General features: G+C 38.7%; 2 long non-coding RNA genes across 2 annotated transcripts in view; one reads left to right on the top strand and one right to left on the bottom strand.

Annotated features, from left to right (window-relative positions):
• Nucleotides 1-5,262, bottom strand: part of LOC121065699 — an 8,621-nt gene extending 3,359 nt beyond the window's left edge. The window contains exon 1 of the long non-coding RNA XR_005817264.1: nt 4,960-5,262. This is a non-coding gene — a long non-coding RNA (uncharacterized LOC121065699). The remainder of the gene's footprint in view (nt 1-4,959) is intronic.
• A 62,837-nt stretch (nt 5,263-68,099) lies between these two features.
• Nucleotides 68,100-112,482, top strand: LOC121065780. The gene is made up of 4 exons (XR_005817308.1): nt 68,100-68,241; nt 74,066-74,147; nt 112,032-112,102; nt 112,336-112,482. It is a non-coding gene; the product is annotated as an uncharacterized LOC121065780 (long non-coding RNA).
• Nucleotides 112,483-117,022: the final 4,540 nt, after the last annotated feature.

Below are 117,022 nucleotides of genomic sequence, written 5' to 3'. Positions count from 1 at the left end.
GTAAGTTTTAGCTTGGAGTGAGTAGGCATACAAAATGTTGGAGCTGAATCCATTTTTTTTTCAAGCAAAGGGAAAGATTCTCATTGTCTTCACTGGACTGTGGTCAGTGGATTTGGATTTTAGTAGACTGTAAGAATTGGAAGAATGATAAGCTTTACAATATATTCATTAGATTTCCATTTTCAGTTACTGAGATCACTTAAATCTCTTTGCATCAGCCATACCTTTTTTAAATGGCTATTAAATCTAAGATTTCTCTTTTTCTTCTCTGTGCCTACCTGTTTGATCTATTAACATTTCAAGGAAATTTATTAATTTATGTAGGTCCAATATAAAGCTCAGCAGGACTCTGATGCTCTCTGTGGCATTACGACATAGATCACATACTGCCATTCTACTCTGTACAGGGATATAATGCTCAACAATAAAGAAGGGAAACAATGTCTAAGGGATCCCAGGCAAGGGAGTGAGAAGCAGGTAAATGCTATATTCCTCACATTAGAAGTGGTTAACTTTTAATTTTAATGTTGGAGTGGACCATTAATTTCACTGAAACAGCCTGTGTGTTGAAATAAGATCCTTCATAAATGTTTGAAGGATAAAAATTCCTCTTCTCTCTGAATATGTGTTTACACATTTTAATAGCAAGGTTTACAATTACTTATTTATATAATTCTGCCAGGAGTCCAGTGTTGTGCAGAAATGAAAGAAATCCCAAATCTCCATGTTGAATCATTATTTTAAGTATTTTAAGAACGTTGTTTATCCACTTTTAACACTTGCAAAGTAATTTCATTTGATAAATACAAAATTCCACATTTTATTTCAAATGTTAAGGCAACAAATTTCTGAAACAGCAAGACAGAATGATCGTTGTGGTGTCTAGGCTTGTTAGGAATAAAAATGGATGATTGTCAAACATTCATCAGTGTTCACTGGTTTCCATGGAATCTTTTTCTGTAAGAAGCAAGATTTTTGGTGTCCTGAACATAGTGGCACCATTTAACTTCTCAACAAAAGATGTTGCATTTCTGCTTTGCAGTGCAATTGGACAAAGCACAGTATGTTGCATGAAGAATGTTTTATTTTAAATTGTTGTTAAATCTGCCTCTGATACTCAGAACCAAATAAATTTTGTTTTCTTCTAAATCTAATCACCTGTTAGGTGGAATTTTCCTGATGGTATTCTTTTTAATAGGGGTTAAAATTTCTTGTTTCCTGTATGAACCTCTTGGTAATAACATGAAAAAATTCAGTGCCTGTAAAACCAAGTTGGCCCCTTTATTATGAAAATTATTTATACAGATGTAGCAGCAGAAGCTCCACAATTCTCATTGCAGATGAAGCCTTCCCTGATGCAATCTCTTCTTTTCTTTTTGAGTTTCAGAAAAGTAGCAACAATCCTGTTCCTCAAACTGCTTATTTACATTTGAATCGAAAATTAAATAACATTTGAGGAATTTTTTTTTCTGCAAAAATGAGGAAGTCATTCCTTTAACTTCAGCAAAGGCACTCTGCTTTGTATCAATGTACAAAAGGGTACAGTTCAGCTCAGGTTAGAAATGCCCTGTGCATGCTGGCTGGATTTGTTCTGCTGAAGAAGGGGTTTTTGTTGTTGTTTGTTTTTGTCCTAAATAAAACCTTAAAAGATTGCAATTATAAAGGAAAAGATCAATATTTTATAACAACAAGGCCTATTTTACAGAGCTGGTAACTATGTTTATTTCTAATTGAGACCATTTAGCTGTTCTGAAAATTGGTCATTATCTTTAGCCATCTAAGCACACGGGACTGATTTACAGACCTCTTATATTAAGTATCTGGAGTTTCTATTGATTTCATGTCTGAAAATCAGGCATTTTTTATTTAGCTGCTAATTGAAGCTGAGCCACTAACTTAAAGATCTCCAGTTTGAAAATTTGGCTTTGACTTTTAAATGCAAATGCTTTATGTAAAGCTGTAGTAAAAATGGAGAAACTGGGGTATCCTGGGGTATTTCACTGTTTGTCTCAAATATTTCTTTTTGAACAGTTTCAGTCACCTTCCTGCAGTGTTTTTAAAAGGTACATGTGTTGTGTTACACAAAATACAACAAAAAATATCAGGAATAATTTCCAAGACACAAAACATTTTGTGAAAGTTTGAAAGCATCAACGTATTTGAAAATATGTTGAAAGAGAATGGATTTATATGACACAGACACTGGTCTGGAGGCTTGTTAATACGGCATTAATGTCCCAAGATGTTTTTCTTCACTGTAATTGCAAACATTCCAAAATATCTCTACCTGAATCTATCCTAAAAATTGAAGAGTCAAGGCAAACACTCTCAGGAATACAAATGCTGAGCAAAGTATGTTGTCTTGAATATTTGCTTCTGAAAACAATCAAATGATTTACATTAAAAGGCTGGTCTCTATGTTTTTCAGATGGTGTATTTGCCAAGTAGTGAATATGTCCTAAGGCATCTTTAATTTGAACTGTGTGGTTTAGATACATAATGGTATTAAATGGAAAGACCTATGCTAACACAACATTCAGGCTGAAATCATTCAATTGGTACATGCAAAAATTAGGGTTTCCCATAATGTCAGCATATAAGGTGTTCATGTTACAGTAGCTGTATGTCTTGTGGAACAGATTTAGTGACAGTAGTGAGTAAGACATTAAACCAAAAGAGAGAGAGGGTAACCAAAAAGAGAGAGAGAATAGCTGGTGACATGTCCTAATCCTGCAGTCAGATATTTATGCTTGACTGCATAAGCAGCTGTTCCTGCTCATGTCAGTGGAGCTATACAATGACATATGGAGAGGCCTTTATCACGATACAGCACTGGAGTTTGTCTCTCTTCTCTAGATAGTTACCTATTTCCTATTTCCATCTTTACAAGTGTTAATCTTTAAATTAATCCTATATAGTAGAGAGATGCTATTATCCTTGTAGTCTTACATTTAAAATCTTACAGTTGAGAAACAGGAAGATTTTAGGAGGGGAAGAAGGAGAATTCATCCCTCATCTGAAAATTGCCCATCTCTTTAGGTTGGTCACCTAGGCTTGCACCATGCTTGAAATAGCGTGGGTACTTATTGCATCCTGTGGCAGGCAGGATGAACTTTGTGTAGAGGCTGGTCTCTCTTATTCTACTTTAAAGAAGAACCTAGATGACTTTTGTAGACTAGATATTGAAAATTTCAAAGGGTTTAAAATAATTGAGAAGAATCCTGAAATGACCGATCTAAGGTTGCAGAGAAAATTCTGCGGCTCAGTCTCATCTACTAGAAGCTTACATTCTCCCCTTTGGATGCCATGATCTGTCTTAAGGATGGCCACCTTAAGTGATGTTTCCATCACTGACATCTAGCATTTCCTGAGACTGTCAGTGCTTGTAACTATGCAAATTTAATTGAGGATTTAATAATAGACTAACCACATGTGTGTGTGTTGGGTGGGGGGGGAACATGACATATGTAGATTTTGTTTTTCTCCTTAAAGCTAGATATTCTTAAAAAGAAAATGATATTTCCAAAAGTTCTTCAGCCTGAAGAACTAGCTGGTCTGGTACTTTTACTTTTCCAGAAAATTTGAAAGCTGAATGACTATTCAGCTATAAGTGTTATATTTCTGGTTCACATATGGGCTAAAGGAAAAAAAAATGTTCAGAAGTGCCAGGTATTAGTCTTGCCCTTCTCATAGTGAGAAAGAGTGCCGAGTAACTTCAATGAGAGAAACATCAATTCATTGTCAGTAAGGACTTTCAGATGTTCCCTGCTTCTGATTTGTGCATGTAGGTTTTGTACCAATGTGACTATTAGTTTAGAATGGTGTAGGGTTTGGGAAAGACATTTTTGTGTTTTTGCTTTTTCAATCTAGGTAGACCTAATTGGACCTAATATAAAGAAATTTATCCCACTGTAGTGTATTCTCTTCCTTTGTAGGGATCATCTATACTGATGTAAATAACAGTATTTTGTGTTAATTAACTTTAACAAACGGTAATACAGCTTCTGTGTCTAGACAAGACTTTTGCAAACCACATATGCAGGTTTAGCAAACAATAAGTCCACTGTAGCTTTCTGTGCTACCTTTGCAACAGTAGATTTTTAGGCTATCATGTCTCTGGTTCAAACCCAAATGTTATTTTTTAAACAAATAAGGATAACTGTATTTGTTAAACATGGTGCATCTGATCTAACACCTACTGCAGTTGTTGTGGGTATTTCCCTTAAGGCCCCTGGGCTTTGGATTGGGTTGTAGGTTTTGTAAGTTTCATAAAACACTCTTTTAGAAATGGTTGAGTAAAATGACTCACAAATACAAATATGTTTTACTGTAGCTTCCTTTTTCAACACATTTGAACACTCTCTCATAGCTAATCTCTACAAAAATAGACCACCATCAGGCAGAAATTAAGAATAAGAAGTTTCACTTCAAGAAGTGAGTGTTTTTAGAAAGTTGTGAGCACATTAAGGTAGTGTTATAACATGGAAACTATCTTGCAATCTGAACCACTGTGGTCACTGATGTTACCTGCTATAATTAACTTAGCAAAGTGAGTTGAAATGCTTATACATCTGGGCACTTAACAAAAACAGATTTAAGCATCAATTTAAATAGGCAAAATAACTTTGCGCTCTCTTTTTGTGATGATCTCAATATTACAAAACCAATGCATTGCAGCATATTTTAAATTCCATTTTGCATCTGTGAAGTCATACCCTTTATTAAAGACTAATCACTTGCCAATTTGATTTGAAGAACAAAAAAGAACAAGTGAGCATCTGGGAAGAAAATATATAAATGTTGACTTAGATTAACCAAATAAATCCCTGAAATGATAGAGGAATCATTTGGCTATGAAAAGTATTCACAGCCTGAGATCATGCATGTCATAATTGATTGTGGAAAAAAATGTATCCTAAAAAACCATCAAGAGCATTCATAGTTATAATATGCTCTTACCTCTTAACTCCAGAGTCTGTCCATGTGTGTCTGTCAATGTGTAGGTATGACTCCTGTAACAACGATCATGAAACATCCATCCCCAACTGGAACATTTTGGGACCATATACCATCATTCAGATTTACTGAAAATTCGTAACACTGTAATGTGGTCATTGCTAGCTTAAGCAGATTCCTTTTGGATACATTCCAAAAGGGGTTAGCTGAAACGCTAGGGTTTTTCCGTAAGGTGAAGAAAAGATTACTTAAGGTTGTATGAACCAAAACCAAAAAATATTGTGTTGGCAAAGCAAAAAGTGTCAGCACAGGCAGCAGCAGTTACCATTTGGCTAACCAAGTTGCTCAGTCTAGCGAAGTCTGAATGGCAGAGTTCCCCTGTAATAGCACCCATGTGTGATGTACATTAGTATTGTTGAGTAGTTTAACCAGTGTGCTATTTCAGAAAAAGCTAGCAAGGATCTCTCTTAGCAACCGAGGGTGCAGTTTCACATTACACCTAATACAGTGTGACTGCAGGCTGCTAAGAATATGAGCAATCCCCATCCATTACCCACAGCTGTAACTTCCCACACTCTTCCTTCCTCTGAGTCTAGCAATTGTGTGGCCATAGGGCAAAATGGTTCAGCTTTCTCATCTGATGGAAAACAAATCTTTATCTTTCTCTCTCTTTTTTTCTCTCTTTGTGTCTCCCCCACCTCTACCTCCTCCAGTGGCGGATGGATATTTGTCAGATCAGCAAACTGAGCCAACCCCACTCGCAGCTGTGTGTCTACAGGATCCAGTGTAAATGCAAGGCAAGGGGTGGGAACCCACAGCTGGGCCAGGAGGATTGTTTGAAGTGGTCCCAGGTAACATACCAGATCTGCCAGTTTGGGGAGGAATCAAGTTCAAACCTAGCCTGCAGCTATACCGCAATCAGTAGCTATCATTAGATGACATCAGATAAAGCTGTATTATACTCAAGTTTAAGGTCAATATTATACTCTTTTCAGCACATTTCCACATCAGGCTACTACATGCTGCTTTGATTCCACACGAGAGGGCTTGTTATCATATTTTTCATCCCCAAAAGGGGACTGAAACACAGGCTTAATGCTTTCTTCAGTCAGGGTTCCAGAAATATGGTTTGCCTGGTTTCTCTGATTCATCTGTGATCAGTGAGTCAGAGTGGCTTTGGGAAGTGGATATTTTTTAAATGATCCAAGTTTCCTGTTTTTTAAAATGCAAAATAATTGAGATCATTGAAAAAGATCTTGATACTTCCAAACATGGCTAGCTCAATAGATCTGCTGGATTTAAGATTTCATGCAATGCTTCTGTTCACATATGAAGTTATAGTTCACATAGAAATATGGGCTGAGCATGACAGATTTCTTCTTAACACTATCTAAAAGTCCTGAGTGTGACAGCATACTTCTAAGAAAGGACAAAAGGTTTGTCCAAATTCAGAATCCTTTAAGGAAGACAACACAGAAACTCAGAATTCCACAGGCAAAAAGGCAAATTGGATGTCTGGTAGGATAAAGGAAATATTCCCATTTTTTACAGCTGGAAGAATGCAGGAGAATAAGAATTTACAGAGGAAGCCTGTAGGAGAAGCAGGAATTGAATAGAGGTGTTCTAAATGCCAGTCCAGAGGTTAATCTTCCCTTCTTTTTTGAGAAAAAAAAAAAAAAAAAAAAAAAAGGAACAGGAAAAAATCTTCAGTTTTATTTAAGTTTCTGAGATTTCAAAATGTTTTCTATTCCATATGAGCCAAAAGCTTTAGATTTTTTTTAATTTTCATTATTTATTTATTTATTTATTTATTTATTGAAAAAGTCAGTAAAATCCTGACATCTCTCTTCTGGCCTACTGGATGCTGAGTTACTTGTAGGAATTGAAAGAGTTTCACCACGAAAACCTGACCTCTGATTTCCTCTCTCTGCTGCTTTGCATGTAAATGTCTTGGTGTGACTTCCAGGGCCTTTTATGTTCTATCCCTACTCTACTTACCATCTCTCAGGCTGTATTTAGAAGCGTGACTGAGGTGCCATGATCATATGGCACAGATCATTAAGCAATATACTCTTGACAGGTATTGTCCTGATGTAAATCAGCTGTAGCAGAGACTTGGAACTTTTATAGCTCATATCCCACACCAGCAGTCCCATCACTAGACCATATGCGACCCTAAGGTAAATGAATCTGGGCCTCCCCTTTCAATCGGAGATGTCATTCTTGTCAAAACTAAGAGCAGTCTCAGTTGCTACAGTGGGGACTGTGAGTGAGGGGTTTCAGAGGAAATTTTCAGATATGCTATTCTAAAATGAAAAGTTTGAGTCAGAAAATGCCCAACAAGAGATGATAATAAGCATTTCTTCACTTTTAATAAAAAAGACACTGATTTGATACTGCATGTAGGGCATGGGGAGACAGTCAGAGAGCTGCCTAATTCGTCAGAATAGGCTAGAGCCGTGCAGAGTCCACATCCAGCCTGGGATATGCAGAGAACAAAAGATTACACGCTGTCCCTGATTGGTGTCCTTTACACAGGGAGCTGCCACTAAAGTGCTCCTTCATTTCAGAGGAATTATAGCTGTTTAAGGGTGTGATATAGCTGTGAACAAGAAAGGAATGTGATACAAATTGTTCTATGCAGAATTCAAACTTAGCTTGTCACTGCCTCTGCATGTGCTTCAGCAGTAGCCGTTTGCGTAGTCCCACAACAAAACATCTAAATTATGCATTTTTACATTCCCTGGATAGCTAAACCCTGCCACTGACTTCAGCTGAAGTAATTTTGACCTCACGAATGCATTACAAATGCTTTGTTAGGTGACCACCAGAGGTTGTGGAAGCAGACGGCTGCTCAATCTGCAGCTTTAAGGAGCAGACGGTCTGATTTGCAAATATCATTGCTCCCTGTCTTCTTCTGTTTAGGGGACCAGCCTGAAGAAAACTATCCTCTCTCCTCCTACCCTCTCACCCCCTGACCAAAAAAAATACTGAGATCTTTACCCAGCACTGCACACAGTGCCTGTGCTATCAGAGCTGGCTGTTGCACAGGGAAAGAAAACATAGAAAAGGAAAATAACAAAAACGAGCTCAGTTACCAGAAGGGACTTTAAGGAGTTAACACCAGCCACATATCAAAAAAAGCAGATCTCTAAAATCCTCCACAAGGGTGAGGATTTGTATGGTTATATCTGATGGAAGGATTTAATGGGCAGGGTCACTGGCCTAAAACAATAAGAAGGGTGGAAAATCTTGCAGCAAGGAACAAAGCTGCAAAATAAATCAAGATTTGATGAAGAATAAAACCAGGAGGAGATTATGGAGAAAAATAATGAAAGAAAAAATAATATAAGAGCGAGGAGAGAAAGTTCACAAGAGGTGTAAAGAATGGAGTTTCTTTTAAATACTGCAGGCAAGATCTTCACTTCTTTGTGCAACTGGAAACAAATCCAGCAATCGCTGGAGACTGAGCCCAGAAAGCTCTTTGTACCCCTGCCAACAAATTCATAATGTGAAGATGGTGCTCTTCTAAACAGAAGGATAAGATTCTGAAGAAGGCTGTAAAATTTTGGGGGCAGGACATGAAACAGAAATGTTTCAGGATCCATCACTGGCTACTTTAAGGGAGAAGGAAGAAGTGAGCAGCATTAAAACCTGCTTTAGAACAGCAAATATAAAGTACAGAGTTTTCCTTTCAAATACAGTTTTAAATATCAAGGGCACATCATAAAAGAGAAAAAGGAAGAGATTAAATCCCTGAAGAACTGATTGTGGTTGGAAAGCTGTCTAGAAATACAACCTGAGTCCAATGTAGAAAAGAGACAGCACCATGACATTGCATAGCAAATTCTTATTGCCAACAGAAAGGTGAGATTAAAAGACAGGGATAAGAAGACAACAAACAAAAAATCACAAGCATCTGAGTATTCAAGAAGATTTGATTAAGTGTTAAAAATAATATGAAGGAGAGAATAAGATGTAGAAGGCAGAACATCACAGCAAATAATAGAAGTGGAGTTGAACTCCTGGAAATGGAAGTGGGAAAAGGGGAATTCTGAGGCAGAAAGGAAAACACTGGGCAAGAGAAGGTGCAATTGTAGCAGAGGAGAAGTGAGCCAGGATACCAGCCTTTGACAAATATGTCACAGGGTCACAGATTCACCCATGTTTGCAGTCAAGAATTTTCCACTGCTCCCCTGAGGAGGGGCTAACCACCCCTCTCCAGAAGAGGACCAGGGGAATTGAATTTTCATACTTTTTCTGCAGTAAGGAATATTTGGATTTCTAGAGGGATGACAAGGGAAAGTGATTAGGCAGTCAGGGAATGCTGAAGGGGAAATGCTTTGGAACCAAAAAAAAAGAAAAAGAAATGGTACATTGAGAAGACCTAGAAGAAAGGTAGATTTTCAGTGTCTCTTATAAGGAGGTAATTATTTTTAAAATAAGATCCTATTACTGCATATTCAACCATTTGTAATGCTTAAACTGAGAGAATACTTTGAAAATGAGGAAGAATAAAATAATATTTGTAGAATAGGAGAACCAATGACAATTACTCTCATAAATTTTTAAAGACCTTGTTGAGAGGGGACTTTACAAACAATAGAGTGCTACACCTGCCATTGTTCCATTACAAGAAAAATGCATGTGAAAACCATGGGAACTGAGCCATTCCTGTTTGTTGAGTGGGAGAGAGGTGGGGCAATTTTATTGGCTTAGTATATTGTGTTTGTCTTTGAAATCAAGTTGCTAGATGAAGAAGGCAGATGTGTCTGATCAAAAGTTACCTATAGGTAACAAAAGGTAACAAAAGGTAATGAAGGTAACAAAAATTGCTATCATAAATGTTTCCTCTTTCCTTTTTCAACTTCCTTGTATAGCTTTTTAGATTTCTGGTAGCATTCAAGGAAGTAGAAGTTACCTTCCTGGGGGAATTTGTAATGAAGTCCTAGATCCAGCTGATGAGAGATCAGAATGGTTGAGAACTGTCTGGAGCAGGATATTTAGAAAGGTTACAAATATGTTAAAAGAACTGGATCTGAGTAATATTTGGAGGGTGATGAATCATGATTTTAGAAACTCCACTTACTATTTCATACCAGAAGATACACATTCTATAATGGGTATGCTATACGAGTTGTGTCTGTCTATATCAACTTACCTCTACATCTATAGCAGTGATCAGATGGTCTGAACACTCCTTTGATAGATCTGACCTGTGGAGCAATTTGGGTTCAGCCAGCTGCTATTCATAGAGACTAGAGGCAGTTCCTTTATATGACCAGTTAAAAGTACAAGAACTAGGGAGCAATTTTCAGAAATATTTAGGAGACAATGGTAAAAGCCATGAAAAAAAAAATATACAAAAAAAAAAAAAAAGGAAAGGTGTGCTGGCAAGACCAAAAGAAGAGGTAAGAGGCATCCTTGTCAGTAAAGCTTCCTCCCTTTAGAAGTCCAGAATACAAGATGAACAGTATTTAACAAAGGCTTGTTTTGGAGAGTGTAGTTTTAAAGCAAGGAGTGGATATGCCTTTAAAAATCCAAGATGCTTAAGGTTTCAGTCCCTGGTGATTTAAAGTCTGAGTTTTACAAAGGCTTTAGTGAGTTTTCACTCCTGTATTAGTAGGCATTTAATGTGATCAAGCCAGGAGGACACGATGCTTCCCCTAGGAGAGAAATAGGGAGAATTGTAGCATGTAAAGGGAAGAGAGAGTACAGCAACTACTTGTTGTATAGATCTGTATCATTAATAAATAGTAAAATGAAGTGGAAAGACATTGGCAGATTGAGAAATAAGTATAATACAAGTGACTATACAGTACCAAGTATTTCTCATCTTATTTGTTAAGATTGCTATAGGTAGATGGACTGCGTACAGACGAATGTCCAAACAGGCTATAGCACTGCATAAAAACAACATCTCTCTGCACCCCCCAAAAATTGTTTGATCAAATAGAAGGGAATATATGGAAGACATGGCTTGAGAAATACCTTACAGTTTTCTGTTTTGTGCAAGAACTCCTTAACTTTGGAAGAGTCAATGGAACTTACCACAGATTGATTTAGTTTTATAAGAAGAGTTATGTAAAACAACCTGTACCAAAGTATGCATTTTTGCTATTGTACTTTCTGTGTTAGAACAGGATTTCCCTCAAGGCAAAAGGCAGTAAATATAAATGTGGTAAGGCAAAAATGCAGGCTATATACATCCAAGGAGCTGAACCTGGAGCGTTAACTTTCAAGTTGGAGGTATTCAAACTGATGACAATAATAATCAATCAATAAATATATCCTACTACTTCGGTACGACAGTATCTGTGATACTAATCTTGTGCCCTGCTGTGCACAGCTGGGCACAGCTCTGGCTTTGCTGTGCCTCTGGCCATCCATCCGTTGTCCTGAGGAGGGCTTTGCTGGGACATCACCGCCTGCTAGGCAAGGCTGAGCTTCCCCTCCCCTCTTCTGTCTTGTGGCTCTCCTGGTTCTCCTGGAAAAGCGTCATAACAGAGCAGAGGTTTTGTGTTTGTGGCCACTGGATACCTGAAGAAAATGGTAGAGGGAAGAGCCTGTTCCAGGGATTGGATTGTTTTGTGCCCTGAGTGAAGGAAAGGAGAGGAGGAAGTCACTGCACACTTCTGTAGCTTGAGGGGAACCTTAGCCAGCCCCTGCTGAGCTCACACTCCTTGGGTGTGAGGGCTCCTGAGAGAAGAGGAGAAGACCCCTTTCTACCACCTTTGGAGCATCACTGACCTCTTATCCAGAAAGTTTGAAAATACTGTGATATTGTTTGGAGGGAAAAGTATTACAAAGGACTCAAATAACCTTTTAGCACTTAACTGAGCATTGCTCTGAGGAAAGTCTACTACTGGATGGGAGAAAAGATGTCAGGTCAAATCGCTAGAGAAGAAGCAAAGAAGAGGAACAGATACTGAGAAATAACAGATCACATTCCCAACCACTGAGGTAAGCAAAAGTTCACTGTGCGGCTTGCCTATGCTCCTAACCATTTTCTTTGACTTTTTTTTCTTTTTTTTTTTGAAAACTTTTGATGAAGATGCTTATATCTTAAGGACTGCTGCTTACTGAAGGTATGACCTGTCATACCTTCAACTCCATGTAATTCCTGTGCAATTACTTCTCTTTGGCCACCATTGTGGTTTGTTTGCATTTTAGTCTCCTAACACTTATTTAAAATGTCAATTCACATTTCTTCTTTGCACTCTAAAGACTTTCCTCTTGCAGTCTACCAGACCCTGCTTAGGAGGGTGTAAATAGCTAGCAGTGGCAAGTGATAGCAAAATGCAGTTTACAGCAACTATTCTGGAGCATGGTAAAACCTTGGGCCTGTTCCAAACTTGCAGACAGGCAGCTGAAGTACCAGCTAGTCATACCCTTTAGAAAAAGATTGTGCACTGTTGAGCAAAAACTATATATGAACACTGCAGTGTGGGACAGGTTCTTGGAATAGTTTCCTGTGGAAAAATTGATTGCTAGTGCACACTGTCTTCCATCCAAAGTATCCATGGCAATATAAAATATGTTGTAGGTTTAGTATGGAGAGAGAAGTTGAGGCTGGAGTGAAGACAGTTTAAACAGGAAACCCACATTTCAAAATGCTGTATATGTAAAGCAACTCCTTTTCCACTGGTTTCTTTTGCAGAGGCTGCTGTTGTTTAGTTTGACTTATTATTTGCTTTTATAATAACCTATATATTTACGAGGGATCAGTCCACATACAAGCCTCATTTTATGCCCATTTGCTACCATTTACACCACATTACAAACTCATTTACAAAGGGAATGTGAAAACAAATGTGAGCCCTATGGAAAGCCTCACTGAGCCCCTGTGTGATTGCAGCCGTATGTAACAGCTCATAAATGGTGTCGGCTAGAGACTAGGCTTAAGTACTACAGCACAGGAGCTTGTCATTTCCTTAACCAGATTGCAGCATCTGTATTTCCCTTGCCCTTTTCCTGGTGCTGTTAAGCCAGAAAATTCTTTCTAGAGCAGTCATCTTAAAAGCCAAATAGCTCCTTTGGAACAGTTCATAATGCTGTCATCTTTAAAATATGCCATTGTGCTATAAAGCGCTCTTAAGAGCTGCAGTGTTGCTGGCTTGCATACTACACCGAGATACAGAGGAAAATCAAAACTAGAGCCTCCAAAACAGTCACTCCACCAGGTGAACTGTCATAGATGCACAAGTTCGGCATGTAAGAAATTTTTATGTTCTCACTCAGCATGCTGAAATCTGCCACATCCCAGTCTGTCCACATCTCCAGATATATCTGTTAGCTGAGTCAGTCCCTGGAGCTCCATTTCACCACAGTCAGATATGCCCTGCTGAAGATAATACTATAATTTTCACACGTATGAAGGAATACAAAATGGGGGAAGGTGCCTGTGTTCATAGAGATCCAGCCACGCTTGTCAAGACTGAAGCCCTTTCTTCCAGGTTATTCACTTAGACACAGGAGTATTGCATCTGAGGCATCAATCAGCTTGCAAACCAGAGCTGCAGAATACTAATGTCAGAAACAGCCTTCCATGTAAACAGCGTTGATCTGTTTTGGGGGTAAACCATTCCTTTTTTTATTGTTGTTGTTTAAATCTAAACATAGTTCAGGAAGTGTTAGTTCTAGAAGGCACCCATGTGGCTGAGCAACATATACCAGTTGCAGCCTCAAAAATAGCTGAGAAAGCAAAGGAAAAACTGATCTAGCTGTTAAGAGTAGGAAACTTACTGTTACGTGTCTTGCTCACTAGACACAATCTGTAAGAGAAAAAAACAAGGCCAAGAGAAAAAAAGAAAAAAAACACCACAGAACCAAAGCCAAGAGAACAACTAGAGCAATTAAATGAAACACTCGTTCTCTGGTACGCTGTTTAACTACCTTGTTTGGTTGAATCTCCATGCACATTTTCTCTGCTGCTTATAGAACACATAGGAAACATCTCCAAAGCACTTAGAGTGTACAAAAGAGCTTCTATTAACTCCATTAGATTGATACTTGAGGCCTTGAGTGAAAAATAGATTTACACAGTCAAATTAGGGATAATAAGCATAACACTGGATTTACTCTTAACAAATGCCCTGTAAGCATCAGTAACCATCGTGCCTGAGACATCACACGGGACTTGACCCCCAGTTTAATGACAGATTCTTGCAACTATCAACAGTCCTCCCATCGAGCAACCTGCTAAGCTTTCATCTGATGCTTTTCTTGTATTCATGGACAAAATGCAAAGTCAGTTTTGTGGTTTTATGGCTGAATATAAGTTCTTTCTTTTGCAGCCTTTTGTGTTGGGCTTTTTATTTTCCAGTCAGAAATTTCAATAGGCCCAGTCATGACAAAGGATGCAGGCAAAACTCCCACTGTCTTCAATGCTGAAATATTATTTAGTGCTTATAAAAACTTGAGAAAAGAAAATGTATTTCCAGTTATAAAAAGAATAAAGCAGGGAAACTCCCTTTATTTTCCATTTCTTTTCATAGATGAGCATGTAGAGTAATCTCTAATTGATGGACTGCTACACACTGAAAGGCAAAAAAAGAACTCTGCCAGAGGATAATATTATACATAAATTTCCACTAAGTATTTGCACAAGGTCTTTCACATAATAGTCTCTAATATGGCTAGGAAAAGTTATAAATCTTTCATTTCATTCTGCTGGCTGAATTGTTTTCTCTTTTGTTCTTACTGCTCTGATTTTTTATTTTTTAAGATAGTCTTCTCATCTATCACACAGTGATGGTGGACTTAGTAAAGTTTGAATTTTGCTTTTAGGTTTTTGAAATTTATCTACAATTTTTGACATTTCATGCAAGTAGTATCTTCACCTTTTTCAGTGATTGGGATGAAAAATATGGTAACTGGTCTGTCTTGTAGGAATTATTGTGTCTGTTGAATTCAATTTAAACAAAATTAAAAGTTTCTTATATTGCTTCTCAGTTCTTGCTAAATCAAGATGTACTGAGGTATGTGAAAATATTCGTGGTGAGGGGAACATGTAAGGGCTGGCTGAACTTCTTTGAACTTCAGTCTGATGGTGTTTTGAGGTTAATGTTAAAGGTCAGGCCAGTTCTTGTATTATTCAAATAAGTTTCCCTGTCTTTAATACAGTTCTTGAAGCAGATGATTTAGCATGCTATGATGACTGTCTAAATTATTTCAGGATATCAGAGATTTAATTCTCTGTGAAAGCAGACAAAAGTATACGTGCCTGATGTTTGGAAGTGTGTTTTTTTAAAACAAATTCATTTGAAAGTAGGACGCTACTTTTTCGGAAGATGAATTAATTTATAATGGGAAAGATAATATCCCATGAGCCAAACTGATGTCAAGAATTGCATTATAGATCCAAGTGTCACAACTCTGAGACACAACAGGTAATCCTGGGATATGAGAAAATAGAGTTGGAACAGATGCATGGCACCCTATGGGAGAAAGACAGCCATTTGTGAGCCAAAGACGTACATACATTTAAACCCTTTCTTGCCTTTTTTTTTTTCCCTGCATTTTGATTGCTACTCTTGCTAAATCAAGTCAGTTTCAAACCAGCCCTTACCTCCTGCTTGATTATACAAAGACAGAAGGTATGATAACAGTTTATCAAAGACTGAGTTGTAACCACAGTGAACAGATGTGGGAGATTGGTTTTAGAAATTGTAGTTTTGAAGATGCAAACATCTCCAAAGTTGAAAGGCAAGGAGGAAGAGAGTAGTCACTGAAGGGAAATTATAACAGTGGTAGTATTTTCATGTTTTATCACTGTGGGACCTTTTAACAGTCTTCTTTTAGACCATAGACAATGTGCTGAATTTTAAAAGACACCTGCTTTGCATGGTATGGTTGCAGGTTAAATGTTATCCGGTAAAAAGGGTTTACAGCTTTTATAATAAATTCCAATGTTCTTTCTTCATATTATCATATTAAACTTAGCAAATGCAAGACCTGCTTCAGCAAATATTTACTCCTACAAGCAGCTTGACATATGTAACTGTGTCCAACTCTCCCATACATTTAGAGCTGCTGGTACTAACTCTACTCTGAATAAATTATTTTAAACCCTGAGACTGGAAAATTTCTTAAAACTAAATACATTTTGGGTGGGAAAATGCAAAAGGGGGAAGTTGTGCTTTCAGCTCACAAAAAAAAAAAAAAAAAAAAAAAAGAAAGATCGTCACTCCTCAGAAGACATATCCATAGCCGTATTAACAAGCTTTGAGACAACTACCACATGTTTAATATCTTGAGAAATCTAAGCAGTCTTCCTGCTTTTTCTGCCAGAGGGAGTGACATAACAGGAACCATGTACATAGCTTTCCATTTTAAACCTAATTTCCATTCTCTGTTTGTGGTTAAGGTCATACACTCTGGTAGTCACAAAAATAGTAAAATTACATTAATCTGTATATCAAAATACTGCAGGCTCAAGATGAACTGTTTGTAGTTCTCTTTACCATTGTCAGCCTCCCTAATATTTGCAGGGGATTATTTCCTCTTCCAAGTCCCCTCAACCTCTCTTCCAAATCACTTAATTAAACTTTGAACACTAGCAAGCAAGGACAAGGAGGAAGCACCATCCAAATGTCTCCTCATGGGTAGCAGTCATCTTAATGAAATAACATACTTTTAGACTGAATACATACAGCTTCCCTAAGAATAGCTGGTTTTGCTCTCCAGAACACTGGTGTTGGGGGAAAAAAAAAAAAAAGGAAAAGCCTTTAGCCAGCTTTAGGAGTAAAAAGAGAGAAGAAAGGACAGAATAGTAGGAAAGAGCTAGAAAATGAAAGAAGTTGCTTGCAGAGCTGAATAGATACAGAGACAAACAAACCACCAAATGTGGATTAAAGGGACTTTAGTGTATGTGAGAGAAAGAAAAAGGGGGGGGGGGGGGGGGAAGCACTGGCACCAACGGAAAGATAATGATAACACACAAAGAACTATCTATGAATTTTAAGTAAAATACACCAGGAATGAACATCAAAGCTATAACGTCTGTGTATAAACTTCTCAAAGCCTTGGTAAAGAAATATTAAAGTCTTGCTTTACGTAGTGATAAGGGAAATGCCCTAGAGTTTTTGTATTCACATTTTCACACCTCAGTGAATCAAGCTAGTAAATTTTATAATATGAACAACATTATAGCACACTATTGAAAAGCAGGAAGAAAGTTTGAAGGAAACTATTAGCATGGAGGATTAAGAAAGATTTTTTTACAAAGTCAGAACTGTGTGCACTTGTACCTAGGTATGCACCTGCAGACCTGTTCAAAAACACCCACCCAAACTTCTGAACTGAGATAAAATGACTGAGGTGCATACTTGTCACTGCTGTCACAGTGACTATTAGATTAAGCAATCACTTTTGGTCAGACTTTGCCCTCTCATGGCATTGTTTATGTACTCATGTAGGTAATGTTGTCTAAATCCTTGACTGAGCTCCTCAGAGAAAGACTACCTCTGTAAGCATTGTGCTGAGCCTCATACAGTGGATTCCCAGGCCCTTAGGCATCTGTGTGCTATCAGAAAGATAAAAATAATAATATGAAAGGAACCCTGCACTGATATCTAAAGGCCCCCAAACTCCACCTGAAACTTATCAATACAAAGACCTATCATCTGCCTTTACCTCTGACTTCCTAGTCCGTTATAGTGCTTGCAGAACAAAACCAAACCATAGCATGACTTGAAGTGTCACCTCTGTGTAGATAATCATACATTTTCTAATATATCATAAAAAGAATTAAAAGAAGAGCATTAATATCTACATGTATTTGGGGGATACAAAAGGAAAGAAAATCCACAGGGTTGGAGAGCAGATGATTGTATAACCAGGAGCAACTGACTCATGCTAAAAAAGGAAAATTTAGGCTGCATGTTAGGAAAGCTTTTTGTCAGTGGTGATTTTGGAGCTTTAAAATAGTCCCTGGTGAGAATGAATGCTGACCTTGGATGTCCAATTTCCTGAAACAAGGAAAGGGGGAGCTCGTCACTCCTCCTCTGTCCTCTTTGCTATTTGAAAAGTCTCTTCCCTCCAGCTGAGGAAGAAAGCCTGGAAAGGCCAGAGAGGAGCAATGGCCAGGTAGGGATGGGTTGGGCAAGAAACCACAGGGGTTCCTGGCAGGGCTGTAATTTGTGTTGTTGAAAAGCTTTCTGCTGAGAAAATGTCTTCATCAAACTCAAAATAATTTCTGATATGACACACTCTCAATTTGCCTGCCTATGCCAAAATGTTCTCATTGTTGATGCTATTGCCCAACTCATCTCAAAGTGCTTAACATTATTTGAAAGAATTTAGACATTACGGTCCCTGGCTTCTCTATAGTTCTTTTGCTTAAACTTCACCGAGAGGGAAGGACTCTCATTGTGTTTCAAGGCCTTCTGCGTGTGGCCTCCATACCATGCAGACTGGTAGAATTTGTGCTAGAGGATACATAAATAAATACTAGAGGGGTGTCATTTCTCATAAATCTGATAAAACACCCCAAAGAAGTCAGTAAATTCACATTTTTAAGATTCTCTGGTTATCAGTGAAGTGTATTGCATTTTCAAGAGTCATTCAGCAGTGACTCTCACAAAAGACTCCTGTGGAAACTAAGCTCCCATTGCATGGAAGGGAAGGCCTTTTTCTGTATTAGTAGCTGACTAATAGGAAATAAAAGCAGATGTTTGACATGGTCTGACATTTCCAAGGGAGTTTCTCAGGCACCTGTGTTGGGACCACTCAGGTTCCAGGAAGACCTGGGAAAAGAGTCAAATAGCGAGCAAAGATGCTGAGAGAAGAACCTGCAATATCACCTTACTAGTTTGAGGCACCTGAGGGGAAACATCAGCACAAATATCTTTCTTTCTTTGCTCTGTTTCTTTTAATATTTCTGAAATATCTGCTACTGGCTGCTGTAACAACTGTTGAATTAAGTGGCCTTTGACACACCAGTCATGTTTGTCTGAGTCAATTTGGAAACATATGGTCTTTTTTCTTTGTAGTGTATGATCAGTGTTTTTGATTCACTGTGATCTTGAGGTACAAGCCCTGTCACATCAGGGCTCTTCACGGAGATTTCCTTGCTCTGCCTTACTGTCCTTAACCTTGTTCCCATTACCAGATTCTTATACTCTTCATTTCTGGGGCAGTATTTTCCTTCCTTCAGCAGGTTTTATCCATTCCAAAATGCAGAATAAATATTTAAATGGAAAAGGGAAAAAAAAAAAAAAAGCAATCTTCTATGACAGGGGAAAGGAAATTTTTACTTGCTGAGAGTTGAATAGATCCTTTCAAACACATTTAACAAGCCTCCCACTAACACAGATCTTAGTGTTACCCAGGAATAATGCCAAGTGTGTGTGTACAGATAGATGTATAAAACGGTGGTGGGTCATGTAAAATGAAATCGTAGTTCATATCTGCTGTACTGGTGGCATGTGAGTCACCTTTACTCCAGGACATTAGCGAGTGTCAGACAGGAGCTCCTTCAGCGTCTCAGGGATGTCTTTTTATTCTGTTTCCTTGGGACTTGCACATTTCACCAGCCTCCTGGGTCACTCAGGAGTTAGCCAAATCTAGGCTCTGAGCAGGGCTGTTCACTAATGCTAGCAGTGGCAAATTGCTGATAGGGATGTTTATCCACTAATAATGTTGAGTCACCAGTGGCGACAAACCAAGTTAGAAAGAGCAGAAGCTGTTGTCACCTCCCTGTGTAGCAGGGACTCCTGTTAAGGAAGATACGGCAGAAATACTTATCTTCTGATGGTAATAGTCTTGTCCGTTGCAGCAAAGCAGCTCTGATTTTAATTTAACCTAAGTGTCCCCTATAAGCCATTATGAATATGAGGGTGCAGGAGATGTTACACAGCCTTTGAAGCTCTCCTTGCATTTGGAGCAACAACCTCCAGCAAAGAGTGGACAGCTTGGAGCAGTAACTACTTCAGCCATCCTCATTTAATCTGCTATTGCACGTGAGCTGACATCCCGAGCTCACTGCAATCACTCCACATAAAATGTGTTCCTAAGCTTTCCAAAGAGCTGCAGTCTCCTCACTGTTAGCACATTTTCTGTTTCTTGCTCTCTTAAGGAAAGTGAAAGAATGAAATAAAACTATCCCTGCCTACAGGCTAGAATCCCACTGACTTTCAATCTTTTTAATAATCAATTACAGTCAAGAATATTTGTTTTGCTCCTCCTCCATGTCCTCACACATAGATCTGACCTGCTACAAATCATGCACTGTGGACTTAAAGAAACTGCACACACAACTCCCAACTTAGCCATTAGTGTCACCTAATAAGTCATTTATAGCCTTTTATTAATTGAATATTCAGATAATGGAGAAAAAGTGAGCACTGTTAGTATGTCTTCAGGTCTGTTTCAGGGATTGTGTGATAGATTACATGTAGAAAGGCTTGTGACTTGAATATGAGCCAGTTGTCACATGAATAACGATATCAGACTTCAGCCTTTGTAAACAACACCATATCAATGAATTCTGCTTTGATTTTCTCGTAATCAGTTTTAAACAAACCTTCTGCAGCAGTTAAGCATCTGGTGGTAGAACTGAAAGATATTGATGTTAATAATGAAGCAAACCACTCGCTGCCAGATTCTGATAAACTATACTGTATCTCACTCTAGCGGAGTCATTTAAGGAATAAGATGCTATTTAAACAGAATAAGAGTTTAAGCATCTGGACCAAAGTATTTAAAATGTATACTTACAGTTACCAGTCCCTAGAAATCTCAGGTATGAAAGATGTGCTTAGTAAAAGCCAAGTTTATGCACAAATAAATTATATTCTGGCAGATATGAACAGGAAAAGTCCCTCTGAAACTGTGTTTTTTTTGTTTGTTTGTTTGTTTTGTTGTTTTTTCCATTCAAAATTACACGTGCTACATTAAAGCTTCACTGGAAACTCCTCTCTGAAGTAAACTAGTTAATAAAGTTGATAAGCATCTACTGACTGTTACTTTGATACATGGTGCTGGTATTTTTTTATACTTTATTTTGGATAATTTAGTGTCTTTTTTAAATAAAGCGAAGAACTGATCAAACACCCCTCCTTCAAGAAATACCTCTGTTGCTCAGGGTTATGCTTCCTTTGGAACAGTTATCTGCTTCAACTGTTACAAGTGACTACCAATTACCAGCAGAAAAAATAACAAACCGACTACATTCTGATGAGTAAAAATGGTCATTCCAATTCTGTATTCATTCTGATAATTTTCATTGCTGTGTAAATAGCAACAGACATTATCGTGATTCATGTGGAAAAAGTTGTAAACTGAACACAGACTCCAGAGAAATTCTTCCTAAATGTAAGTGACATAATTGGAGGCAATGAACAACAGAAATATGAAGACATTTAGTTTCTGCTTCTATAGAGAACACTCCCTCTACAATATTGCAAATGCATGTGTGCTTCAATATGAATACCTGATGTGATCAGACAAGTCTAGCAATGTAAATATAAGCCTTTATTCATTATCTTATTTCCTCATGGCACTACTGGCCTCAGACCAGCTAAGGTTAAAGATGTGTGTAATTTTCAGCACATCTGTAGCTTTATTGTAGTCCTCTGAGGGTAAAATACAACTTGTAGTTATTTTTTCACATGTACTGTAAATAGTATTGCAGTAACGTGAAAACTAAATGATACATACAAGAAAGTTGTGTGTTGCTTGTTTTAGCTCACCATACTATTAAATATCAGTTACAGAGGCCTCTTTCTCCCACCTTCCGCCTCTGCAATTGATGCCTGGGTGATTTTAAACTAGCATTGATGGGCGAGGCAGTACAAAGTCGTTAGCACCCTGTAAATTGAAAAGCCTGCTTTATTTCACAGCAACATCCCTGTACAGATAGAACTCCTGTGGCTCCTCGAGGAGCCAGATACACTCACTACCCACGGACCTGCTAACCTACTAAAAATGTGGCCTAAGATAATGTGACCACCCAACAGAGTAGCCTGCATCTTGGTCAAGAGGGCAGGATGCTTGATCTGAATGCTACTGGCAAATGAAGCTGAGATATTGACCAACTGGACAGTAACTTTCATCTTTAAGCCATAATGGTTTCTAAATTCTGATGCATATGCATTCTCTTTGAAAACACCTGTTTGCCTTAGCTTCTTCTGGTTGTTTAACATGCTCAGTGATGGTCATGTAAATAATATTACTAGCGATACTAGTGTGTGCAGATCTGGCCATATCAGCATTTTCAGAAACAGAAACTGGTGCACTTAGACCTCATCTGGTTAGAAAATTTATGTTGCATGTTGTGAATCATAGCCTGCACCTGCAGCTCAGATTCTCCTTATGCCATAATAGAGTCTGGTTGCAGCATTCTAGCTTCAAGCAATCTGGAAGTATTTTAGGAAGATTACAGCATAAAACATAGCTGTCAAATGGAAGAATTTTCAACAGTTTGCTGCCAACAGGGTCTATATTTCCTACTATCAAAATGCCACCATATAAGAGGGCTGACCATACAAGTTGTCAGAATATTAGGCAAGTTTGACAAGGGCTAAATAGATGTTTCAACTCTAGAAGAAGGTTAGGCAAAGTTTTGATGTTCATGATCCTTTTGGCTCGACTGCTTTCAGAGTAGAAGTGTGGGAGGACATTGTAATTCAGCATGGATAACCCAAAGTAATGGATGTAACTGCATACAGCTTCATGTTGGCCAACGTAGCATGAGACTGGGAGGCCAAAACTGGAAGACCACAGTCTCAAGTAACAAAGTGCTAGCAAATGTTTGAAGATTCTCTGTAGTAGGTCCAACAATGTTGGCAGTAGGTTGTTGCAGGTCTTGACACTGACAACCAGTTTTATCAGATGGGCAGGGTAAATCAGAGATCTATTAAGAGAAACTATGATATGGACCAGATATAGACAGTATTTCAAGAATTGAGAAACTAAACTTAATTACAGAAGAAATTACGATAGTGGAGCATTCAGCTGTAAATGCCAGTTATGACCATATTACTGCTGAATCAGATTTCAAGTTATTTTCAAGGTCAGAAAAGTCCTAAGACCGAATGCCCAAACAGTTGTCATCAAGTTAGATTATTTACGAGCTCAAGTTTCAGGCAGATCATTGACGTACATGTTTAAACGGGTTGGCACTATTTCAGAGCTTAGAGGTAGTCCTTTGAATTAAGGTTTGCTGAGTGCCATTCATGAAGACTTCTGAGCAGTAGTCGAAAAAATATAAGCCCCAAATTTAAGTGAACTAACTTGGGACTATTTGAAACAGTTTCACTAGAGACTCGGTGAGCCGTGCCATGTTTGTAGGTGGAAATCAGATGCAGGAGCATAGTTTTGCATTTCACCTTTTTCATTAGTTTTCAGTGTGGGTTGTCAGTGGAAGAACTTGATCATGCATTCTGCAATCATGGTGAAAAACAGCTAGTTCTGCAATGAGAAAGATGCATATTGTTAATAAGATCCATTGAAGGATGAGATATTCTCATGCTTTGTAGCAAACAACAACCAGTGCTGCAGTATGGTAATTACCTGTGTGGGATAGATGCTACCTGTTATTTACAGGCTGGTCATTCTGTATTTAGCAATCTGGATCGGAGTGCAAGGACCAAGATATTTCATGAATTGCCTTGCAGTGGTAGCAGTTTTTAAGTCCTTGCATGCTTTCTCTAATCTGCTTACCAAAATACGTTCTTGAGTATTAGTGTGCACAATATTAATGCACGGATTAATAGGTGGGATCTTGGGCTGTGACTTAGAGGATGCACAAGTTATCTCAGCTTTATCTGTGGTCTCTTGGTGACCACCCATTCAGAGGTTAATGCTCTGTATAAGGCTTGTAGAGCTCAGAGGTTAATGCCCTGCATAGGATTTGTGGAGCATTTCTTGTCTGGTTACCAGTGCCTCACAAGGACAATCTTAACATGCTAGTTTCGTTAAAATATATGTCAGGAAGAGAGTTGAAAATGAACAAGATACCATGGTCTGCATTCATTTTAATTATGTTTACTTTTCCTCATGCAGAAAGAGGTAGTGCTTACCATCTATTTTAGTCACTTACTAACTGCATAATTAATAGGGCTAGGTTAACCTTGACTGTGGATTTCCTTTGGAAACTGGATGCCAATGTGTTTGAAGTTTCTTGTTCCCATCTGAACAGCCTTGTAGAGGGAGTTCCAACCCGTTTAATGAGGTGGTCAGTCGTGTCAATTTATTCTAATTTATTTTATAAACAGAGAAAATAGTACAGACTAGATTGATCTGGGATTGTACCAAGTTAAGAGGATTTAATTTGCATGTAAATGGATTTTTATCTTCTAAACTCTTGTCTTTAGCCCACGTACTCCTTATGAATACAGTCCCATCAGAGCGAGGTGGAATGAGACACCCCCAGATATCTACTGTGGTTTGGCACAACTTTGTCCACTTTAAGGATAGATTTAAAGAATTTGCTTCCTGTAGGTTATAATCTTTCCGCATGTTGTCTAAAGAGCAACTTACAGCTCGAAGCTGGGAGCTTTCTTGAGGATTTGGTGGATTTCTCCAGGTACAGCAACAGATCTAAGAGCTTTGGATCTGCTCTTTTCCTTCAAAGCCTTGTTTATCTCTTTTGGTTGAGGAGAAGAGATAAGCCACACCTATAGTTCCACTGTGGGAGCTTGCAGTTCTTACAAAGCCACCGATTTCCTCTGTGTTAGGTGGTGATTCATTTTTGTAAAGTGCTAGTTAGAATTTCAGAAACTGGTCGGTGATTGCTTTTTGATTAGTAATTACTCACCTTTGATCTAATTCAGACAACTGGTTTCAGATCTGGTGGGTTCTCACATTTACTCTGTATGGAATAAGCTTTTCTTGCTCAAAACCCCACATGACAGAGTTTAGGAAAAAAAAAAAAGAAAAAAAAGGCAACTTCAGCTTGAACTGAGAGAAACCTTTTTAATTCATGTTAGTGATACTTTTTTACAATTGTACTGGGAATACCTGCCAGAGAAGTCTGGTATCGAGCATTTTCCTAAATCTGACATGATCCTAATGGGCCTCCTCCTCCTCATCAGGGACAGAACAGTGCCCGATCCTTGTAAACCATTTTTGCAAGTCCTACACACTGACATTTCTTTTAAGGAAAATAACCCCAAATGCCTAGAGTGCTTATCTTCAAAAAAAAAGAAAGGGTGCTGGTCTCTATCTTTCTATGTGTGGAGTATTTCTGAAAAAGAAAAACAAACAAAAAACAAAACAAAACAAAACAAAACAAAACAAAAAAATACACACACAAAATATCTTTGATGCAAATAAGACATTATAACTGGCTTAATTTCATTATTAGATGTTGAGTCCCTTTCATTTTCAGGAGTGGTGCAGAGGAAGATATGTGTAGAAATGAGAGAGGGAGAGAAAAACAGATTTTTTAAGAGAGGACTAACAACCTCAGATAAAAGCTTTAGTGGCTTATAAATATTGTCATGAACGAGACTTTGGCATTCTCCTCACAAAAAGCAGATGAACTGAAAAGCTTCTCCAGTAGATTAAAACTAACACTGTATTACTCAGGCATGGATTCCCTTCTGTGCTTTCGTTTTACACAAATAAACTGGATGTTTCCAGATTTATAGCAAAGCCCGGTGCTAGGAAAACAGTTCAGACACGAGGAAATGACATAAGGAAGGCTGAAGGAAGGGTTGGAAGTAGTGTGCAGCTGAATTTAACATGTCATTGGCTAGAGATTTATGCCACGATTTTCTGCTGAATATTGCCAATCCAGAGGGATGAGAGGAGAGCAGGACCAGTGGAACAGCCAGGCTTGCTGCCAGGAACTGTAAGACAGAGAAGGGAGAAGTCAGGCGAAGCAAGTGTATCCATGTTGTGGATACTCTGACCCACTAACAGGAGCTGCTGAAACTGGTCCTTGTTCTTGCTTTCTGGAGGAAGAGCAAAGATCAAAGTTTAATTGAAATCAGTTCCTTTTCCGTACACATTTGCTCTTCCACCTGCTCCCTCTGCTGGCAAAGTCAAGGAGACCTAAAACGAGGGAAAATGGAAGTGAAAAAGGAAGACAAAATGGTGGGCTGACCCTTTAAAGTTTGACAATTTACCAACAACTGAATTTTAGTACAATAGTAACCGACTATTTAAAACAATTCATGTCATCTTGTCTTCATTATCTCCAGGGGGAGGGATCCTGCTGTGGGAATACTGAATCTCCTTCAAACCTTCTTTTCATAAAACAAAGCATCTTGTTCTCCTTCTCAAGTTTAAAGTTGCAGGAAAGAAAGTACTATAAGCCAATTCCCGACTTCAGTGACGACTTTTTCACACGTTGAATTCTATCCTGTTTTCCATCATGTTTGTAAAGCACATTGTAAAAAATCACCACCACTTGTCTTTTCTATGTCATAACTGAATTTATTTATTTTTAATTAAAAGAAAAAAAAAGATGGAATTCTCTTATTTCTTTTTAAAATCTTAAAACCTGAACCAGAGAATTAGTTTAGAGGCACAGTGACTCTCCTCTTTTCTAAAGGTGAATTTTCACAGTAGAGCTGTCATGAAACAAATCAGTCCCTTCTGCACCTTTCTCTCCAGCCCCCTCTTCAGTTGCATGTCCTATTCCTTCCTTCCTTTGTGCTGGCTCTCCAGTTCTCTGCAATTCCTCCAGCTGCAGAGCAAGCCAATTTCAGCTTTTCTGTTTTGTTTTTGCTAGCTTCATTTTATCCCATTTTAATGAGATGGATCAGCTGAGCACAAGGTCAGAAGACAGCCGGAGACAACTCCAGAGATGGGGCAGTAGCATGCAATGAGCTGTTAGATCTGCTCAAGCAGTGTGGTGCAACTTTCTTGCCAAGTTCTGGTTGAAAGAAACAGCAAACATTGCTGGTAGGTAAAACTCTCTCAAGTTTCTCTCCATGTAAGCAATTGGTTCTTTAATAGGTTTGGGATTAAACGTAAGATTCTTGGAACATTTTCATTGAAGCTAGTTGCCGGTAGCATTAGCTTAGGAGCAGCATGACTGAAAAAGGCATAAAAATTTCTTGCCCTCCTCACTCGCTCCTTCTAGTAGGGTTTGACAGATTACATTACTAAAGATGACTCGTTGTTCTTACTGAACTCTCCCTAATTACTGGCTAACAACACAGTGCTCCTTTCTTTACACCCCCTCTGAAAGATCACAGTTCTCAAGCTGTTTCTTCCTGATCTTCCCTCATTCTCGTTTTGTCTCAATAGTACTCTTTCTGGTGCTGTATTTGAATTCTGTGATGCTTCTTTTCACAAGGGGGTTCTATTTTCAGCTTCCCTTGTTCTCAATGACCAACCATGCATACTCACTTGATGAGGTAACACTTGTTACCTCAGCAACATGCTCAGATATTTTCTCAAAGTAATTTTTGTCATGAAGTAACATGAGAGGGTCAGGTGCTCCTTGTTCAGTTATCTCAAGTACAGGGGGGGCGAATGGCAGCCTTATTTTTTGTAGTGAATCTGGCAAGGAAGGAGCTCCCTTATTCCTCTTAACAAAAAAGGAAAGGCTGCAGAGAAGTATTTGGTGAAAGCCGAAGAACATATAATGCAACTGTTCATGTGTATGGATTTTAGGAGGCAGAGAAGGGAGCCCTGGAGCTCTACAATTACTGTTTGTTTCCTATCAAATTGCTGTGTGATTCCTGAGCATCATATTAATCTTTCACACAATAACTAGGTGAGCATGCAGAATACCAGGGAGTTTAACGTACAACAAGCAGTGTGAGACAAGTGCTTCTAAAATTCACTTTCTGCAGACATTTTATAACCTAAATGTTCTTAGACAGCAAACACAAAAGGACATGAGAACAATCAAAGTTAGTTCTCTTTTACATTTTAAAAAAAATGACTCATGGAAAATATTTTCTATGTCGAATAGAAAGCTGTCTGGAAAAATGATTTTGTGCTGTGAGGAACCCTGTACAGGATGTGCCTTATTATGGATAAAACTGTCATCCTACATGTTGCCACCTGTGTTAGACATATCCGTGATTTAGTGATAATTTATATCAATCATTTTAAACAAGCCTATAAATTTACATTTCCTTTCTATCTCTTTTATTTATAAGTAAATGCCTATATCCTTATATGGAACCAGAAATGCTACTGCTACACTGGGGCAAGTTACTCTATTGCCTAATTTTGGATATTTTCAACACTTTTTTTTTTTTTAAAGTTTTCCCAATTGGCTATGTATCAACTGTGGATGATGACTGTATTGAGTTTCTTTACCCTAAATCTTCTCCTGCTTTTAGATTTCCTGTGTAAACTTTTTATAGTGTGTATGCCATCTCTGTCCCTATGAATTCAATAAAGGTGGGATTTTTTAATTTGTTTTTAGCTGAGCTGTTTCCCCACCTTCTCTCAGTATGCATTTATAATTTCCGCCTTCTTGTTGATCCAGTTAAGCTATTTACTGTATACACCATGCAGCAACTCCTAATTACCATATAATATGTTTTCTAATGTTGAATTCATGGCGATCATGAAGATGAAAGGATGAACCTAACAAAATTATGACCATCTGAGAAGTGATTAAACAGGAAACTCCCCTGCATTGTGATAGAAAGGAAATGAGTGGGTGTCAGCCTAGTGAGTTGTTCCATATGAATCAAGCTATAATGGGTCTGTTTTTCATGTGTCTTAAAGGAGGGGTCAGAATCATCCCTTAAATCTTGTTTGTTGACAATTTAGGGAAAAAAAAAAAAGTAAGCTCACAGTCTTGCACTCCCAGCCATCAAGTAAAAGTTGACGTAAGTATGGAGCAAACATGAAAAAAGAGATTTCTTATGGTTCTTAATTCTTCTGCTGAGAAATTACAGTCTTTTCTTATCAACTGCTCTTTCCTTCCTCTAATTGTGTGATGTAATAGTCTCTTGTCTTAATTTTTTTTTGTAGCTCATCTGTTTCAAACATACATTCTATAGCTGACCTATTTCTCCCTTTTTAATCTCAGGTGAAGAATATTTTCCTTCAGTAATATTATATATATATATATATATATATAATATATATATATATATATAATATATATATATAATATATATATTATATATATATATAATATATATTTTTTGTTGTTGTTGTTGCTGTTCCCATACAATATAGCCAAATTTTACCACAAACTGTGCTTTAACCTTTCAGTAAATTGCCCCTTCTTATAATACACGTTCAAATTATTTAATTTGATCATTTTATGAATTACCTTTCCATCCAGTATTTAAGGATTCCCCTGACAAACAGCCTCCATCTTTTAAAACAAGAAGTCCGTTTTTAAAGATCATAGTGACCTAAAGAGGCCCCTGGAGGACATTTGTGTACGATAGATTCACTCCCTTGGAAACCTGTACACTTTCAACTTAATGTGATTCTTGAATGAATGTCATCCTGGTGGACAAATACAATACGTAAACATAAAAACTTCTGTGTGAAGAGAGAATCCATGAAGAATCCACGGACTGATGGAAATGCATACATTATTAATGAGTGGTTAGCTGTTCAGGTCAATCTGTCCTGGTCTGTGTGTCATATGTAGTGACTTACTGACTCTTCTCTTCCTTTTATACACTGTCATTGGAGTCAGTTTCAGTGCTCTGTTTCTTCACATTTTAACCTTCTTTAGCCGTAGAAATTGTGTGTTACTCAAAGAAAAGATAGTCATCCCAATGAAACACGAATTAAGTTGTGCCATAACTACAACATTCTCACTATCAAGCTGATCTATGTGTGTAGATTTACACAAAGGAAAGACTCATCACTCTAAATTCAAAATCCATGGATGGAGACAATTTCTCTTCATATTTCCATCATCAACAATGAATAAAGGTACATAACTGTGGCTTGTGTTGTCTGGTCAAATGAGATGATTTAGATGAATTTAGCATCCTACATGTTTATACTACAGATTTAAAAGGAGGTGCTGCATGCTGTTGTGTTTAAGCATCATTTAACTAGATGTGATTTTTGAAAAAGGACACGTCTTCTATTGTCTGTAAAAAGCATGCACATTGTGAAACCACTCTCCTTCTGATGGACAGATGGAGAGAACCTAAATAGCAAATAAATGCCAGAGGTCCCAACATCTGCAGTTAGCAGAAGACCTGGAGAGTGCATTTTAAGCAATGAATTTTAAGTAGGATTGTGACTGGGATGAGGTTCATGTCGGCAGGAGTGGATTCCCAAGAAAGAAGGATCCTACAGTGTCAAGAAAAAAAGTTTGCCATGGCTTTCTTTGGCTTCACACTTGGAGAAGTATACAAAACATGCCGGACAAATTCTGTCATCGTGTAGCAAGAAAATGTGTGCTCATACGAAAATGGCCTACATCCAGGTAGGCACCAGTAGACAGTGATTTATAGTCTGAATTTTACCGGGATGTGAGCTGGATATTTTAGCAAAAGCAGTCGAGTCATGTCTTTGAAGGCTGGATTTCCCAGGCTATGCAGAGAACAGGTTCAGCCGGTTGCTGGGTGCTCTCAGCTCCTACCTCCACCACACCCATCCTGGGCTCCCTGCACCTCTGAAACACAAACACAGTGGGTGAGATTTTATCTGCTGAAATATTTTCAAAAACACTGGATTTTTGTCTTTCAAGTCACTGTTCTCTACCTTACTGGGAGAGTAAAGATTATTTGGATAACTATTGCCATGTGCGAAAAACGTTCACACCCCCAAAAAGACCTCATCATTTTTACCTCATTGACTGTTTCCTCTGAAAATATGGATACATTTTTAAAACATAATATTCATCTCCAATTTAAAAACTCAGCCTTGAATCACAGAGCAGAAGCAGTGCATTGCTGAAGGATTTGGTCACAGCCTGCCAAATTTTGTTACACAAAATACAAGTTCACTCAAAACACATTTTCATACAGGCTGCTCTCCTGATCAGTCTTGTTGATTCATTGTATGGACTGTCATTGCTCATCAACTGCAAAAGCATCCCAAGTAAAATTCGGTATGATAGGTTATAAACTGATTTAAAACTATTTACTATAAAAGGCAAATCATCATCAAGCAGTTCCTGATAAAATCTGCACATTTCACAAACTGTGGGGGAGTGCTGAATTATAATAAAGACAGAACATCAAGACAGTGACATGAATTATTTGGTATGCCAGCTGCAAGCACGAAAGCCAGACATCTTAAAGGATACAGATCATCTTTACAGAAGGTAGAACGATACTATGGAAAGTAATGAGTCTGAAAAAATTAAGTGTTGTGAGGAAAAATAAACTCAACAAATCTCCACAGTATGATGCATTGGTTAAAGTGATCCTTGGGAAACATCAGGTAATATAAGAAGGCTGTGTTACCATTGGAGCTAGCACTGACGTAACTATTGGTATACTGTTGTCTACCCAAATGTTGTCCATCGAAAATATGCTCTTGAGAAAGTTATCAAACAGTTGCTTTGGAAGAGACACAGGATGGTTAAAGAAAGAGAAGCATGACTTAACAGTGAAAGACGCAAAGAGCCCACTGATGCAGAGATACAGGGGTGATTTGATTGCTATCTGTGAAGGACATAGAGTAGAAGGCTGCTCTTATGCCTAATAAGCAAAATATAAGATGATGTGATGCTGGAAGTCACAGCTAGGAATAAAATGAAAATGTCTTGGGATAAGAAAAATCAGCATTGGAACGGCTAAGCAAGAATTGTAAGAGATGTATCACTGGAAATTTTCAATGCAAGATTGCTCTTGGATTTGAAGTAGGAACTAATTATAAAGACTTGCAGCCTTTTGTGGTACAGGGAATCATTAGTGCAATATTGTGTGTTACAGTATTCACTTCTGTGCTTAAAATCTATGAAGCCATCTTGTTTGTAGATGGATCTACTCACAATATGATAGACATTTTGAATAGCCTGATAAATACAACACCAAATATTCATTGAAATAAGAAGGTAACAGGTCTCTGTTTTTCAGCATTTACCATTAATTCTCTCTGAGCTTAAGTATATTGGAAAATGGTTTGAAAAAGTGTTAAAAAATGATGACAATACATCTTAAATTACTCATCAATCTTGGTGAATGTTATTGAAATTAAAATAATTTATACAAGGAAAGAGTCTTAAATACACATGTTCTGGTGAAATACCTCCCCATAAATGCACTTATATAATACAACAGTGACATTAACCCATGTTGACCCAAAACTTTAAATGACTAATCAACAGCTCAGACTGCAAGGTTATGGTCACAATACAAGAATCCAAACAGAATAAAAATTCAGCCACTTAAGCTTGTCTAAGATAAACTTAAAGATTACAGATGATGGAAAAGAATTCTATGTAAAAGAAATCTATGGCAAGGTCTGATTAATATTTTTGATGACATGTTGAAAAATGAGGCTCTACTGAAATAAGGTTCTTTGTAAAATCTTTTATATTTGTTATGAACCAGGCACGTAGGCAGGCAGCTCTTGCAAAGCTGAAGATTTGGCAACCTTGGAAACCTTGATCACAGTATATCATACCTATGAAAGAAGCCAGAAATTTGATAAAAGATGGCTCTTTTCAACTGAATACAAATTCAGACCTTATCAACAGAATAAATGTACTCATGCCAATATACTCTCTATCTCCCTTTATTTTTACACTAAAAAAAAAAAAAAAAAGGAAAAGAGAAATCACCCAGTTAATTCTGAGACATCTTTTAGTTTGAATGCAACACTGTATAAAGTCTTGGAAAATATTAGAAGGAAAGAATAATTAAAGCCCTGAAGGCAAATGCAAAATGGGATAATCCTGGTTTTATCAAACATAGATAGTGTCAGACTAAAATCTTTTTGGATAAGATAATTGACCTTTTAGACAGGGACAATGCAATAGACTGAATTTTCACACATGTGGGAGCATCACTTGTTGTAGTGTGAAGGCAAATTATTACTGAAGTGGAAATGATGAGGATTACCACAAGAACTGATTAGGTCGATAAGGCGCTGACTAGCGTGAGACTACAACGTATTAAAAGAGAAGTTCTCAAGATGGAGAAGGCGTTTTGTTGGCACTTCCTCACAGAACAGGCTTGAGGCTTATCCTACCCTGTTTAATCCTTTTCAGCTTAAGGACTAATGAAAGAAATGGTACAGGGTCCAGTAGCACGAAGTCATGCACTTATGGGATATTAAATCAGTCAGAACATTGCAGTGGGTCTGCCTAGGCATCATTCTTGTAGTGATCTCTCCAGAGTAGATAAAAAAGGCTTTTAATCTCAAAAGGCTAGATTTTACTTGTATGTAAACTAAAACAGTTTGTTTTAAAGAAAGACTGCTCAGCAGCTGGGTGAGATGCAAGAGAAATAAAAATGAATTTATGACAACTTTCCTCCTGCCCACAGTCTCTTTGTTGACTGGATCCTTCCTTCTAGTCATGATTTCAATCCACTAAGTGGCTTTCTGAAAACTCTGTCTGGTCCTCTCTTGGACCACAGTGAGCTTCTTTTTCACTCATTGTAGAGGTCTTGTCTTGGCTCTGCTTCCTGCTTCTTGTAGAGCAGTCTCTCAGTCCCTCTGCTGCTTTGCAGTTGTTTGTTTTTTTTTGCCTCTTCCTCATTTGGCCTCGCCCTGCTGTCAGGGAAGTTTCTCTCCTCCAGGCAGTTGCTCCAGGGGAAGAGCATTCTCCTCTTCTCCACAAGGTGAGCATGAATCAGTCCCTTCTTTCTTAAAGGAATATGACATTCCAGCACAAACTGCTAAAATCCACCACCTATCATGGAGCTGAGCAGAAGAGAAAGATCTCAGTGTATTGTTGTTAGAGGATGATTGTTCCTGGCCATTCTGAAGCAGCTGTGAAATGCATGTGAAGCTGTGAATAACCAAAAGAGAATTAAAAGAGATTTAAGTAGATCCTAAAAAGGGAGAAACAAAAATGAATAACAAAATCAAAGGGTTATAAGGCAATTGTGAAGCATGTTGGATGAAAAATGAGAAAAAAAAAAACTCTAATGAATTTCTAGGGCTTGGAGTAGAATGATATTCTAAACAAGAGCAGTGAGGGCAAGAAGCCAAAGATGTCTTAAAATTTGAACTTTATAGATATAGATATGGGACTGTATGAGAGAATGAGAGAATTTCTGGGGGTAGGAAATTAAGCTCTATTGCATATTCAAGGTATTGGTATCTCCAAAAGGTTTGAGAGAGGCTGAATCATTATTTGTCTGCACTGTTCATAGACAGTGAAAATCCCATATTTTGTGACTTCCACTGGTTGCCTGTAGAGGTCAGAAATTTGTGTGTTCTCCTCATGTGGTCAAAGATAAACCAGTGGTCAGATTTAGGGTGAAAGAAAAACCTTTCACTTGGGACATACTGGCAATGACCATTTGCTTTAGGTCTCTTGCCACCCTCTTCTGTGTGGGCCATTCTCTGTCTCCTAAGATATTTCAGGAGTTTCATTTAAGAACTACTTTGCTATTGCAGGGTCGTAGTGCAGTGATGGTAGCATTGATTTTTTTCCTGCTGTACTTTGTAGCTATGGATTACCCCAAGTTCTACATTTGTCATAAGGTGTTGGGAATTATTTGTCATGTATTGTAGTTAACTTTGTGATTGGCATTGGAACTTTAGAAGTAGATGTGTACTGAAAGGTTACCAACAATTGTATGTGGCTGTAACTGATGACCCTTAAATTCTTGTTCCTGGGTGGTACTTTGATTTCAGGACAAGAATGTTTACATAGACATTAAAACTAGAGGAACTGGTATACTGACAAGAAGTGATATACTGGTAGGTCTTCCTTTTAGGAAGATTTCCCTCAGTGAAATTTGAATCAGCGCAACTTCCGAACTGGGGGATATATATGGATTCAAAATTAACTCATTAGTCCTTTGTCTGCATGCTTAAAACTGAAACAGAAATTACGTATCTGCACTTCTGTCTGGAGTGACAATTACTTTCAACTTGTCTCTCAGCTGAAACAGAGGAATAGAAATAAATCAGAGAGTGTAAGTCAGAAAGAAGGAAGCACTGGAGCCAGAAGCAGTAACATTTGGTGCCATATTGGGGGACTAAAAAAATACATATTTTTAACTACAATAATTTAAAAAGAATTGGGGCCATCTGCTATTCACAGGACATTAATTATTAAAACTTACGAGAAACTGAAAGCATAATGGCTGATGTATTCTAAATTGTTATAAATCTTAGTCGTGCTCCTTCCTATTCTGTCTGATGTGAACAGCTGATCAGCATGCAGTAAAAAGGATTTCATCAGAATTACGGTGAATTTAAAGACAAAAGCAGCTCTTGAAATTAGGCTCAAAGACCTAAAGAATGACTTCAGTATAATTTTGTAATGCTTGCCCCACATGCACACAAAGTTGCATCTGTTTATCCAAACATATGTTTTAAAATTTAGTTAAATTCTTGCGAATCCCGTGTGTACATTCTTGATTAGATTTTAATCTGTCTTAAATTCATTAAAATTAAGTCAGTTCCTTGCAGGGTTTGAGGTTTTCAGGCATGTGCACAAAGGAATTTGCACCACTGTCACTAAATTAAACCATTGATTGTGGTTCAGTAAGTGCAACATTTATGTAGGGAAAAGTTCTCCTTTATCGATCAGCCTGAGCTACCAATTGTAGATCCAGGTCCAAGTTTCAGTAAAATACTGGCATATTGAAATACTGGTCCAGGCCTACATCTGTTGGAAGGCATGAAGTCATTCACTCTGCTAAACTCTCCTGTGTATTTTTGCATACTCCTATAGTGAAAAAATATGATTCAGTTGACATCAAATCTATGGGCAAGAGTAGTTTTAAACAAATACAAAATTGTGCAATGCATCTGAAGTGCAAGTGTAGCCGTGCCATTGAATTTAATGGAATTGCATAGAAACCTAGCTAATAAATCTGTCTGTAGGATTTTCACAGATTATAGTGCTAGTAAGTATGTATTAACTGGGGTTCACTGAGACAAAAAGCAATATACAGGTAAAACCACACAGTCTTCATAAATTTGTTATCTTTGTGTTATGATACACATTTGGTCTCTAAGGAGAAAGAACTGCTCAGAATTTATGAACAACTGATGTTCATCCATGGGTAATGCTAGAAACAGACTGTTGGCATATTAAGGCGATTTATGTATTCTATTACTCAGTACATTTTGAGACTGTACCATTCATAAGATCTAAAACAAAACATAGTCAGTAACATAAAATGTATCACACTGTTTGTAGTAGGTGATGGGATAAGAAATGGGCAAAAGGACAAAATTTACAGGTAAAGAATTACAAGCACTGTTTGTTTGTTTAAATTGAACACTTCTCCAAAATGACTGTTAAACTACCATAGAAAGCAGGAGGAGATTATCAGATATTATGTTATTTTGGAGCAAGAGCTTAGAGACTAAAGGGAATAGAATATTCTGCTATTCCAGGATATATTCTCACAACTGCATATGACTGAGCAGTAACTGGTGACAGACAGATGGTACCATCCAGAAAGCCCTTCTCAAAGCAATAGCTAAGGGGACTGCTGTAGAAGCCAAAAGTAAAATAAAATCTGGTTAAGAACAGCCATAATTTCAAAGTTAGACATCCAGTATATACTGCAGTTGTGAGCATGTATAAAGGAGTAAGACTTCTTCCTGGGTTAACTGTGGTCACCCAAAGTTTTACTTCCTCTTGGTGACACATTTAGTATTGTGGTGAGGTGTTTTTTATGCCCGAGCAGTTAACCTATAGATATTTGCTATAGAAGGTTTTTGTTTGCTGGCTGAGTGATGTAAACAATCCTTCTGGACCAGACTTACAGAGATATTTGTCCTCCTGGGTATCTAAAACCCTTTAGGCACCTAAGCTTTTCTGCAGAATATGCTAGATGCCTATTTGCAGTATTAAACATCTAAATACCCTTCTAAATCTGTCCTTGAGAGTAGTCTTGTCTGTAGGTATACTCCTTTGATTAACTATCATTAGAGTTTGGTTTCCTTTAAACAAGATCTCAACTTACAAATACATTGCAGTCTTTGTTAGCAGGAGGCAATCTTCCCTATCAGTTGTTCCCTGAAAAAGATTCTAAAGTAATTTTCTGCTTTATGGCATCTCATCTTTATCAGTAGTTCATTGAATTGAAAGGAGCTTTCCATTACAAATAAGAATATATTGCGATACATGGATGGAGTCTGTCATTGGTTATGCAGAACCATGTATCATACATGTGATATTCTGAAAAGTATGTCTTAGGTAAACCATCCAATACATGTAATGATTTTCCTAGACAGGGGTTTAATTTCATTTGTTGTGTGTGGAAAAAAGACTTCTTGAGAAAAAAAGAAATTTAATTTTGATTATGAATTTTTATGCAGCTGTAATGAGAAGATTGAATTGCTGGCTGTCATCATCACTAACCAAAGACAAATGCTATGACAGCCTCACATCATTGTCCAGTAGTTTCAGTATATTGAGCTATCACTGAAGCCAGCTTCTGATGCTTTCTAATTGCTTGTGATTACATTGCACATCAGCCTCATATGCAAAGGTAAACTGACGAAATCATCTCAGTCCAAAGAGCACAGCCAGTGTAAATGTGGCACTGGATTCAAAAAGGATCAAACTCACGGGGCAGCAAACGTGTTTCACACAGTGCTCTGAATGCAGCCTTTGTCGCAGAAAGCTCCTAAATGGCTGACAGTCAGAAGGCAGGGGACTGTCATAAGGGAAAGATCTCTCTATACATGCTTTTCTTCTTCTTTTTGAATCTTCCATAAGTAGCTGATAGTGGCTGCTGTCAGGCACTCCTTTCCGTGGCAGAGCCCTATTAAACTAGCAATTGATTTGGGCATTATCTTTGCATAATGTGACCCTAGGTCTCCTTGGAGACCTGAGAGCTTTGCAGGGCTATCAGTCTTCAGAAGCAGTGTCGCTCTTGTATTTCTTTTTACTTTCAATAGCTCGATTTTGCTACGTTTTGCTATTCTACAGTATTTTATGATAAATCTTATGAACTTTTAATGCCTTCTGGTAGGTTATTGTTTCCTTTTGGGAACACAGTAGGTTGGCTGGGTTAGGTCATTTCGTATCTTTTGTTTTAGGTTTTTCTGTAAAGTCTCTCTTTTCTGTGTCGATATCCCCTCACCCACAACTGGTCACATTCCTACAGGTTGAAGGCACAGCTTATCCATGTTACCACAGCCACAGCTGCCTCCGTGATTCTGCTACAGTCAAGCAGGTCACTAATCTCACCACATAGCTGCAAACAAAACCGCTGAGTGTGTGCAGTTTGCAGTAGAAAATGTTGATGCCTTAAGCTTGTGCTACAGATAGTCTCTTTTTCATAGTAAGTCTGTACATTTCTAGTTGGTGCGTGAACTGCTTCTTTTATTTATTTGTCAGCTACAGCACTGTAATATGAAATTAAACCCCTTTTCAACACCCATAAAATCCTTGCCCCCAGGCACCTTTCAGTCTTCTTTCTCTACTGCTTTCCGTAAGTCTACTGGATTGTTGTCTCCCTTCCTGGTCAGTTTGTTTCTGCTACCTCTGTTCCTTTGGCTTTAGTATTTGTTCTGGGCTGTGGCTGATGTTGATTTGTCACCTGCAGCAATTTTTTTGGATGAACTGGACTTACATCTCATATTATTTTCCTTTAATAAGGAAATCTTTTAACGCATTAGAAGTAAAATGTGAGTAAGGTCTCTTACCACTGAAATGTAATGCTTTTTGGGATAAGAAGTTTTTATCTTTCCACAGCATTCAGCAAACACATTTTTCTAGCACCTCCACCATACTGGTCAGCTGGCTAACCAGCCAGGCTTCATATTCTTCCCATTAGTTTTTCTCAGGGAAAGAGAAGAAATACATGCATTGCTTTTCCCTTTTGCCATGCCTGTGGCCTCAGTATTTGTACCTGCTGGAAACCCTTCTCTCCTGCAGCCTGTGCATTTCTCTCCCAAGTGCTAGGCAAGTAGCTACTTGGTGAACATGAGAAAGAACAGTGAAATACACAAGTTAGGCAATTGCCCACTGCTTTGCTGCATGACCTCAACCAACAGCATTGCACAAGAGGGAGGATGTGTTTCACATGCTGTGGACCAGAAGGGTGGAAAACCAAGGAAACCAAATACTCTCTCAGCCCTGCTGCAGGGCCAGACACAGGGCTGAGACCTGTGGTAGGAGGAGCACATCCCCACAGGGAGGAAGGATATTTGTCTTCTGCTTGTTGTCAGGCATGGCCCAGCTGGTCCACAAGCCAGGTCTCCAGAGCCTTGAGGAGCTAGGCCGCAGGCACTAGTGGCGCCCCTTTCCTCAGGCCTCCTGGGCACCCTCCCCACCATGGCCAAAACGATGGGCTGTAGCCATGTACGCCATCTCCCCCCTCCTGGCTTTGATGCACAAGTCTGTCTACCAAGTTTCCTTCCCTTCCTGGCTTTGTGATGGATTACTCCAATGTGTAGGCCTGTCACTGCCAGGGTGCCTCTGCAGATGCAATGAGGAAGTGGCTTAGTTGAATAAAACTGCTTTTCTTACTGGGATTTTTAAAAAGTATTGGGTAGAATTTAAGCACAACATTAGTAGTAATGCAGTGTAAATGCTATAACAAAAACTGTAATTGGTCCTTAAGCCGTACAAATATCCCTGTAAATTCTTACTTAAGGGCTTTGGAATCCACCTCTAGTGTCTCTTAACTACTGCTCCAAACAGACAGATTAAAGATAATTAGGATAAGGTGGGACAATTAGATATAATACACTCACAGACAAAAAAATCTGTAAGAATTTACAGCTGTGTAATTCCAATTAATTTCAGTAAGGTGGAATGGGACTTTATATCAGTGTAGAATTAATGTATACAGCAAGGTCCTAATGCTCCACACACCAGAAATATGCTTAAAAATTCCAACTCTTTGCCAGTGCTTTATATAAATTTTAATAGATTATGTGCATAACCCTAATTCAAGAGCCTAGCAGAGCAGATGAAATGTCAAAATAGCTGTTTTAACCAAGCATCAAGTCCAAGTTTCCAACTTCCAAGTGAGTATTTTCTGCTTAGCCGTCTTCTCCCACAAAACTAGTAACAAAATTTCCCTAAGAATATATGTCATAGTGTTGTTAAAGATTAACTTTGCAAATACCTGGGAAGTAAAGATAGGCTTTGATACTAAATAATAAGGCACTTGTTGCTAAAATGTCCTGTTACTTGATTTTTAGAAGTTGGAAATATAAATGAAAGGTAAAGTCAATTGCTCATACTGATACATTAAGAAGAATGATGTATCTTTTCTGAATTTATTCATTTCATGTCATATCCCAGTAGGAATATTAGTTTTTCCTGCTATAGAAACTAGATCTGTGAGGTAGACCAGTCAAAATTAGAATTAGCTTTTGGTTAATAATTACTTCATAAACTGTTATTGTAAGCTAAACATATTAATACTTGAAAAGAAGTGAATGCTTGAATCTAGATCCAGCTGAGTCCTCTCACAGATGTCAAGAGTACTGCCTTGCCTTGAAGCAGCAGTTACCCTTAGGTGCAAGGGTCACAGATTTTGTTGTGAGAATAGCAGAAGTATTGACTAATTTAGAGGAAAAAAAATACAACAATTAGGGGAAAAAAAAATCTACCTTTCGGCTCACCCTTTCCTGCCACAAGTTAAGTTGTTTAAATTGTTGGCCAATACAGAAATAAACTATATCCCTTGTTCTGACTTTTCCCAAATAGTTTAGATTTACAGCTTGTGTGATCCATTGCTTCTCACGTGATTAACTACAACAATCTGCCTTATGGATGCTAAAACATAAAACTGTCATGGAAGAATTCTCACTGTCATTGTATTCATTGCCAAGGTCATGGAAGGCAGGGAAAGTTCAGGATGATTATTTATAGTGTAACATAATCTCAGAGGATCAGTCTTTCAAAATTTTACATACTTGTGAGATTAGATTAAGTTGATTTTGTGAAAACTATGAGGCTTTTTTTTTTTTTCCAGAATTCACTTTGCTTGCGCAAATGTATCATTTTAATAATGGGAGTCTCCATTCTGAGTATATTAGCTGAGACTACACTGGGCAATGCTTCTGAATAAATCAAAACATCCCCCAGTGCTCTCTGATTCACTTGTTATATATATTTTCAGACAGCAAGGCAAGAGAAAAATAGTATTTTTTTCCAGTCCCTTAGCTGTCATGATAAATTGATTAAGTTGTAATAATTTCACCTACATGTGGTACTTAGAACAGCCTGAATTCAGAGCCTGCTTTCAATCTGTGGTTTGTACAGACATCACAAGAGGGATGCCTGAAAAAAGGATGGAAGCTATTTTTTCCTTTGTGTAGCTATATTATATAACACCTCTACCCTGAATCTGAAGACAAATTGATGATCACTGGAGAAAAGTGCACTGAGGGATACTTCAAGTGGCAGTTGTAAAATATTTTATGGAAGATCCTTTCCCAACATGTACTGAAACAGAAGTGCAGGTGGTACAATAAAATTAATAAATAATGAGAACTGTCTTGCTTCAAATCACAGATACAGTTGAAAAGAATAATAAACAAATAAATAAATAAAAAAGAACAACCCAAGACTTTCTCTTCAGAAATGCCAGTTACAGGAATTCCTCTTTAAGGACAGTGCCAACAAAGCCCTGTGTTTCCTCTCCCAGCACTGCTTCTTGCTTTCCATCCTATTCTCAGTAAGCAAGTATCTCTGATACCTGGGTGTGCTGGTCTTGCACCATTCTTAGTTCGCTTACCGCTGTGGTCATCCCAAGCATGACACTATGCATGATATTATTTCATCGGGCAAGCTCTGCTGTGAAGGTGCCCTTTGTATGCTTGTTTCTCCTGCATGTGACGAGTAGACCAAGCCTGTGTTTTGGAATGTTGGTTGCTACATCTCTCTGTTGGTGTGTCTTCTAGTTTCAGTACACACTTACAGGAACAGGCAATACAGAGGCATCAGAAACCATGAATAAGTTCCTAAATGGTATTATTTTCCAATCTAAGTAAATAATACTGAATGGTTTGGATTGCCAGGCCCATCCTTTTCCAAAGAAATTCTTTCAGGCCTGTCTTGAAGATAAGATGTGCATAGCAGTGACCTGTTATTACTGACCTGAAAAATAGAGCATTCTTTAGGGCAAAACTACTTGTTCAGAAACTCTCCAGGAGCAATAGCATTTTGGGGACAGGCTGGTTTACTCCTTGAACTTCCTTTCAGTCACAGTGGGAGCATTTTTTTAGGCAGTATTTCTGCCCACCAATTGTCTAGCAGCAAAACCAGCAGCAGTAGAGTCCTCATAGCTCTGGCTCAAGCACTTTGTCTTTGATTCTGTGGCAAGTTTATTTAAAGTGATTTTCCTCTAGCATCTTTGGCCCTGCATATAAAAACTGTAGCATGTAAATGTGTGATGGAAATGACATGAAATAGGTTCATTCTTGAAAAGTTTCAGTGATTTTTGAAAAAAAAAAATAGACTTTTCATCTGTTTTGTCTGGATTTAAATTAAAACATTTTGACCATTTCTGGAAGAAAGCAACTTCATTTCCTCTTCATATTCATAAAGCAGCAAGGCTTTTGATACTGTCTCCCCTGACATCCTGCTAGCAAAGCTGAGAAAGTGTGGGATAGACGAGTGGACAGTAAGGTAGGTTGAGAACTGGCTGACTGGCTGAGCTCAGAAGGTGGTGATCAGTGGCACAGAGTCCGGCTGGAGACCTGTGACTAGTGGTGACCCCCAGGGGTCGGTGCTGGGTCTTGTTCAACATCTTCATCAACGACCTTGATGAGGGAATAGTGTCCACCCTCAGCAAGTACGCCGATGACACAAAGCTGGGAGGAGTGGCCGACACGCCAGAAGGCTGCGCTGCCATTCAGCAAGACCTGGACAGGCTGGAGAGATGGGCAGGAAGAAACCAAATGAGGTTTAATAAGATCAAGTGTAGAGTCCTGCACATGGGAAGGAACAACCGGACGTATCAGTACAGGCTGGGGGATGACCTGCTGGAGAGAAGCTCTGAAGAGAAGGACCTGGGAGTCCTGGTGGATGACAGGTTGGCAATCAGCCAGCAGGGTGCCCTGGTGGCCAAGAAGGCCAACAGGATCCTGATGTGCATTAAAAAGAGTGTAGCCAGCAGGTCAAGGGAGGTGATCCTCCCCCTCTACTCTGCCCTGGTCAGGCCTCACCTGGAGTACTGTGTCCAGTTCTGGGCTCCTGGGTACAAAAAAGACAGGGATCTCCTGGAAAGAGTCCAGCAAAGGGCCACAAAGACGATACGGGGCCTGGAGCATCTCCCCCATGAGGAAAGGCTGAGAGACCTGGATCTGTTCAGCCTGGAGATAAGAAGACTGAGAGGGGATCTCATCAATGTTTATAAATACCTTAAGTGCGGGATACAGAGAGATATGGCCAACCTCTTTTCAGTGGTTTGTGGGGACAGGACAAGGGATAATGGCCACAAAATGGGTCACAGGAAGTTCCGCACCAACATGCGAAAGAACTTCTTCACGGTGAGGGTGACGGAGCACTGGAACAGGCTGCCCAGGGAGGTTGTGGAGTCTCCTTCTCTGGAGATATTCTAGACCCGTCTGGATGCCTGCCTGGGCAACCTGCTCTAGGGAACCTGCTTTGGCAGGGAGGTTGGACCCGATGATCTCTGGAGGTCCCTTCCAACCCCTTCAATTCTGTGATTCTGTGATATTAATACTGTTGAACGTGTGAGATCAAGAGAAACTGTTGCTATATCTCAGCACCTAGAGCTACTTTGTCCTTTTTCAGCAAGAACAGCTCCAGCACGTGCTGTTTCTTCACATGGGGAATGGCATCTGGCATGCAAGAATGACTCACTATTTTTTGGTTCTTGTGTCTGTGACTTATGGCCAAGTTCTGCTCTGAAATCCATGCAATTCTGCTTGATTTTCACTGTTGTCAGTGAGAACACGTTTTGGTCCTGAAGGTTTTTAGTGTCACTGCTTACTAGGTCTGGTTCTCTGCTGTTTCATTTATGCTGATCTACTGAATTGAATGGAGTTGCCATGCTGTAATACTGTGGATTTGATTATCAGGACCCATGAACTAGAGAATACCTCCTGCTCTGTTTTTCATCTTACTCTGTTTATACACTGTTGGCTTCTTAGGGGTTTCTTTACAGTTTCACAGAGGTGATAGGAGAATCAAATCCTTAGACTGAATACAAACTTCTGCAGGTTCACATATAACTCCTTTCTCTCTGCTGTTTAAGTAAGTGAAAACTCTTCAAATATTCCTTGCTGTCTCTCATTCTTCCTCCAGACTGCTCAATATCATATTTTCCAAAGAGCCCCACTTCGTTGATGGTACCTTGCACAAACAGCTCAGAGTTGCCACTGCCCTCAAGGGACTGCTGAGAGACACATATGGAACCAATGTAGGAGTCTTTCCACATTTTCAGGATGACAAAAATACTCTAGTCATTTCCCTTTTTCAGAAAAGTCTGAGCTGGAGCACATCATAAATCTCAAACCCATGTACGTACACTAGCTGCACCCCAGCCTCACTCTAGAGTATTACATGTCTATTCAGACACCAGACCTTCCAGCCATTGATTTCCCAATGGCAATGGGAAGGGAATGTGACTGTAACAGACCAGAATGGAGCCGTACTATACTCCAGCCAAGTCTCCACTGTGGAAAACGAGGAGATCAGGGCTACAACACATGCTCTGACACACTTCTACTGCTTAGTCTAGACACAGGCAAATATCTCTCAACACAGTAAAGCAGTGCTTCTGCTGCAAACCTCATTTGTGAGGTTCAGTTGGCACTTCATTGGATGTAGCAATATATCCTCCTTGTCTCTTCTAAAAAAAGAAGGGAAAATTATAATAAGTAGTAGAATTATCTTCTTAGAGAGATCTCATGGTTGCTCCTGTAAAGGTGAAGATTCTTTATGTCTTCATTCTCCCTCACGTGCTCACTTGAGTGTATGCCCTTGCGAATCTGTGGGACTTTTTCTGTAGTAAATCTGGCAGTACTTGGCCTGCTGTGACCAGACTGGAACTGCAGAAAGTTGCATCAACAGTTTCAACAGTTTTCAACTGCATCAACAGTTTCTTGACCATAGACCTTAGAATCACAGTGAGTTAGCACCACTATCCCAGCTTCACTATCTCAGCAAAGTATATCTTGCGTATAAATTTTTGAAATGTGAGGACATACTTTGGTCTGTGTCAATGATTTACTGACCATAGACCTTAGAATCACAGTGAGTTAGCACCACTATCCCAGCTTCACTATCTCATTAAGGTATATCTTGCATATACATTTTTGAAATGTGAGGACATACTTTGGTCTATGTCAATGATTTACTAGACCTGGTCAAAGCTCTGTGTTTCTTTTCTCTTGGGAGATTTTAACATTTCCTGATTTGGTCTGGTGTGAATCAGAGTGGAAACAGAACAGTGTTTGCAAAATGAAATTTAGAACAAAAAGTCATTCAAGAGGGTCAAAATGTTTGGCTTAAAATAGTTGTAAATGTTTGCATCCAGTTGTTTCACATTACTTTATATTATAATATCATATCAATATGTAAAGGAATTTAGAGAATTCAGGAGTTCTCAGAACAGCACATAGAAGAGGTGATAGTAAGAAATTACATTTCCCAATTCAGATGTACAAGTGGGAAAGCAAAGCATGTCAATAGCTTTGCTATAGCAATAGACAACACTGACAACACAGAAGAATCCATGAAACCACACTCTAGACAAGATTCCAGAATCTGATGATTAGTGGTATGAATATGAAAGTAGAAGTCAAAAATAAAAAGTTGATGAAGAGCTAAGTCATGAAAATCATTCGTAATGTCTATTTGGCTCCCTCACATACATATAGATGTATGAAGTCATATGATGTACACTAAATGGCCAGACCAAAACCCACATTAAACACAGTCTTTTTAGTCAAAAATACAGACAGTCATGGCAGGATGCTATTGTCTATAGAAGTACAGAGTGTGGTTGTGAGCACAAACTGTTATATTTGTTATGTTATGTTATGTATGTTATATGTTATGTTTTATGTTATGTTTTGTTATATGTTATGGTTTATGCTATGTGTTATGTTCTGTGTTATGTTATGTTATGTTATGTTATATGTTATGTTATGGGAAAGAGTAAGATATAGCCCAGGAAGATGATTGGGTGTTGCTGTCTCTCTAATCCTTTGTAATTGCAAAGATAGCTTGGCAAAAGAGACAGGCAAGGTAAAGCTGAGAGTGCATTTCAGGCCATTACTTTGGGATGATGAAGAAATCTCACTACAGCTTGTATGGGAAGAAAATGGAATACATAGATTGTATGTATTTGAGAAAGTGATACCAAATACTTAAGAGGAAGTTATTGGAAATCATAAACAAACAAAGACAAGCTGGACAAGCAACAAAATAGGATGTTACAAGAAAAGCATAACAGGCCAAGTCTGCTGTCAAAGCAAGAGCATGATCAAAGCAGTGAAGACATCACAAAGACAGTACAAGCAAAGATTTGTGGAGAAGGAAGTTCAGTAACTAAAGAACACCTCAAATAAGCTAGAAAACATTACATGGCTGTTAAATAGTAAGGGAAAAGAAACTATGCCAATACTACTGGTGCTAGAATGACAGTAACCTAATGAATCTTGTAAGAAGTGCTGCACGTAGAGAGGATGTTTGAAAACATTTATTCCCTGTAGCAGATGATGAATTCATTCTGGGTGTGTTGTGGGATGGGACAGCTTGGTTTGGCTCTCAGGACAGTGGATCCCAGAACGAATCTTCATCAACAGAAGAAGCAGAAAAAATACTGAGGCGAATAAAAATGCAAAAGGTAGAGGAATGCATAACATAAGGTGGTAGAAGGAAGTGGAACATGCATCTGGAATGCATTGCAATTTAAAGTATCATGAGGAAAGAATGTCTTGCCAATACAAATAATTATGTAGATAAAATTTATTGTCACTACTAGGAAAATTCATTTTAATAGTACTTGTGAACAGATAGATCATTTTTAAAAGAAAGAAGAGGTGAAAAACCAGTGCAGATGGTCTGGCCAAAAATGTATTGATTGAATATTCATCTTCTAACAGGAAACTAGAAAAAAAATGCAAGAATAGGGTTTAAGGTTTTAAAAAGGAAAAACAAGCAACAATTCTTTTATAATTTTATAATGACATTAATGATTTTATATGACATTAAATTCATCTCAAACGGGACCATTATGAAAAAAATGGCTAAATCAGACGATCATGATTGTAGATAAGGATAAAATGATTCTAAAAGCTGTATGTAAAGCATCTTGCAGTCTCATAAGAACTGATAAACAACTGAGCAATTGATTCATTCCAAAGGCTTGTAGAACAGAAAATGCGTAGAGCTGCTATTCTCCTTCATCGCTGTCTTTAACTAGCCATGATGAAGCCCAGTGTGTAACATTGGATGAGTAATGTTGTTCAGCCATGCTGCTGGAAAACACTTTATTCCATCTTATGAGGATTGCATCCTCAAAGCCTGCTCTGTCATGCATCTGCAAGTGTGTCTGTGATGTTCCCAAAATGGAGATGTCCCTGTGGGTCTGATCCTTAACCGTTCCTTGACTGGTCATACAAGTAGTCCCTAATCATTTTCCCAACATTCATTTGTGCTTTTCTCACTGGTCATGCAAATCATGTGACATGAAAAAGTTTCGTGGCAAGTATGCTCTAGTCACTTCAGTCTCAGAAGAACTGTCACCATTTGAAAGAAGAGGTTAGCAACTGACACACCCATAACATCTAACCTTTATCTCACTCCCAATCTGTGTCTGAAGGGCCAAAGATAATAGAAAGCAGGCAGCAAACTGCTAGATTAGAATTATTCTTACAAACTGGATCTAGCTCACAAAACTTTGTTCTTGGTGATGGCAGTGGTGTGGGGTTTTTTTTGTTTGTTTTGTTTTAGGCTCTTTGATGGAGAGTTAAGCTTTCTAGTTTGTGTGAATAACGTCATATAATTGGCAGACACTTAAATCGATGAGAGGTTCTTGGCTATCTTAGAAAATTGGTGTAGTTGCCTTGGATTCACAATAAATACCTAGAAGACAAGATGATTTTGTATCTGCAAAAAAGGAAAACACACTAAGTGTTGCAGGGGTAATCTTATAAAACAGAATCCGATATACACGCCTAGAAACCTTGACCGGTGCTGATTATCAAGGATGAGTTTACAAGAGCATATGCTTTAGCCACAGGAGATGCACAGAGATTGACATAATTCCACATGAGATAAAAACAGGATGTTTAGAGAGAGATGCGCTACCTAAGTGAAGGTCAGAATTCAGGAGACAGTGGAAGTCTGTTATCTTGCAAACCAGACATTTGGCAGCTGATCATGAAAACCTTCCCTGAAGACCCTTTCTCCTGGGACCCCCAAACTGTTGTTCTTTTAGAATAAGGCTGCTCAGTTCCATGTCCCCACACAGGATCCACTGCATGCTTTTGTAAAGCCCAGGGAGCTAGTGCCAGCACTGTGTAGTTGGGAATTTAGAGGAAGTACTGTGCACTTGCTTCACAAGTAATCAGAGGAATACTTAAAATACTGGAGATATCAAGTCCCCTGGGACCTTGCTAAGATTTAAGCAAAATTTACTGAATCTGTGCTTTTTCCAGTTAGTGGCAATAAGTTTTATCTGTATTACTGTTGGATTGTAGAGACATTTTTTCCTCATGAATATTTTTTAAACAGAATGTATTTCAGGTACTTGCTCACTGTGTCTCTGTCATTTGGATAGTCCTGTTGCAGAGTCATTTAACAGGTTGTTTGATAAAACTTTAGTATACCAGCTGGTTCCATTACTCTTCCATGCAGTTGCCTGGGTGATCTGGAAAGGGAGGTAGTTTGTAATCTGAGGATAGTTAGAGGGAGGCCTTTGCTTCTTTGAAGGACTGTATTTCCACTGACTGGGGACTAATATCAAATCTTGAAGTCATGACAGCTCTGTTGCCTGCTGAAGTGAAAAGTCCAATAGGAGTTCGATACCACAGACCTCATTTGCTGGAGGTTCAAAGGAAAACACTGCAATTCATTGCACTAAAAGCAAGTGGCTCCTCTGTAGGTGATCCAGTACTTTGCTTTGAAATGACATGTAGTTCACTTGAAAAATTACTTGGCAAATGTGGAAGCTTTACCATCTTTCCATGATGTAAAGAACCATTAAAATAAGAAGCCTGTGAAGACAACTATTAAGCTGCATTGATGGTCTGGCACTTCAAATGCTAAATATTACACCAATGATACTGGTAAGAACTTTCAAAATTGTCCCTTTTGCACTAATGAAGATTAATTATTATTAGAACAACAGAATCATGATTAAAATCAACCGTTTGTGGAAATTGTATATACAAAGATCTTCAAAACACCAGCAGCTCTTCCAGAGTACTGATGCAGAAGAAAATACTCCAGAAGAAGGCAAAAGTAAAAGGTTACATCATACAGTCTTGTGCCATATATAGATCTGATGCAAAAATTAAAGGTAGGACTAGTTTTAGAACAGTGAGTTGTCAAGGTGAACATAGCTATGTAAGAACACTTAGCTTGATTTGGGCTGTTGTATATCCATGCTCAAATGTTAGGAACACTAGTTTGGTTAAAAATATATTAATGAGGACGGAAAAGACCTAAAAGACTATGATCATTCCTGCATCGCATCTTTAAATTGCCTTTAACAGATCATCAGAACTACATTACTCTTCTCTTTTAAGCACAAGAATTATCTCTAGCACTGAAAACATTCTCTGATGGCTGAATGGGAGATAATTTTCACTAACAGAACAGCTAAAACATTCTTAATGTGAATTGTATTTTCTCCACTTTTAGTAGTTGAAAAGCTAGGCATCTAGTCTGACCCTACTCATTTAAGCTCCCTCCATAATAGGTATCTCAAATATCAACCTCACCTTGTCCTAAGGGATGGGATTGAGATAAATTGGTACGTATCATGTGTTTAGTGACCAGATGTGAAGCATTAAAAAATGAGCTTTGACTGACTGTAGAGTGTCATCTCTGGTTATTCAGAACTGGTCTAGTATTCCTTTTTACCTTTTCTGATAAATCTGTTCTAGTCATAAATGAAAATTAAAAATCAGAAATTTTGAAGGTCTGATTTTTTCCTTTTTTGAAATCAGTTCTCCCCACAAATATTTACTTCTTCGGTAGCAATTTCCAAAGGTGATGAAGTCAATTTCCACTACGAACACTACAAATACTTTTAAGAGAGAGCTCTTTCTGTTCCCTTATTCTGAGATATGCTCCTCTCTCCATTTTTCTAGTTACTTCACCATGTTAACATATAAAAGCCCTCGCTTTTCCCTAACTAATTATAAAGTCTGTGCTTGTTTATCAAACCACATGAAAAAGTCATGTGAGAAGTCACAGAGCAAAATCAGTTCCAAGAATCAGATACCAGAATGCTCTCAGTTCATGAATTCATAGAGTAAAAAAAAAAACACGGGATCATGGAAACTTGCAGTCCATCTACAGCTGATCTGTACGTTCTGCAAGACTGAATATGCTGAATAGATAATATTACAGAATTATCCACTTCTTCTATTGTTGTATTTTTTCCACTTTATTTAAGGACCTGATGCGGCAGGAGTCCCTACCTTACTGTCTATACAGGATTTCTGCCTGACATACCACAGTAATATGCAACACCAGTAAAAACAAAATAAATACTTTCATATTCATATACTTTTATATTCACTTCTCTCATATAGGATGATATTCTCTATAGGCCTAAAGACAGAAAAATTGGAGTGTATGAATCTAAATGCACTTTCAAGCTTTAAATGTCTTACAACTAGGGAATCTTTACTGTAAGAGGCTTGCTTTAGTAGTATCTGTTAATAAAAAATGCAATACTGGATTTATCCCTCACAGTTTTGGTATTTCTTCTGAGAAAGTTATCAAGTGTTCCACATTAGGCTAAGTGTTCAGAGCCCTTTGTTCAACAAGAGATTGAAGGTAGGACTTAGACTACCTGACCAAATGAGTATCCTCCTTAAAAGCAAAGTATAACCTTTTTATGGCTAACACACAGCAGGATAAACTCATTTAAGGTCCCAAAAGAAAGCCTGGAAACTGAGGACAGGTGAAATATATGACTGCACAAATCAAGCTCCTTACTTTTTACTGCAGGTCACAGCTGAATAGCTTATACTAACTGTTCAATTGTTTTCTTTCAGTAGATGTGTTTAAGATACTGTGGACAAAATGTGAATGCAAGTGGAAATAGGCTTTTAGAAGTTTCTTTAAGTTTTGAGTTCTCAAAAAAAATTTCCTTCATTTCAGTTCAAGGTGTTAGGGCATGCATTTTTACTGTTGGAAACTCTACCCCTCCCACCTCTTCTGTATAATCTTATTAATGCTTCTTTTCAAGAAAAAGAAGGTACACTTTGATACCATGGTGACGGTTGTCTCCTGCTATTTCTTTTAGAAACCTTTAGTATAGTTACATGGTTCGCTTATTAACCTAAGGCATCCTTTGGAGGTAATGCTGGGGGTGAAAGAATAAATCATAAACCATGAGCAGTGAAAAAGTTGTGTTTGGCACTCCAGTCATGCTGTTGAGGGAAACTGCAGACATTTCTGGAGAAATGTAATGAAGATTCAGGCCTGTACACTGCATATGTATGGGAGTTTGGAAGGAATGTATCCATAATTACAAGAATATTAATGCAACACCAGAGGGCCTTTAGCATAATTTGACTGTCTGCTTGTCTCACACACTCCTCTGAACTCTACTTAGAGTTACCAGCAGGAATTAGAGTAGCTATTTAAAATTCTCCTAAGTAAAATGCAGAAGCTCATTCACCATTTTTCCTTCCAGTTTTACACTGTTGCAACTCTAATGAAATCATAGGACTGTAAAGTGTTTGATTTTTTCAGTGATACAAATTTCCAGTGGTTGCAGAGCCATTGGAATACGTAGGCTCTTAAGGTACCCTCAGAAGAAAGTCATAGAGAAGGAGGTTGTAAAAATAAGACAACACATGCCTTAAGACTGGATGAGGATTAATAATACACCTTTGCAGTTACACAGTGTTTTATAATTCCTGCATTGATAATACAATCAACCATAGACAAATAATATAAAGGCCTGCTGCATAAAATAAAATTATTTCTAGCTGAATTGCCTTCCTGCTTTATCCAATAGAAATGTCACACTTTTACATTAAATGGCAATGTTTCATTTTCAAAATATTTGTTAAGTATGGAAAACAATAGAAATAAAGATATTCAGACCTCTTCCTTTGAAATAAATGACCTTTCATATTATGAGTATCTTACTTTTGATCTGGACATAATTGAGTTATAACTCTGCTGTCCTTAACAGTATTTATTATTCTACTCTTGGCTGATGAGTAAAGATCATGTTATACTTACTTTTGGTCATTACTATAAATGTCATACCACATGATGCAAGCAGTGGTGCTGAAGTTGGGGCTCTGACAGCTTCTTTTTCTTCTCTAATCCTTAACTATGTCTTTTTGCCTTGAATGTTCATGATCAATTGCATCATGGGACACTTTTTCCTGCTATCCAAGTGTGTTTTCTTGTCACTCACCAACAACGACAAGAAATTTAGCCTTTCTTTCTGCTTGATAGCTGTCAGTGAATAGACTGTGATTTCACTGCTTGTTCCCATTATTCCAGAGTATTTAATGAATATTAGTGTCGATCTCTTTGTGTGGCTGGAGTGCAAACAGTCCTCCAGGGAATTTTTTCATATCTGAGTACAGATTGATTAAATCCACACCATTGTTTCCATTCTCCAATTTCCTAAGCATGGAAGTATTTCAGTATAATTCCTGTGTGTGAGTTTAAGATTCAACTCCTGAGGTTACACTGGGCTCAACACTTTGAAACTCAAGAACTTTGTTCTTGTGAACATTTATACCAGTAAAAGATCATGAGACTAGCTTAAGTACCTCAAGTTTAAAAATGGATGAGTGTTTACTCTGCTTCTTGTAGCAGCAATCTGCCATTTTTGGATAGTCCTTGAAGTGCTACAAGTAAGAACAGATATTTATCTTAAGTCTTTGACTATACCTAATCAAAATGTAGGCTGTGACAACTGCACTGTTGATGTTTCACGAGTTATATATGCCATCTTCTATTGTAATAACTGCATTTATTTCTACCATGCATCTTAACTTTCCCTGTATTCTCTTTCCATAAATTCATTCTGCATGTTCTGTACAGATTATGGGAATTCTGCATGTCAGCTTCTCACCAAGATCAAATCACCTGATACTAAGAAGTCCAGTGCTGCATGTGCTTTTTGCAATTGCAAATGTTCTTTTGCCATGACTTTTTACTTTTAACATGAGAAGCTTTGCTGGAAAACTTTCAGTTAGTACTAATCTCAGTGGCCATCCCTGGAAGTAGTGTTTTTTTAGAACAAGTCCAGTATTTTTTCAGCTTCATGAACAGTACTCAGTGGGAATACTCAACATGGGTAAAATTGGAAGAGATTAACTCTTGGAAATGCTCAATGGATGCTCAAATCATGAAATTCTACTGTGCAGGATAATTACAAGACTGGCATGAAAAGGAAAGCTCCTTGTGTGACATGGGCAGAAAGAAGGGCATATTTCCATTGTTCAACACTGAGTTAACATACTGGCACAGTATTTTCCTTCCTTCCTTCTTTCTTTCTTTTTTACTTGTTCTTTTTTACTTATTCTTTTCTACTTATTCTTTTTACTTATTCTTTCTTTCTTATTCTCTTTCTTTCTTATTCTCTTTCTTTCTTATTCTCCTTCTTTTTCTTTCTCTTTCTTTCTTTCTTTCTTTCTTTCTTCTTTTTCTTTCTTTCTCCTTCTTCCTTCCCTCCCTCCCTCCCTCCTTCCTTCCTTCCTTCCTTCCTTCCTTCTCTCTTAGGCAAGTTAACACCCCGTTGAGATGTAGAAGGCAATTCCCTTTGGTATCATGTGTCTCTTTTGTGAACCAGGTGGGACATCAGAACCCTTATTTACACAACTTGCTGTAGTAGGAGAATTGTATAAGAGAAGACTATCTTAAGAGAAAAAATGTGAACGTATAAAATGGTAGAGGGTAGCACAGTTTATTCTACAGTATAGAAATGCCATAAATTTGTAGACTTAGAACATTTTTCACAGTTGCAAATTTCTGTTGCCAGTGCTAATATGCATTAGGCTGTATTTATTGTATGATATTACTCTCTAAATGCAGTGCCTGTAAGTTATAGTTTATCTACAATATCTCCCTATCTCAGTGTTTATGCATGCAACTCTTGCCTACATATAGCACAAAAGGATGGGAGAATGCTTTAGCGGATAACTAAATTGGTGGATCTAATGCACCCACTAATATGCTGCTTACTTTGCTCTTCTGTTGTTAGACATCTCTCACTAAAATGGCACTTTAAAATGCAGGTGACCTCTAATTCTACTGTGAAGAATTAATGATCCACTTGATTTCTGTACTCGGTGGACTTGACTGATCAGGAAAATGTGTGTGTGAGTGCTAATGATGCAGTACGTCCACACTGTTTCACTTCAGTGCTGTTCTAAGCCTGTCCTTCTGCTACGCAGAACTGCAGCATTTTGCTCCTTGGCACTTATCTCTGAAACTGTAGCAAATTTTGAAGGGCTCTTCAGAGCCTTGTGGAATTGTGAAAGGAAAGATTAGATCCTGCTGAGTTGCTAGGAAATTTTCATCAACCATTGCCAACTTCTTTTCTTATACCAGAGGCCAGGAAGAATGCTCTGTTTATACTCTCTGCTTGGTGAGGAGCAAAAAGTGTCTGCTGGAGTTTCTGTACCGTCAGCTGGAACATCAAACTGATGTAGGGCATTCTGGAAGCATACACTTAGACCCATGTGAGCTCAGCTGGAAATAACCTGCTCTGTACGGTTCTGTAGGGTGGTGACATCTGTGACTTTCTGGCCTGGTTCAAAGAACTGACTGGTCAGAGAGGCTTGTTTTCAAGTTGTGAGTTACACAGGGAATGTTTTCCCTGGAAAGAGGAAGGAGACATTTTTGTTATTAGACCAGACTTCCAAGGTGAGAGCACTAATCCTGATTCCTGAAAGCAGATTCCTGAAAGATTTTGGCTAGCCTCACCAGTGGTGCTCAGCTGGGCACTACTTCAGCATTAGGCAGTTCCTGGCCTGTTGATATGCAATTGTGCATGGAAATTATAGAGTGCTGAAGAAGTATTTGAAGTATTTTCATAGGTTTCTCAGAGCTGTAGATCGAATTCATGTGCCTGTTATCTTAGCCTTTGTTTTTTGTTTGTTTGTTTTTTCCATTTAAGAACAGGAACACTCTATAGGAAAGGTATATTGACTACCAATTAATGCAATTTCATGTTCTGAGGCAGTAGCCAGAGCAGATGTTGCGCACATATACAGTGAGAGATAATTCTTTCTCTGAAGAGCACTCAGTATAAATAACAAGTGATGATGATGTAAGTCTTAGTGAATCATCGTAGGAAATTGTTGACTTATACATGGGGAGGCCAGGCAAAGTGCATGCTTTCAATGTTCGCTTCCGTTGGGAAAAGTAGTCTTGGATTCATGTCTGCCAAAACACTGTCATTCATAATGTCTTCACGGTGCTTCAGTTCCAAGTGGCCCGGCATACTTTCCATTTTTTTCTGAAAGCATTCATTGATGACAGTGAAAGACAGATTCAACCAGTAAGGAATTAAATACCTGGTTGAATGAACTTTTGGGTCACTGTAAACTTGGAAGGGTTGTCGGACTGCAATTCAAATGTAATGATTAATTTCATCCCCAAAATAACGCATTTTTAATCATACACATGAAAGCGATGATGAAATCTGCAGTAGCAGCAATAAGGAAGCAGCAACAGTCTGCTGCACAGCCATACAGACAACATATTGATAACACAGCATGGAGGCAGTTTCTCCTTGGTTGGTAGCTACAACACATATCAGTGAGAATATTGTACATGTTTGCAGAGTGTTTCTTTCTCAGGGAGACAGGAAATGTTCAGTCTACATGTTGCATTATTATTACCTTTCTCATGCAAGAATCAGTGTAGAAGGAAGTGTAGGACGTTTCGTGTCACCTTGCTTTCTCCTTCAGATTGTGCGCACTGCCCAAGGTGTTGTCTGCCTAAGCTGGGGCTGTTGTCTGTGAAATAAATACTGGTGTGATACTCATGTTAACACAAGATGAGAGGTGGCCAATGTGTGGTTTGTAGCCACTTCAGTTCCAGAACTCAAATTCATATACAAATAAAACAAACTGACTTTGTCTGTAGTTGCACATACGTTTCCCAGCAGCAGTGCTAGTGTAAACAGCTCCCATATCTCTATCACTGGCTTCTTTTCCATCTCCTTGCTAATCCCTCATTTATGTTGGACCAACTGCATGTGAATCTGTGCTATGAGCCAGATGAGGGAACTCATGCAGCTGAAAAAACCCTTTACACTTTTTCTAAATTATTATTTTATTTTTAGCCAGGATTTTTGTCAAATGTGAGACTTTTCTATTAGTTGCATGGAGTCAGAGAATTCTGAGTTTCTCCTGAAGGGGAACATAGGTCTGTAATGTCTTCCATGTTACTACCGTGCAGATAGTGTGAGTGTCACAATGTGAAGTGGCAATATAAAAATGCTGTGCTCATGCACCCTCAAAATTATGATAGAGAATTACAATGGGTTTGTAGACATCACTTAACAGTCCTTTTTATTTAAAGTTTTTTGTTTTTTTTTTTTCCTATATTAGAGGCAGGTTATTATCTATCAATCTTTACATATTCATAAGACAAGTGGCTTTACTGAACATAGGATTGTGGATTATCATGAGTTAGTAATTATTATCTGTGCTATGGTGGTACAAAATGTTCTCATGCACTTTCTTTTCCTGTGATTCACATTTTGTGGTATGTTATATTTACATTATTTTTTTATACCTTAAAACTGCTGGAACTGGAAAAACTCGTAGTTCTTGGAATATTTGTCCCCCTTTCAATAGGAAATATTAGGATACTCACCCAAACTTCTTTGAATCACAGTGCAGTTTAGGGAATCAATTGTTACACTTGCAGAATGTGGCTTCTCTTTAGACCTTCCTCCATGAACCTGCTATATTGTGCAACTGCAGTCAGCTACCATTTCTGATGATTCTTCAAGCCCTTAGTCACAACCCAAAATGTTTTGATTTGACTGTGCTCAGATGAATCTGGCTTTATTTGTCTTCCCAGTGGATCACCACTTTTCATGTTCCAGACAGTGAAGGAAAAGGAAATAAATTAATGCTCCTGCAATTGACTGCTGTGAAAATAGTGTGTGCCATACCATTTGTGTAGGCTGCTGAATAATATTTTCCTTGATGGTCAATGGGGTGAGGGATGTTGTCTGTTCATAATGAGCTGGCAGCGCTGCCTCTGCTACTGCATTTGCAGTTGTAGTTGTGACTGAGAATGCAACATGGTTCACCCAGAGATGAACAGAGATGACAACTTTATATAGTTAGGAGTGTTTGTGCACATTATTGTATGAGATATTCCACTGATGGGCAGGATATCAACGAAGCTTCATATGAAATATTCTTCTACAAGTAGATAAAGCCAATGAGTTGTGAAGACATGTAACCTTTCAGTAGCTGTGTCAATGAATAGCTAACGCTGGTACTTCCTGAGCTGATATTCTGACCTGTTTGCAGAGATGATTTGTGAGTATGTTTTGAAAGCAGAGTAACAAACCTTGCAGCCTAAGGCATGCTCTCATTCTGTGATGAATATAAGTTATACAGAGTTCTTGTCAGCTATATATTGGGTTCAGACTGTTGTGGGAAGAAGACCCAGCATGCCTCTGTAGGGAACAGAGGTCAGGCAGGTGGGAAGTGAATGCTGCAGAATCCTGATGAGTCATTTTAAGTCCAATATCTAATTGATTCATGTAAGAATATAATAAATGCTCCTATAACTTCCATCACAATGATTACACATACTGCAAGAGTTGCTTAATGAGGCTTACCTAAGTCTCTGCCAACCCTACCATTCTGCAACAAAAGAAATAATGGAGTGTTGTAATAACTGAGCCTAAAGATTCCTGTTCTGTAAACACAGGAAACTTCTATGAACAGAGATTATTTCTTTCCACTGGAAAGGGCAGTATAGGCCTCCATGTGTGCCTGCTTACATATATGTGTGCAAGGCTGTAAGGGAGGTGCATGTGTTCACCAGCAAACAACAAGTGCTTGTACTTGCAATGTGCAAGTAATTAAAGCTGCTGACGCTATCTTGGTGTAATACACTGAAGAGTCTTTTATTTGGCAAAAGAGAAAATGTGAAGATTCTGGTGGAAACAAGGGTACTTTGATACATATGTCACATCTCACAACAACAATGAAAATAGGACCAGAAGAAGATATTTGGGTCAGGAAGCTGCACAAGCCTGTCTCTTAATGGATGCATATCAGAACCAAATAGCGAGAACAGAGGCCAGTTATGCCTACACTTATCCCTTAATAACTCCATCATACCTAAGAGGATATCACAGGTGTGACCAAATAAAAGATTTGGACATAATGGAAGGAAAAAAGAAAGTCAGCTCAGGAGTAATGAAACTGATGGTGATAAAGAGACGGAAAAAAAAAAAAAAGGCTTAGAAGAACTGTGTGTTAACTGTGTGTTAACTGTGTGTTGTCTTCCTTGCTGCAGGCTTATCAGAGAGGGCACTGCCTGTTTTAAAGGAGTTCATTGTGATTGTAGCTGATGCCACTGTTTTTAGTTGGCAGAACATCAGGCGCACTTGGTAGTCCCAGAGACCTGTCCTGATTCCGCGCGGAAGACCTGAGAAAATGGTGGCATTTGGTAAGGGGGCAGCAACAAGCAGCTGTGGGAAATATCCCCTCCAGCTCCCACAGCCGGTCCAGGAAGAGGATATTCAGCCACAGCCCAGCCAGCTGACCAACTGTTCTTTTAGTGAGTGTCACGCAAAACTATCTCAGGCTGCTGGCTTTGTTGAGCCAAGGCTGTAGCAGCAGAAAGCAGTGGCAAGCTGAGGAAGGATGCCCACAACCACAGCAATAATCAGCTTTCATCAAGAAGAGGTGGTCAGAGTGCCTCCAGGGAGCCCTGCTGGGGCCTGTGTGAACAAGGCAACAGCTACATAACTGTAGAGAAGTGCAGAGTATATCCTGCCTGGAGCCAGTCCCAGAATCTGTAATTCCAGCCCCATTTTTATTCTCAGAGGACAACAAATAAGATTAATCAGTACTTATGAGCATAAGAGGGAAAGACTCCTGGGCCCCCTCCTCATTTACACAGCAGTCCAACAGAAGACATTGCTTGTTGACTTTAGGGAGTTAACCATGCTAATTTCCAGCCTGTTTCTGCTGCAATCAGATAACCCAATGCCTCAGCTAATTTAAAGCCTCCCGTGTTCCCGTAGGTTCCCCTTTCAGGATCCACACAGGCAAATGGAAGAGGGAGGAGTGGCCAACTTACCATTAGAGACATTGTCGGCTGCCAATTGGCAGAGCCAGAAAGTGATCCATTTTTGCTGATTATTCAGAAAGACCTGATGGTCTCCATGAATCTGGCTCTGTCATGGATGGCAGGAGTCACTGTACACAAAGCAGCGACCAGACTGCTCCCTAGGGATTTACAGTGTGAGTAATAGTGGGTTAATTTCTCTGGAAATTTCTGAAAGGGATGACTGTGTATCAATAAGTTGTTCCAGATGACTAAAATGAAGTGTTAGAAAAGCCTCGAGGGACTCATACAGTATTGTCAAGGAGACTCTTTCCCTCTGTTCATAAAGGTGACTTGCAATATATAAAAAAAAAATGCTTTTGGCCTTTACTGCCAGTTTTATGAAGGAGAAAGAAGACCTGAAAGTGATTTGGTTTGGTTTAGCCTATCCCTACCAGGCACGAGTTTCTTTAATTTAGGAATATCTGCTACTTTTTTGTTGTTGTTGTTTTTTCTCCCTGATTTACAGTGAAGTACAGGGACATGAGGTGTATTCTTTCTCAGCCTTTAATTGAAACTGAGAGTGGTGGGCTGGAGCTTGAGTAGTTTTTATGCCTTTGAGCTCTTTATGTAGCTATTGCTCAGATGTTTCAGTTGCATAGGTGTTAACCAAAATAAAGGATTAGATTACACAGCTTTCACAGTGATTTAATTAAATTGATGCAACCCCAATTTGGTTTTGTTAGATCAGCACAAAACCCCATGCATAGACAAGCCCAAAGCATTTTAGAGAACTCAAAGAAAACTTTCTTGCTTTCACTTTTTACTCCTGTTTTATTTCTTCGGTTCTTCTGGGACAGGACAAGGTTAATGGTTCACAAGTGGTCACAGAGGCTTCTAGAAACTAGACTGTAAACAAAAACCGAGTAAAAAAAAAAAACAAAAAACAAAAAGCTAGAAAACACTTATCGTCTTAATTACTGCCTTCTTTGCCTTTCGGACAGAGTACTGACCCTATGGGGGAGAAAGCTGTGACAAAAGTCCCAGAGGGGTCGGGATGTACTGTACACTAAGACATTGTGTCTGCTTAGGGACCTGGAAATCACTCTGCTCTGCAGTGGTCATTCCTACCAGCCCTGAGGAACAGCTACCATCAGAAGATGCCTGGCAACAAAGCCAATGCAGGGACTAGTACTAAAACTGCGTTTTAAATTGGTGCATCCTGCCAACGTGGCCTTTATTTCTCCACACCATCACAGAGACCCAGAAGTAAAGAGGACAGAAAATGAAAGCTGTAGTTCTGTGACTTAGTTCTATCCTTTACCAGAAAGGGGTGACACTGCTTCAGAGTGGGAAGCAAAAGTGTTAAAATTTTAAGGCCTATCAGGGAAAGAAATGACCACACACATTTGTTATAGGGCTACCCTGCATCTGCATTGTCCTGTCCTCTTTTTGTGTCAATTATCCTGTTTTATTTTCCAGGTGGAAAAAGAGAAATATGGCCATTTGGCCAAGATTTCCAGGCCTCTGGCCTGGGTAGTAGAGAATGGATAAATACCTATACTCAGGCCATCCCTTTTATTGCCCAGATGGTATGTGCTTGCACAATAACTCAGCTGCAGCTCAGATACTCCTCCAGTGTGTCAGACTCACTACTGTATGTCACACAGTGCACACTCACACACTTCGTACTGTGAAATATTACATAGAAATACAACATCTTAATTAGTTTAGACTTGTGAGGATTTCTCATAAGTAAAGCACTCGTTTTTGTAGTGAGGCAAAGGCCAGAATGTCTCTCCATAAACATGCAATTTTGTGTGCACTCTGCAGTGCATCCAAATGCCATCATAAGCAGTATGGCAGTCTACACTCCTTCTGTCTCATTCCTTGCATTAGTGGTGATTGGTGATAATAAAGGGATTAAAAATAGGAACAATGCAAAGGCTGTTATATAAGGGAAGTGTCTGCTCTGTGCTGAATGTATAATGTGTCTGCTGTAGGATTTTAGTATGCATTTACACTCTTTCCTGAAGTTTGTGGCTTGAAAATATTATTTGCTGTTTCCCAGACACAATCACTCAGTAAGAACTCTCTTTCATAGCATCATAGGGTAATTCAGGTTGGAAGGAACCTCAGGAGGCTGCTAGTCTTGCCTCCTGCTCAAGGCAGGTTCCTCAAGAATTTTTCAGTCAGGTCTTGAAAAGTTTAAAGGACAGAGACTGCACAACCTCTCTTACAACCTGTTTTTCTGCTTGACACAGGGAAAAGTTTTTCTTTATATCTGCCCTGAAGCACTCTTGTTTCAGTTTATGTCTATTGTCTCCATCCATGTACTGCCATGACGAGTCTGTTGTCATCTCCTCATAGATACTGGCAGGCTGCTATTTAGGTCCTTTGAAAGACGTGTGTTCTCCAGGCCGAACAAATTTCCTCAGCCTGTCCCTCCAGGTAAAGTGCTCCAGCCTTTTGACCCTCTTGGTAGCCCCCTGCTGAATTTGCTCCAATATATCAGTGGCTTTCTTGTACTTAGGAGTCCAAAACTGTATACAGTATTTTATATGTGGTCTAACGAGCACCAAGTAAAGGGGGATTATTACATCCCTGGCTCTGCTTCTGCTGAAACAACCCAAGATGCTGTTGGCCTTCCTTGCTGCCAAGCAGGTTGCTGACTCACGCCCAGCTGGCTGCCCACCATGACTCCCAAATCCTCCTCAACAGAAGTGCCCCTCAGCTAGTCTGTCCCCAGCGTGTATTGTTGCCAGGGTTATTCCTTCTCAGGTGTAGGACTTCCCATTTGTCCTTGATGTATTTCGTAAGGTTGTGGTTGACCTGTTCCTCCAGCCTGTCTAGGTCACTAGTTCCTCCAGCCTGCCCTGAAGTGCATCAACTCGTTCTCCTTGTTTGCTGTCACCTGCAAATTAGATGAGAGTATACTCCATCATCCCTCAAGGTCATGAAAAATGTGTTAAAAGTTACTAAAATAAATTTGATGATAAAGATGTTGTAAATGTTCCCATAAGCAAGAAAGCCACTTGAAGGAGAACTTACTGCCAGTTATACCCATCCACTTGCCCATAACCTACAGAGAAGATGTTTGGTGACATGTGTGAGTTGTGTGGCAGGCACAGTCAAAGTCCTAGTAGACAGTAGTGCCATTTGCACTAAAATGGCACACTTGTGACTTTGTGCTCAACCTCAATAGTGTGATGAGCATCTAAACTGCCGAAGAGGTTCTAAACCATGTGGTTTAGAGTCCCTGCAAAACAGTTCTTGCAAGTCAGCCATATCTTACGTAGGGAACATAATCAATGAGCAAAACCATAGATCAATATGTATATGCATAGTGTAGGATTGAGGGTATGTAGTTCTCTGCCTTAGAGAATGTGACATGACATCAGGAAAGACTATGTTCTTGGGTTCATGTGATCATGAATAAGACAATTATTTTCTTTTGTGATTCAGTTTCTCACCTCTAAAGTAAGGGTAATAACATTGCTGTACTACATAAGCATTTTTGAGAGTAACTAATGTTTCAGAAATGTTGGTAATTGGTTTTGGACCATGGTAGTTTCTGCAGACTGCAACTGAGATCACAGCCTTGTGCATTATACCCCATACATACTTACGCTGTGGGTCATGTGTGGTCCTCAGACAGAGGTCTCCCACGGGGGGGGAAACGGAGGAAAGAGGAACATGAGTGATAGAAGCCTTATCGATATTTACATAAAAGATTGTCAGAATAGGGAAGAACAGCTATACAAATGAATCATCAGCAATACAATTATTCTTCAGGAAATTCCTCTTAAGAAGCAAAACAAGAACTTTATAACAAAATTGTTCTGTGTCTGAATTTTTTTAATGTGTAGACCAGTAATCTCCTATACAAACCTTAAACTAGGACGTATGTGATAAAAGAAATCCATCTGGTGGTAGTACACAAAGATTCTAAACAGGAAAGGTGATTGTTGTTTCATTTTTTTATTTATTTTTTAATTACACTCTTCTTTCACCATATAGATCAACTATTCAAAATCACAGCTACACCTGCTTTTAACTTTATTTCTTATTAAGTGTATAAACAAAGAAAAATAAACTTCTAGTGCTGAGCCTGACCCCATGCCCTTTGAAAACAAAGGAAGAACAAGACTCCTGGTAACTTCAGAGGGAATTCCATCCAGCCCATTGTTTTTAAAAGTCAAAAGCTAACACAGATTGTTCATTTCCTGGCATTGGCATCAGCAGTAAATGGGATTGCCTCACAAAAAGTTTGCTCAGTCCTCTGGGGACAAAGGATAAGAGCATGTTACATTGCTCAACAATGATCTTCTCAACCAGCTACACAGCAGCACTGTTTCATTTCAATAGCTCGTTACCTCCTTGGCGAGTACAATGAGACCATGGAGTTGAAAGTATGGGGAGAAGAGTGAAAACCAGAGAGAAGGGTGGGTCCAAAATACCATTCCTGACCATGTCCTGCTTATGAATAAAACTAGTAGGAGCTAGAGGCTAACATTTTTGAAAGGCAACAAACATAAAAGGCCAATCTGAAGAAACGTAGGTGCTGCTTGATGGTCACAGGCTTCTTGGTGTTAGTTTAAGGCAGAAACTTTCTCTCTGTTTTGTAGCCTCTACAAAGTAGGCATTTATACTATTGCCAGTTGCCCAGACTCTCTCCATAGTGAATAGACCAAAATAGGCATTTCTACTCTATATACCTCCTAAATGAAGGTGAGTCATTCAATCTATTTTAGATGCCATAAATGGGATAAGAGAAGCTCTGCCCTCAGAAGACCTTTTCTCTTAACTATAAGGGGAGCCTAGACAGTTAACTCAGATACAGACACCTACAATGTATAATCTATATTTGGAGAGATGAATCCCACTGCTGGTGTTTACTATAAATAGGGAAGTGCACAGTATATTTAAAGCAGAAAATCCATTGGGTACTGCTGAGATTGTTGTTAATGCTGCTTAAACTAGTTAATTAAATAACTCATCAATCACCCCCTAGTGTACAGAGGACCAGCCGTACGGCTACTGAAGTCAATAGTAAAATTCATGCAGGCTATAGCAGGCATTAATCTTGGTCTATGTATGACCATGCATAGAAGCAAGAGGTTCTGGATCTAGTTCTAGATCCAGGCCTTTCTATTTTTTCATATGGGGGATACGTGGGGATATGAGTATGTCATTCTGCTGTTTGTAGCAGAAGGGAGCAGCTGCAAAGCTCAGTTGAACAGCTATCACTCTGCATGAGTGTTGCTAGTCTGCTGAATTGCAAGATGTAAGACATTAATGTAAGCCTGTTTCAAGGATGCTCACTGTCCCCAGAATATAAGACTCTTCAGGCATGATGTGCCATTTAAGACCCATCACTAATAAATTTTGAGTAACGGCTTTACAAAATTAAATAGCTGGCATTGACAAGTTGCTATATTATAAGAGCAGCAGCACTGAATGTCATCAGTGTAAATCAGATCAAATGAATTATTCTGTAACCTAAACTGCAAAAAACTGGCACTTGATACTGCCCAATCAACTATAGCTATAATGACCATACTAAGAATGTGTTAATTTACTTCTTCATAAATCACTTTGAACTGTATTATGGAAGCAGCATGATAGGCAAGGGAGGCATTTGTTTGGATATTTTTATAATTAAAAGGAAGAAAACCTTTCATAAGACTGACTGCCAGGTGGCTAACTGCCATCTCTGAGAGAATGTGTTGTGAAACATTGGGCACATTTACCATGGAGAAAGACTCACCAGCATAAAGGGCTGGATGGATTGTTTTGAACTTTAGAGTGGTTAGTGGAAATCCTGAAGTCTGTTCTTGGAATGTGAAAGAGATTTGGCCATAGCAGCTAGATCAGGATCCTTAGTTTCCTCCCTGCCTTATTAGGGGATTTAATTGCTCTAGTGGAACCTCACATTCCAGTAAGCATCCCTGGCTGAAATGAATCACAATTTGTTACTTACTTGTTGACTTCTCCCTACCTTTGTGGTAATTGGAAACTACATGTCTATTGCAATTGTAGAATCATCTCTGAGAAACTGGTAAGAGTTCATAAAGTGCTGCAATGAGCTGTATCAGTTAAAGATGAGTGAAGAAATGTGTGACAGCAGTCACTCACTCAAAGAAGTCTTCTGGATACAGTCAAGGATAGAATGAAGATGATACATGACAGACAAGAAAAGGGTGTAACAGTAATTAGTGGACCAAAATATGTGAATGAGATAAAGAAAGTATGGTCAGTTCGATCTCACATCACCTGCCAAACTTTTGAAAAGCTTAAAAGGAGGAGACCAGTACGGTGGAAGAGATTTCTGAAGGACTTCCTTAGGAAAGGCCATGTGTTAATTCTGTGCTCCACTGGGCAGCTTTCACTAGAACCAGCCCATGAAACCACGTACCTGGCTGCTCCCAACAAACCAGCAACCTGACAAAAGGAAGGTCCTGCCTTGCCTTTCCTTGTTCTTTGAGTCTTTCTTTCCCATTGTTTTCTTTATTTTCAGTCTCTCTCATTTTCTGGCATTCAGCTGTTAACTTCACTTGGAGTCAGCCAGTTCTGCTCTACCAAATGCAGAATGATGAGTGGAAGGAAGGAGACCTGACTTGGCCAGGCAGGGGACATCCCATACCAGGGAAGGGAATTGGGCTCCAGGCCAGCAGTTACCATGGGTGACTAGCTTCTCCAAAGTGTTTTCCATGACTACTTGACCTGAATCCTGAAAAGCCCAGCAACAGCTACACTTCCCCTGCTTTCCACTCTTCTGTCCTTTCTTCTTTCCATGTTTATATTTATTATCAAACAGGAAATCAATCTTTACTCCTACAGTCATGAACTGAAAGATGAGTAAGAGAATTAAGCTTTTCTTGTTGCTAAGGGTTTCTGGCTAACATAATGGATTCTAAATGAATAACCTGTGTCTAGCAAAAGGACTCTGACAGATTTTGATTAAGTTAGTCTTGTTTAACCACTTGATTTCAATTTCCAAATGCTTTGTGTTTTGTTTTTATACATGCTAATCAATATTCTTCCCAGCTTTGGCATGAATTTCTAGTGCAGCTGCCATGTGAGTGAGCAGGCCAAGCTCTCTGTACTTAAAACCACAAACCATGTTAAATGGTTTAACACTTTATATTGGTAAGATTGTATTAACACCTATGACTGAAGTCTCATTTATTCCATTTAAACTAACAATACATGACTGCTTATATATGACTGCTGTTGCTACTGATGCCACATTTATTAAACATACACTTGTTCAAAACTTCTGAAACCCCTCTGCACCACTGTATAATTTCCATCTAAGTTAGCAAGTAGAAAGAAAAATCCAGGTTCCCTTATTTTTAGCTTATTTGTCCATACATGTGTGAAAGTAAAATGTCTTGAAGACACAATCAAGTATTGACGCTTTGGAAAGTCACTGGTGAAAAAGTGAAGTGAAAAAGTGAAGGCACTGGAGATTTACCAGTTACTGCATTTAACACCAACAGATTGAGAGAAAAATGTAAGTTAAAACACAATATATTATAGAGATAGCAGAGCATGTGTAACCAGCAATATTTTACTCAGGATAAATGGTTGTGTCCTATTCTCAATGAAAAGGAGCTTTGGAGCCCATGGAATGTCAGAAGATGAATCTCTGTTTCCTTTTACATGTCCTTTCAAGGTGAAGGAGGTCAAATAAAGCGGTCTCTAAGCTTATAAATCACTCTGCTAGGCTAGTTTAAAATATAATTCTATGGAAACATAGGTGACAGATTTTTAAAATGAAGATAAAAGAAGTTGCTGTCAAGGATTTGATTTGTTGAAGGTTTTCAACAAGGACGTTGGACAGGAAGGAATAGGAAAAATTCTAAAGAAAATGGGAAAATCTCTGGAGGGTAGAGTTTTTAAGGCTATAAAACTGAAGAAACCCTGGGATCCAACAGCGCAGGATCTCTGATAAAAGGTGGGAATGGATGAAGACTGTTTAAATGCATGTTACAAATAAAGTGCAAAATATTGTTGTTTTTTTTTTTTCTTCTGTGTATTTTCCTGAATTTACACTTTATTTAGTATTTCTTAGAGTTTTCATATGTTTTCACAATAACCGAAACAAACACTCTGTGGACTTTGACAAAACATCCTGCAAGTTTCCCATGACTGAAAGATGATTTATATAAATATACTTTGACATGAAGTCAATACAACATAAAAGACATTAAACTGGGTTGTTTCAATAACAGTCTTACTAGAGTCAAACAACTAATAAGTACGGAACAGACAATAGACTGTTGTCTGAACATTTTAGACACGAGGCATTTTAAAAGGCTCTTCTCTGTTATGAGAAAGAGCTTATGTGTTTTTAACCATGTTACAGTGAAGTTTCAAGTGGGAACAGAAAAGGGGAACGGTACTATTATTCATGTTTCCCATCAAGCAGTTCACGTGGTAATTCTGACCAGCAGCACAGTTTTAAATATGATTGTTTTTTCATGAAGAAAGAGCAAAATTGTATTTAACATCATGTTAGATTACACCTTCCCTATTTTCCCAAACCAAAGAGAACCAAGAGGGCTTTCATTAGCAGGTGTCTGCTGCTCTCACTGAATTGATGGCCAGGCTGGTATGAGCTACCTTTTTGTTGATGATCTGTACGAATGAGTCATATAATTTTTTTATTCTAAAGCTTTATGATAAAGCAGAGGAGTTCTATGAGATCACTGGCTGTCCATCTACTCCTTCTTAACTGCATAACGGAAGATACTAGGATAGGTTTGGTTTCTGTGGTGTAGTCAATTTTACTAGCAAGAGGTCATTTCTGCATGAATGACTGGTTGAAGGACAGCATCATCAGATGGGTGCCCTCAAGTGAAGTGGAGGTAGGCCTGAAGAAATAACCAAGGCTGTAGAATTTCTTTCCTTTTTTTTTTTTTTTTCCTGCTAATTTCTGCTAATAGGAGAATATATATATTCTTTGATGTGTCCATGAAGTAAAAACTGGATAGTTTGACACACACATTTTCTCATATATTCTCATATATTCTCATATTCTCATATATTTCATATATTGGTTTGTTGTGGCTGTTGTTGTTGTTGCTTTTTTTTTGTTTGTTTACTTATATATATGTTTCATTTCTCCTATACTTATGAGTATTTATAACTAACTTCTGAGTAACTCCTATATTACCAAGTAACTAAAACAATCTGAATGTTGAACTATTACCATATGGAGACACACTTATACATAGGCAGAAAGGTTGAAAACCCTTCATCTGCCCCCCTTGTTTGGTTATCTCCATCTTACCTAAACTGCAGCCACAGTATATGTGAACCTGTTGGCTCAGATTACAGCTACCTAAAGAAGCTAATTTTGAATGTGAGAAAGTCCCTCCCTTGAGCTTTACTCCCAGCTGCCGTCCTGTCCCTGGGTTTTCTGCCCTCAACAGCTCAGAGGAGAGCAATTTCCTTGTACTTGCAAGCTGCTCTGACCAATCCATTCTTGAACATTTCCATATTGTTAACATTATCCATGTTGTTAACATTACCCATGTCCAAGGACATATTGAGCTGCTGCTTGCCTCTGAGTAATCGTCTCCATTCATGCTGAAGGTTTCCATTACTAGCTATCTTCAGTGTCTCAGTCTGCCACCAGCATGTGTAGATACTAAAACAATATAAAAGATAACTATAGCCATGCCTTCTAATTCCAGCAAGATACACATTGATTTGGGAAGAGAGCATGGAGAACAGTAAATATTTTCCTAATTAGGACACGTGATTGCTCATCATGAACCTAAAATTCTCAGTCTGATCCTCGCTTGTCACCGAGTTTAGTCACTCCAGTACCTGGATAGCATGGTTACTGTTTTTGTGCTAGAGGAGTTGTAGCTCTTAGTATTGCTTCAGGTGGACTCTGAAATGATATTTGCCGTCTTCAGGAGAAGCGCTGGTTCATGCAGTCGGCGACAGCATTGTTTCTTTACATAAAACTGCCAACTGTCTGCCACTGACATCAGAAGGAAAGGAAGAACATATTGATTGAACAAAGGAGAAATATACCCATAGAGTTAAAATTAGATCATTAAAAAAAAAAAAAGAGCTAATAGTGTTTCAAAGTAACAACAAGAACAACAAAAACAACAATAACAAAACCCAGAATAGAAGAGAGAGCCAAGTTTGCACTTCGTATTTTTTAAGCACTGCTGATTTGGAAGCCAACCATGAATGCCAATAGTTGCTTATGCACTGTACATGCTGTACTCCAAAAGCATATCCGCTACGACAGGCCAACCAGAAGGGAAAGCATGGAATTTTCCTTTGAAACGGAAAAGGTCTCATTGCTCACAAGCATTTTGCTCGCAGGTTAACTCCTTTGTTTCTTCTCTGTGTAAGGCTAACCCTACATCTGAGCAGTCCTGTAATAGCACCTCTGTCATTGCATTCAAAGGTCTGGAATTAGTCTCTGATGTTTAGTCACTGCAACAGTATAGTTGTCTTTATTTACTTTTCATTTTCTCAGTTACTACTGCCAAGTCTTCTCACCTTTGCCGTGGACTTCTGTTTTTTTGTTTGGTTGGTTTGTTTTTGTGTTGTTTTGTTTTGTTTTTCCCTGTCTGATATTGCTGCTGTTGCTGTTCCATGGTGATAAATGAACTGAAGGCAGACACGAGCTGATGCATAGCCTGCTCTGCTGCCTAGGGACCCTGCCACTGGGGAAGGCATAGGTGCATATGAAACAGTTGTTGTGGGAAGTCGTGCACAAATTCTGTAACAGAAAAAAGAATAATCCGTATTTAGGGCACCAAAGCACGTTACTGAGAAAATAACAGCATCTTCCATGTTACATTTGCTGATGCAGAAGATTACGGCTCTCTGTTGAGAGCAGACAGAGAACAGCAAGGACTTTCATATCTAGGGAACAGGATCTTGTTCTTCTGTGGCCTGAGTTTGGTTATCCCAGCTCTTTGGATGAACTCTTGTCTGTGAGGAGAGAAACTGGGATAGAAAACACAGACACGGCCCTCTTTACCCCCATAAAACAGAAGAACAACGCCACAACAAAACCACTGTGTTTAGGGAACAGAAACTATAAAGGAGATTCTGGAAATAATCCAAGCCAGATCTCAGTAGGAAGACATGGATGCTCAGAAACAGAAAAAAGAAGCATTAACAGATGCTTGCCTCCAAAATGGGATAACCATAAGTACTGACTATTGCATAATTTGGTAATGTGGATATGATTATAGATGGTTTTATTATTTTCTTTCACTATTTTATTTATTTATTAGTCATGTTTATTGCAGGAAATCTCTAACGACTTTTTTAGCACAGAGGGAAGTCTGTACAATCTTTCATTGTGTCCCCTGTGCTTTTGCATACTTTCACCTATGTTCATTCTGTGACTAAACAGTTTTGTTATGTTTAAGCATTCAGCCACAGGTACTATGGCATCCTAGAAAATAATTGCATGTTGTGGAGGAGTGCTACTGATGTATATTATGGCACATATACCATTGTATATGTTTCCATGCCCCATACCCTGAGAAAGGAAGGAAACCATACACTTTCATGGCATGAAAATAGAGCAAGGTATTATGCCTGTAAAGGTAACACATTTTCCTCATGTATTTGAGGGCCAGGACACCCACACATTTGGCATGTTGCCACATACAGTTGGGTAAGGTATGTCACATGCACAGCAGGCTGTTCTTATCCTCCATCTGCTCTAAGTCATGCAGATTCAGGTTGTGTGTCCCTCAAAAGTCCACTTTTCCAGCACCATCCAGTCTGTAACAAACAGAGGCAAGGATGTCCCAATGTACAGATTCTTTAATACTTGAGCTGTAAATGCGATGGAGTGAGGTGGGCTTGCATTGGTGCTCGATTCACTTACAGCAAAGCATGAGGCTTTGGGCAACAGCATAATCTCTTGCACCTTGAAAAGTGTGTAGGTGGCTGGTTGTTCAATTTAATATGTGAGGTGTTCAACTGCTGTATTTGAACAAGGCTTCAGCCCAGTCATGCTGGATCTTAACCTGGGGGATTTAGGCAGCCTAGCAGAATGGTCTGTGTTTCTCTGAGCTCATCTAGTTTATGTACGTACTCTTAAAGTATTTATTACGTTCCAAGTCCCTATAACAAGCTCATACCAGTTACAATAGCTTTTCCACTGGGACTAAGTTATACATAAGTGGGGGTAGGCTTAATATACTGAACAATAGAAAAAATATATATAGTGTTCCCAACAAAAATACCATTTTCTTTGTGTTGTAATAATTTCTTTAACTGCCAGGACAGTGAATGTTGCTTAGAGATAAAAATTGATGCATCACCACTCTCCTTCTAATGAAAAACAATAGATCGGGGTACACTGAAAACAACTTATTTTCTCTCAGCATTCACAGAAGTAAATCAACTAAAAGCTGTTACATTCAGTGGTCAACTTCTTTCATAGCAGTTTCATAACATGTCATGTGCATGTTGTGTGATTGTAACCTGGCTATGAAGAATCTACTGTAGCATAAATAGACAAGGGAGGAGAATTAACATTTAATTTTAAGGATCTTTAGTTTAATTTTAAGGATCTTTAGGGATCTGAGGCAGATTCTGATTTCACTTATACTGGTGTAAATATAGAGTCACTTCACCTAATTGCAGATTTACAGCACTGTAACTGGAACAAAAATGAGCACTCTTGTAGCTGTGTTTTCTAACTTCTGTGAAATTCTGGTCTGAATCTTGACAGTGGTTAGCATAGTTGCTTCCATTTATATCTTCAATATTTCTTTCAGATTTCTATTGTCTTCCCTTTTTCTTCACTTTCTGTGCAGCTGTCATCGTAGCATTTCAACTCCAGTTAGAAGAGCAAGGCAGATGTCTCCCAACAGAGGCTCTGCCAACATCACTCCAATGACAGCTGTGGGAGCATTGCTGTGATAACAGCATGACCACCAACGTCAACAGACAATGACCACATCACATCTGCAAAGCCTTTCAGCTTCCACTGGCTTAGGGCCTGCAGTCTCAAATCACTTTATACTTGAGTCTCTAAGCTGGCAGCACTTAATGCTACTCAGTTCTCCAGTATATTAGACACATTTAGGTCTATTTTGTTGTTGTTTTTTGTTTCCTTTAAATCAGAATTCTCACAATGTAATTTAATCACAGAGTGAGAAGGACTTTTAAACATGCCTCTTCCTGAGATGCCCCCCAAGGCCTTGTTGTATCAGAAAATCCAATTGGAAGTGCCAAAATGTCACTATGAACCACAACCTTCAAATCTCAAAGATGGAAATTAACATGACATTATAAAGATTAAGGAATTATATCAATATTTACTCAAATAAGAGAAATTTTAAAGCTAACAAATGCAAATATCTTGCAAAAGGTTACCTGAAATCAAAACTTAGCTTGTTAGTGTATTTTGGTCTTGTGTTTATGTTGTGTATACTTGTTTATGTGTAGTTTTAAAACGTACCAAGGAAGATACTAACTGGTGAAAAGACAGACAATTGACAAGAGATTATTTGATGCTTGTTATGGAAGCAACCTCATAAGTCCAGGGTCTGTGTAGGGATTTTGTTTGTGATAAAATATTCTGCGAAGTGAATTTCTAATTTAGGACCAAATCTCCCTCTCACATCATCAAACTGAACTGTAGCTCTGCTGTCACAGCCCATGCAGATGCTTCTGCTGTACCATGTGTTAGGAAGGTGAGATTAGTACCAAAAGCTTCATCCTTTCCACATCTACAGGCAAAGCTTGCAGATCACTGAAGAGTCTTTATTTATTGATTACACTAAAAACGGAATGGTCACTCAGACTTTTGAGCAAGAAGGACTTTCAGCAGGTATGCAAGTACAGTTGCTTATAAAGTAATGAATGTGATGTCCATTTTCCTCTCCACAGCTGGAGAGTGTGAGAAGTGCAACCCAGGAATGTCACAATTCATTTAAGCTGTTAAATTGGGCAGAAAAGATGTCCCAATCCTTCTCTACACCTGATAGTTGTGATAACCTTTATCAGTCAGCAGACAGACCCAGCTCTAAGTTATAATGTGCAAATAGAAAGCAAACCCATTTTTTCCTTGGAGATGTTCCTTACTCAGTTTGCTACAAAGGCACTTGGTTCTGAATAATTAAAAACACTCATTGTTCTACATAAAACTAGAATATAGACGTAAATAGAAGAAGATTATGCCAACACATCTAAAATCAAACACATTACAAATTACTGATTGAGTCTTGAATATGAGGTAATGCTTGTAATTGACTACCCTGGAATTTGATGAATAACATTGGGTTAACCACGTGCACCACTTTTACAACAAATGTTATCATACTTGGAGTTATCTAGAGCACTCAGCCCCTTCCTCCCTCCAGAAAGTAGTTTCTGCAGCTGCAGAGTTTCCTTACTTTTCTGGACTGTTGGGTATGTCTGATTCAGAAGGGAAGGTGCTGCCTGAGGATTGCCACAGGTGCCTCTTGCAACATTTTCATATCAGAGGTTGTGGGAAGTTAGAACTTGTGGAACTTGTAATATCTGATAACAGACTTTGGTCCTATTTCAGGAAATCATCCCAGTGCAAAGAAGCTCATTAAGACACGCTTAAGCTCTGAAGAAGACAGTGAAAACTATGCATGTTCTTAAAGTTAAGGATGTGCTTTCCTGAGAAGCTGACAGTATAATTTGATATGTCCGCAGGTACAAGCTTAGACAAGAAGGTGTTCACAGAAGCTGGAGAAGACAGGTTGTGTCCATCTTGCTGCTTTGTGTCATACACAAGGTAAGAGTTTCTTTCCAAAAAGAGAGACATTCTAAAGAGGGATGTTTGGGACTTTTATTTGTTATATTTTCAAAGGAAAAAGTCTGGTCTTGAGTGCCCTAAAAAATTGTCATTCATTTGTAATGCAAGCAACCAGGCAAGGGAAATGCACTTAATTGAAAGAGGAAATCATTTTAGTCAGCTTCAAATTCTTTTTACTTCAAATGCTTATTCAGCTCAAATATTTGTACAAAAAGATGCTCTGGTGAAAAATTGAACCCTATGATTAATGACCAAAATCTTCCCATCCACACCCATTCATCTAAGCCATCCAAGAAATCTTTCAAAAACAGAAAAGATTTATTTGAGGCCTTTAAGTACACAGCAGGCAGGAAAAAAATATATTTAAAAAAAAACAAACTTTTTTTTTTAAATACAAGTACTTGTATAGCTTTCATTTCATAAAGAAATGAAAAATGACACTAGTATATGTATGTGTGTGTGTTTTTCCCCACATACAACAAATTATATTCTGTTATTAAAGACTTGCTTGGATATCCCCACTTTGCTATGCATAATATTTTTAGCATTACCTGAACTTTCTTCTTAGGTCCATTTCATTTGCCAGACATTCCAGCTAAAGCAACACTTTGGACCTCAGAGGGTAGACACCAACAGTCCAATGGCAAAAGACTGCTGTTAGGTTTTCAGGAGCAGCTTTTTTTGATTACTGTACTCAATACGGCTGTTCTACATCCTATAAACAGCTAATGCCAAATATCCAAGACAGGAATTTGGCCTTGTCTAAATGTGGGATTTTGACTGTCTGTGAGTGCTTTCATTCAGAATGAGGTTGCCCTATTTCTAAATAATGTACTTTTAAAATATATGTTATTTCACAATTGAGCACTGTTGTTCTAAAATTATAGCACTCATGAAGACCTAAACTACCGTAACTGTAAGCATAATATATGAGCCATTTTGTTGTTTTGGTTCCACTTAATCATGTAGGCAGATCCTTATATTCGTGTAAAACTAGTTATTTCAGCTTATTTTGTAACTGTGAATTTCCCTGCTGCCCTATTTTCTCTCTCAGAAGATGGGTTCTTTGTATGAGAACTGAGCCGATTGGTGCAAAACCAAGGACAGTCGAACGATAGCCCTATGCACTGTCCAAATCTATTTCTGATCAAAACAGAGTTAGGGTACAGGCTAACTAGATGTGTGCTAACTCGTCCTTAAAATAAAAAATCCATTTTTTCAAAGCCCCATGAAACTAGCCCTGATGAGACTAGAAATACACTGATTTTCTACAGTTCTTCCAACCTTGTACAATGTCCCTGTTCAATTTGAAAACACTTCTTTTTTTACAGAATACCAATCCAACTCAAAATTCATAGGATGAGAGACCATTACAGAAGGCAATATACACATTACTAAAGCTTTAGGAGGGAATGTCAAAATCATAATAACAATAAATTAAATCACATGGTTGTTACTGAATTCAACATTCCAAGTGCTAAGCAGGACAATGTATCATTTTCCACAAGCTATTTCCTTGCCTAGCCACTGAATTAAAAACAGCTACTCAGTCTTTGGCTCCCAGAAATAATATGACAAATAAAAATGGATATCTTAAAAGATAAATTATATTGAAGTCAAGCAAAGCAAATGCTCATGTGTACTCACTAGACACTTATAGCCAAATATTGTGTATAAAGTTGATCTCCAAGAATATTTAGGTGTTGTTATCCCAAATATAGGCATTCAGAGTCTTCGCATAGATGCCTCTTTACCAGGAGGCATATGAAATATATAGGTGCCCAAGTTTTCATCAGTGATATTTACTATGTGGCTAAATGATTGAAATTGGGAAGCTTGATGCCTGACCATTGTATTTCTCAAGTAAGGTATTCCCACCCTTGGCTTGCATCCAAAATCCAGTCCAGAAAACAACCTGAATACAGACATGTTGGATTGGGCCATGTGGGAAGCATGGCTGGAGAGCTCTCATCACTCTCTCCATAGCTAAAGGATTCAACTAAGATAGGGAAAACACAACTCCTTTTATTCATTCCTCTGTCTTTTGAATGGGTATTTCACACCTTTCAGAGCCACATTTTAACTTCAGGTGTAGTCTGCCTCCCTGAGTGAAGGCATTCAATTTCCATTCTTTCTACACTTTTCCAGTGTGCACAAAATATTTGCAAAATATTTGTCAAAACATGCTAGAGAGCAGGGAAGGAGAAGAAATACAAAAATTGATGTGATAATATAGCTCAGTAGTGAGCTCTCTCACCTACGTAAAGAGAGTCCTGAATCCCAGTCCCTGCTCTCATGATTACTTAATATGGGATACTTAAAATTTCATTGACACAGGCACTGAGGCCTCTTCTCTCTTAGCCGAGTGCCTGGAATGCAAGGTAATAAAGTATTGCTCTCTCTTTTGCCTAATGAATATTTAATTATTCCCAGCGAAGTAAAGCAGCTTCAACAAGAGGAATTATGGTTCCTTTTCTGTGCTCTAACTAACCACTGAGCTATTGGTTAAAACTGAGCTTCTGCCTATCCCTCTGATTAGAGTATGTGAGCCCAGCCATGCATTCAAGGCAGTAAACACCAAGAGAAAAGGAGTTTCTTGCTATATCCTGAGAGTAAGCATTCAGGTCCTTCAGAGAACTTAGTCTCCATACTCTTGCTATTGTTGTTGTTGTTGTTGTTGACATTGTTGGTTTCCTGCTCAGAGTGTTCTGGGTCTTTGAGCTCTGAAGTGTAGGTATCTCACTCAGGGCTGGGGTATGACATCTGAGAGTCAGGTACGAGAACATTCAGTGTGGCGCTGTCTCTGTCCTTCAGGGAACTAGCTCATAATTTCCACTCACCCTCAGACAAAACAGACAGGAAATACAAGGGCCATGCGCATGCAGAGTAGGCAGTGTTAAATGGGAAAATAAAACTGGGAGGAAAAAACCATAGGACCAATCGCTTGGGTTAATTTCCTTGCTTCTGTCCCTTAGTGCCTGAAAATCCAGGTAATCATCTCAGGCAGATGGTTGTTTTGCTGAGACAGAGGTGTTCCCAAGTAAGGCAGCTCTTACACATGCAGACACACTGTGGTGCCTTCCAATCTGCCCAGTGCTCATTAGTCTCCTGTAGGCCCCAGCTGGTGGCCCTTTGAGACCCACATCCAGCTCACAGACATACTGAATTGCTCTCAGCTAGTGTGGGTCTGTCATACAACCAATATGCAGATCAGGGACCCTGCAAAGTGTCCTTTTCAGTAACTACAGATAGGGTCTGGCTCACAGAGCTGAAACCAACACGAGTGGACTCACAGCAAGAGACATCTTGGGATCACCTGTTCATTTTGGGAGGAATGGGATTTTGAAATCAGACATTGTCTCCTTAAAGAGAAGAACTGCACTGTGAAAAAAAAAAGGCATCAGACTTGTGTATTTTTCAGGAAAACCAAAAACATCTGTACCTGAACCTAAACAGTAATCTTCAAATTACTCAGGGACCAAAAACCAGCTAAAAGACAGCTGGCTGAAAGAAGGCACTTTACCCAGAGGATACCCACCAATTTTCAGCATTCTCTGATGTCAACTTGACACAGGTCTTTCATAACTGGCTGAATTCCAAGTGTGATAGTTTGGCAAGAAACATGTCTTCTGGGAGTGAAATCAGTGTGGAAAAAACTGCAGAAGATCGAAACACTGACTTGGCTGACAACATGGGCTCAGGCCAATGAGCCATGAACTGCAGACAGAGCAGACTCCTAGTCACCCAACTCTTCAATAGTATCTGTTCTTAAATATGTTTTATCAAGTTTAGTATACTAGTCTGTTGTGATACAATCTAATTTCTGTATTTATTTTTCTGTTCAACTGTGCGTGAAAAGATGTTAACTTGTTTTATTTCTGTTCAATTAGTACTCAGTACTGCTGATGTGAAGGTCACCAGATACAGACATTGTAGGTGACTTCTGCAGATTTGATCCAATAGATAGGTTTATTTATCCATTTGTTCAAAGCTTTATTTCTAACTCATTGTTCTGAGAAAAGATGTCTCCCAGACATCGAGGCACTGGTAGGACCTTAGTATAATTGGAATATATTCTATTGTACTCTTATTCTCTCTTTGCTCTTTATTCTTTACCTTAGTTTACAGATGGTGTTTGATAGGGTATTTATTAAATTATCAAAATGGAGGATCTGGGGTTTTTAAGTTTAGTTTTGTTGATGCTTTACATGGTATAGGTAAATTGCAGTTAAAGAATTGGACTTGACTCAGTGGTTCACGATTCAGTCTCTGCCTCTTTCACACATTCTCTGATTCACAAGTAACTCACTTTCATGCTGTGACTTCCTCCTCTGGTAAGATGGAAATAATAATAGACAGAGGAAAAGAAAAACTATCCAATTATGCTGTTATTCTTCAGGATGAGGTTTGTCTTTAACTGTGTGCTTACATAGTTCTTTGCAGAATGGGACCCCGATTGCTAGATAAGTAATAATCATAAGTTCCAGGGTTTTTTTATTTTCCACCATCCGCATGATTCACTGTGAGACTTACAAATTTACTATTTATTCTATACTGCTTGGATAAAGAGCAATGTAATTACAGAGCAGCAAAATTTTCATGCCACTTAACTGATAAGGCTACAAATACTCAGCAACAAGTGAGGAATACATTTGCATTACAGTTATTAATATGCATCACTAATGACAATAATACTGCAGAATACCTTACATTTACATAACATACTTCATCGCAACGGGAATAAAGTTCCCAAGTGAAACACAAAACAGAAAAAGAAATGTGTCCCATCACACCTTAAGTAAAAAACATACTAATATGAAAGGAAGGAGCAATCAGAAGGAAAGTTTGAAATAAACAGAACAGAAGAGTTATCCATTTCTGTAGGTAAGTATTTTGTACTTGTGAAGTAGTACTCCCAAAAGAGCTTCGGTGAGCTCCTGTAGCTCAATGACCAGTAGAAAAAGCTTCATAACTCTCAAGGGAAAGATTGCTGATGCTATAAATATGAAATTGCATCTCACACTGGATATAATAACTAGATAGTGATATCGTGTCCTATACCTCAAAGCATGAGTTGATACACAGTAAATTCTAGAGGAGAGAAGTATGACATAAAGAGCCCCGAATGAGATGGATATGCCCAAACATGAGGCCTGCCACAAAAGATGTACGTAATCTGCATAAAGCATAGCAGAAAAATAGCTAAGAAATCACAAGATATTTTAAAAAGTTAACACAAATCAGTTTGAATTGAACATGCATATTTAATTACTATTGAAGTAACCATTATTTCCAAACTTTCAAGAAATATAGGTTCACGAGAGCGGATCAGTGCTCTAACTAGCTTCTAAGCTAGTTAGTACACTCTGTGAAATTGGTATGCATTTTTCAAGGCTACAAGTATTTATTCTTAACAGAACTTTTTGTATGTTCAAGATCTAATCTTATTAGTTGTTCTAATATATTTCCTGCATAGTTGTTGAGTACTCCCAAATGAGCTGTAAGTGCCCGTGACATTTAGAATACAGTACTTATCCTCTTTGGCATTAACTGTGTGAAGAGTTCCCTTAACAAGAGCACAGCCTACAAATCACAAAAAGTAGTGCCTCAATTCTTCTCACAGTTGGCAAGGTCTCAGCTGGACTACAGTGTCCACCTCTGGGTATTGCTCTTCAAGGAAGAAATGGACTACTCAAGGTAGTCCAGAGAAGAGCAGTGAGAACGATTGTAAGTCAAGCAAACAAGTTCAATGAGCCAAGACTGTCTTTGTGTACCCTAAAGGAGAGAAGACTTTTTGAGAGAAGGGAATACATTGTTCTCCCAGTACATGAAGACAAGACTTCTTGTGTGACAAGAAGCAATGGACTTAAACTGCAGGAAGAAAGACTCAGGTTAGCTGTTAGGAAAAACTTGCATAAAATAGAGGTATTGATGGTCTGGAGCAGATTTTCATCGGGAGCTGCTAGCATCTCTGTCACTGAAGGCTTTAATACAAGTTAAACAAACAACCTATCAAAACCACAAAAACGTGGTAGATGTTGATGATGTCTGGAACTTGATGAGCATACACTGTGCTTTCTGGCCTTTTATTCTCAGTTGACTTTTGGTTTAAATTACCTATTCAAAGTTGTTGAAAGAATTTTCTTTAAGCTTTCTGAAATAGTTCAAGTTTGGACAGAGGTCAACTGTAGAAAGTGGCTAGGACAAAGTAATACCTTTTTGTAAAAGATACAAACTAGATAAAGTGGCCATGGACTCCGAAGTATGACATGCATTACCACAAATACTTTAATTAGACGGATAAAACTGTACCACAGAATTATACAGCACATTAATATCATTGGATTTCCTACTTAGAAATGTATGATGTCGCCTCAATGCATGATGAGCATCTCTGGTGTGCAGCAAAGCTGCTGGAGCAGCTTTTTGAAGTTGTAGCATGACAGGCTTTTGGCAACTGCTTGGAACAAAGCTGCTCTGATGGTTGTTTGATTAAGCAAATCTGCTGTGGTAAGTGTCTGAAGCCAAGCTGTTTCTGCAGCTGTTTGAGCCAGAGCTAGTCGTACAGTTTTTCAGGAAAGAAGGCATTTGTAAAGAATGAAGGAGAGAAGAGGAACAGAAAGGAAGGGAGAAAGAAAGGTGGTTTTTTTTGTTGTTGTTGTTGTTCTTTTTTTTTTTCTTAATATCAACATAAAGCATTAAAAACAGAAGTATGTTTGTTTTCAAACAGCTTTGTAAAACAAAACTATAATGCCATCTTGGGGTTTTGGTGATACTGGCAATTATATATATATATAATATGCAGGATTGCTAAGGCTCTGTATGTATGTATAAAACATATCAAAATATGGGGTTGAAGAATGTCATTAAAGATGCAAAGTCAAGCAATTTAAAGGTAGGAAGTGCCAAAAGTCAGATTGTCTCCAAACTTTACTCATCTCCCATGTACTAATGCTTTTAGTTGCATATCCACAGAGTTTTTTGCCAAGATCCCAGCCTCTATCAGCACTCAGGGGTGACAAGTAGTTTTTGAATGTCTTTTTATTTCAGTATGAGTCCTTCTGCCTTGTTTATTTCACAGTATTCAAAATATACTCTGACAACAGAATGATTAGCTTCCTCTTGATCTTTTCAGTGGTTCTCATCACTGTACTTTCCGAGTGCTTCACACTTGCAAATATGTTTACTTTTATGACACCTCTAGTAGTTAAAGTGATATAGCTACTCCTGCTTTTTGCAGAGAAAAGGTTAAAACTATCCTGTAATTTGGTTTGCTCAGTCCAGGTGCCTGGTCTTGACCTTTAGTATAGCAATTTATTTATAAACATTGGAATTCCTGTTGACTTTTCAAATGTGCAACCATTCTGTAAGTCAGGTCATAGGAAGTCAGGTGAGGTACCCCGCAGGAAAAAAAAAAAAAAAAAAAAAAAAAAAAGAGCTACATAAGAGAAGCTTCTAGTGTTGATGACTTGCTGGAGATTACACAGGGAATTCTTGAGAGACAAGAAAGTGTATATTGTCATTGTCAAATAAGTGAGACAGATAAGTAATCATGCAATTAAGAAACATTTCCACCAAAACACAAAGGAGACAATATGCAGTCTGCATGACTATAGCTTTAGTCCTTCCATTTCCTAACTTCTGAACACTAGTTTTTGAGTCTTAAAAATGTTCCATCATACTTTTCTATAAGTAGGTAAGTTTCACTATTTTGATCCAAACTAGGAAAAATAAATAAATCTCTGATGTACCAGTTGTCACACTTCAATGTTATGTGCATGCTTTATGAATGGATTAAGAAAATGTAGGTGTCCCACATAGCTTTCTGACATTTAAACTAACAGACTAATTAGAAGTAATATTATCTCTCTTCTGTGTGGACACAACAATATGATAATACGTTCTGATGGATGTTTTCCAACCTGTGTTTTGACAGTGGTTGGATTGTTGGAGTTAGTTAAAGTTCTTGGGCTCCACTACAAGGTCCAGATTGAATGCATATCCTCTGGACACAGACATTTGTATTTATTCCTGCAAAGCACAACAACTTCTGTCTCTATTGGTCACTGCCTCAGTATTATTTTCTCCTTAACCTCACTCTTAATTCCAGCTCCACTGTCATTACTCAGCATGTCTTAGTTCTTTCCACTCATTCCTTTCCTTTATAGCTTTGAATCTGTTCTGTCTCTTCTGGCCCCTTCTCCTTCTCCACCATAGATTTCTCTGTAGACTGATTTTCATCAACAATTCCTCACCCAGTCTGAGTGAATCCTTCAGTCTTTCTCACAATTGCCAGCATTTCAGCATCTATTCTTAATTTTGTTTTTCTTTCTCGCTGGCTCCGAATCTCTTCATCTCCTTTTCCATGTACAGTTTACTGCCTCTGTCACCATTGTTTTCCCAGATCCCTCTTCTCTTGCTCTCTCTCTGCATCCTGGTATCTCGGTTCCTGTCTGCTCCTCATCTCCAGGCAGATCAGCTTTTTGCAGACTCTGCTTTTAAATAGTGCAGCTTCCTCCTTCTCACTTCCTGTTAGGAGTAGGTGGGAGAAATAGAGCTTCTGCGCTCAGTCTTGGACTGCAGCCCAGTATGACGTAGGGCTGTAGTTGCAAGGAAAATCCTGCTCAGCCTCAGTCTGGAACACATTCTGTAATTACAGAATCTTTGAGAAATGCAACTACCAACACCTGAGACTTGTCTACTGAGCATGTGTGAACTGCTTTCTTTTTTTTTTTCCCCCCAAAGGATTAGAACTTAGCCAAATATGACAAATTTTCTTAAGAGATGGAGAGAAGCACATATCTGAAATAAAGGCAAGCCTCTGCCAAATTTTAATCCCATTCCACAAGTCACAGTAGCCCTGTTATCCCCTCGCTCCCCCAGCCCCCCCCCCAAAAAAAAAGAATCAGCAGAACTCTGTTTTTTTGTTGTTTCATTTTTGTTTTGTTTTGTTTTTAATAAAGAAAATGATATATTTTCCATTAGCCTTGATTTCAGAAATGGCTGATTTATTTGTTTCCAGAAAAAAAAAACAACAAATGCAGCCTCAGGCAGATGCTCAGTGTGGAAAATTTCAGTGCAAATAATTAAACTTCGGCAAAGTTACAAATAACTGAAAACAGAGTCTCATAATGGGAAGAATTGGACAACCTTGCTAGGCATGTGTGCATCCAGGCCTGTCTATGATATAATGTACATTAAAATTTGGAGCAGAGATTCTTCTCGTGGTCATCAAAAAAAAACTCATCTCGTGGCTTTGCTGTCATCACAGTTTCAAGTTTTAATACCAAAACTGTTGGAGGGCGCTTTGAAAGTTTTGTTTTCATTAAAAGGAGGTTATTTTATTTATGATGAAATAGCTGCATTTATTGCCATATGGAACAGTCCAGCCAGAGATTTTGAATCAGGTCTCACAAAATCAAGAGAGTGATTCAGAATTTATGAGCTTGAAAGAACATTGTGGAAAAGTGGTGAGTTCTCTTCCAGTTTCTGAACTTTGGGGGTGTTTTTCTAATATAATCAAGCCCACTTCTGTAATTGTAAAGGCAAGAAACCTTCATTTCCATATTATCTGTACTGCCTTGTGAAGTTAAGCCAGGAGCAGAGACTTCAAGACAAATACCAAAGATACTAATCATTGTCAAAATGTTGGGCTCAGAGACCAGTGCCATTGATAGTGTCTTTTTCATATGATTTATTATGCACTAAGAGGCTCAATACTGAGTGTTCAGCTGATGCACTGCCTCTGCTTGTCAAGATGCAGCAAGTCTTTTGTGTATTTGAGCCCTGTTTTCCCCTTGACAATAATTGGTTTTGAATTCTGTATTTTTCATACTGCTTTAAAAAAAAATTAAGACAATTGCAATGCATACTGAATACTACTTGGAAATGAAGGAATTATATTGAAGGCTCAGCACAGGGCTAAAAAAAGCACTTGAAATATGTCTTTATCTGAAGGAAACCTGAAGCAACACTGGAGCTTCTCTTCTTTGGCAGTAGCAGTATATCAGTGGCTGGTACCAAGAGGGATTCAAACCCAGACAGACTGTAAAAGCTCCAAGAGTTACTGATGATTTTCATATAGAAGCTTTTTCAAGGTAGTGATTGTAGGGAAGATTGACTTGGTTCACAAGCAGACATTAAACGATCCAAACAGATGCCACTAAATCACCAAGTACCAAGCATTGTACAGTAATTGCATAAAATATTTGAAGCTTCCAAGTACCAAGAGAGAGCAAAGATTGTTTACTAATGTAAAGGAACCTATAACTAGAACAAGCAGGTTTAAATTAAATGAGAGACTACTAAATTAAGTGTTAGGACAACATTTCACTGATTGTGAGATTCACAAAGATGACTAGGAATCCAGCAAACATTTGGCTTCTTCAAACTTCTAGGACTAAGCTGAACAAAACAGTGTACAGAGCAGTTGCAGAGAGGTGACTGAACTGAACCTGCTTTGATATTTAATTATGAAAATTTTGTTACTGAAATCCAGAAGATGTACTCTTTTTCTTCCCTTACAGTGCTTAGTTAAGATAGATATGTACTGCCTGCGGCTTTGTCCTGACACATTGAGACTGAGATGAGGTTAACTAGGTAGGGAAAGACTAAGGGAATGGAGTGACAGAAGTTGTATGAATGAATAATTCTGAATCTCACTACATTAACTCCTGAATATATGGATTATAGTACCAAGTATTTCATCATCTACAGTGGGACAGAAGGTGACAGCTCCTCAGATGAGTTGCAGCTCACTTAACTTCAGTTGTCTGAAACAGACAGCTGAATCTGAGCTAATCACCTTAAGTTCCCTTTACTGTTAAGGGAAAGAGATAAGCATCTTGTGGAGCACAATCCATTCCATCTGAAGTAGTCACCCAAAATAAGGGGAAGGAATGACACTGGAGGTGAATATTTCTTGATGTAATGGATGTCTAGGTTGAGTAACTAACATGGGATGACATAGGTGAAATGGTTTCCTCCTTTTTGTCCAGGGTAGACATCACTACAGGTTTCTTTGTCACATATAAACCAGACTGCTGAGAAGGTCTGTGATGACTGGAACAACACTGTACAGGCAGTTTGGAGCTTCTGCAAAATGCAGTTGTTCAGAAAGAGGTGGGACATTGAAGGTTCCTGGCACAGCTTTTCTAAATTCTGTCCTAATTTGAAATGTGCTTCTTGTTCCAATGCAAAGTTCCAATGCTTATTGGAACTTATCCCTCAAGTGTTTATCCCTCATATTATATATCCCATATTATATATATATAAGTGTTTATCCCTCATATATTATCCCTCAAGTGTTTAGGCCTTACTGTAGCTGGGTCCTGCTGCTGACTTAAAATTAAGACCTCTCTCCATCCCCACCCTGACACTAGCTCTTCTTAGCTGTCTGCCACAGGTAAGACTGTGCTGGCCCTGTCCTCCGTTTGCCTTATGGCCCACTGCTTTCATTTATGCCTCTAGAGATGGACACCCACTCTCGTTAAACCAGATTGCATCATCCTCCCAGGTTAGCCTAAGGGTGAGTGTCCATACTGTCTCTGCAGGACTCCATTGACAGCAGCTGCCAGAAAGCATGGTCTTGCTCTACTCTTCTGTCCCCCAGCTGTTACCAGATTTAAGTCACACAACTTCAGTGTGACCTGATGCAGCTGACTGACCCACAGAGGAACTCTTTCTTTACTTTCAGGGTTAGTTTTCCACTGGATTAACCAGTTGAACTGACTCACTTTGCAGCTACACATTCATTAGGTATGACATGCAGAAAGCAGAGGGAGTACACAGCCACAGACCGACAGGGGTACAGGACTCTCCCCACCCCTTCCATGGCATCTCTGCATCACCTTAGCTGCAATGTAAAATGAAAATGACTTCAGTATGGACTGTTCCTCGAGGCAGTTATTACACTGTGTGAACAGTGACTTTCAAAGTATATAATTTTTTATTGGTTTCTAGTTAATCAGGTTTGGTTTTGCCATTCTGTGAATGTGTTTACATTGTTAAAGGAAACCTTGAAAACCTGATACCACTTGAGGATGGAAGATTCAGTCTAATATCTTTAAAACCTCTCTAGGTACCCAAGTGATGGGTCTCTCATACAGCTCAGCTACTGGGTTGTTTCATGATGTAGCAGTTGAATAGTATGATTTTGGTTTTGTTTGTTTGTTTTTGTTTTCAAATAAGAGTAAAAAGACACAGGATGATGGTTCTCACATGAGTTGTAGCACACCCCTTGCCATGCTGGGCAAGTTCCCAAGCAGTAACCAAATTCAGAGTGACTACTGGAACTTTCCTTGCAGTTTCAGTTGCATGTTGCTCTTTAACTTCCTGTTCTGAAATAGCAGGAATGTTGCTATCAGCATCTAAACATTTATTGCTTCCTTCCACAGCAGCAAGTGCAATTCACTGGCAGGCCTCAAAGTATGGAACTTACCCCTGAAACTGATAGCACCTCAGTAGGTGAAGGGCTTTTAATGATTGCACCCATAATGCAAACCCTTTTGGTTACAGGAAACATGCTAATGCAATTTACTATTATCTTTCACAGCAGGAGTTCCCCTCAGGGAAAGACTGATGTTTATTGTGATACTTGGATTTCATGAGGTGCCTTCAGAAAAGTGATTTATTAGAGATCGGAAAGACGTTAAAATCTTCAAACCACACAGTGAGCAAATTGACCATGACTGGCAATTACCTGAAAGTGCATCTCTTCTTGAGATTCCTACTCCATGTAGGATTTTCTGAATTTTTAAAATGATTTTCAGTTTACTTCCTGGCAGCAATCTCCAAAAATCAGAGTACTTCAGACATCTCAGCTTTAAGCACTCAAAATCACTACTCACTTTTGAAAGCTTTGGTCGTATGTTAATACTGCACATATAAGTGGAAATGAAATGGGTCCGCACAGATTTGCTGTATTCTGCTGCCACATCATTGTCCCAATGCCAGAACAGCCAGCCACAAATTGATTCCACCAGCACTGGAGGAAGTATTATGTATGAAAAAGGAAATTATGTCTAAAGTTTGTGAAAGAGCCTTAACTCAGGATTTCCTGTACTTTTAGTTTTTGTGTTATTTAGGAATGAGAGTCAGCAACCTTAACACCATCTTAATGCGATTTTGTGTGTGTGTGCTGGAATTTCCCTTGGTTTTTTGGAATGTAAGTGAAGTGAACACATGGACCCAGCTGAAATACAGTCGAAGAAAGATTTTTATTTAAGTAAATACTGTCAATTGTAAATGTTTATATTTTTACTTCTAGAGGAGAGATGAATAGTACATTTATATGCCAAATGCATCCTTCTCTACCAGCCAACAAGGAGTTCAAGCTTTCTGGCATCATCTACACAGGAAAAAGAGCAGGGGAATTTCCTCTAAGAAACCTCTTTGGTCTAGTCCACCACCAGTTTCTATAGAGACAGTATTCTCAAAAAATCGTCCTCATTTATAGCTATAAATAACTCCCACAGTTCAGTGCAAAAGTAGAGCATGGCCACACAACTTACTGGGCACAAGTTGGCCAATATTTTGGAGAAATGGAGACCCGAGGTAGATCAAAAGTTTGTGTGCAATTGTCAGTGAGAATTTATATCAAAGAGATGGAAAAGACATGCAGAAGCAGCCTGTTAGTGACACCATTTCATTCTGGGAAGATTGTATCTATTGCTGACATCTCAAGGAAGAATATTATTGCAATGTGACTGGGGACTTACATGCTGCACATTAATGGGAAGACTAGTACTACCTTCACCTGTCTTCCCACCCTGGTAATACAGCCCCTGCATAGACTAACTGTCCTGTGCTTGGTGTTTATATTGCTTTTGAGGTCTGCAAAATCATTCACGTATTTTTCTTTGTAATGGCCATGTGAGAAAAGAATTATCTCTTCCTTGCTGATGGGGAAACAAGTCCCAAAGCAATAAAGAGCTTGATGTTTAAGGTACTTTGATGCTTTGTTTAGAAGCTTAAAACTGTTCAGACACTTGAAGATGCAAGAAAGCTGCATGAGTGCTTCCCAATGCTTCATCTATGTCAAAGTGCAGCCTCTGAGCAGAGCATCCCCTTCTCCCCATCCTGTGCCTTGGTTTCCATGGGAAGGCAGTCTGCACACAAGATGGAGAGCCCCGGAGTGCATTGCTCTGCAGTCTAGACATGGCCATAGGCACCTAGACAGGATTTCTGAAAACACCAGGTGCCTAATTCCTATTGTTCTCTATGGCAAACAGGCCCTTAAGTGCCTCTGGAAATCCTACTGACTACTTACCTGCATTCTTTAACAATTCTGCCTCTAAGTGACTGCTCAAGATCACAGAAGTAGCCTGTGGCTACCACACTAACCACTGGGATATTCTTTCTTCTGTGCCAATAAAGATTCATTAGAATGAGCTAAATTGATGCAAGTTCCCAGCAGGAGTAGACATTTTTCCTGACGGGGCAGAAATGAGATGAGAACCCTCTGTCAGGAAGGATTTGGGCTTCAGGCAAAACTTAGGTACCAGGGAATGTTTCCAGAACAGGGAATTCGGTAAGTTTATAAACCTGACTCTGTGATACTGTCCTGTCCTGTAAATCCTGACTGGTGTTAAATATGTTTTGTGTTGGTTTCACCACAGCAAAATGCTTTCAGTTGCTTTGCATACCCACAGTAAAATACTTTCATCGACAAATGCATTACTGTAAATGAAAAGTTATGGGGGAAATGCAGGTACTTAATTGAGGCAATATACATTCCATACACACTCTTTATAGTACACATCATCAATATATGTATGTGAATAAGTCTGCAGTTTGTAAGTTTTAAATGTATTAAACTAAGATTAGTTGTGAACAGCAAATAAAAAATAATTAAAAAAAAATATAAACCTAAAAAATAAATCAGTGGATCTACTTTTTTTTTGTTTGTTTGTTTGTTTTTGTTTTTTTCCCTAGGCATAGACAATTAGAAATTTTGATAAGCTTCCATCAGGAAAATTTCACCTCTGGGTAAAGAGAAGCCTTACATCTTGAGATAAATAGAAACATCTCTTCTGCCTGGAGTTCCACAACACATTGACAGTTCATGATTTCCTGGAGATCAGAAATCTTTACCTAGATTTCAGAGTTAGCACCTCTAATGCAGATCACATCCGGGAAGTTTAAGATGCTTGAGGTGATATCTGAAATAGATCTTACTATTCTATTAACTTTGTGTACCAGGACTCAGGCAGGAGTGGTTATAGGGCAACCATCAGTGTAGTACAGAGATACCCAAAGTAGAGTTAAACCAGCTGGTTTAAATATGACAATGATTTTGGCCATAGCACTACAGGTAAATTCACACCACTTCTTGGCAGGCAAAATTAGCCTTCATGAGCTCCATGCTGCTGCAGTTTGTTTGTTTCTGACACTCAGTGTATCTTCTTTAACTCTAGCTTAACACCTTTATGCTTAATTACAAACTTTAGACATTCTGCAGTGCTGAAATACAACTTTCATATCGTGCTTTGTAGCCTGAAAAGGTTCATTTGTTCTGTGTGAGAGTTATGTTTTTATGGGGCACTTAATGTTCGTATGTTCCTCTGCAGTACGGTGTGGCTGTCTTGGATGCTGCTTCACTTAGACAGTCATAGTCTTCAGCTACAAAAATAGCTATGTCTGAAATGGCTTCTTTCCTTACTAAATTGAAAACAAAATATTATTGGTACATTAGCATACAAATATTGAAGATGACACTGCTTGAAAAGCAAAATATCTGGATTAGTGTATTTGTGATAATATAACAACTGCCTTTGTGAATGGTAGGAGCCGTGTTTCCTACAGATTTGTGCATCATGTTTGGGTTCTCAGGCATCTAAGAAGGTGTGAACTGTAATTACCTAAGGGTGAAGTAATCCTGTTTCTCCCCCACGAGTGGATTCTGGACAGGGATGTAGTAATGGCTGAACTCATGTTCTGTTCTTTCACTCAGAAAGTTTTTTTTCTGATTTCCTGTTTTCATGAAAAGAAGGTCTTCATTTCCGTGAGATCACCCTTCTGATATCTTTGTTTGAAATTAGTAGTCAGACTCAAAATTTACATGGAGAGGAAGAGATAGATACACACATGCACACATAGAAACATGAATCTCTTTCCTTAAGAAACCAGGATAAAAACAGTAATGAACCCCAGAACTACTTAAAGTCTGGTTCATTCGAGGCAGCAAATGACTGCTATCACTATGTTATACAAGTCAAAGCTAAGCATTAACTAAATACTCAGCATAATCTGCGTGTCTAATATGTCAGTGCCTGAAGTGTTTCACATGGAAATATTTATACCAATATTGAAAATATTAATTTAGTTTTCCTGTAGAAGAATCTTTATCATTTTCAGCTGTTCTCATCAGTTTAAATATTAGCTAGAACTCAGTGGCTTTTTAATTACGCCTTTGCAATTGTGATTACTTTATACTTAACTGTGGGAGGTCTTTCATCCTCATTTATTCTTTTCTTTCAATTTCTAAGAAATGTCTTTCCATTAATAGCATTCCCAGCTTTCCGTTCACAAAAGAATCGCTTCTAAAATTGATATTGACACATCTACTGGGTAACATCTCTCTCAGAATAGGCTGGGATCTAATCATCTGCCTGAGTTGTGAACCTGAGTAAGAAGCAGCAGAGGTACTGCCTTACCACTCCAGCTGTTCCTCCTGCCATCCCGCCTTGCTCCAGAGGCAGCTGCCCTGGAAGAGAGCACCGAGGCAGGACACATGGTTGTGCCAGCTCATTTGACTTAATCGGGGCTAAGGTTTGGCACGTGTTAAAATACTGGGAGCCAATGGAGTCAGTGAAGGCACAGGCACACTCCTTTCTGACATAGCACCTTTGGGTGCAATAATTTCTAGCATGGGAAGTGGTGCAGATAGTTAGGAGAGGACACCAGATCACCTTCTCTGTCAAAGCCCATAGCAAGCGGTAGTGGTATAACATTTCACCTCATCTCCTGGATTTCCAATATTCTCTCTTTTATAATAGAAAGAGCCTCTGTTTTCTAGTCTTTATCTGTGGCCTGCTCTTTTATGGGCCACAGAGGACTCATATTGAAACAGGAATTCCTAGGACAGCCAAGTCAAATTAACTAAAGGTATATCAATGAACATAAATTAAACTTACAAAACCCATGTGTGGATAATCTCTGGAAGATTTTATTTTAAGCGGACTTAAAATAAAATTCAACATCAAACTGACTCGATCTAACTGATTCCTATTCACACCCTTTTGCTCCTCCCTTGTGCTAGCCCTGGCACTTGTGAGACGTGCACTGAACTAATCCCACTCACTAACCCAGAAAAAAAAAAAAAAAAAAAAAAAAGCAGCAAATGATATTTTTTTTCCTAAGGCTACTGAGCTGCATCAGCCCAGCACAAGGGAGGTGGCATGACAAGATGGCTGGAAGCAGGGGCAAGGGAGCTGGACTGCCCTTTTCGGCAGCAGTGAACCCTTAGGTTTGCCCAGTCATATTATTTTATTCTTTGATTTGAGGCACTGTGAAAGAGAGAGATTTAGTCGGCAGAGGGAGAGGAAAGACTGATAAACCAACAGATAGTTGAACAGCAGATACAAACAAGGTTTTGTTTGTATTTGCATCTCCAAATTGGACTTGCATGTGCATTCTATCAAGTCTACCAGGGTTTGTGCTCATCTGTCCTTCAAGGGAGAGATCTATAAGGGTCTGCATTTCTTAGTTGGGCAAATATTTTTATAAACTTTGTAGGAACTTAATATCTGCCAAAACATATCTGTCCCTCTGCAAAACTTGATTGAAATAGATCCTCTAAGTTATTACAGAACCCTCATAGACAAGAAGCCCTTGTCTGCACATAGACAGACAGACAGTGCAATAGCATAGGAGATACTTTCTTAGAAAAAAGGAGTAAAAAAGAAGTAAAAGTGCCACATTGTTAATGCTTCTTTTTTATGGAAAGTTTTAAAAAAATCACAAAAATGTCAAAATGGGAAAAGAAAAAATATTACTATTTTATAAATCATTATTCAAAATACATTGTCCAACCTAATAAAACTACAATCCAATGTATATTTTATACCTTTATGGATCTCAGAGCCTCACAGAGAGCACTAGCACATAATTTACCCATACATTAAGTGTAAGGAAAAGAAATATTTCATAAAGTGCATACCTTTTCAGGCAAGCAGCTTAGTAAAGACAACCTGAGATTAGAGATACTATTCCACCAAGGACCTGTCACCATATGGGTTGTAATTCTAATTTACAGCTGCAATAGCACATCCTGCATGAGCCTCACTTGATTCAATAACATTCTATTATTTCTAAGAGCTGCACAGTGAACCTTTATCAATCTCCCAATACTAAATATATCAAGATGTGACAATCACTCCTTTCCTTATGGATTAAATAACAATTTGAGATGTCATATTTGGATGTAGTGAGCAATATGCCTGCTGCCAACCATTGACAGCAAACCACAGTAGTTAATTTGACTCTATGGAACATTTGAAAGCAGGCGAGCTTGAAGCATGAGTGTAAAGCATGCTTGAGGTTTCACTTACACATTTCTACAAATTGATCATATATACCTATTAATATTTCAAGTTATTTTTATTTAAAAGTATCTTCACACATGGAGAAACAGAACAGAAAGGGATGCTTAGAGATCCTCTTGTTAATGAATTACCTTCAATTGAAATTCCTCTCACAAGTATCCTTACACAGAGGAAATATTTTTCCCCTCATAAACTCTATTCCCATTAGAGAACATTTTATATCTTGACTGCAAAATAGAAAGAGATTCTCAAAGCCTGACAAGCCTTTTCCTGATTAAGGTAAACAGTGTAATTACCTATCTAAATTGTTAGTGTGCTTCAGTAGACTGAGTGACAGTTCTCACTCTTAACAGACTTTATTTTACCTGTCCACCTGGCCTAGATCATGTGCTATGCTTCAAATTCTTTATAAGCAGAGGCCCAGTCATTTAAATGCAAATTATCTCTGCCCATAAATTAGGAAAGAAGCTCTGGGTTTCTTTCCAAAATTCTACATTTATATGTCTAGAAGTTGGGGTTCTTTTAGAGATCCTTCCTGCTTGGGTGTTTTTCTGAGGACCTCTAAGCACAATCAGAAAGCTGGTATCAGCTCCAGACTTTGGGTTTCATCAAAGTAGGACACAGTTAGTGGGGAATTGCATGATGGCTGAGGCTAGATCCTGAGGCTAGATGGGAAATGGGTGAGAGCTACAAGGCCTCCTGCTTGGCAGAAATAGCTCAAGGATGTGACGTGTAGGCTGCTCTCTACCACAGAATGTCAGGAAAAAAAATGAAAATGAAAATGAAAATGAAAATGAAAATGAAAATGAAAATGAAAATGAAAATGAAAATAAAAATAAAAATACAATCCTATAGGCATAGGTTGTTATGGCAGAAGGGGTGGATATACAGAAGCCAGTGGAAAGATGACCTTCGCTCATGCTGACAAAGCCTTCCCTGGCTCCTCTCGTGTCTAATTGACTTGCCTTCCTCCAGATGCCCCACTGTTTAGAGTGGCCAAGCCTCACATTTCTCCACAGTCAGAACAAAAAAGGCAGCACTGGCTTAAGCTGTACCAGTTCTCCACTGGAGGTTACTGCGCTCAGAACAAAGTCAGCAAGAGGGAATGGATTTTCATGTCTCAGCCAATTCTCTACAAAACCTGGTGCAGGGTTGGTAACTTCGAGGAGTGAGGCTGAACAGAGACCTGGGGGCAGTAATTTCTTACACAGCAAAAGCAAAAACTAGATTTGCCAGAGCTTGTCTGACCATGCCCTAACTCCCCTTTGTGAAGTGCACAACTAACCTAAGAAGAGCCAGTGCTGCCCATTAAAAAAAGTCTTTGAAGACACCTTTAAAAACTAAGCCAGGTTGATTATATGATTACGTATTTGTGTGAGAAAATAGCTGATTTCATCTTCTAAAATTACAGGGGTATCTCAACTGTAAATAGTTCTGTATATCAGAAACAAATGCTCATTTGGAAAAAATAATAGCCTGCAAACTGCTAAGAGAACTGTTAATGGGAATTAGATCCTTTGGATTATAGGTCACTGACTGAAATTCATCATAAGGCAGTAATTGGAGCCCTTAGGAACTTCAGTTGATCTGATGGTTCTCTATAACCCAATATGAAATAAGCTAGTCACTCCAATTCAGATACTAAGAGGTAGATATTACCAGTACCAGGTCTTTTCCTTCAGCCCCAGATAAACAAAGCAGTGCCAGCTGCTATTGTGGCGAGAAGCTAAATACTATATTTCTCATCTGAACATTTTCTTTTGTTCTTTGTGGAAGCCTGTTCATGGAATCAGATGAAAAGATGTCATTGGTACTGCACAGAAAGTTCTTGTTCTGTGGATGAATAATTCTATTTCCAATGTTGTTAATTCACTGCCTTTCAGAAACATTAAATTAAGTTTCAATTAAATATGTCTGAAGTCATTTGACTGTTTATCTTTTTGTTTTCTACTCTATTAAACCATTCTACCTATGAGAAATGCATAGAAAGAAAAAATCACTGTGCCAAATTCTATTTTGAATTACTGGAGAACCGTTGTGCAGTAGTGTAAACAATGTTTTGGTACATCTGTTGTTGTTTTGGTCTTTTTATAGAAGTTTTTTGGTATTTTTTCAGCTTCCTGATGCTATAAATAGGCAACCTTTTTCAAAATCTCTCAAAAGTAGTAGTGTTCTCTACGTAAATGTTAATCAGCTTATGCAATGTATCATCCTCATGTCCCTTTAATGAGATTAAGCTCTTCTTGCTGTGCAAGGTTTCCTGAAGTGCTCTATTCTTCTTGCTGTTTTTTATCAGAGGAAGACCCCACCCTTCCCATGTCAGGTATTTTCAAACATGTAAAAAAGATAACCCCTGCCCTGACAGAAAAATTCCCTTTACCTGCTCTCTAACATTGCAGGGCAGGGTTCACAGTACATCTTGAAGCAGTGCAGTGACGACTGCTGCCATACTGAGGAAGTCCCCTTCCTAGCCTTCCACTCTTCTTTCGGGACCATGACTGACATTACATGTTTGTAAACTAAGACACAAATGTTAAGTAATATGGGTGTCCTTGCCCTTTTTGACACATCTCAGGCTATGGTTGACTGCACGATGTGTTTCTTTGGGCTACTGAGACATATTTAGGAGCCCCTATCAACTTCCCAGTTGCACCACTGTCACTGTTTCTGGAGGTACAAGGTGACAGTCTTGGAATTTATTCAGGTTAAAAACAGCCTTCTTTGCTTCTCCAGTATCTTTTTACCAGGTGATCTCACATAGCTCCACCGAGAGTGGTATCAACACAAGTGAGTGTGTGGCACATGGTTGCAGGGAGAAGTAGGGGATGCTTCCGCTGTTGCTGTAGCTGAAAAAAAAGTCAAGTCCCCTGATATTACTCCTTAATACTATGTCTGCAAAATAGAGTACAGTACCTAGTCCTCAGACTTCAGCTCACTGAGTCTTTGGGTAAAACTGGCACTTAGATGTGACAATTTTTTGATTATAAAAGAAAGAATAAATGTATGATGAAACAAATCAATAGTAACTTCACACTGCGTGCATGTAAGTCTGCATACACACATACATATACATACAGAGAGCAGTCTAATTCTTACCCATTAGCTGTACTTTACTGATCACTTTGAACGACTGATGCAAGCAAGGCTTCACACTCTACAGTTTCCTAGTGCCCTTGGGTGTCTTATAGCAGGAATAGGGAAAAGGAACATGGAGAAAATGTTGCTTCTTTGTCTCCCCTGAAGCCAGCTTTAGGCACAAGCAAAATAGTCTGTTCCCAAAGACTGCAGCCTTGGCTCCACTACCTGCTTTGCCTTTGGAAAGCTGAGCTCTCTGCTGTTGCTGAGAAAACTGGGATGTCCAGGAAGCAGATAGTGTGGTGACCTCTGCCCACAGCAACAGATCTCTCTATCTCCCTCCCCATCTTTAGGCTTGCTGCTCCCACTGCTGCCTCTCGGTAGGATTTCCTCCTCATGCCCCAGCCTGCCTGCCTCCCTCCTCTCCTCAGCTGGGTGTAGCAGAGCTGAATGTTCTTTGCCTCTAAACCATTCCTTTCTAAGTTAATTCTTTCTAACTACTTTAGTCCAGGAAAGGCAGTGATGAAAGGTACTTACACCCTTTGTTTAAGTAACACAGTATTCTGAGACCATTTCTTGGAAGCAGATGACATGCAAGCATGTCTCTGCATATGGAAAAAAATAATATTTGCAAAAAATCTCACCCTTGTATCTTATTTAATTCACAGAAGTTTGACACACGTAAACACTTTCCTCCTTTTTCACAGGTACTGCAGTACCTTGTATTGGAGCAAGGAAGGCACTGGGGCTTGAACTAAAGCTCTAAAGCACTTTGCTGTGTCATCTATCTTCATTGTCCCTTCTGGGAGCCACAGAAACAGAGGACACACCCAGTCTGGGAACCAAAACCACCTAGCAACAGTAGCCTGCACGAGGGCTAGAAATGCTCTGCCATTTCATTTATCTTGTCCGTCCCTCCTGGCAACAGGAGAGACAGCAGCTGAAGGCACACCCCATCCGGAAACCAGAGACACCCAACACTGGACTCTGAGTAACAGCCTGAAAGAAAGCCATCCCATCCATCTCCTGCTTCCTGTCTGCAGTGCTGCACCTGGCACAGGAATCAGTTAGGTAAACAAATGCCATCACAGCTCTGAAAAATGACGTCAGCTCCCTGCGCTGATGAGAAATGCAGTCAGCCTCCTCGTACCACAGTGCAGTTTGTGTTTCCCACTACCACATGAGCCAAGCCCGTTAGCTACAACCTCATCTCACTGCAAGCACGCGCCTGTATAAATACACCCCATTCACAGAGTGTCAAAAATCTAGACTGGGTGCAATCCTGACATTGGTACCTGAAGACGAGGCAACAAACATTTCATTATGCAGTTTTGGTGGGAGAAGAGAAATGTATTCTTCCCAGACTTCCTATTAAAAGCATCTTGGTCTACTCAGGCATATCAGCAGGTACAAGGTCTAACCACTTGGCACTTCATTTATTATCAGAATGTGCAAACTGGGAGGATGCAGCTTCTAGAAATTCTCACAGAGGAAATATAAGGTAAAGAGATCTTTCTCGTGCAATAAAAGCAAAGTCTTGGGCTCATCTAGAGAGTGTACTAAAGTATAGATTAAAGGTGTAACTTCAGTTTTCCAGACAGTGAATAGAAGTCAATGGATTTCATGCTTAGGTTCCTCACTTCACCAAGACTAATATTTGGAATAGAAGATGAAATCTGTTATGAATACAGGGATAGGTTTCAATCATGTTATTTAGAGTAACTACTGTCTTAGCCTACAGTTCCACTCATTTCACAGACAGTAGTTCTGGGTTTGTTTTATTTCAGAAATTATTTATTTTTATTTAGTTTGCTGTTTAATAAACTTCTGTGTTGGTACTTTCAGAAAATTTATTTTGGCTTTATTTTTACTGTTCATTTCAATTTTCCTTTCCTATATTTGTATATTTCTCTAACCTAGTGTTAGACTATGAAAATAAATCACTGTATATTTTTACTGTATGCTTATTAGAGCCCTTTTGCCTTGAGCTGATCACATTATGTAATGCATAAACAAAGGAAGAAAGCATAAAATCAGACAGACAGCACTGCTATTTTCCAATATTTAAGATAGCAAACCCTCTTCAGTTCCAATGGTCTGCAAGCACTAAAACCAAGAATTAATTTGTTGACAGTGAAAACAGAATTAATTTTATCATGTACTGAAAAGATCTACCAGTCTACATTGTGTAACTTGCCGATAGGGATCAGAGGTTGTCCATCACACCATCTGCCTTTCATTCAGCAGGCTTCCAGTTTCCTACAGACAGTCGAACAGCTGGGAACAAGCCAGCCTGGAGGCGCAGAGCTGGGTGCTGTCAGCATATTGCTGGCATTGTAGCTCAGGGCATTGCACATTCTTTCCCAGAAGTCTTGTTGAAGTGCTCTTGAATAGGAGTGGTGAAAGGTCATGAGTAAAAGGAGTAGTTGTAGGTCTGCCAGGAATGATCAAAGCCATCTTAAAGTATAACTCTTCATCCCTGTGAGGTCTTGCAGCCAGGTCTGCAAAACCTCCTCCCTAATCAATGGCATCGAAACCGGCAAACATGCTGAGTATTATTAGCATGATGATTCTGACTGAATTAATGACAACAGTGGAAAAGCCCTTGTGTGGCTCCCATTACATTAAGATGCTCATTAGAGCATCTAATGGAATAACAAAAAGATTTGTCAAAAATTGCCTTTTCAAGTTCCTCTTATCAATACTGGCAAACAAAACAGTTTCTCACAAAGGCATTTTTAATTTAATTCCAAAACCATTTTGGAAACATAATAGTTCATTAGAGTTTACAAGACTTGAAAGCTTTTGATAAATCTTTCCAAGAATCTTAATTAGAAATGCTTAGAAAACTGCAAAATGTGAAATAAGTCCATTTCAAATGTTTCCAGTTTGAGAACAGAAATGTTTTCAAATTTCTGATAAAAGCAGGTTTCCAGCTTCTGATAAATTCTAATATTGATGTAAAGTTTGGTCTCCCAGAAGGGCCCTGTTCTATGACTGGGCATTTTGCTGACGTTTTATCCTTGGGTCAGTGCTTCCATTGTTGCTGCAGCTTAGACAACTGGAAATTGGAAATCCATTCATCATGTTAAGTTGCTTACTAGAATAAAAATACAAGGAAGCTACTATAGCCAGTCTTTCCATCTTCCCACTGAAAGTGAGCTCATTGATTTCTCCATGGAAGTGAATGCCAAAGAAGAGCATTATCCAGTGGTTAGGGTACAAAATTAGAAGTGAAACTACATGTCCTCTCATGCGTGCCATTAGCTAGGTATTTGGCAAGTATAATGTGTCCATTCCTCATTGAGCCTACCTGCAAAAACTTCACAATATCAATATATAGAGCAGTGCTTGGAATACCTGAACACATATGCGAAGATGTTGCAAAGTGTTCCTTTGCCTAACGAAATAATGCTTATATGGCTGAGATGTCATTCATTCCACACTTAGTTTCTTGCTCAATCCGCAACTTTAACTTTGACTGAGATGAAGAACATTTGTAGTTATTAAGTTACAGAAATTTCCTGAAAATTGTCAAATAAGCAGAGAGATCCAAACTGGCGCTGCCATTCCATCCTCACTGCCCCTTCAGAAAGTGCTGCAGTGTAATCTCAAGCATTACTTGTTCTGTTTGTCCTTCCTACCACACAACTGTTGTGTACATCAGAGCGAATCTATCTACATGTATGGAGATGCAACTCAGTCACTGAATATGCTGTTTCTTCTCACCTTGTAAAGGCATATGGAAGGATGCTATGGGTACTATAGGATGAAGGGAAGAACTCTGGGGATTCATGTAAGGAAGCTGGGGTTTCTGTCCCTGTTTCTGAAAGCAGATGTAGGATGCATCTGCATAATAGACCAGGCTTCACTGTTTCCTCTGTTCATGGAACAGTTTATTAGTAATAATCAGTCATGATCTATCAATAGCTTTAAATTCAAAATCAATTTCTTTATGTTCCCTTGCTTTTATATTGTACAAGTATATGAAAGCCTTCATGCAGAAGTCATGTCGTCTTCAAAAATGTGTTTGCATTTAATCTTTCCTAGTTCGTGTTTGTAGAGCATCCACTTCAGTTATCACATTTCAACTAAGCAGGCAGTAACCTCCATTTCAAGGGTGGCAATTCATTAAATTACATAGTTCTATTACTTAATATAGTCAGGCTTACCCTGAGAAAAAAGCAGTGTTTTAGGGACAACCTGCCAAGAAAGTGACTCCAATTTAAATTAAGGTAATGCAACATTTGTGTAAATACTAGTTTAATCTCCTGCTATTTTGTTTTATTTTAAACCACTTGAGACTGGTATACACCTGACTGAAATAAAGTGTCTCTGTAGTAGCTTGCACTCAATTAAATTGGTTTTAGACTGACTTGAGCTAAGCAGTGAAGCATTTTAGTGCATACAAATACATAGGATTTTCTAGCAAGTTAGCTAGAAGGACAAAATACCTTACCTAAAGTTGTTCCTCTTGAAAATGAAAAGCAAATTAACTTCAAAGGAGTTATTTGCTAATCTTTAAACATGAAATGAGTTACATAAGAGATACAATGCTAAAGAAACAAATTATGTCTCGGTTTGCGTGCTAATTCTGGAGGCGAGGGGAGGGAGGGGAGGAATGACGTTATTCTAGTAGTGATACGTGAGATTTTCTTAATTGTCCTTATTTCCATCCCTTTTATTTTTTTTTAATTCCCTATTGAAGTTTTTTCAGCTTTTTATATTTTATAATAATAGCTTAAACATTTTACATGCAATTTTTTGCTGTTGGAAATCATTTAAAAATGCTCTGAAAATACACTAAAAGCATAGCAGACAAAAACGTCAAGATGGAAGCACATTTCTTTATATTTCAGCAGGAATCCAAACAATAAATTTTAACACTAGAGCATTTCAACTACATCTTAATCTGGTGACAGTGAAATAATATCTCAGTTACATTCTCTGCAAAAGAAATCTTCCACATTGTGTCATAATGCAATAGTAATTGAGTTTAGCAATTGTGATATTACTATTTCATTTTTTTATAAATTAATTTTTGTAAGCTAGTGAATATTCAGTACCATGCCAGTCATAAATGAAGCTTGCTTCCTTCCTTCCTTCCTTCCTTTCTCCGTTTCTTCCTTCCTTCCTTCCTTTCTCCGTTTCTTCCTCTTTCTCTCTTTCTTTCTTTCTTTCTTTCTCTATTTCTCTTTCTCTCTTTCTTTCTTTCTTTCTTTCTTTCTTTCTTTTTCTCTCTCTCTTTCTCTTTCTCTTTCTCTCTCTCTTTCTCTCTTTCTCTTTCTCTCTCTCTTTCTCTCTTTTCTCTTTCTTTTTCTTTCTTTCTTTCTTTCTTTCTTTCTTTATTTCTTTCTTTTCTTTTCTTTCTTTCCTTTTCTTTCTTCCTTTCTTCCTTTCTCTTTCTCTCTTCTATTTTTCTCTCTTTCTCTCTTTCTCTCTTTCTCTTTCTTTCTCTCTTTCTTTCTCCCTTTCTCTTTTTCTTTCTCTCTCTCTCTCTTTTATGTTCTTCTTGTATCACTTGTTGCAATATATCCTTTCATAGCTATGTAAAAATTTCTGTGGTTCTATGTCAGTCAGTCAACTTTTCCCTTAGAATTTACATTGTATGTTTTGTATTTTTTTCTCATCACCTCACAACATGAATGAAACAGCTATTTTCACAATAGCCTTGTGAGTTAAAGAATCTAATTGTTAGGTTGCTTTAGGAATGAAGATCTAGAGAAATTAAACAATTGAGGTCATCTGCAGACCATGGCAGACATGGCCAAAATGAAGGAGAATGGAATCTAAATCGTTCTCATTGTAGGCTAGTCCCTTAACTCAGAAACTCTTCTTCTTTCCTTGTCTGAAGTCAGACTGATATCAGCAAGGAATCAACCAAACCACCACGCCTCTTTCCCCAAACCCGTTTCCTTATTTGCAAAATGAGATGATACTGCTTACAGTATTTCAGCCGTTACTTCCATGAAGTAAGTAAAACCGAAATATTTAATATCACTGAGGAAATGGATGTTCAAACCAGTATCTCTCAATCTTTTTAGATCAGGACTGTCTTTCCTTGAATCCAGTCTTGAAGGTCTGTGGCAGCCTAATAAACTATGCTTCTTACTCCCCACTGTTAAAAAGTGCTTACATAACTTCCAGTAAAACACATGCCCCTGTGCAAAATCTTTCTTCAAATCCCACATCTCAGCTTCCAGCAAAACAGTAATTCAGAAATATCATCCATGCCCTCATCAGCAGAGATAAAAAAATATTTTTTTTCTGGCTAAAGCTTTATCTGTTCATCCCTTATCCTCTTAATAGCCAAGAGTTGAACACATGCAGATTAACTTGCAGTAAAAGTTCTCCATTTCTGATAATATTTGGCCTCTTATCATTTGCCTTGATATCTCTGTCTATTGGCATTTTGTCTTGTAATTGTCTTCTTCTACCTCTCTCCTATGTCTTCCATCAAATAGTTAATATTTCATTCCCCTAATACTTTTTTTAGGTTGGTTTTCTAAGGTTGCAAACCATACGCAATTTTATCATCTATTAATCCTCATTTTTCTTCACCCTTTCTCCCTCTAGTAAGTTTAGAAATTTTTGTCCAAAGTCAATCATTTTTGACAGTGTGTGTGCGCACACCTTAGAGCTCACCACCACATTTTCTTCTGCATGCCAAACTGGTGACTTAGTACTCACAGAAGTGCTATGTGTAGGGAATTGTGTAGGACAAATGAAAAGTATTGCTGGGGCTTTGTGGGATGTAGTGCTTTCTCAGTGGGAGTGTAAAGTAAGGGAGAAGTTCCTCTTAGGTTATTGGATTATTTAGAAATATTTTGTAGAAAAGATACTCATATAGTTACATAATGGAAATACATATATATATATATATAATAAACACACATCACAATTGAAATATATTTTCCATGTATTGATGGTGATTTCCCAACACAAACAGGTGATATAAAGCAAACTGGTAAATCAATAGACAATAAGATAAAGCAAATTTTTGCTATCAGGATGACCCTGGTTTTTAGCAGTGGTATTTACCAGAACACAAGTCAGCCTAGCCTCTTTGGATCCTTTGATGATATGGACCAGTAATACATTATGAGAATTTTATTTGGCATTCTTGACTAAATAAAAACAAGACAGCACAGGAGTTTACAAAGGGATTTAAGTGCTAGAAATCTGGTGCTAAAATTCTGAAGTGCAGTGGCTCTGCCCTGTCTCATTTTGCTTCTACTTGCACAGGTACAGTAACAACTAAGAGAGAGATTGGAGTGAGCAAATAGAGAAGATAACTTTTCAAACTCTATAGCAAGATTTGACAGAACCTATCTGCAAGAGTTTTGTTACACCATCTGACCTAGTAATATTTGCCCTCCAGTTGCTAACCCAGTGACGTGCAGTTGTGAATATGTCTATGGGACACAGTTTAGTGCTATGCACAGTTATTTATCTAGGTCCACTCAGATGGTGGCAATGAGGCTTAATGAGAGCAATGCACAGAGAACTCAAAGTAACAACGTATATAGATTACCCCAACCAGTAGAGAGGAAATCATAAAGGCAACTTGAATATCCTTTCTGCCATGTTACAGATTTGTTATTATTTCTAGAATGTGAAATGTATAGAGAAAAAGAGTTGGAAAATTCTAGGGTTGATTTTAAGTGACTTAACTGAGATTTTTGTAAGAGTGTAGCTGTGGCAATCTAAGATACGGGTGGACTAAAGATGCCAAGAGCTTGAGCATCCTGGAGAATTTCAGCTTCATCCTGCTAAGATAATATCATACAATGTGTCTGTCAGATTAATGTGGTCCTCATCTGAATGGGGCTGAATAGCTTGGCTACAACTGTCATATGATACAAGTGAAAACTGGATGGACTGATCCAAATCAGCATTAGCTTTGGTCTGGATGATCTCCTCAGTTAAGAATGACTTCTTCAGCCCTCAGCTAATAGAGACAAGGAGGAGTTTATGCTTCAGTCGTTTTAACAGAGATTCCCGCTCTTGTTTACAAACTTGGTACTTACTGTAGGAGGAAGATGTAGCTGAGATTTATCTCCAAGAATAGCATTGACCCATCCAAGACCAAAACTATTAATTCATTGTTGATAGCATGCCAAGTCTTGACACTGTATTCATAGAAAGGCTAAAACTTAGGAGTGCAAATACTGATAGACAGGGTAGTTTAGGATAGGTAGTTTTAGGATTTTTCCTTTTTTTTTTTTTTTTAATGTATATATTAAGTTCTCCTTTATTTCTCACTTATATGTGGACTTTAACATGCTATAATTAATAGAAAAGTATGTATACTTCAGGGCTTTGCCAGAAATCAGGAGACAAATCAAAAGAGATTTATTTACTTTTTTGTACCATGCATATGTTTCCTAACTGGCTGATAGGATTTTGGAAACCTGAGGATCTCTTTTGAGACAAATAATGGAATTGAGAAGTCTCTCTCTGCTTATTCCCAGCACAAGATTAATGAATGGCAAAGATTTCTGATTTTTATTCTTTCAACTCAATCGCAGAATTCTAAATATATAACACAAACAGCATATACTCTGGTAGCTTTTGGCTTCACACAAAGCATGGTCAGAAACAAAGCTGAAGTAGATGCACAGTAAGTATTCTGTTCCAAGCCATAAAAAAACATGCTGCTTTCCAGTGCTGGTTCTCCAGCCCAGATGAGCACAAAAGAATGTGGGTGGAACTCGCCCTCCTGCCAAGGCTATTACCTAAGCCCTATTTTGATTGAGATTTAAGTGGTGCACAGGCCTTGCGCTGCACGGGATGGAAATGGAAAATCACAGAGGCCTCTGTAGACCTTCCCTCAAAGCCAGGCGGTGGGACAGTATGTGTTTTTTTCCATGGCTGTGAAGCAAAGCCGCCTCTGTCACAGAACGCTGGTCAGCGGTCAGGGGACTGCTTCGTACCCCTGCGGCCATAAGGTCGGAGGGAATTGTACAACCACGTCTTTCTCATTCCTATCTGATTGGCGCAGAGAGGGACTCTAAGAAAAGGAAATCCCAGGTTTGCTTTTTCTCAGCAGTCGTAGCCTAAAAAGGTGTGTCTGTGTTTAATATAATTCTAATGAATGCCAGAAACTGGTTAATGCTACTTTGCAAAAGATTAAAAAGGGAATGTCTGAAGGGGATAATGTAAGCATGGGAGGATTATATTTTAATAAAATTAATCCCACCTATAAAGGAAGACTGTAACAGTGTCCATCTGGACAAATCCAATTTAACCATCTGAGAAGCTGCGCTAAATTTGCTCAATGCATTTCGTTAAGAGAAAGTGGAAAACCAGTAAAATCCTCCTCTTGTTAGGTGAAAGAAAATGACTCCAATTTGCTGGGAAAAAGAAAAAAAAAAAAAGAAAAAAGAGAGAGATCTTAAATCCCGAGGTTTTCAACAAAAGCTGAAATGCATCATCGTTGGGCCAAGATAGGCCGAGGCAGGCCTATCACATCACCCTAAGGCAGACTGTTTATCTCAGAAACTGGAGATGCAGGGAGGAATGGGTAGGGTGGACACCCTTGTCATGCATCTCCTCTAGAAAAGTAGTAAAAATGTGGTGGAAACCCACTGTTTAAATAGCTGGTCAAAAGCCTGAAGCTCCTTGATTCCACCACAACAGAAAAATACTCTCAACCAAACAGCTCATTACACACACACAGAATTTAGTGCATTCTCCCTGGCTCCAGAATAGATGCTGTGGAAGAAAATAGCTCTGTCTCATGCACTCTCCTCATTTTTATTTATTTATTTATTTTTAATACAAGGAAATGTTGGTTGTTGCCAAGAAAAAAGGTTAGTCAGCTGAAAACGAAGTTCTCCCGGCTGCGCCCTCACATGTTGCTGCTTGTGCAGCTGAAGCACCTGTGCTCCGAGATACCAGAACCTTCCGGAGGGAAGCAGCTGTTGCCTCCCCACCCTTTCCCTGGCTCCAGGATGAGACCCATGGAGCCCCTCACACAATTCTGCTTCTGGTGAACTCTTCAAGGCGAATGAGTTATGTAGGGCTGCCAAAAAGGGTCAACATGCCTGAGAAACGGGGCCCATGGATCTGTATTGCAGGGCCTTGCTGTCTGCCAAAGACATTAGGGTCTGGCTCTGGAAGGGTCTGGAGGTGTAAAGCCCACAGGCCCAACTCAGCTTGGCAAGAAGAGATCTAAAATGTCTGAATGGAGCCACTGTGCATCAGCCTAGTGTGCAGACAGAGCAGAGCCCCTCATTTTGGTAAAGCTGGAGTCTGCTCAGAGAGCAAATGACATCGCTGGAGCAGTAAGAGGCACTCAGTGTGGGTCTTAGATGTTGCTGAGTCTTGTGTTACAGCTGTAGATGACTGTTCTTGTGCCAGTGAGGAAGAGGTAACCGGTAAGTATGTCAGTTGTAGAAACATATATAGATATTATATGCTAAAGCCTGTAACAGAACCTTCAGCCTACTGAATGAAAACACTCCCAAGGGCGTGCCAATATACCATCTCTCCTTGGCAGATGAGATGTTAGCTCTGTGCGATGAGGATAATGAAATTCATGAGGAGGAAATTCCTTTGACACAACTGGCTAACCATAACTTGGTAGCCTAATGGCTCCCATTGTGCCATCCCTCAGAACTGAGACCAACTTTGATGTCTTAAAAAAAAAATTGTCATGCAGAAAAAAAATCCCTTGGCTCCAATACTTTTATTCAGGAGTCGCGTCTTCCATATGGATAATGAAGCTGAGAATGTGAGAATGAGTAAGAGCTAAGATAAATAAATCTGGCTTCAGCCAGTGGTAAGCAGAGACTTTGCATCCTGTTCTATCGACTATATACAGTTCTGCTTTAGAGGTTACAACTATTGTCTTCCTCATACTAAATGAAAAAAAAAAAAAAGTAAATTTACTAGAGGACTGACTATCCAACTGTTCCTCTTACAATCAGAAATACATAATTCTGTGTTCCTTGTATCTGTTTTTGAATAATCTAACAATTAGCAGGACTGTTTAAGGTAAACACATGTCCTTCAGAGATTAACTGCAGTGATAGACCTGTTTCATCAAAATGGATTAAGCACTGAAGGATTAAGTCCAGAGTCGCGCTTCCATCACTGATTTTCCCTTCTGATATTCCTTCACATGTAGTAATATAGTGGCTCTTCTAAGAGCATTGGATAGCTTTCTCTCTTCATTCTTGCTGGTTTTGCTGTGGACCATGGCTAACATACAATGCATTTGCCTCAGCTTTTCCCCCTACGTGACTGTTAAGGTTTTTAGCTGAATGTTAGCATCTGAGTTGGAGAACAGCTTCCAAACCATGTGGATTGGGTGATAAGACTGATGACATACTTTGAGACCAATTAGTGGAAAAGACTGATAATATATGCATTCATGAAGGACTGTTACTTGAACCTAATCTTACATATTAAAGGAGAGCTCTTATTCTAGCAAGCAAAATTGAGTTGGTTATTAATAATGCAAGGATGGTTACTGAGGGAAATACTTAGCTCATATGAGTGAATCTTATTAGGAGAGACTGGAAAAGCAAAATTCAAATGGGATAAGTGCAGCTTAGTGCTTCTGCTTGAAGCATTGCTGTTGCAAACAGAAATCTCCCAGATTTATACTTGTGTTTTCTTTTATTTGCCTGTGGCCACACCACTTAGGTCTGAGATTGCATCAGCTCTTACAATGTAAGCAGAGTCCAGCTGGGATAGTACTACTGTAAGAATAGCAAGGAACAATGCTTCTGCTTTTCCTGAGTGGCAGCTTTTCTCTTATGGCAACACTGACCCTATGGATTACTCTGAAAGCAGTGGTGCTGAGCTACAGGCGATGCCAAATAAGAAAGAATTCCTAATTATGTCTTATTATTGAAAATCCCAAGATGGCTTTTTTTTCCTGGTAGACATTGACCTTGGCTAAACAGATGAGACTCTGCTAATATAGTTACTTCTGTACAAAGGAGGAGATTATGTCCTTGTGCCCCCCAGGGGGCATGGAGCAGAAGATGCAGCCTTGCAAGAGAAGGCACAAATTTTTGCATTCAGGGCTATGGGGCAAAACTAAGCAAGGGCCTCAAGAGAAACACCTCTGAATGAAAGCAAACAAAACAAGTGGATAATGTTTCAGACAGAAATCAAAGTAAGCAGCACAATAACCAGTCACATCTCGGGTCCTTATTTCCTTGTCAGCATTGAAAACAGCGTTTCATTTCATAGTCTTTTATACTAGGACCTGTGCCTGAATTCTTTCAGTATGTTCAAAGATATGGATATGTCATCATATGCTTTATAGTCAACATTATGTTGTCCTCTAAAAGTATAATGCACAGATGATTTTCAAAGTATTTTTAATGTGGTTGCTTAAACCAACACACATTATTCTATATTGATCTGATGTAGTTAAGTTTCAAATTCTCAAATGTTCTCCATAACATATTTTGCATGTAAAATGTGACACACAGTTCTGGGGAAAAAGTATTAACTTGCTAGAATCTTTTAGAACAAATTTTCATAATGCATATATAAAAAGATATAATAAGTAGGTTGAGTCCACAAAATTGTTTTCTCTTCTGTCCAACCTACCTCTAAAAACAAATAAACTGCTTCATAGTGTTATCAATTGAAAGCTATTTGTTTTTCATTTAATGTAATGTAATGTAAAGTACAAAGTGCAATTTTAAATTTAGTTTTTAAAGTTAAGGATGAGAGGTTAAATATATCCAAGGTTCAAAAATATTTTAAAATATACCTGTCTACAGTTTGTTTGGATTTTTTAAATGACCATTAAACTTCTGTATCCCATTTGTGACACCTTAAAACAGCTTCAATTTTCAAACAGCCAATGCCTCCTGCTTTCTGGATACATAGTCCCTTCAAGCAGATAGAAACTTCAAAAAAGTGAGTGAAAATCCAGTTTATAGTTCCCATATCTCTCCCTTACATTCAGATTCTCAGGATTAATACTCTGAAAACCTTTTAACCAGTAAGGAGCTACCCCATGAGGTTTATCATTCACAAAGCCAGACCATATGCTTCTCTGGGAAAGAAGTATTTCTAGCTAGTTTATGGAAGAATAGACAACTTAGACTGAAAAGAAAGGACACTCTAATGTCAACTGTAAAGACAGATATCCCTTTAAGAGTGATACATACAGGTTTTATCAAAAAAAAAAAAGTGTTTTTTTGGTCATTTTTAGTGATATAGAGATAAGCTGTAACAGAATTTGATCTCGCTTTTGCTAGTGTAATACAGAAATAATACCACTGAAATCATTAGGGTTACTCTGCTTTTATATATACAAAATTCTGCCCTGTCACAAAATATGTTTCTTTTTGCTCTTTGTTCAGTCTGACAGATGGTAATTGGTATTGAGGCCTTTACCTTTATAGGTGATAGGATTAAAAAGTAGGAACATTAATATACTAAGCAACAATGAAGGATTCAGTTTGTCTTCATCTTTCTGGCAGTGAAGAGTCCAGAATTAAGTGCTCTGAGGGTCACTTATACAGCATAATAACCTAAATAGACTAGAACTTGCCAATTTTTTAGACAAAAAATACTTACTTCCCATTTCAGTAATGTCTCAATAGCCTCTGTATATGTAACCCAAATTCCAATAACTTATTTCAATACTTTTCAGAATTTTGTTTCGTGAATAAGTTAAGACAAGGTAAGCTTAGAGTGAGAACTTTATGATAGTGAAAACAGATGTTGTATGTCATTATTGTATATATATCGTATATCATAAAGCAATGTAGCTTACCTCTATTTCATCATAGCATAGACAACCTCATGTTTACTACATCGTCCAAATATGCACCCTGGCAGTTAACATGCAGTAACAGAAACACTTTAAGTTCGTACCCGTGCTTCTTCTGTAGTAATTTGCACATGGGACTGTACTTTGCACTACAGCCTCCTTGCTAATTTCTTGTACATTCTTTAGCAAATAGTCCTCATATAAACATGTGAAGAAGCCAATATTTCTAATTCCTTTCTCATTTCTTTTCTCTTTCCCTCAATGTTGATTTGTATACTCTATATTTTTTCTCCAAGACATCAGCGTAGGTGTTAAATGACCTAAGAGAAGTAGTAGTCTTTCGCTTTGTTTTTATAAACACAGAATTCAGCAGTCTTGGTTTCTTGGGCTCACATTAACCAAGTTCTTATCTGTTCTAACTCCTTCTTTTACTGCTTTTCACCTCCTTAAGGTTGTTGGACCAGTGGTGTACCCACATGGTATTTTTCAGGTGCACAGGCCTCACGCACCTCTACATTAGACTGGAGGGTATATAGCACTGTAAGCCTAGTGCTAAGCCCAGTTTGGTATATCATACTGTTCAGTAGGGCATTTTAGATCAAGCATGGAATTGCAGTAACCACAGCTACACATCTAGCCCATAGCTGGTTAGCTCAGGCTGTAAGCAAGACTTGTGCAGACTTATCCCAACAGGATTAAGAGCAGGATGTTCCTTTAGTTTAGGTGAGTATCAATTCAGTGAGTATGTTTTCATTTTTAATCAATTCTCTAAGTTGAAAATCTAACCCAATTTGCATTCACATTGTTGAATCTAAATCCAAGATTGCCTGTCCCCTAGCCAGATTTGCCAAACCTTAAAGGGCCATTCAGTGAGATAAGTTAGGATCAAGCTTGCAAATAATAAGTACATGTCTTTTGGGAATGTACTTTGGGGAATGGGTAGAAGTAAAACATCTTTGGAACTAAATAGGCTTATTTTTCCTCCATACCAGCTTCCTGTATCAGCTGAGTGGCAGTTCCATCTGCTGATTCCAGGGCCTTGCCCCCCCAGGCAAGATGGGGGAACAGCTCATGAGAGACAAATGCAGTTTTTCCTCTCAGTATCATCCTAGCAATGTGTACACTTAATACTGCTCAGCTGCTGGAAGGAGAAGGAATTGGATAAAGGAAAAGTTCATGTAGCTCTGGAGTTCCCCATCTCTCTCCGTTGTAGAAGAAATTCCCCAATGCCAGCTGGCTAGTTGTGCTAGTAGTTGATCCAATCCCTTCTGCCTTACGGAAAGGAAAAAGAGAACTCTTCAGGCAAGCTCCCATATCACCTTAGTGGGATCATGGAAACTACTGTTGCCTCTGTCCTCACCTTCCCGTGTCTTTCTCCCCTGCAGAGACCAATGCCAGACATGACCAGTGTTCAATAGATTGGCTGTGCCAGAAGGCTGACCTTAAACCCTAGTTTAAAATACAGTGTAAACATCATTGGCCAGGAGTCAAACAGAATACTAAAATCACCTTCACATCCATCATCTGGAAACATTCTCTGGTAGCTAATTAAAAATCCATTTCTAGACTCTGAGGAATATCAACCTGTTTGATTCTCAGAGGTGAAATATTAAAAGTTAAATATACAGCAGATAAATAATCAGGTCACAATTCTTTATCCAATATTCTCCCTGTCATGGAAAAAGTATGTAATTTAAATTTGTCAAGAGCCTGGAAACTGTGGAACAAAGACCTGAAACTGAAATACCTTCTTTCAGACATTGTTCTTACTATACAAACAAAGTCTACAGCAGAAGAAGCCTCTCTGGAGGAATCTCAGTCCGCTGTTCAGCTGCGAAATGATCAAGTGAAAGTATTCCTCCTCTACTTAGTACATGACTTACCCATTGGCTACATGGTTTTTAGTTAGGTTATTTGTTTGTCTTGATTTTTATATCTTCCATGAGAAAGTGACATTAACAATTTCATAATGTTACCTTAAATAATCTGTGTTCATTAAAAATATTTTGCTTTTATATTCGTCTAGCTTTTAATGCCCTGGCTTTTTACCCCTTTCCAAAATTTCTCCTATTCATGTACAACTCAGTTTTCCTTTAACTGACTTAAAATGATCCTTAATGCAAAGTGTGAGTTTTAAGACACTGAAGCATATGATCAAGGGGAAATAAGAAAATGTCTTTTCAAGATCTTTTTGAGTATGGTAGAAGTTTCCTCCTCCTCATTCATATAGAGGAAGAAGCAGATTGCGTGGAGCTGCCAGTTTAAAGAGGTGGGAGAGGGGTCAGTACATGTAGAATGGGGAATACAGAGGATATGTCTACATCAGCAAGAGGAATAGACATGTAGAATGAAAGGGTTAGAGCTGAGAACCCAATATCCATGCCGTACACATTTCAGGGTTTATAGCTCATGATGTAAACAGGACAACATATCTCTGATGTTTCTGTACCCATTTCTGCAGTCTTTTTCATTCCTCTCATTGTTTTTTAGGTATAACTGCTAGAAGGACCTGCCTAGACGTGCTGTGCAAAAGATGCTGAGGGCAGCTTCTTCATTATCAGGTAGGGTGTGTTCACCATCCTTTCTGCAGAGTCTCATACTTGTAATAACTTCATTGGTCTGAAATTTAGGAATAAAAATACCTTTTATTTTGTTGCTCTGAGCAGAAGTTTGGGGAGGACCAAAAACTGATGAACAGGGTGGGTTTGCTGTTCAGTTTCTATGTCTAGAATAATGCAACAGGGGGTAAGACCTAATGAGATAGACCTGATGACATCTTCTATTTATAATGCAGATATTTGGATCATCTCCAAAAAACATCACTTTGACAGCTGGACTCCATACATTTTAAACCATGAGGAAAATTAAAAATACATCCAATGTTTTCAGTTATTTTTACTAGTTCTAGTAAACATTTACAAGTCTGTGCTTTATGACATGTTGTTAGCACTTTTGCCACATAATTTCTTCTGTTTGGAGAGGTTCTGATGCTTGTTTTTGATATGCCTCAGCAACCTTACTGATTTGCAGAACAATAAGAAAATAGCACAATAATCAAGATAATACAAGGTATCCTATGCCTTTGCTGCATTTGACATGTATTATGCTTTTGTGAGTGATACCAAATCTCCTGTAGTATCACCTTGAATGGAAGAAAGAAAGCAAAAGGATAATCAATCAAGGTCTGATTCAGAAAGTCATGTGTTATACAGATTTTTTCAGTCTAAAAGCAGTCTTGAAATTGAGCATGGAGCAGCAAAAACAAAAGTTATATAAACTACAAATTTCAAGAAACTATTTGACAGCATCATGATGAATCATTCTGAAACATATCTAAATATTCAATATGTCAAAAAGAAATTAATGAGTCTTCATATAGGACTCAGTCTAAGGTAGGATCAAGGTGAGTACATGTTAATGTAGAGTAATGCGTAATGTAGACTGTGTTGAATAGGAAAGTGTTCTTTCCTATTTTATGTAAGCATTGTCATTCATTGGTTATGAAAAAAAAAGGTCTTGCTGTAACACATGCATTGCCTAGTTCAGCAACAGTACATTAGGAGAGTTGGATTTTGCTGACAACATGGGTTTTCTAGGCGATATCTCAATTAGCGTCCAAGCAGATTGAAGAACTACTCAGCATCAAGAAGACTGGGTTAAAAAACAATTACGAAAAACACCCAGAAAGAATTTCAGAAGTTCCAAATCAAGTATTATCTTAAAAGGCAGAGGAACAAAAGAGGTACTTCAGTTTGCATATCTGCTCTGGGCAGCAACCCAAGAATATGAGCATAGTTGTACTGGGTCTGTGTAGCCCAGTATCCTGTTTCAGATGGTTGCCAAGCGGGGGTGGAGGTACTAGGCTCAAAGCTATGAGTTTTTCTGCAGCAGATTTTCTGACTGTCTTGCAGAGTCTTGGGTTTATGTCCTACACTTGACATCAGAATTTAACAGACATAACCCCTCCTGCTGGTGGCAATTCTTCAGGTACACACCAAAGGCAGTGATCAAAAACAAATGTCTGTGGAAGAGTGCAAAAATAGAACAAACATATAATGATACTTTTTCAAATACTCTCCCAGTAGTCAGCAATTTGAGGAAGCATCTGAGAGACAACATGACTGTGGAGGATCTCACATTCCCCTTGTGAAATCAGCATAGCTATGGGCACATCACAAGTGCCTGTACACAAATGCATACATCCTGAAAGTAAACAAGAAGAGTTAGAAGTCCATGTAGTTGTAAACCTGTGGCCTCATTGGAATTAGAGACATGATGGTACAGCTCACATGACAGGAGTGCTGCAGTGAATGGATACAGGCTTTTGAAGAAAAACAGCCTGAGAAGGCAAGGATGAGGGTTTGCACTCTATGCAAAGGAGTGGCTAGAGAGCATGGAGCTTTGCCTTGGAACAGGTGAAGTGGCACCACCTGAGACCTTATGGCTAAGAAACAGAGAACAGGCTGACAGAGTTGGTATTCTGGTAAGCATGTGCTACAGACTGCCTGATCAAGAAAACATAGACGAAGCTTTCACTGGAGAGTCAGAAGTCTTACAGTCGTACAGCCAGATACTCATTGGTGCTCAACCACCTAAATATCTGCTGCATGGACAACAGGGCTGGAGACAAGCAACCTAGGTGGTTTCTGGAACATGTCAATGAAGATTTCTTGACAGTTTATAAGGAAGCTCTTTAGAGAAGATGGTCAACTAGACCTCATTCTTACTAGGAAGTCACCAATGTAAAGGTCGAGGGCAGTCTTAGATGCAGTGACCATGAGATCATGGAGTTAAAAATCCTGAGACAAAATAGACAAACAGTAGGATCACAACTCTGGACTTCAGAAGAGCAAGTTTTGGGTTATTCAGGGATTTGCTCAGTAGAATCACACTTGAGATTGCCCTAGAGGCCAAAATAAAATAGAATAAAAATGTACAAAGAAGGAAAGCTACCCAGGAGGACTATAGAAGCATTTCTTGAGTACAGAGTAAAGAACGTGGAAAACTAAAACTCATCTGGAATCAAAACTAGTGAGGGATGTGAAGGGCAAGAACAACTTTAGCATCAAAAGGAAAGCTGGAGAAATTGTGGGCCTGGTGTTCAGTGTGGGTGGGGACCTAGTGATAAAGGATATGGAAGAGGCTGAGATACTGCTGTTTTTTTTTGCCATTGTTTTCACTGGCTAGGTCTCCTCTCTGGCTGCCTGGTTCCCACTACCTACTAGCTGAGCCAGTGAAAATGCAGAGGAAGTTACAATTAAGGAGCTCTTAAATCAGCTGAGCATATACAAGTCCACTGTACCAGATTAGGTGCATCTAAGAGTACTGAGAAAAGGCAAACATCTTACCCATCTTTAATAAGGGCAAACAGTACAGGGAAGTACAGATTGGTCAGCCTCACTCCAGTCCCTCAGAAGGTCAAGGAGCAAATCCAGCTATTCCCAGCCACAGAAAGGAGAAGATGGTAATTGGGAACAACCAGAATGTGTTTACCAAGGGCAGATTGTGTCTAATCAACTGATTTTCTGTGATGAGACGTCTAGCTGTGTTTACAATGTAAGAGCAGTAAATATTGCACACTTTGACTTCAGCATGCCTTTGACATGGTCTCCCATAGTATTCGTACAGGCAAACGAGTAAGATATGGACTGGTTAAGTGCATGATAGGGTGGATAGAAAATTGGGTGGGCTGTGTGGCTTGAGGAGCAGTGATCAGAGGTAAGAAGTCCAACAGGCAGCCATTTACTAGTGATTGTCCCTGGAGGTCAACACCAGTAGCAATACCACTCAACATGTTTATTAGCAACCTGGGTGAGAGAGTGCACTCAGTGAGTTTGAAGATGACACCAAAATATTGGGTGGTGAATAAGATACCTGCCTCCTGTATATTTTTATTGCTAGATAAGCTAGAAAAATGGGTTGTTAGGAACCTCATGAAGTTCAATGAAGGCAAACACAAGAATTGAATAACACCTTGCAGCTGTACAGGCTGGGGGCCAACTAGTGAGAGAGATGTTGAAATGGCAAACAAGGACCAGCTGTTTCCTAAAGGATGGGGAGATGAGGGAGAGAACACAGCCAGGAGGGTAGGGGCATCCCCATCCAGGACCGTGTTCTGCAGTCCCTGTACAAGGCAGGAGGGCAGGCACACAGATGGCATCTGGATTTTGCCAAAAATCCAGATAATCAGGCCACTTTCTGGTGATAAACCAGGTCTGAGGTCTAGTAGGGAAATCAGACTGCAGGTCAGGCCCAAGACAACAGGGTCCTTTGGCCAGGAACAGACATAGCTGTGATACAGATGGAGACCAGTTTACCTACAAAATAGCTCAGGCAGGGACTCTCATCTTGGAAGTTCAAAAGAGGAAACAGACATGGCATGAAACTTGGGAAATTCTCACTCAATATAGGAAAAAGAATTCTTGCTATGAAAGTGGACAGACACTGGAGATGCCCAGAGAGGTTGTGGAATCTCCACCTTGGAGGCATGTGGGACCTGGCCAAACAAAGCCCTGGAAAAGCTGCTTCACCTGGGCCTGCTTTGAGCACAGGGTTGGACTAGGTGTCCCCTTCCAACCTACGTGACTCTGTTTCTAATTTGCAATTTAGGGACACACTGAGCCCAAGGTACTTTCTTATGTAAACAGTAATCCTCACTGTTTCACAGCTCTGTGGCTTAACTGCATGCTTTGTGAAGAACCACTTCCTCTTCCTTGGTTTGAGTCTGCCACCTTCATTTACTGCCCTCGAATTTTTGTATCAGAAGAGACTGTGAACAATTAATAGTTTCTTACCTTCTCCATGACACTCAGAATTTTATAAGACTGACTTTTCCTCCTTAAACATCTTTTCCAGGATGAAGAGTGCTAACCTACCTATATGCTGCTTGCATAGAAGCTGTCCTTTTAGTTCTTACCTAAACCTTTTCCAGCTTTATGTTTCCCTTTTTGGTATGTGCTATTGTTGGAAGGGGTTAGCATGTCCTCACACAATATCTAAGATTCAAGTTCGACATGGATGCATACAATGTTCTCTGTTGTATTCTCTAGTACTTCCCTAATAATTCCTAGTATTTGATTTACTTTTTTCACTTACTAAACATTAAGCTAAAATATCCATGCAAGCAAAAAGAAAAAAAAAAAAGACTCAAAATCATAAATTTTAAAATGTTATCATCTTTACTGACAAGCTTAAACAAGATTTGGATATCAAGCACCTAGAGCTTAAGGAACCATCTATCAGTTTCCAGCTGAAAACTTATTCCACCATATATTCCATGCATGTGTGAAAGCTGGAAAGCCAAAATGGAAAAAAAAAAAAAAAAAAAACCACCACCAATGTCTAAGCCCCTTCATATCCAAATGCCTGAATAATTTGCTACCTATATGCCAACTTTCATTAGAAGGTCTAGCAGAACCATCTTTCAAAAGTTATCCAGAAAATAAAATAGAAATTTTAAAGGCACATGTTAAGAATGAGGC

The sequence above is a fragment of the Cygnus olor genome, chromosome 2, assembly GCF_009769625.2.
Source record: "Cygnus olor isolate bCygOlo1 chromosome 2, bCygOlo1.pri.v2, whole genome shotgun sequence".
In the NCBI taxonomy this organism is placed as follows: Eukaryota; Metazoa; Chordata; class Aves; order Anseriformes; family Anatidae; genus Cygnus; species Cygnus olor.
Note: the sequence above shows the minus strand (reverse complement) of the source record. Positions and strands in the feature narration are given on the sequence as shown.